Source organism: Dipodomys ordii, unplaced genomic scaffold, assembly GCF_000151885.1.
Source record: "Dipodomys ordii isolate 6190 unplaced genomic scaffold, Dord_2.0 Scaffold73, whole genome shotgun sequence".
NCBI classification, from domain to species: domain Eukaryota; kingdom Metazoa; phylum Chordata; class Mammalia; order Rodentia; family Heteromyidae; genus Dipodomys; species Dipodomys ordii.
The window spans coordinates 11,543,472-11,687,650 of record NW_012267289.1 but is presented as its reverse complement, the minus strand read 5'-3'; the positions used below and the strand labels follow the sequence as shown (position 1 = coordinate 11,687,650).

The following is a 144,179-nucleotide window of genomic DNA, read 5'->3' as shown; positions in this document are numbered from 1 at the left end:
CCTCTTTGTTTTTTTGTATTTTGGGGTTTGTTTTGTTTTGTTTTGGTGGGGGGAAGGAGTCATGGGGCTTGAACTCTGGGCCTGGGCATTGTCCTTCAGCTCTTCAGCTCAAGGCTAGTACTCTGCACGTGAGCCACAGCGCCATTTCTGGCTTTTTCTGTTTATGAGGTGCTGAGGCATCAAACCCAGGGCCTCATGCATGCTAGGTAAGCACTCTACCACTGAGCCACCTTCCCACCCCCAATATTCCTCTTTGTACGACCACTGTGGATGACACTATAGGACATCTAAACTTATTATTCTTCCATCATTTACAACACTTCAGAAGCTTCCCTTCTCCCCTTTAATCTCTCTTTCTCACCCTGACTTTGTCACACATTATCACAGCAATTCTAAACATTATAACCAGAGATTTCAGAGCCTCAAGTGCTTCTAAAGTGTGATTTATTAAATTCTCCGAACATCTAGTTCATACCAATTCATTTAGTTCAGTTTAATATATTCTAAGGAGCAAAGCATTTAACTAAGAATAATTCTGAAGGCCATAATGACCCCTGTACAAGACAGTCAAAACTTAGGCAAAATTTTCAAATCATTTCTAAAAAAAAAAAGATATGAGTGGGACCATGGGCCAAGTTAATTAAATGTATGTCCTTTTAAGACATGGCTAATTTTGATGGCTACTGCTAAAACATGAAGGACAGTGCCTTGTCATCCAACAGATAACACTACAAATGCAATAAGCCTAATAATGTAGGCCATAAATCAAGAAATCAGAGTTAACACCCCAATAATATCTGTTCCCAAATATTCCCAACTTAAGTGTAATACAGCCTTCATCAAACCTATTGTAAGATTTTGAGACTTAAAAGCTTGGATTCACATTCTAGCCCTATTGTCTTGTTAGTTCTTATAGCCTTGGGAAATCTCTGAAAAGAGAAATTGAGAAACAAATCCCATTACCATTCCTCCACAGCTTTTTTTCCCCACAGAGAACTGTAAAGTTCATACTCACAAACCACATTGGCAGGGAGAACCAAGTGTTAGGAATCATTTAAACTATGTCAAAATACTTTTATAATAGCTCAGGGTAGATGTCTACCTAGGCCAGGCATAGAAAAAATCATATTCAAAAACTTGGTACAAATTGGAAGGAAGCAATGTTCAGAAACAGTGAGTAGTGTGTAGAAAGACAGCAGGTAGATATGATGGTGAGGAAAGAAAAAAGTAACACTGAATGAAATGGATGAGATGGGCTGAGACCAGGTACAATTTATTTTGTGATTTATCAAGTCAAGATTCCTCTGTCTAAATCAGAACTTCCTTAACTGGTACTTAACCCAGAAATAAGATCAACTTTATATAAAATACAAGTCTTCCTTTGACTCTGGTTACATCTGTTAATGAATTTAGTAACACAAATTTAAAACAGATCTCACCATATATAATAAACATATCTTATAACTGCTCATTTCAGGCTTTGGATATAGCTAAGTGGAAACACATTTTCCTTCCATACAAAAATGCCCTGGGTCTACCAGCAATCCCACTTTTGGGCATTTACCCAAATGCTTACAAACAAGACCACACTAAAGCTACCAGCACAACTATGTTTATTGCAGCATTATTTACCATAGATAAGATATGGAACCAACCCAGATGCCCCTCAGTAGATGAATGGATCAAGAAAATGTGGTATATATACACAATGGAATTCTATGCCTCCATCAGAAAGAATGACATTGCCCCATTTGTTAGGAAATGGAAAAACTTGGAAAAAATTATATTAAGTGAAGTAAGCCAGGCCCAAAGAAACATAGGTCCCATGGTTTCCCTTATTTGCAATATCTAGTATATGTCAAGCGGAAAAGGTCAGATAATGTGATGTCAGGAAAATGAACTCTTAGATATGTATTTTAATGTTTTTCTTCCATGCATGTGTTTCTAACGCATTTATAAGATTATCTCTTTGTTGCTTTGTATGTCCCTCCCCCACAGTATAACCCCTGCTTTCACTATATTTGATGTCAGTATAACTTGTGGAGGAGATGGGGAAAAACCAGTTGTTTAAGGATACAGGTGGATCTGATGCAACAATGAGAAGTACAAGTGGTCATGTCCAAAACGAGCTTTACAACGTCGGTGGGGGGGGGGAAGGGGTGGGGGGGAGGGGGGAAGGAGAAGGATTGGGATGGGGGGGGAGGGGGGAGGCTGGGAAGGGATGGGAAGGGTAAACAAAGGAGGAGGCTGCAATGCTTGGTAAGAAATGTACGCATTATCCTGCCCATGCAATTGTAACCCCTCTGTACAGTATGTTCACAAATAAAATAAAATAAAATTAAGAAAAAAAATGCCCTGGGTCTATTGCAAGCAAGAGGAAGGAAGGAAGGGAGGGAGGAAGGGAGGGAGGGAGAGAGAGAGGGAGGGAGGGAAAGGAAAGAAAAGGAGGAAGAAAAAAGAAGAAAAAGGAAATGAAAGAAAAGAAATCCTGTATCTTGCCATGTGTACTGCACAGTCCTGCAGTCCCAATACTTGAGACATTGAGGCAGGAGGATTATGAGTTTGAGACCAACCTGGGCTACATACCAAGTTCCAGGTCAGTTAGAGCTGCTGCAAAACTATTTCAAAAAAGAAATACACACACACACACACACACACACACACACACACACACAAGTAAAATAAGATAAACCACATTATGAGGATCCAAAGGTAAAAGTTATCATATCCTATATAAACAAATATAAATTGTCAATTCGATTGTTGCAACAATTATTCAGAACTGAGAAACTGATTGTTGCCTAATATCTATTCTACTCTTTCTGAGAAAGAGGAAATGCAAAGCAGGTAATCCAATCAGAATAGCTTTCATTTGTGTTTCCTCGTTGGATATTCCTATTATGGCGGATTAAAATTTGTATTAAAAATTTGGATCAGTGCAGAGAGAAAAGTGGCTTTAATTCACAGGACAAACTCTATCACCCTGTTCCAATGTACATTTCCAGTCACTTTTTCTATTACTGTCCTTCCTTCCCAGGTGCGATCTCATGCTCATACACTGCTAGTCTGTACTTCTTACAGATTCCCAAACCTGTCTTTCCATTTCCTACACTGGAGCCTTTGTTCACAGTACTTCCTTATCCTACAATACCTTCCATTGCCTTGTTTATAAAGCCAACGGCAAGCAAGTTTGCTTGCAACGTTTTTGTTATAGTTCGTCAAGGTGCTAAATGAACAAAATAATTGGAAACTAACTGGTATCATGGCCTGAGTCACAGCCGGAAAGAAAATAATGGTATGAAAGAAAAATCTGATGCAGCATGCAGACGACTGGAGTCTCCATGTTTATTATGCTTAAATACAGAACCCCCAAAATAAGCCTACGCCACCTCTCATGTATATTCTCAGATGCCAGTACTCAAATGTGTAGGGAAAAATGTCATTGCAGAATTTATACCCTTCCTTTCTTAGAATCAGACTTAAATCCTGACTTTTACATAGATTCATGTCTGCTTTCATTTTGTTCACAAATCACTGAATGTTCTTTCAATCAATCCAAACCTATGATTTTACTAGATCAATAATATGAAATTCATAATCTTCCATAACTTATCTCTAAGCCACATAAACAAAAGAGTATCTAAATCCGAGCCATAGTGTTAGATCACCCCCCCACCCCTCACCAGCCATGTCAGTATCTTTTCCTCCCCTAGAATTTGAAAACATGTTTAGGAAAACACTAGCCTCTTGCTAATAGAAAGAGCTCAATGCATTAGTTCTGTGAGGAAGCATACCTGAAAACCTCTGAGTTAAACAAAATTATGTAGATTTACCTAAGGACAAGCTTTTGGTATAACATACCTTGATTGTCCACATTAATGATGTGTCTTGTTATGTCCATTTCCTCAAGCTTCTGTGTAATCAAATGTCAGTTGTCTAAAGACCAAGGTCAGCATTTTATAAACAGAAAAGTATACTATTGAAGACAAAATGCCTAAGTTCAAGTGCTAAATTTTACTAGAAGGTAGACCTCTTCCTCAAGGAATTTCACTTCTATGCTTCAGCTCCTCAGGGAGTTTCTATGATGATTAGGTGTATGATAAATTTAACACCTAAGAAGTGACAAGAATGACTATTATTAGAAGATAGGATTTACGTAATAATACCAACAGCAAATACCTTAATAAGTTTTAATTAATAATTTTATCTTCTCCCCATATTCCTTCTTATCTCTATCTGCAATTCATGGTTTATTTTACGCTTGTCCAATAAACAGTACTCACAACCAGCCCCTTTTCCTTTTCCTTCCTTTTGTCATTCCCTGTTTTGTTCGGCTTGAATTGTGGTGTCAGCCAGGCACATTCTACTCTGTTAATTTCACACAGCTTTATTCACACACACACACACACACACACACACACACATACACACACAATAAGGGTCCCCCTTTCTATCTCAATACAACAGAATTTTTTTAACCAACTATTAAAACAGAAAAAAAAATCTTGGTAAACATGAGAAATCTTCTCTATTTCCACATCCTCGAAGACCAATCTTCACACACATTGCAAGGTTAAGTATGTTCTCCATACGTAATGTTTACAATTTTACATTCATATCCCTAGTGCTTACTAGTGCTTATCACTGTTACAAGGCTACATTAAACAACGCTAACAACCAGAGTCAGAAATATATAAGTGTAATTAAGACAAGAATTGGCTTTTTCCTAATGGACAGATCGACATACACATCCCAGGACTATTATGGCATGTCAGCAGTGAGGGAGAACCAGGCGCCTTTTATCTTGTTTCTCTGCTCTTCTTTAACACTTGAGCTCTGTTTCTTGGTTCACAATGGCTACTCCAGTCCCATGATCACAACCACATACAAGCCAGCACAAAGGGAGAAAAAGCCAAGGGGAGAAGAGGATATGTGTTCTCCACAAGGTCATGGCACAGAAATTAAACTCATCGCATGCCTGAGGACACATTTACTAGAGATGAAAACTAGGACATAGTCATCTACATATAGCTATTAAGGAACAAATAGACTCTGCTGAGTCTGGATGAAACAAAATTGAATTTATGATTGACAGTCCTCATGGAAAAGATTTCCAGCACAAAAATATCCTCCTAACACACACACACACACACACACACACACACACACACACACACACTTTTCACCCTTAACTCTTCAGACAAAATATTCTAAGTAATCTTTAAGATAAAACAGAGACATCATTTGGAGGGCAGGACAGAGGACAGTTTTTAGGAGGAAGGAACATAGAATAGAGGAAAAGATGGAGGTACATTTTCAAGGTTATTTAATTTTAAATGTTATTAAAAAGTTAATGATTTTTATTTAATCACTTGAATTTTTAAACATAAAGTTTCATGGTCTCTGAATAATTGTTTTCTTTTTCTGAATTTGTTTGATTGAAACAATTTAATATATTATGAATAGTAGGATAAAATCAATTCCTGTTGTTTCTGCCATTTTTCACCCATGCATTTCATTTATTCATTTTGTTTTAGTTTTTCTGTCAGTCAGTTCCATACCTCAAACTCAGGGTCTTATAGCTGACACTCAACAACTTAAGCCATTCCTCCATCCCAGTTTTTTGTTGATTATTTTGGAATAACATTGCCACTGGCTTTCAACCAGAATCCTCTAGATCTCAACTTCCTTAGTAACAATGATTACAGGAGTGAATCTCCAGCATACAGCCTATGTCCATTTATTTGTGTTACTGGTAGTAATAGTAATCTGTTGAGCAGTTATTGCTTAATGTATTCCTTCTAAAGCCCAAGGATGTATACACTATTGTTAGCCCTATCTCATATGTGAAAAATTTGTGGGTACACTAGGATACGGTCAGGATACTGCTCAAGTAATCATCTAGGGACACCAACCCTTAGAACAGTCTGAAGTATTTGTCAAGTAAACAATCTCTTTATGAAAAAGAAAACAAGGAAAAATGATCAAGCATTCAATACAAGCAACCACTGCAGAAAGAAAAAAATAAGAGATTTATTTGAAATAACAGAAAACTAAACATATACATTTTATTTTTTTAAGCAAGGCTTTATGATTTGTGTTTTTAATTCCATTATTGCGATGCTATCTCAGAGAGAAATGCATAACTAACCCATTTATTTTCTGACTAGCAAGAAATGCAAATAGATAATACAAAACATTGTCACTAACAAGCAGCCTAGAGTTAAATTATTTAAGGGTGGTGAGTGATGATGTGCATGTTTTTAACTAATCAATATTGAAAGCTGCATAAAAGAAAAACTTTTACCACATTTTCATTTCTAAAATGTAGGCTGTTGACTTCTCCATTACGTAACCCCAGATGAATAGGAGAACGTGAGCTGAGACCCGAAGCAGAAGAATCAAACAGCCTGTGACAGGCAGAGCGCTCATTAGGTTGTGTGAGCAGATGTGCTGGATGCCAGCAAGAACTGCTAGCTACAGACAGGATTCGATTGGAGGACTAAACTCAAGTCCTTTACTGGAGATGTATTTCTGTGCTGATTTACTAGGTGGCGATATAATCTTAAAAATAAGCACTCGCATTTCTGTAAACGTTTCAGTTCTATTTTTCTTTTCTAATGGTGCAGTTTTCATTTCAAATTTCTATTTAACTTCCACTTTTGAAGTGAAATTGTGTGACTTCTCTTTCCTTCTGTTAATGGAAAAACTATGAGAGCACACGAGGTGGCCCGAGGAAGAGAAGTTTGTGATTCCTCTTTAATATGGCTTGTCTGAATACAGGATCTTTAACTTAGAACTACCACACATTCCAGAGAGCTAACATTCTTACTCATTACTTATTACACTGTTATATATTTTTATAAATAAATCATCTTCCCTTACTATCTCTGCTAGTCAGTCTTCATGTATCATATCTTGTCACAAAATGCATTGCCATTCTGCAGAAGTTTATAAAATGATGCATAGTATCTGTGAAAGTTCTTTAGAAGCAGTTAAACAGCATACAATATCAGTTATAATTTTCTAATTTCCAGTTCTACCAATGAGGACCACTTATGAAACACCTCACCTGGGAACTGGGCACACGGAGAAGCTTCCAGTTTCCCTTATTTCTTCAATTATCCTGAAAAGACTATTATCCCATTGGCCTGTATGTGATATCCTAGAGAATACCATCACTACAATTTCATACAACTTACCTACTGATAGTATATGGTGAGAATTTCGTTGGGAATGATGAAACTGTGAGGACCACCAGAGAAATGAGCTCACAGTTTCTAAACCCAGGAAGCATACTTGTTGGCTAAGAAAAATGAAAACAGGAAGTGGCGCTGTGGCTCAAGTGGTACAGTGTTAGCCTTGCGCTGAAGAACTGAGAGACAGCGCCCAGGCCCAGGGTTCAAGACCCATGACCAACAAAAAGAAAAGAAAGAAAGAGAGAGAGAGAGAGAGAAAGAAAGAAAGAAAGAAAGAAGGAAGGAAGATCAAAACAATTTAAAAAATGCTTTGGGATCACTGTTCAAAGCCAGCCCGGGCAGGAAAGACCTTGAGACTCGTATCTCCAATAAACCACTAGAAAACCGGAAGTGGCGCTGTAGCTCAAGTGGTAGAGCGCTCGCCTTGAGCTGAAGAGCTGAGGGACAGCGCCCAGGCCCAGAGTTCAGGCCCCATGACCGGACCCCCCCAAAAAAAAAAAGAAAAAAGAAAGAAAAAGCATAGTCTCACCACTTAAAATTATTTTTTTTGGGGGGGGGGCTCTGGCTTGCAAGGCAAGCACTCTACCACTGAGCCACCTTCCCAACCCTTAAAATTATTTCTAAACTAATATTTATTACAGTACAAAAGTACAAGTGTCCTATAGTGGCTAGTTAGCTAGTCCTAAATGATGCCCCAATTAACTATGTGTTGTGGTAATTATGACCTTGTATAATCAACCTCTATACTGACATGTGCAGCCCTGTGGCTTTTACTAATAAAAGTATGCAGCAAGAATGACAGTGTGATTATTCTCAACCTGGATGTTAGGGGAGTTAACAGCTTCTGCCTCCCATCATTTAGCTTTAGAAGCTTTAAATGGCCACATAAGAATTCAGCTCCCCTGCTCCAGCTACTACAGAGAGGAGACGTTACTATTATAAATGAGAAGCCAAAAGACTAGATATAAAGAGAGAGAGAGAGAGAGAAAGCCCACCCATCTCAACATCTTAGACAAGTGCCAGATAATTCATCTATCCTGTGGATTAGTGTATAGCCACCCTTTTACTGCAACCAATCTCAACATCTCAGACAAGTACCAGAAAATTCATCTATCCTGTGGATAAGCATATAGCCATCCTTTTACTGCTACTACTTTGGAAACCTCAATCAAGACCAGCAGAGGTAATGGCCAATGGAATAGAGTCAACACATGGAAACATAGTAGCATGAGAGATGCCGAAATGCTTGCAGGAGTAAGCCACCAAGTTTTGCAGGCAAACCTGTCACCATGAAACATGTCACCTTTATGCTTTATCAGCTCAAAACACTCAACATCTGTAAGAGTAAATAAATGCGTGATTTAGGGGACAGCTGCCCAGGAGAAGCACCCAACCACAGCATGCATAGGGAGGCCTCAGAAAATGTTGCAGCAATTTAGTGTAAGATCTTGGAGAACCAGAGACAATACAAAGACAAAGAAGGGAAAATGTAGCTACAAGGAGAAGGTGAATAGAATTTCCCTTGTTACCATGAAATCTCAGAGCTCCAGGCTTTATTTTTTATTGTCAAGGTGATGTACAGAGGGGTTACCATTGCATATATAAGGAAATGAGTACATTTCTTGTTGAACATTGTTACCCGCTCCCTCATTTTTCTCCCAATTTCCCTTCTCCCCAACTCCCTGCCCTTAAGGTGTAAAGTTCATTTCTAACATATTGTCTTGTGCATTGGTTCAACCTACATCCCTTGTTTCAACCATTTTGTTGTTCCCCTCCCCTTTCCCAAACCAGATCAATGCAGGTACAAGACACAGGGTACTAAAATCAAATACAAGGACAACAGGAGATTTTTGAAAAGGGGGTAATAAAAAAGAAGGAAAAAAGAAATAACCTCACATAGTGCATTAAAAACAAAAGCCACCCTTGTTTCCATGTCTTGGAGTTCATTTCAATTAGCATCCTCTCATATGGTCATATGTACATAGCTATTGAGCTATGTGCTAGACATATACTAATTATTACAAATGGGGGAAACATAGGGAATGAGCTTATTTTTCTTTGGTCTGACTTATTTGTTAAATGGCAACTCCTTTGTACAACTACTTAATGACAATTTTAAAACTGAAAAAAAAAACAAAAAACAAAAAACCCAAACTCTAAATAGGACTAATAGCCCTAGACTAGGACCACACTGATGGCACGGATTCTTGTTTCCATATCTTGAAGTTCATTTCCCTTAGCATCATCTTATATGGTCATATGTACATTGCTATGGAGGGAAAATAACCAACTGAGCACTTCTTCCAGTCTCCTTGAAAGTCTTTCCTTTCCTCTTGGAATTTCCTGTTGTCACCAATTTTCAATCCTTGGGAGGCATGGGGTGACACTCTTCATATTCAGTTTAAAGCCCCAGCAAACATTTTCTATGCTTCTCATAGCACAGTTTAGAAGGCTAGAATTTTTTTTAAAAAAAAAAGTTTCATTAAATAACAAGGCAGGAAATGGCAACCAGCACAGAGAAACACCAAGATGATCTATTATTCAAAGACAGAGATATCCATTGTATTTCCAAGGGGCTGTTCAACTTCAAAAGCACAGTTACTGCTGGATCCTTCCTACCCCATGGCTTGCCCATTTATCCATTCAACAAACACTGACAGAATCTACTGTTTCAAACATAGCTAAACATTTTAGATTGGTAAGTAAAACATACTATTCCTCTGTACAAGGAGCTTACAGCACTATAGTGGGTGATTGTGATGGTTAACATTTATTGTTAACTGTATGGGATGAAGAAATACCGACGAGATCATAGAGCACTCTACTGGGTGTGTCCAGGAAGGGAGTGGTTACAATCTTTGAAATGGAGCCAGAATAAATCTTTCCTCCTTTAAAATTGTTTCACTCAGACTTGTATCAGTGCAGTAGCAACAAACCTAAGGGAATGACAGTTAAATGAACAAGAGATCTACAAAAGGACTAAAAATCTCATATGGGATCAGGAGGTAACTAAATATTGAGGAAATTTCCTTAAAAGAACAATTGAATTCTAGAAAAGAAGTACAATTGACAAGCTAAAAGGGACCTAGGGTATAGGAATGCCAATCTATGTACACAGGAGACTTCAGGCACATAGTAAAATAAAATAGTTTAACATAATGAATAAACTAGGTATAAGAGGGTTAGAAGTAAAAAATGGCATTAGAGAGGTGGAGGCCTAGGAAGGAAGGTTTTGAGGATTTCATTTTATTCAAAGGGTTACCTCAAAAATGTCATCATAGATAAACATCTTAACATATTTTAGGGAATATTTCAGTATCATTGTGGGGCAGGATAAAAGAAGACCAGGCCATCAAATAAAGCATCTATGACTCATCTATACTTTTGTGTCCTAGATACAATATTTATGGCGAAGACCAAGAAAGATAGTTTCAAACTCTATATAGATCACAAAGGATGGATCCTGTGAGTTTTGCCTTAGTTCTAGCACATGAAGATTCCCCCCCCCCAGTGGGTTTATAACAAGAATAATGATACCCTTTGGATAAAGCCCAGTGGCTCACAAGGATATAATATACAACTAAATTAATATTCAACTAAATTATAATATGCCATAATAACCACATCTCTTCAATTTCTTTATGTTTGCTAAGGAAAACAAATACAAGCAATATTATTTATAATGGTCCCACAGGCCACCATGGCACAGATCTATTTATTATATGACTGTGTGCAAAAAAGGAAAGTTGGAACAAATTCAGATCATTAGATACGGAGAAAAGCACTTCTACATTTGTACAAGCTCTTGTAAAAGGTCCATGGGTGGAAGTGTTATCCCCATAAATCTCTAACATTCAGTAGCATCTCAGCACTATCAATGTAGGTCTTACCCAACTAAGAATAAACACACTAAGCAAACAAAATAAGAACAAGACCAATTATTGCTTACTCTCTTCCTTCTAGTTTAAATTCTGTCAATTTCAGAAAATGTAGCCCCTTAATTAGACTTACTTAGACATCAGGCTGTTCTGTACAATGGCCCAACCATACCAATACAAGTCCCTACACTACTGTTGGCTTATACCTCCATAAACAGAAGCAAAAGTGAAAAACAGTTCTTTAAATTCCTCTCCCAAGATCTTCTCAATGAAGTGTAAAGTGCAAATGACCTAGAGATCCCCAAAACATGTAAACAATAGCTGAGAATCAGCATAAACATTTCTGTTTCTGCTCTGATGGTACATATTTATTGCTTACCTCATTGCTTACTTGATCTGAATCCTGGATACAATTTTAGTTAAGAGCATTCTCCTCACTTACAAGTAGAGGAAAGCCTGAAGGCAAATGACCCATTTCTAATGGGGGGGGAAGTATTTCTACAATGATATTATTTCAGTTCTCATTTTTTAAAGTGACTTTTTAAAGTGAGTTTAGCAGGCACTCTTATAAATCATATTCATTTTTCCTCATTTGAAGAACAAACTGGGGGCATGGAACTTAATGAGAGTTTGGAAAACTTAAATATTTATACCCTGAGGAAATTAATCGAATTTGATATGGTAATGTTCTAAATGAAATGCTAATAAGCAAATAACTATGTAATCTCACTCTGTCCTATGACAATTATTTGACAAACTTCAAAGTCAGCTCAGTGGTTTAATGTGGAGGATCAAACTTAGGGCAGATTTCTTTTGTGAGTACTTAATTTGTGACTGCCCCCAAAAAAGACCCTTGGTAGAAATAAGTATGATATTGTAGTTGAATTATGGTTGAGTTGACTAATTGCATTTCTGCTCCCTAAAAATCTGTGCAGGTTAGCAGACCATGATGAGGCTTGTGACAGAGGACAGAGGTGCTGTGGGAATCAGGCTGCAGAGGACTTAATGACTTCAACACCAGCTCCAAGATTTGTGAGGTCAGGAGACCAGAGTAAAATATGAGGCTCCCTGACAGCAAGCTGTTTAAAACTGACCTTGCTCACCTTGGAGAATAACCAAGGAACGGATGGTTCTTCTGTACGCCTGTCAACAGTGAGAAGAAAGCATCTGAGGCTGGCTGGGGAAGTTCCCAGCAGGCAAACCATGTTTACAGCTAAGCTTGATAGCAGAAAATGCTCCCGCCCATTCTATGCTTCCTTCATAGAGAACTGTGGTATTAATACAAATCAGAACTAACATACCATTCATTTGGAGACAAAGCCTCTCCTTAGTCTAAGGTTGTGTGTAGCCAATGCTATTTTCCAACTGATATTGTTGTTCTCTGTCAACGTCGTGGCCTAGATTAGGGCAGACGATCAAGAAGCGGGGATGGTAGGATTTCCTCGGTTTTATTAAAAGTCTCTGACAATGGGGAGTTGAAGGAGAAACCAAAGGTGTATCTTGTTTTCCTATTTTCTCCTCAAGGATAATGAGACAAAATACTTCCTCTAGGGAAATCCAGCGACGTCATATAAATTATGACTTGAACAGCTGGACGGAAACTTGGAACCATATGGAACTCATGGGTTCAGTTATCTTATTATACAAATAAGGGAAATGGGGTTCCAAACGCATTAGTTTTGCCAAGGATGCAAATGCCCACTGGAGTAGATTCCAGCCTTGATCAGCTCTTCTTACTTCTAGTCCGCTTCTCTTTGTTCTGCCAATTTTAAATGAAATTATGTGTAAGGCATTTATATGAGCCTGGGTGATTCATTTTAATCAAGTCAAGATCCCTCCAGATAAATTATATGGGCCATTACTCACTCTACTGATTTTTGGATTAGAAAAATAATAATCATTGAATTGTATTTGAAGCTCTCAGGAACTCAAAACAATGTGCTCGAAAGAGGTGTTCCTGCATAGATAATTAATAATCTATCAACAGAGACAGGGCTAGGGTAGAGTTGTAACCTCTGCCTAAGTTTCCACTACTTCCTATAGGAAAGTTCTTAAGACTCATACTGAGCACAGTTGCCCTGTTAATCACTGCCCATGCTATTTTATGTCACCACATGTCTGCAGTCTCTCAAACAAAATAACCTCTTGTCCATTTTTTCTGAAGATCACCTTACCAAACCTTCACAAAACAATCACTCACTCAAAATCTTTTCCTGGAAGAAAAGTGGGTAATTCCTTGCTTGGGTTCTATCTTTTGGTCATAAAACATCAGGAACTTAGAGAATAATTCATCTCTAAAATATGACTGTATTGCAAACATGATCATATGCATTTTCTCTCTCTCAGAGAGAAGATAGTTTAGTATTGAGGAAGTTTCACAGAACAGTGATTAGGTTTTTTTTTAATTCCAACTATTCCCCTGCAATAATGCAGTAATGACAACCTAAGTGGTTTTTTAATTTTTTCTAAATCCAAGGGAATTGCATCTTCTGCACTGAAATAGGTAGATACATACACTGCAATAAGTATGATTCTATTATTGTTCAGAATTCCATTATTTGTGTATTGAATAGGGAGCATCTAGTCTCATTTTCTGTGTGCTCTGAGAACTGAGCCTTCATGAGCGTTTCTCCAAATGAGAAAGCAAAAACAATTATATCATTTCTATTTCATTTCAGCTTACTTAATAAAGGAGAAACAAGAGAGTTTAAAATTAATTGCAAGAGCTAGGCTAATGCTGGGTAAGTTAATGAGGAGCTTTTATGAGCTGTAATTTTTATTTATTTATTTGTTCAATTAATTATTTATTATATGCATTGGATATGGCCAATGTGTAATCGCCTTCTGGGTACATTTAAAGCTGTAATTACCCAAAAAATGAGCCTTGCCCTTACAACTTGTAACCTAATCAGACTCAGGAAAGCAGATCATTCACATATGGAGCAAATGTAATCTTCTGAGCTCTCTCTTAAAGTGAGATTTCAAGGAAATTTCTTTGTACCCAGTAAGAACTGGTGGTAATTCCTTTATGAATCAACAAGTTAATAAACTACTAGACACCTACTATTTGATAGACACCGTGGTAGGAAAGATGAGAAAATGAAAATCAGTAAGGCATGTTGTTATACACATTCTCAAGCTAAATGGTTTGGGTAAGTACTCTCCAAAGGCCCACATACAAAGCTTGGTCCTCAGAGTGGCAATATTGGTAGATGCTGTGAATTTTAAGCAATAGAATTTACTGGAACATCTTTAGGTCATTGTGGAATTGCCTCCTAGGGGTTGGAGGCTCCAACACCCCCCCCACTCATTACTAATTTGGGATGGGAGCCTCTCGCTCCAATGTTCAGATCACTCATCACAATGTACTGATAAGTACTACCCTTGATGGATGGTAAATGCAAAGGAAACCTAAAATGGAGGATAAGATCATAGGGTCACAGAGAGAAAACACTGCAGTTAAGCAGTGTTTATAGGTGACCAGCTTAAATTGTATTCAGTAAACATCTCCCACCTTTGGTACTACCCCATGGACTGGTCCTGGAGAAGGATTTAATGCTTTGCCACTATTCTCTCCTATTGTCATTTTCCAGTCATCTTGGAATGGCCAAACTACTTGCCAGTTGTTAATGACCCTTACTGCAGCAAGGCCTTACTTGATCAATCCACACACAAAGGACTTGATCAGATCACTGGAGCCACCTCTGACCACCTCTAAACAGGCTCATGACTTGGGACTGCTTTTAACAACATATATCTGCTTATTTCTGTCTCCCAATTCTCCCTATTTAACCTAAGACCACTGTTGGTACCGGGGAAGGATGAAGATGATCCGAAGTGCTCATCTTCCTATGGCATTGCACCCACATGACTTCCTTTCCCTGCCATATTTCTTTCCTAATAGATTCTATCACTTTTCCTGCATTCACATCCATCTTACATGAATTCTCATTTAGGATGCAAGCATTGAGGTTGATTCACTGAGCTAAATTTTCTGTAACAGTACCACCCAATCTTGGAGTTCACCCTCCAAGCTGAGCCAAGTCTTTTTCTTTCAGAGTCAATTGCTTCAGGTAATACAGTTTGGCAATGAAAAAATGACAGCAGCAATGACCACCTGGTGGGAGCCAGCTACACCACAAATGTCCTCTTTCAAGGCTTCACAATTGTCCAACAACATGGGATTATCATCCCCAATCTCCCATCCTACAGACAAGAGAGCTCATTTAGCAGCTTAAATTATTCAACTGTTTCCAATTAGCTGTTGCTCTAACTAGACATAGCATGTGGTTCCCATTCTAGGTGATATTTAGAAATTTTACTTGGCTCCACTCTTGTAAAGTAAGCGTACTTCAATATAATTTTGCCATTTTTATTAAGCAGAATTCATAGACATGTTCATCTCTTTGAACTATCAGTTCATCCTCAGAGTCTAGTTCACTAGATTTGGCATTTATGATTTTTAACTTGCCAGCTTTAAAAACTACTGACACCAATAGTTTCTGAAGCTATTTCATAACCTTTTACTATTTTTATTATTTTACTATTCTGGGAACCACAATTTCAGAGAACAATGCCGGAGCTGACTTAAACTCTTACGTGACATTTTAAATTAATCATTTTTTTAAAAAAATTATGTAAAGTGAAAGTAGTCATATCCAAGTCAGGCAGCAAACAGCTCAGAGAACACCCAAATTCAATTTATGAAAATTAGCATTTTGTGATCAATTTAAATGAACTCTTCATTCTCTCCTGCTTTGTAACCAAATAAGTCATCCATGTTTTATATTCCCAAGCTGCATGTTCCTCCTCCATAGAGTCAGTCTAATGACTTCCAGAGATTACATGTCTTAAGTATTGTCCATGATTCAAAGGTTGATTTCATTTCAGGAATATGTGCTTTTAGCACATCTCTGTGGCAATTTTTATTATTGTGTAAGGAAATAAACACTGATACAAATGACAGTACACTCAACTGTGATCTAGTTAGCCAGTAAATGAAGGACTTGTAGCATTTGAGTATTCATATTCTTGTCTCAGTTATTTCATTTCTTGATTCTGATTTGCCATTCAATAACTTCAGTTGGAAACAAAACATTCAGATTGCTAATTTCTGGCAAATTCAGTCATTCAAAACACAGTAGCTTTCTCTGATGTATACATTATCCATGTTTGCTTGCAAAGTGTTTCTTGCTTCTAAGAGAGAAGTAATAATGGTCTCTACTGAGTAAATGTACATATGTGCAAGCTGATCTAAGATTTAAGTTTACTAGATGTACCCTTATAAAAGTGGTTTATTAGTTATTAAGAAGTATGAAGGTAGACTTAATGGAGATTATGAGAAACGGATTTGGATAAAATAATTTTATTTTTTATTTTATTTTAATTTTATTTTTAATTTTATTTTTCACAGTTATAGTCTTGCAGGACATTGTTGATAACACACCTTCTACTGAAGTTGGTCTGTGTGAGAGATCCTTCTTTTCTTCTTCTCCAAGTCCATTTCATAATAAGTGTCAGTACATTTTCATCTCCCAAAAGTCTAACCTCCCTATACCAACTGTCACCCAGGGAAGACTTGTTCCCAGTCTTTCTTCTAAATAGAATCTTTGTGAAAATTCTGCATAAAGGCTTAAATATTTTTCCTGATTATAAGAAAATGGCTTGAGCTGGGCGCCAGTGGCTCATGCCTGTAATCCTAGCTACTGAGGAGGCTGAGATCTGAGGATCGCGGTTCAAAGCCAGCCTGGGCAGGAAAGCCCATGAGACTCTTATCTCCAATAAACCACTCGAAAACCAGAAGTGGTGCTGTGGCTCAAGTGGTAGAGCACTGGCCTTGAGCTGAAGAGCTGAGGGATAGCACTCAAGCCCAGAGTTCAAGCCCCACGGCCAACAAAAAAAAATGACTTTTCTTGATACTATTATAAAATGTCGTTTTGGTAACAGGATTTGATGATGCTTCATTAAAAAAAAAGTCGACCTTCCCTCCAAAACACACACACACACACACACACACACACCCACCCACACACACACACCCCTCTTATAGTCGACTTCATTTAATGAGTCTATGTTTATTTTTAATATTTTGTTACAAGGGCAACAGTGTACTGAAGACTATGTATTCAATGATGCTTTGGCTCTGGTTCAGCATACAGTCACTCTACCTCTCTAGCTCTGCAGGATTTCCCATTTCTATTTAGTCAGGTAGACTAGTCCACTTGCTTTCACTCATTGCTGAGCCCCAAGAGCATTCCCGACAGACCTAAAATTCTCACAGGAGTCTCTGGGTGTCCCTTACTTTGTCAAATCTGATTTGTTCCATTACCTCCTACCCTGCAAAAATCACAGGGGTAAAATCAAGGAGGAGAAGAATGGTTTTACTGCATTGTTTTTCTGTCTCTCAACCTTTGCCCCAAGACTTTTCAAACAACTACACAGCAAATGAAACACAGCCACAACTAAAGTAAGTTGGGAAAGTTTCCCAACAATAAAATAATCTCTAATAACCACATTAAGGGAAAAAAACAGAGAGGCACAGCCCTATATTAGTTTCTGTTAGGTAAATGTGATTAAGTCAATGTTTCTTTCTTTGATAACAGTTAACAATTACACAAAATGTGGTAAATCCACAGGTGCCTACCCACTGATCCCTTATACACACTGAATAAGGAAACCTTTTCAGGTGTGAATAAACCAATGATAAGCTAAGACTAATTCTGATACAACAATAAGCAAACCTACTTCCTAAATAAACTCAACCTTTTCACTTGCTAATGTTTCTCATGATACAGAAAGACTCAATCTAACAAATAAGCATTTAGGAAATGAGATGGCTCACTGAGCCAGGTTGTCAGATAAGAATTTCTTGCACTTGATGAACAGAACTTGTTTGAAAAGCTTCCAATCTGGTAATCAGCCTGATGCACAAGTTCCACTTCAAAAGCGCATTCATTCCTTTTAGGGAGGGCTTGGGGGATGGCAGAGACTTCTGGATAGCACATGTGTAAAATCTCCCAAGCTGAAAAGCCCTTGGTAATTGCAGGAATCCAGGAAGCCAATATGGTTGGAGTGCTGTGAATGAGTAAGGAGTAGCAATAATGTTTCTAAAAAGACAGGACAGCTCTAAATTTCTATATTCCCCCAAAAGGACTGGAAAATCTTAGTGAAATGGGAAAGCGTTGAGAGGTTGTACTCTCTGGCTGTTGCACATAGAATGGACAGAAAGACAGCAAGAGCAGTCACTAGAAGACATAAGAGTAATGCTATACCTAACTTATAATTGGCTAGCATCACTCTTCACCTTGCTCCTCTGCAGAGAAGACTTCTGAAGATCATTTTAACTATAAATTACCAGTAAAGCAAGTATCAAGAGCAAGACTGAGAAGGAAAAAGAGGAAGTAGAGTGATGTTGACCAAAAATGAGTTTCCAGTCATGGATATTAAAAGCCAAATATACAAGCCGGGCTTTAATGAGTCAAAGAGATGAGAGCCTGGAGGAACATGATGATAGATAGACGAGAGTAATGGTACTTTGTGAATGTTCAGGATTTGTTGGCTTTAGGTGGTAGAGAAGCAAGCTATGTTCAAGGGTCAGATCTGACCAGCTCCAATATCTTCTGATATGTTTCCATGTCATAAGTGAAGGGTAATCACACACAAACCACTAAAAAAAAGAAATATTATATTCCATGATTATAAATAGCATAAGTTTCAGGGAGAGACAGGATGGTAAACTGAGGCTCAATCAAGACCTTCCTGATGAACAGACCACAGTGCCCAAAGAAAAGTGGCTATTCAGATCTTATGTTATGGATCCTTGTGTTATTAGTGTAACCTGCATCTATGGATGACTTGTGAATATAAACAAAAGTTGACAGGTTCAGCCATTGATTGCTGGAATGACTAGAAGGAAAGTAAAGGAAAAGCAAGAGTCACTGTACACCCTCCCCATAATAAAGTACCATCATACATTTATACCAGAGAAGTGCACAGACAGTAGATGCTCTTTCTGTACAAACAATAGTAGGGAATATTAATGTTATTAATATTGCTCAGTAATATGGCTTAAACATTTGGAGCATTTTCCTGTTTCAGGACTCCTTCCCTCCTTGTCATGGTATTATTGTCTGAAGTTTTACCTGTTGTTCTAAGCTTGGGTTCTGCCTCCTTTGTTCCCTACAAAAGTCATAGTCTAGCCATTTGAGCTCAGGGCCAAATGATCCATTAAGTCACTTAATGAATGATTCATTCATTTCTTCTCAATTCTGGAAGGGTTGAATCCATTCAGTGTTATTTATAGGAACACTATAAAGAAATAGTAATCAGTTAAAGTTCCAGCACCCCGACAGTGTACTATTTCACAAATTAATTCTCTGCTCCCTAACACACTTATGAGATTTATGTTAGAAAACTGTGGAAGCCAAGGTCTCTAACAACAAAGGAAATCTAGAGATGTAGAATCTGCTTATATCGGTGTACACTATGGTATTCTTAGGGTTAAAAAGGTGGTCCTAAAAAAAAGTGTAAAGTAACTGTAAAAGGTTGTTTGGCAGCTTTAGCCCATCCAAATCCAGGTAATTAGCAATGAGGTTTAAGAACCAAGGATTAGGCTGAATGGTAGAGATCAAATTCATGTAATTATGACATAGCATGTGCTCAAGAGGAAAAGTTCCTTTGGTAAGGCATGACCTGATGGGGAAGGTGCTAGTGACTGTAGACCCATCCCAGAGTTTCCCATTACATATTTCCTCAATAACTACTAGGCTTTCATCCTGCAATCAGCCCTTTTCAACTTGACATAAAGCTATGTCATGCTCTCTGTCTCTCTTTTCCTTTGTCTCTGTCTCGGTCTCTGTCTCTCTCTCTGTCTCTCTCTCTCTCTCTCACACACACACACACACACACACACATACACACACCCCAAAAGTCTGCACAAGACAACTAGAAATTTAACACTGAGGCATACAGCAAGCTAGGACAGACAATCAAAACAAAGCAGAGAAAAATGTTTTAGGAACAAATCACACGGTATGCTTGGATAAACTTGCCCTACGTATACTTTTCTTGAATATATATTTTTCCGACAGATGCTTTTAATTTCATTTATTCAATAATGGTGAGAAAATAGGAAGAGATAAAAATGGCTTAGAAATAGAGGACATAGTGCCAGAAAATGTGGGCAGAGCCATTGCACATCTTACATAATCTTCAGCAGATACCATACTTTCTTTCCTCCTGATAGAGTATCTCCAATTCCCTGCTTATCCACCACACAGAGACACAAATTAGACACAAGGAGCCTCAATATATACTAATTTTCTTATTAAATTCACAAGTAATAAATAGTTTGAATATACATCTGAGCCTGCTAGTTTTTCATCATGATGGATGAAATTATTTATTTACCTCTGGTGCATTCAAGGCATTGTTTCTTAACAGCTTTGCCTGAATCCAGTTCTATAAACATCCATTGTGAGTCTTATTTTAAAAGCTCTAGTGTTTTCCTTCCCCTAACCGAGCCATAAAATTTGATTCTGTCTTGTTTAATGCATCTCCTCATCTCATTACCATATCCTGTTCATATAAACAATATAAATAAAATTTAAAAAGAAGGAAGAATTACACTCCTAGCTTTCACTTGTATAAGTCTTTATTTAAACAGAGCTAATTAATAAATGATAAACTTGGATATTCTATGCCTTCCTTGTGTTAAGAAAAAAGATACCTCCCTTTAAAACTCACTGCAAGCATTTAAATAGTTTATATGACAGCTTCTACCTCAAGTTGTAATTATTTTTATGGAGATGGGTCATGTTATCATTAACTACCTTCAAGTGCTGTACAGGAAATAGCAAGTCCTTTGTTCTATTAGTTGTGATGAATTTGGTAGTCATTAACCACCTTAACTCTTTTGTTCCATAAGTGCTGATAAAATTTATACTCTTTAAATAGCTGAGACATCAACAATTTTTCTAAGATTATGTGTAAATTTTTTTAGAATAAGCTTCCAGAGTGTGTAAAACATTTAAAGATCCTAGTGAAACCAAATACACAAAATACAATATAGTTGATAGAAAAAAAGAAACAAAACAACATATCTGAAATGAGAATAAAAAGTTCCAGTAGTTGTAATTGATACCTTTCATTTTTATATATAATTATCCTCCACAATTGCAATTTCATATTGTTTTTTCAATTACTCATACCTCGCCAAAGTCTAAAAATGTCAAGTGGAAACTCCTCCCAGAGATAAAAAATTTATAAACTTTAAATTAAGTGATTTTCTAATAACCAGGGTTTAAAATGCCCAAGATGCGGATAGATCATCCTTCTGTTCAGCGTATCCTATCTGTATAACTTCACTGAGTAGCCATCTTGGTTATCCTAGCAACCATGACCATTATAGCAGCGCTAATGATCGAGTAACCTCTACTGCGCATAATAACATCTCAACATTTAGGAGTGGTGATGTTAGCATCTCAGATATGTCAAAGAGAAACACATAAGATGTTTCTTTTTCATTTAAAAGTGAGAAGGTAAGCCGGGTGTCAGTGGCTCACGCCTGTAATCCTAGCTACTCAGGAGGCTGAGATCTGAGGATCACAGTTCAAAACCAGCCTGGGCAGGTTTATCTCCAATAAACCACTAGAAAACCGGAAGTGGTGCTGTGGCTCAAGTGGTAGAGCTCTAACCTTGAGCTGAAGAGCTGAGGGACAGCGCCTGGGCCCAGAGTTCAAGCCCCACGACCGACAAAAATAAAAAGGGAGAAGGTAAAAGTTTCCAACTTTTTAAGGAAATAAAATAATATACACTAAGATTGTTAATAAGGGGGAAAGTCAGTATAGATTCAGTACCATCTTCTACTTTAAGCATCCACTAAGGGAGTCTTGTAATGTGTTCCCCACTACAGAAAGGGAACAATTATAGTTGATCAACTAAAATATAAAAACTTTAAAAGAAAGAAAAAAAAAGAGGCCTGTATTGTACAAATATTGAAACACCATTTATCTTTAGAAGGGTGTGTGTAAACGGAGCAAAAAGACATTTTAAAGACATGCATTTTAATTTTAGTAAGATTAAATAAATACCAAGTCATAGGGCCTAAATTCCTGGGGTAGGGGGAAGAAAATCTAATTAGTAAAATTTAAGTTTTGCTATTCACATGGAACGAATTCTTTTAAGTCAATATTCATTGTCTTCGAGCATTTAAAGGTTAAATTCTGATGGCAAGTGACACAAGAATATGCCTTCCATGAATCAGGAAACCGTTCTCAGACCATAGTGACGAGAGAGAACTTAGCAATGGCACTGAACCAACTCATGGCAAGACATTTATAAAGAGGACAATTAAAGCTAGAAAAAAACTTTCAGTCTTATTTTCTGTGTCTTTCTTTGTCTCTGTCCCCTTCACCCTCTCCATGTCTATGAATACATCCTAAAGTTTTCTTTATCACACCTGGAAGAAAATGTAGGCAGATTTTTCTGTTTGATACCATGCAAGTACTATTACAAACATTGACTTTGTTTTTGTATTCCTGTATTTTTGTAAACTAACCCTCCACCAAGTATCCTACTTTGACTAAGCTGGAGTCTGACTTTGGAGACGTGGCTGGTTGTAAGCATGCAATCCAACTTCACCATGCACATGAGAAACAGCAAATTCAACAAAGAGAATAACCTAAACCCAAGTAAATGGAAACTGCAAACAAGATTTCTAAAACTACCCTAGAAGGGTTTTTTTTTTGCAATAATACCAATTTTAGTTTTAATTCAGAAGGAAACACGCCTCTAGATGTGATGATGTAACAATACAAATCAATCCCTTCAGACACAAATCATTCTAAACCTAGGCAGAACATACCAATCCACTGTTTATAGGCATTCGAGACCAGGAAATACAACCCAGGGAATTTCATGGGAAGAGCAAGGCAGTGAGACAAGCCCCATGATCACCCAGATTTTCTCTGGGGAAAATGTCCTCAAAGTAGCATGATAAACTGGAGCCCAAAGAAACTGAGCTAAGGCAGTGGGAACAATATTTTGCTATCACTGAAGCAGCCCAAATTTGAAGCCCATGATATCTGACAGAAAGAAACTGGGAAAGGGAAGTCTGCTTAGGGGCTCCAGGAAAATTCTTTAGTATGAGTGGGCTGTGCATGGGGTAGGTGAAACTTCATCAGACTGACCAGAAAACAGGTGCTACAAGACCCACAGAGCTCAGTGTTAGAGGATGAACAATGATGGAAGAAAAAACTCTGCTCTGCTTAGCGACACCAGAGGATCCTATTGAGGCCTTCACCAAGAGATTAAAAACAAATTGTTTGATTTTAATTTCAAAACATTGGCTGAAATCAGATTACCTGATCAAACAAAAATAAAGCCTATCATAAAAGCCTCAAGGGATATACAAAGAATTTTTGTCCTAGCAAATGAATGCCTAAGGAAAAAATATTACTGCTGTTTACAAATTTGCAAATACCCAAATGAAGACCATTCTAACACAAGCTCTATTGGACGAACAATTAAATTTCTTGTTTGGACAAACATCAAGACACTTAGAAAAAGGTAGCAGAATACGGATTCTTTACAGTGTGTAATCCAAAATGCCTAACGTACAAGAAAATTGTAAGATGACCAAAGAAATATTAAAATATAATAGTCCTGCAATAAAATAGTAGAAACTAGCCCTATGAAAGGTTTGATGTTGATCTTGACAAAAATACTACAGAAACTATTCTTAAGTTCTAAGTATGCAAAGTGTTAGAAAAAAAATATGGCATTTGATGAGTAAAGACAAAAGGACTTCAGCAGAAAAATAGAAAGAGGAAAAAAATTAACGGACCAAAGGGAAAATTAAATGAAATAGAAAAATAATTCTAAGGAAATGCTTATCAATCATGATGAGGGAATCAGTTAATTTTATAATAGTACAATACACATTATTTGAAAAGCAGTAAGAACAATCATTAAAGAGAACTGAATAGACGTATGGTGACCCAGTGGATGGTAAAATATTCGAATACATTTGTGACTTAAAACTTGGAATTAGAGGATATTGTGAATTCATCAAAGAATTTTCAATTAGTGGCATGCACCTATAATTTCATACTCAGGACTCTGAGGTACACAGAGGATCACAATTATGGGCCAAGAAGGGCTACAAAATGAGTCTCTTTCTCAAAGAAAGAAAAGTATATCTCAAATAATAGCTAATGTTTCCCAGTTTCAAGAGTCCCATAAGCTCAGTGAATGTCAAATACAACAAATACAAAGAGTATTTTGTCATCAGACTAGTAAAAAGTAAATACAATACAAGAGGTCATAATAACACATATTATAGCTGCTCTCAAAAACTGAAAATAGGCAGGACAATTCTCAGAAATAAGACAAAGTTGGGTACTCTAGTAGGCTTTTTAACTATAACAAAAAGGCAATAGTATAATAACAATGGAAAACAATGGGGAAAGAATACAGCATACAAAAATAGACATATCCATGTAAAGTCATTCGATCTCAACAGAGATGGCTTCCTAATTAATGAAAATAAAGTGTCATTTGGCAAAAGGATATGCATTGTTTGCCAAGCAGCATAAGCTAAAGGTAGAAGGTAGATGAGTACCTTTCAAAAACCTTAAGGTTCTACCATAAGGTCCAATTTAACTGTCAAGAAGCCACAGATAATTAAGCAAATTTAAAGTTATTACTGTAATTACTCCATTTTCTGCCCTTGATTTAATCCACTAAGACAATTGTTGATTTAAAATATCATATGAAAGTTCAATTACTGTATTTGAAGATAATTGTCAGCTAAACTGTGGATAAGGAAGTAAGGAAATTCATTTTGTATTCATCAAATGGGTCTGGGTTTCACTTATGTACTCCTGTGTTTGATAATAAAGTTCTTGGCAGAAAAAAAAATAATAGTATGCCTATTAATAAGAACTAACCTGTTACATATAGATACTTTTTTTCCCCTGCAGTCCTGAGGTTTGAACTCAGGGCCTAGGCATTGTCCCTGAGCTTCTTTTGCTCAAGGCTAGCACTCTACCACTTAAACAACAACACCACTTATGGCTTATTCTGTTTATGTGTTTACTGAGGAATGGAACCCAGGGCTTCACGCATGCTAGCCAAGCATTCTACCAGTAAGCCATATTCCCAGCCCCCATATATACTCTTAGGAGAAAAAAGTGACTTTTGCTTCTTACAATAAGTACAAATAAAACATATAATTTTTGTCAAATATATTATCTTTAATCTAAGTTATTTTTAATTGCAGAAGCTTATTTTGGTAAAATCATTTCTTAATGAGATTTAGCTCTATTTGAATAAGAAAAAAATGACTACATAAATGCCTCATTTGTTCCTGCTCATTTGAATTACAGCCAAAGCAATATTGCCACAAAGAGATTTTTTTCAAGTGTGGTATGTGCAGCAATAAGTTATTGATGTTAACATTTTCAGTCATTATTACTGTAGAGCTAAATATCACCCAAATCTATTCATTCCAATTTGACACATTGTATATAGTTAAGGTTGAGGGGCCCTATATTTCACTTCTTACATCTTCTCTCTATTACATTTTCTTTTTATCTCCATGCAAAGTCCATTCAATTTAATTTCCATTTTATCATTTTTGATAATGTGTCAATTTTTTTAAAATACTCTTCTTCCCAAAGAACTAGGACAGAGAAGGGAAATCATGTTGTTACTGAGAGATTTGAAACACAAAGGCCTTTACTGGTGGCAGATGGATTTTTTTTTCTTCTGAAGAGCTTCATCTCCCTTCCTGTCTCCTCCTAGCACAAATTAGGTGGAGTTTTGGTAATTAAATATTTCAGTGAATTTGGATTGTGAAAAAAATCCAACCTTGGATCATTTAGACTTTATCATCCATGAAAGACAAAGGTAGATGCTTTAGAGTGAACTATTCCAATCATCTATAAAGACATTGGGGAGACAATTATAATAACTCATCCTCCATAGATCAGGCAGGAATCCTCTGTTTTATTTACATTACTTTACCAAATAGGTAGACAGAAACTTTGGACTTTTTATCTTTATTTTTCTCTTTAGGAAATTTAATTTTATGATGATTACATTAGATTCATACTCACTGTTCACCTTATTAACTTTTTATTTATAAATGGACAGTATACCATGGAATAGTTGGGAGATGTACAATACATAGGCAATCCCTATAAAGCTATTTGCATAATGTTGAAAGCAAGCAATCTTTAGATTGTGTTTCCTGTAACCTCTATCTCTGTCATTATTATTTGAAGAGGATGAGTCATCGTTAACCATTCAATACTAAGAGTAGCACTCATGACACATCCAGGATTTGAATTCCTGGAGGATTTGAATTCCAAATATTGAATAGTGCAAACATACAATGGCATATTAATGTTCGCATCACGCAGCAGTTCTTAATATCTCCATAACTAGATTATACTTGATATGACTTCAAATGATTCCCTAACAAGAGGGAAGCCATTGTAATAGACTATCATATACATATTTGAACAGAAAAAACAATCTGCCCCAGAACTTGACTTTTAAGAGGACAAACGAACAGAGTCTGGAATCCAGCCTTTGCAAAACTGCACAAACAGCTGCATGCAAATGCTGGCGTGTTCTTCTGCTGTGGAGACAGTCTTTTCAAGCACCATGCCCTATAGATGTCTTCTGTCCATCCATCTGTCTCTGGGTTTTGCTGGCCAGTAAAACTGAATCATACCATGGCTACAGTGGACTCGCTGTGTCTGAAAGTCCTTCTTATCTTCAATTTTTCCTCCTCATAAAAACTTCTCTACTACTACCCTGAATATGTCATCACTGAATTATAGATTGCTTGTGGTGAAACAGATTTCTTCGCTTCCAGAACTTAATCACCAAAGTTGCCTACTCGGTGATAAATACATTATAGTAGTTTTTCTTTTATTTTATAACATAGTCAAGTGTTCTGGGAATCCAGAGAATTTTTATGCTTTAAATGTTTTATAAATACCTAGAGACTTTACCAAATGTATCATAGTATACCAAGGGAGTTTGCTTTAGGACTCCTATTTTTTGTGCATGATGCTGGAACAAATGTTTTAACCTATCCTTTATTATTCATTAAGAGTGAAAAAGGTAAGCCATGTTTTTGGTCTGGTACTAATATTTGACTCATGGCCTTACGTGTGTCTTGATGTTTGCTTGTTTGACCCTCTACCACTTGAGCCACACATCCACTACATCTTTTTGCTGATTAATTGGAGATGTAGTCTCTTGGATTTGTCTGTTCAAACTGGCTTCAGACAATATTCCTCCAGATAGTTAGGATTACAGACATGAACAAACAGCACCTGGCCCGGGTCTTCCTTTGTATATGCCAGGAACAAGAAAGTAGCTATAGAAGGAATGCACAGCTTCATATAACAAGAGTTGGGATCTGAGTATCAGCTGCTTGCTGAAGCTGACTGGGAAAGCAGACTGGCCCACATCTGGATGACTTACAGCACAAAGGATCTGTCAGAGTAAAAAAGTCATTATTCCCAAGGAAAGGAGAGCATGGATATAATTCTGCCCTTCTCACTAGGAGAAGAAAAAGAGGACTCTAAGACCCTAACGCTGTGCATTCCAGGCAGCCTAGACTTGTCCTTTATGCCCTCTCCTTTATACTGCACCACATATTCTTTTCAGAAGAGCTTCCCTCAAGAGAGAACTGTCTCATGTGAGCTAGAGAACTAGATCAGAAATGCTCAAGATAATTTCATTTCAGGACTTGACTCTCCAAAAAAAAGAAAAATGATTTATTCATTCCTACATTTTCAATGATAACAGAAACACTGATTATCCCCAAAACAGTCAGAAAGGTCCTGAAGTACAAATGTTTTAACACCAGAGCAATATTGACTTTCTTTTATCTGCTGACAGTTATAACATACAACAGACAAATCCCTTAAAAGATAACTTTCTCTCAAGCATACATTCCATGGAGGCTATTCTACGAGATTCTTCAAAAAAGGTTGTCAAATGTTAAAAATGTGTTCACAATTTGTTTTTATATGTTTTCCCTTTGGTCCACACACCAGAGCAACAGTGAGTCCTTTGACAACACTGTAATTGTAAGTTATCAATCATTGGTTCCATTAGAGGTATCTGTTTCCATACTAGGACATGTCTGTCTTCTCACCCACTGACAGCTTCAGCAAAGGAAACAAAGGAGAATTCTTTCATATTTGAAGAAATTGCATGTGGATATTTTACTTGCTATTTATTGATGTCAGACCAGTTAGAAGATTCCTAGTGCAAATGTTTTCATGTTTTTCAACAGTGTCATATAAATCTTAGTTCAGATACACCCTTAAAAGAACTTTGAATCCCCTGGGGATTTCTTTTATGAAACTAACTCCTCTAGGTAACAAACACTGAAAGAATATAATTGACACCTAAATACTTTAATTGATAATTGATATGGGATGAGGCAAATCATTTCTTTCAAAAATGAATACTTTTGATTTGAAATATTCATTTAAACTGTTGGGATAGTTAAGACTGAAGAAGAAAGGATAATCCAAATCTCTGATGGCTCACCCCCCTTCATGGGTCTTCTTGACGTGTTTTGTTCCTCCATCACCAGGCTCTGGTGATGATCTACTATGGCAGTGCTAAGTTGCTGTTCCTGTACGTGCATGTTCACAGATTTATTGAGCCATCTCATTGCTGGAGTGATTAGGCCTGTACATAGAATGCCACAATGTCAGCAAGGTTGATGCTGGCTCCAAAGTCTTTCAAATTAGCATTGATCATGGCATCTTTTCTATAACAAGATATTACTCATAATGGAAATACAGAATACCTCATACTGTCATCAAAACAGATTAAGCAGAATAGAAAGCCAGTTTTTGGAAAACAAAGGAATGATGCACTAGGAATTCTGTGATCATTCAAAATGACTGTTCTAAAACTGCTGCTTATATCTTCCCTGCAACATTAGGCGGCATTTACATTAAGAAGCCATAACTCCTATGTATGCAGTTGGGTTTTAATACAGGCTTCTTTCAAACACTGGCATTAAGAATTCACTTTTGAACTAAAAAGTCATTCTCACATTAGGCCTATTTTGCTTATTAAAATTAAATTCACTCCTAGGCCCCCAAATGGGTCTGATGGTAATTATCTAGAATCAAGGACTGGAATACTATAATGTTTTAAAAACTAAGCTGACAATTAATTTTTAAAAACAGTCCGTCACCTAATATGGATAAAAGTTTAATGCACTTCCTTAGCCTGCTACCACTCAAAGAGCCTTGCCAAACATTATTTTCGAAGTAACAGAACAGTAGCACATTGAGAGAGAGAAAATAAATTATTTCTACTATGATATTCCTTTGCTGTAGCATGTGCTTATTTACAAGAGCTCTTTACTTTCAAAAGCTCTCTGCATTTTACAATATAATCTAATTTTAGTAATCACGGTATCTCTGTAACATTGGTAAGTGGAAAATAACATTCCCATTTTCCAGCTGAGTAATTGCAGAAAAAAAGAAATAAAAAGGTCACTCATTTTGTCATTTTTCTAAGGTCACTTGATAAGAAAGGTCATAAATGCCCAAATGGAATTCACAGCCTAAACACTGGCAAGTCCTAAGCACCTCTGATAACTTCCCCGAGCTTTGCTCTCCTTTCATTGTGTGTAAATAAAATCCCACCATTACATAGCACTTACATAGCACTTAAAGTTAGCAGAGAACTTTAGCAGGTATTATTACACATAATCCTTATAATCCTGTAAAGATAGGTATATTTTTTATCCTGCTTTGCTGGTGATGAAAATGGGAGCTTTAAGGAGTTAAACAGACCTTTCCAAAGTAATATAGGAGATAATCGACAAAGCTACAAGAGAGCTTTAAAAAAGTCTTGCTTTCCTCTTCCCTATCGCTACAATTTGACTTTTCCTGGATCTTTTCTAGGCCTGCCAGTAAAAAGCATATTTTATTCTCCAAGATCTGATTCAACACCACCTGGTACACAGAGAATCTGTTATCCTAGTGTCCCCACAAGGAGGTCTGGGTGGATGTCTTGCATGCCTTTATAACATGTTGGATGCCTTTATAATCTATTTTTCCAGGATAAAGCAGTAGAAGGAAAAAACTGGTTACCTTGACCACAACAATTGTTCAAAGAATAGAATAATTAGCTAAGAAAATCTTTTTATTTTCATATAAAATTACATATAACATATAATGTATTTTCATATAACAACAGTCACATGATAACAATTGATAGCACTTTTAGAATATTATCTCCTCTCTTTCTGATGGAAGCATAGAACTCCATTGTGTATATATCTGATCCGTGGGCAGGAAAGGGAATCACAGAAACAGCAAGTCACAGGATGAATTAATGCAACAATGACACTCACAATACACTATGCTGGAAATGAATGTTACAACTGGGTGGGGGAGAGGTGTGGGGAGTGGTAAGAGGGAGAAAATGAGGTAGGGGTAAGAGTGTTGAAAAAGAAATGTACTCTTTATTGCCAATGAGGGATTTATGTTTCTTTGGGCCTGGCTTACTTCACTTAATACAATGTTTTTCCAAGTCTTTCCATTTCCTAACAAATGGGTCAGTGCCATTCTTTCTGATGGAAGCATAGAATTCCATTGTACACACAACGGAATGTGTGTGTGTGTGTGTGTGTGTGTGTGTGTGTATCACATTTTCGTGATCCATTCATCAACTGAGGGACACCTGGGTTGGTTCCATATCTTAGCTATGGTGAAAATGCTGCAATAAACATAGTTGTGTTGGCAGCTTTAGTGTGGTCTTGTTTGGGTAAATGCCCAAACGTAGGAATGCTGGGTCATAGGGGAGCTCTTTGTGTAGTCTTTTTAGGAACCTCCATACTGCTTTCCAAAGTGGTTGAACAAGTTTACATCCCCACCAACAATGCAGTAGGGTTCCCTTTTGGCCACATCCCCTCTGCATCTGCTGTTTAGATTTCTTGATTATAGTCATTCTAACTGGGGTGAGGTGGAATTTCAATATTGTTTTGATTTGCACTTCTTTTATGACTAGAAAAGTTTAGCATTTCTTCATATGTCTATTGGCTATCCTTGTTTCCTCTTCAGAGAAGTCTCTCTTTAAGTCTTTAGCCCACTTGTTTATCAGGCAGTTGTTTCTTTGAGGATTTGTTGTTGGGGATTTTTTTTAATTCTAAGTATATTTTAGATATGTGTCCCTTGTCTGTTGTATGACTAGTCACAGCATTATTCACCGTAGCTAAGATATGGAACCAATCTAGATGTCCCTCAGTAGATGAATGGATCAAAAAAATGTGATACACACACACACACACACACACACACACACACAATGGAATTCTATGCTTCCATCAGAAAGAATGCCACCACCCTATTTGTTAGGAAGTGGGAAGTCTTGGAAAAAATTATATTAAGTGAAATAAGCCAGACCCCCAAGAAATATAGGTCCCATGCTTCCCCTTATTTGGAATAACTAGTATATGTCTAGGATAATCTTACCAGACAAGCTGTAAAGGTCAAAAGCTATGTACATATGACCATAACCATGTAAGATGATGCTAAGCAAAATGAACCCCAAGATAGGGACAAAAGATTTTTTTCTTTATTGCTGTTGTTTTTAATATACTATGTGATTTTTTTGTTTCTTTTCTATGTTCTTCCCCCTATGGTATAAACCCTGTTTTCACTGTATTTGATTCCAGTGCCCTGTATCTTGTATATACATTTTCCTAATTAGGGGAGAGGAGGGGAAATAGCAAAGTGCTGAAACAAGGATACAAGTTGACCCATTGTAACAATGAGATGTACAAGGCACTATGTTGAAAATGAACTTTACAACTTGCAGGAGTGGGGGGAGGGAGGAGTTGGGGTGGTGGCAAGGGAAGGGATAGAAGGGGGAAAACAAAGTAGGGGGTAACAGTGCTCCATAGGAAGTATACTCGTTATCTTACTCATGTAACTGTTACCCCTCTGTACAGTATCTTTACAATAAAAAAACTAAAAGCAAATACTACAGTATTAAACAATAAAAAAGAAATGTACTCTATCTTACTTATGTAACTATAACCACCCTGCTCACCACCTTTACAATATATTAAAAATAAAAATAAATTAAAAATTAACAAAGAATATTATCTCCTCTACAGAGAAAAAAGAAATCTTGGGCTCTATTCTAGCCTGAGTATAAAAGAAGAGAAAGATAACACTGAGGTCTGGCAAAGAACAGAGTGGAAATGAAGTCCCAGTTCCAGAACTTTAGGCCAAGTAACCTGACAAGCTCTAGTAATTCAAATAAAAGGAGCAGGCAGTATATCCCAAATCTTGTCCCTATGTACTCTAGTTACAACACAAATTTGTGTTAACCAGGTTTTCCCATATGAACCAAGAAATAATGTCTCTCATTTTAGCAACTTCTCTACACAGAACACAGTCTCCATGCATGTGTGCGTTTCCATCAGATAGAAGTTAAGTCAGGAAAGTCATTCATTATTTGAAGACTCTAGGCTCTTGGAGAACCAGACCCACATCTTGACAAACTGTATGATCCAAGTACAAAGCAAAGTAACAGACTACTTGGGGATACTTACCTTGTTTTGAAAATAAGAATCCAAAAAGTTGAGCACTCTGGAAAGGAAGTGGCTACGTTCCCTGTGACAGGCAGCCAGTTTGTTCCCTTCCTAGGATATGTGACAGGAAGACATTTTGGCTTCAATTTGTCCACAGTGCCTAGACCTGAGCTGGAAGAGCAACACAGAGCATGATGTGGTCCGCAGATGCAGACTGACATCAACAAAACTCACAACAGGTGCAAATAAAACCCTAGTCACAACTGGCTAATTTTAGTGTCAAATCTATTTTATTCAATGTCCTCAATGCTAGCCAGCATATTGGCTCTCCAAAGATGCAATATATAAGTCCAATTCTAACTGAAAGATTGCTGAAGGAAAATACAGATAAAAAAATCTTGATATTCAAATGAAGCCACTATCTCCCTGGAATGATTGTATTGACCAAGAGGCAGGAAGAGTTGTCACTGGTCTCTGCTCTCCACGCACAGGATGTCCACACATGGGTTCATTCCACATGTTCTTCCCTATTTTCCCTTGGTCTGTTTTCTCAAGGTCAGTACTGCTATTTTTGATAGACTCATTTGTTTTTCAGGTTGCTTTTTTTTAAAAAAATGTCATAAAGTTACAATTAAGTCTTGCAGCCTTAGGAATTATCTCTGCTTCTTTGCCAATTTTGTGCTCATCTCAACAATATTGACTTTAACTTTTAATTTCAGAGAAGAGAGGGCAATTAAATGTTTCTCATCTGAAAATCCCTAGGAGAAGTCCCATTGTATCACCATGTCATAGCAGCAATTAGATAACAAAACAATTAATCGAAGAAAAAATTGTTTCCCAGAGAACTCTATTGGGTACAAAGTCAAACTCTCACAATGTCAACAGAAACATAATTGCAAGTGAGTCTTCACTGGGTCCAGGATGTCTGCTAGTCCTGTGGTTGATTGCACTTCCTTCTACCTGCAGTATGAGACTGTCTTCCCTAGGAACCATCTTGCCCATGAAATCTCCATTACGTACTTAATACAAAGGAGATGTAAGAGTTCTTTCTCCACACTTTGAGTTTCCAAGTAAAGTCCCTTTGTGTGGGTGCAGAATTGCTGTAATAATTAAGTGAACCAGCACATGTAAATGTGTTTAGCAAAGCACCAGTCAAATAAATGAAATGAACCACAGATATGGACATAAGTGGGTTTTTTCTTTGTTGCTGTTGTTTTTAAAATACTATGTGATTTTTTTTTCTTTTGTATGTTCTTCCTCCTGTAGTATAACCCCTGTTGTCACTATATTTGATTCTGGTGCTCTGCATCTTGTATATACACTTTTCTAATTTGGGGAGGGTAAGGGAAATAACAAAATGCTGAAACAAGGATACAGGTTGACACATTGTAACAATGAGGCATACAAGACACTATGTTGAAAACAAACTTTACAACTTGGGGGGAAGGAGTTGGGGAGGTGAGAGGGAAAGGGATAGTAGAGGATAAACAAAGGAGGGGGTAACAATGCTTGATAGGAAATGTATTCATTACCCTCTGTAACTGTGACCCCTCTGTACAGTATCTTTACAATAAAAAATAACAGTAAAAAAGTTTTAAACATGTCAGCCTTCATTGTGGCTAGCTTATTATTATTACTAGTAGTAGTAGTAGCAGTAAAACAACTATTCCAATTTGTTTTTTGGCATATACTCACTTTGAAAGATACTGGACCTAAATACTAGATTCCTGAGACCGACTTTCTGGTAATGAACTCTGATCTGAAAGTGGTGCCTTCTTACCTGCCAATCCAAATGATCCAACTGAAATCTTGCCATTTTGCCTTCCAGGTACACCACAGTTTAGCCTCACCCACATTTGCCACATCTGTGCTTCCCTGCTAGGCATTGTTTTACTGACATCCTCACTACTACACAGTGCAACACACACTGAATAGTACAGTCTTCATGCATAGCGGTAAGAATAAGGGTAGAGAGATAGGGTGAACCCCTAGGTCTTATGTTTCATAATCCAATGTCTTTGTTCTCAACAACTGCCTATAGATAATGTAATCATATCCCCAGATATGACAAGACAAGATGGTTTTAAAAACACCTTAGTAGTATCCAGAACCATATGCATTACTGTAGCATTTAAGGGTAACATTTAGGGAACGAAAGGATGCACCATTAGGAATTATAGGTCTGTATACAAATGAACACAAATGCAAACACAAAATGCCTTGGCCATTCCCTGTTTCCTTCCTGAGTCTACAGTTTATGGGTGAAAGCTTCATTGGCCACAGAAACCATTTTGGAAGGATCATTACCAGTTGCATAAAAGTTTGACAGTCAAAACATATTAGGTGGTTGTTAGCCATAACTTATAGAAAATATGAGCATAAGTGAAGCAAAGCTGAGATCAGAGGATCATACTCTGAACAGCCATATACATGAATCCAGTAATTTTACTGTTGCCAGCTTCATATGATCTAAGATGTACTTAAAACGCTATTGCTGGTTGGAGTGGCTGTTTGATGGGTGAGAGGTTTTGTTTTATTTTCTAACAGGTTTAAATCTTATTTTTCTTTCCTTGGCAATAAGATTATACTCTTGCTACTTTCAAACTCTGAAGCCCAACTCTCTGTCCAGCTTGAGGTGTTAGAAAGTGATATTTAAGGCAATTTCATCTTTACTACTGTAACCCCAAACTGAGGTAGAAATGCTGGTTTTGTCTTATGAAAGAACATGAATCTAATAGAAAATCAGACTGTCATAGAAATGAAAGAATTGTGCACCTGACATGTATAAGTATATGTGTATGTATAAGTGACATCTGCCACTTATACCAGACACCACCTGTAAAATATCTCAATGGCATACATTACACCCCAATATTTCTCAACCTGACAATTTCTTATGCTACAAACAGCTAGCTTAGTGTGATGTAATGGATACATTCCCTATAGAAGATGAAACTTTATTATTGTAATTGGCAGCATATGAATTAAAAATACCTGTAATAAAGGGTAATAAGATGTGACAACTCAGTCCATGGACCAATTCCTGGCTCAAGACATTGTTACATACATTTGAAAAGATTCAAATGCAGCCCTTGAAGCCAGCCAGCAAACACAGAGTAATTATAAAAAAAATAGAATATGAAAGGAATCACTGCTGTGATTAACACTAGATCAAATCTTTTGAGAAATGTAAGACAGCTTTACTATATTAAAGTGCCTTCAGTGCTACATAAACAATGTGGAAAAATAATTGACTTTAGTACTCATATCCAAAGGAATTGCTGATTTTGCTCATGCACCAAAATCTTGAGTGAATTCTGTGACCTTCCCTTGATTAGTTGATTGGAGGGTTTTAGTGATGGGAAATATCACTAAAAACTGATGGGATTCTCTTAGGTACACAAACTAGTGCTGCTCAGAGTGTTCTAGACATAGCATAGAATCTTGTACACTTAGTACCAGATAAGTACAGTGAGACTTGGGCCATTCAGGAGGCTGAATTCTTCAATCCTAAATATAAGGTTTGGACTAAGTAATCTTATATTTTCTTACAACTATCAAACAATAAGATTTTAGGTGCTCTCTCTCTCTCTCTCTCTCTCTCTCTCTCTCTCTCTCTCTCTCTCTCTCTCTTTCTCTTCCCCTCTCTTTAATGCCAGTCCTGGGAAGTCTGGGTCTGGGCACTATCCCTGAGTTTCTTTTGCTCTATCATTTGAGCCACAGCTCCATTGCTGGCTTTTTTGTGTGATAAATTAGACAAAAAAGTCTCATGGATGTTTCTTCCTGAGCTCACTTTGAACCACGATCCTCGGATCTCAGCCAGGAGGCTGAGTAGCTAGGATTACAGGTGTGAACAACCCATGCCCCACTAGAATATTTCCTCTTTTGGAGTGGCAAGACAGCCAAACAAGCTGAAATTGATTCTTGATCTCATGCAAGCACATTTTTAATTTTGGCAAATATACACTAAGTATTTGGCTGACATCTCAATGTCCTTAAGAGTCAAAAAGGAGTTCTTTCTAGAAAATCATCTTAATATCAATTTTGAATAAAACACAAAAAGAATACTAAAATGACTTCTATAAACTTTTCTAAGCCACTTTCCTCCTTCTTGTCTTAATCATTATCTGTCTTCACATCATCACTTTTTGAAAATTATCCATTCACTACTCAATGTTTGTAAATGAAATGAGCAGATTATAAATAATTAAAACCCTCCATTCTAAAGCATATGTTATCATTCTTCAGAAACATGTCACCTCAACACCTTTGTTATGGTGGAGCCACTTAAAGCTTCTCGAGCCTTCAATGATCTACACATCCTATGAGGTATGTCCTAATGTCACACATTTATCTGGTATAGCCATTCCATGGTAGAGTGTGGTTATCAGTCTTTTATTCCTGGGAGACTTGCATACAATGTACAGAGAGACCCAGCAGATATACTAGCAAACCAAGAGATTAGAGAATTAGCATTAAACAGGAGCTTTCACCAAGGAGCAAACAGAAGCCAGGTAGCCCAGGTAGAAATGAGGAGAGAGAAAAAAAAACACTACAGGGAGACAATGAAACTGAGTTAGGCTGAATATTTGTTAGTAAAATGGTTACTGAGCCAGATATGAAGTGTGAATTCTTAGTTCCAGTTTTTCATGAACATGATGTGCATATTTGCTTAGACTTTTAAAAATACTTCCTGACCTATATGTGTGAATTGTGTTCCAAAACTTACATTGTCTGAAGTAACTTGTATGCCTAAGCATTTTTTTGCATCCCAAGAGAACTTAAGACAGAACTGTATCTACCTTTGTCCAAAATGGACTTATTCTTAAACTAGCCAGATTCTAGTGGATCTCAGTAGGAGAAGCCTAAGGGAGAAATAGTAAAGTTCAGATATATCAATCTTTCATACTTCAGATTTCAGTAAAAGGATCAGTGGTCAAGCAACCTGAAACTAAAAGTTTACATGAGATGAATATAAATTACATCCATCTGCCCTAACCCTATTCATCATTGGCAGGAATAATCAAGATGGAAGTGTAATGAGGTTGTTTAGTAAATAAAGTTTCCTTAATGTTATTATTGCTTTCATGAATCCCTGGTATCAGCAGAAAGGTTTATCATGCCCTTCGAGAGAATGTCAGAAGAATTGTATAAATTAGACAACAGAATGCTTACTCTGTCTGCTAGTTGTTGAAGTATTTATCAGTGAGCTAATTAGAGCCCTGTTTATGAGGCTGAAAAGCTCAGGGCCAATTTCTCACACAGCTCCATATTTCCAGAAAAGCATCGTTACATCTGGTGTGCATGCTGTAGCTCAGCACTGATATTTTATTCATTTTATAGCTAGCAGCAGTTTTTCAGGCAGTATCTGTCTGAAACAGTGGGTACGGTACAGAGCAATGTAGCCATGATATGGTGACTCTGTGCTATCAAGTGGAAAACTTTAAGAGGAAAATCAAGGTAATTTGAATATCCTTGAAAATCGTGTTCAATGCACCTTTAAAAACATAGAAGAAAAGGTGATCACAGAGACAAAAGCACTCAATACCTCCCTCTCCTTATCTAAGGAAGAGTAAGATTCATGTGATGGCAAAAGAATTGAAAGCATCATTGCAGGGTCATTTCAGGAACCAAAATGACCAGACCAAAGAATGTTTCAAAACATTATTCTGGTCTTTTGGGTTCCTCAAATGGCTTTACTCTGATTTAGTTTGTCAGCCAGGCAATCAGCCAAGAACAAATGCACTTGTTTTGCCCAGAGTAATTACAAATTTTGAGGATGAATATACTTTCTTTTTTGTTCATCTACATTTTAATGATTAAATCAGGATACAAAACAAAAAAGACCATACACTTCTCACAGTAAGATGGATATATTTATTGTTTATAGGCCTACATGAGATGCAATTTCAGGTGGCCAGATTCATTTATTTATTTGAAAAACACGACTCTGGTTGAATTTTGAAATTTTTAAAGGGACAATCATGTTTATCCACTTAATAGCTCTGTTAAATCGGTGATAAACCTTATAATATTATCTGGTTTACATCCATCAACAAACACTGCCATCACGGTCCCTGAATGGTACTCCTAACTATACCCCTAGCAAAGCTCATAGGCATGCCTATGATTTCCATAGTGAATAAAAGAAAAATGTAAGACATCTAAAGCCAACTTTCCCATGATTTCTGATGGATAACATGGATAACCTTGATGATGTTGATGGCCAAAAAAAGGAATTCTTTAACTCTGAAGTTCATTTTTCAACAGCTCACCCAGAAAAGCAATTTAAGGCTAATGAAGGCCATAAAATACTGTGGGGAAAAATGGAATGCAGAAACAAGAATGACCAGATGCCATTTTGTTCTGTGATGAATTGTAGCCCTACTCTTCCTATCAAACTGGCCAGGTCAAGTGAATAAAGGTTTTCCTCAGTGGCACAAATAATAGCAAAGCTGGGTTCAGTGGTATATGCCTATCATTCCAAGCTATATGGGAGCCTGAATTGGGGAAGACTGTAGTGTCTGCCTGTGCAGAAAACTCTGCACAATTCCATCTCTGAAGCTAGACACAGTGGCAGGTAAATGACAACAGCAAACCTAAAACAAGTGGACCACAGCTCAGGCATGTGCCATGGTGAGACATGAGACCCAATCTTGAAAATAACCACTGGAAAAACAGCTCAAAGAATGGCTCAAGTAGTAGAGTGCCAGCCTAGCAAATATGAGTCATACAGTCAAACCCCGGTACTACCAATAAGTAAACAAATCTTAAGAACTCAAGGTATTAGTGTTATATGTGGTGTTGGTTGCTGAATGACAGTGGGTATTTGTCATAGGTGTTCAAAAAACACTTCAAAACAAAGATTTTAATCCACAGGGAAAAAATATTTCTTCCTCTATCTCTACTTAACACTTTTATCTTGGGAAATTCTGTTTAAAATAAATATCAAAAGAATGCATAGCCTAAGAGAAGAGCATTAAAAAAGAAGAGAGAGGAACATCAAAGCCAACAATGGTCCCCCCCCCCTGGATTGAGGAAACTTTTTAACCCAGTTACTGTCTGTCTTTTGTTCCTCTGTTTCTTCTACTTCATACATCTTTGCTTAGTTGTAGCAGTGAATCTCTAGAGGGAAAAGCTTTCATTTCCCCCCACCCCGAGTTAGCATCTTCCTTGTGGACAATGCATATATTATTAGAAAACATGGAGGGCTAAGGGAAAGCAAAGCAAACAACACAACTTGGTCCTCTACCACTCTTAGGTTCTGTTGATAAGAAGAAAATAAAGAAAAGGGTGAGTATTGATATATTCCAAAAAGTAGGAACCAAATGAAGAAGATAGGAGAAGGTGTAATAGAAAAACAAAACACAATTTGAGGTAGGGCTCTAGAGAGTAGGAATGGTAGAAAGAGGAGGCATGTGAAAAAAATCTGTCAATAGCTTTCTACTGAAGAGTCAACCTCTCCTATAAGGCAAGAAAAGTTAGAACAAATTAAATGAGAGTATCTTTCTATAGTTCTAGAGAGCGCGATGTTGGTGAGAGTGAAAGAAATATTAAAAGGCAGAGTTATAAAGAGATGTTATCAGTCATGCCAAGGTATCAGAGAATGTTTTACAGCAAGAGAGAGTGATTTCTTAGGCAGCTCTGTTAAGAATGCATTAAAGAGATTAAAAGAGAGTCAATATGATTAAAATACTGTGTGTACACTTGTGAAAATGGAACATCAAACTTTTTTGAGATAAGTTTGGGAAGAGGGAGGAGGAATGAGGGACCTGGACAGAGAAAAATGAGTTTGATCAAGATGCATTGTATAGATAGGTCAAAGTGGAACATTCTCGGATAACTAATTGATGCTAATAAACATATGGGCAAAAAAAAAAACCGGATTGATTTGGGGTGTGTAATGACTAGAGGTAGTAACTAATTACACTGTTGCTTTTCAGACAGTAACAATGGATTGTTATGACTAAAACCAGTGAATTATTATGACTAACAATTCAATAGAAATTTTAGAATTTACAAAACTGTCTCTCACTTTCAAAAAATTGAATCAGATCTGATTTAGGGCAGAAGAACAGGACTGAGTAAATTGAGGAGACAGGTAGGGTTGACATAGACAGCGGAGGGAATGATAAAAGGGTGACAATGATCAAGCTGCATTGTACTTATAAGTTGAAACCCCTATATACCACTTCTTTTCTCCCTCATTTACTTATTTTTATTTATATATTTTTATAGTAAAAGTGATATAGAGAGGGATTACAGTTACATAAATAAGGTAATGAATACCTTTCTTTTCAAATAGTGTTACCCCTCCCTCGTTTTCTCCTACTTTCCCTCCCCTCCCCTCTCAACTTCATTTACTTTTTTTTTAACAGACAATTTTTAAAGCAAAATAAAATAAGCAGGGAGGACTGAAAATAAGCACAGATGGGAAACACTGTAAAGCTAACCTGAGGTCTGTCTACTGTTTAGAAACAAACACTAAGGATGCTGAACATGGTTTCAGCCTTAGAAGAAAATTACTTATCATCCTAAGGACTTCCTAAGGACACACTCTGTTAGATCCTGGAATGAGAATTTATATTCAATGATGTCATTTCATCATGACATTAACTGTGTGCGCCCCCTCCTCTATTATTAATGGAGAAACTGAGGCTTTGGAGACATGAAGAAGTTTGTTGAAGATCACATAGCTGGCCAGTGAAAGAGCCACAATCTGTAAGAATCTGAAGCTGTTGACCACTTGAGCATGCCCTGCCTTACATGATGCTTCTTGGTAGTGGTCTCTTCTGTTTAGAGATTTACATTTTTGTTTAAGATATGCAGGTCTTTGTTAATATCTTCATGTTCTTATATGAGATATTACATTCTTTCTTTTAAAAAATCTAACTTTTTTTTAGATTAATCATTATTGGTTCAAGATAGACAGTACTTGAGCTTAAATTATGAGCCAGGAGGTGTCAGATTTGATTATAATAGCAACAGATCACACTAAAGAAAGCTGGCAAACTCTTGCCACATTAGATTTTAATCATGATGGTATGTGGGTAATGGGAAGCTTTTCTGCCAAGATGCTAGGGCATCCTGATAAAGTTACATCAAAAACTATCAAGACTTAAGAGACAAAACCATTTCCCCTCAGTATTCTCTCACATATGACAATATTTGCATTCTCAAAGTTAATGCATGTCATCAAAAAAGTAATTTCCAACACACTCGATGTTAAGCATTTCTGCATAAACCAGAGTAATATTTCTTTTGGAGCCCAGCTTTGGGACCACTTAGAAGGTCATTGCTTCAATGCACTAAGTGGGCCCCTGGTGGTATGAAGTAATTAATGACTTGTCCAAAAATGCCTGGTAAATCAAGCATATGAATGAGGTTCAAATTTGCTGCCTTTTCTAAGATGTATTTATGTACATGTAAATAGCCACATTTCTATGATTACTATCTACATTGTAACTAAAATAATGGTGCTAATAGTAAAGGTTCTTTTCTCTTGTGTACTTCACTTAATTACACAATTACATGTTCTCCAGAAAAGTTGTATTTGGACTTATCTGTGAAAAGACAGATTTAAAGGTGAAAAATTCATGTTATTATGAGAATGTAGGTCCCTCGTTCAAATGATAAAGCCACTTAGTAACAAACATTAGTGATAAGTGGTTTTGTTTTTCCACAGAGTAACCATAATCATATTTCCCATCTCACCTTTCCATCATATTAACGCCACTTTATTTTAATCATAAATTTATCTGAGAATAAGAGACAAAATAAACAACAGATCATGCTTAAACTAGTTCTTTCCAGGGAAAACAGAAGAAAAGTCTATTTAAAGAGTATTATCTCCTTGGCTAAGCAGAAAATGAATTTACTACAAAGTGTTGTGGAACCCCACTCTGATAGAATTGAAAGTAATTAAAATCTAATGGTAGGATCTAACCATTTAAATTGCAATTTAAATTGGTCAAATAGGATTGAACCCAGACTACTTATGATCTTAAAATGGGCCTTGTAAGAGATTCATTGTGTGCTGGTGAAATTTTTGCTTACTATGAGTTAAAATTAACATTGCATAGATGAAATGAAATAGTTTCAAAACGCATATAACTTTTTCATTTATAATGAAAAGATACTTGTAAAGATTTGTGTCTTACAATAGCTAATGGCAAAGAACAACTGGCAGAAAATTAAAAGCTTCCAATAGTGAACAAAAATAATTAGATATTTTCTCTTTATGAGATCTTCCTATTGTAGCATGTTTAGTCAATGAGGTAAGTCTGAAGAGGAGAGTTAAATGATCAAATTATATTTATTCATGTAAGGACACATGATTAAGTCAGTTATTCTCTTTCCAGAAGTAGAAATCTGAAAAGTTGTAATACATATGTTCCTATATGCAATTACATTATTTTGTTTAAATATTTCCTCTTTATGCTTGAAACTAATTAATATATTAATATTTCAACGATGACATAATCTCTCTAAACTTCCATTAGAGTCCTTGTTGTAGTACTTTGGTAACTTCTGTGTGAAATCTAGTTTTCTGGGAAACTTTATATGTATTTCAAAGAAATATGTGTTTAACTCATAGAAAAGTCTCCAGCTATAACCCTGGAATGGTAAATAATATCATTATTCAAAAAACTGACAAGATAAAAATTCTAAGAAGAAGAAACCTTGGTCTCTGTCTATTAGCTGCCTTGAAACTATAGACATGCAGATGTTCATGAAAAACAATGTATTTATGTATTTCCCTGAAGGAATGATGTTAAAATGAGAGCTCTGTTCTTGACAAGAGACTTGGCATGAAAGAATGCCTAGCTTAGGCCAATGATATCATAAAAATAGCCATAAAATTCTTCCATATATTTAATAGGAAAAAATATGCTCAGAGCCCAATAAAATGAACATAAATATCTTATGCACATTGATTATACAAGAGGGCACTCTATGCTATAAAGTATACTTGCTGCATATAAATAAAATTATGCTATCCTATAAATTAAAGCTACTTAAAATTAATATGCTAGCTATAATAAAGATTAAACATTAACAATGTTTTTTCATGCCATCTTAGAAATGTTATTTTTGGATGGCCAGAGTCTCTGAAATTGCTGTCTAGGGATGTTTGAAGTGACTTCTTTCTCTTCAAAAGATTCCCATTCTTAACTTACAATAACCAAGGCTGTTAGAGGCCCTGAGACTGCTTCCCTTAGGAGAAATGAGCTGAGAATAAGTATGGATAAGAATCACATGCACTGAGCCCTTTGGAAGTAACCAACCATTTAAAAATCAAAATTGAACCTCATTCAGACTTAGCCATGATATATATTATCATAAAATTCCAAAAGAAGGAAGTAATACATGATCCAAAAAGGGAATTTTCTAACATTGGTGTCATTTTGGGTCAAGAAACACTGCATTTTATGGTTCTATTTCACATTAAGGTCTGGGTAGTAATGGACAGAAATACAGAAAAGACAAAAGAGTGAGTTGAACAAAAATTGACCAAATCATGGAAGTCCATTTCTGATGTCCAGTTCTGAAAAGGGGCAGTAATGAGAAAGGGTACAGTCTGATTGACACAGAGGGGTGAGTTCTCAGAAGAGTCAGCAAGACAAACTTAAGTTCATGAAACCCCCTGATGGAGAAAGGGATTGTGACTGTAACACACAGCCAGATTTGTCTATGGCCACTCGTTCTACAGAAACCTACAGTTTAACAGCCTGCAGTAGAGGTAGACTCAAATAGATAGGGGTTTACATGTGGTAACTTGATGCTCAAAAACTGAATCCTTATTTTTGAAGTATGATCTTTATTTTTGCTTGTTTGGACTGCTATAGAAAAAAATGCTGTAAACTGAATGGCTTGAAACAAATAAACAAAAAAAGGCTATAAATGGTAATACATGCCTGTTAAAGGTAGAAGTTAGAGGATCACAACCATGGCCAGCCTGTGCAAAAGCTTAAGACCCTATCTTAGAAATAAAGTAAAAGTAAAAAGATTGGGGACATTGCTCAAGTGGTACAGTACTTGCCAAGCAAGCATGAGGTCCTGAGTTCAATTCAAGCACCACAAGTATATCTATTTCTCACAATTCCGGAAGCTTAGAATTCTAAGATCAAAGAACCTGCTGATTGAGTGTCTGGTGCAGGTCATTTGCTCATATACAGTATCTTCTATCTTTAGCCTCACCATGTGGGAGAAGCAAGCAAGCTCTTCTCTTTTTTAAGCTACCATTTGACAGGCTCAAAGTGTCACCAATATTGGTGACACTTAGTCTAAACACCTCCTATACATCTCAAAATTAACACTATTGAGTCCAAGATTAAATTCCAACATACAGATTCTTAAGAAGAGGCAAACATTCAAACATAACAATCTTGATGGTACATAAATGTCCCTTGCAACAAATTACCTGGTAATAGGGAATCTACTGAAAGTAAGATGTAAAGCTTCAGTCTACACTGTTAAAGAAGAGGAAAGCCTCGTGAGTACTTGTGCCTTTTGTGAAATCACTTGTTCTTTTCCCTTTATCTCATTGAGTCTGGGGTGTACATCTGGAAGTTTTCTCTTCCACCTTGTGCTCTGTGGTCTGGAGGGGTCCTCATGGAGCAATTGCCTGGAAGCTTTTCATTTCCTCTTTCAAAGTAACCTCGTTTTCATAAACTCATTTTATTTACAGAATACTAACAGACACACACACTAAAGGAATTATTACCCCATTTCACGGGTTAGGAAACCAACTTGAGGGAAAGAGTAAGTAGTAAATGCACATCTGTGCCTCTAAAGCAGAAGGCAAAGGATCTATCCATGCTCAAGTTGCCTCATGTGCAAGATCCTCAAAAACCAGGTGCTGAATGAATGTTTGATGGATGGTGTGTTTTCTATGCAAGTGCTTTGTTTGTTTGTTTGTTGTCAGTTGTAGGGCTTAAACTCAGGGCCTGGGTGCTGTCCCTGAGCTTTTTTGCTCAAGGCTAGCACTCTACTACTATGAGCCACAGTGCAGCTTCTGGTTTTTTCTCTGGTGGTTAGTTGGAGATAAGAGTCTCATGGACTTTCCTGCCTGGGCTAGCTTTGAACAACAGCCCTCAGTTCTTAGCCTCTGTGTAGCTAGGATTACAGGCATGAGCCAGTGGAGCCCAGCTGAAGTGCTATGTTTTTGGATACGAAGAGGTTAAGGAAGAGAAGTCAAGACAGAGCTGAAAAATGAAGATAGTTGTCACATCTAATACTGAGAGCATGCGTACTGTGTGAGAGTCAGTAGATAGTTATTCCTTAGAAAAACTTGCTACCGGGCACTGGTGGCTCATGCCTATAATCCTAGCTACTCAGGAGGCTGAGATCTGAGGATCGCGGTTCAAAGCCAGCCCGGGCAGGAGAGACCATGAGACTCCTATCTCCAATAAAAACCACCAGAAAACCGGAAGTGGTGCTGTGGCTCAAGTGGTAGAGCGCTCGTCTTGAGCTGAAGAGCTGAGGGACAGCGCCCAGGCCCAGAGTTCAAACCCCACGGCCGACAAAAAAAGAAAAAGAAAAACTTGCTAAGTTCAACAGTGGCATTTTTCACTTTGTGCACACAAAGAAAACACAGAATGTGTCTCATGCTGGAATGGAAACTAAAGCAGTCTGACAATACAGTCTATGCTCTTAAATTCCCACAATTTTCAATAGAAACAAATTAATAAGTCAGAAGGCACAAAAAGGTAAAGAGCAGATGCAAAACTGAGGAGAACTCAGAGTGGACATGGAAGGCCTTTCACAATCTAGAAAGTTTATATCCTCTAATTAAGCATGCATCTATTGCCGCCAAAAATACCAAGGTGGTTTGTGGAAAAAAAAACAAAAACAAAAAAACATGCACACTTTTGCCCTGCCGGGACTGCTGCAAGCATCCTTTGTTCAATAGGTCACAGGTAAGTGCAATCAATAAGATTAAAATGTTGTGCAGAAGGGAGTACATTGATTTTATTATGGAGGTCCATCTCAAGTTCTAGACATCAGGGAGTGTCTAGTGGATTTACAGATGGTGCCACATGTCTATGATCTCCCTTGAACTTCCTGGAGTTGACTTCAGCTTTATGTTAGAGAAACAATTCTCAAAATCTCATATGCAATAGAACTGTAACCAGATGCAGTAAATTCTCATCTTGGCCAGTATAAAGCCAATTATAAACATGACCAAAAAATAGAAGAGTGGGGAAAGATTTATTACCTGAAGCAAGAGTTACTTCCAAAACAATGCCTTCCTCTAACAAAGAAAGTGAAGTTTTAAATTGGTAAGTCTATACATACTTGCATAGAAAAATACTTTATGGGTAGGCATATTCCTGAGTGGGCACAGGTGAATATATTCCTAGACCAGATGCATAGCCCATGGCTATAATTTCAGCTACTTAAAAGGCAGGGATACAAGGTATGGCCTAGCACATACAACACAAACCCCTTAGCAAACCTCTAAGCAAACAAGGCAAGAGATAAGAATAGCATATGGACTGATGCTATCCCAGGTTTAAAAAAAAAGTATGACTCTCAATCTGAAAAATAAATAAAAAAGATCAAGCTGTAGAATACTTGCCTAGCAAATGATAAGCCATGCGTTTAAACCTCAGAACTGCCAAAAACAGAAAAACAGATTTTTCTAAAAGGAATACATTTCTGGGCATATTTAGTTTATGGTCATATAATTCAAGAAGAGAGATAGCAAGTGTCTTTGGAGGCATTTTATTTTTTTTTAAGTTCAAGGTAATGGAGAGCATGTTTAAAAGAAAAATGGCAGAGAGGGCATGCTCAGCTTCCTATCATAAAGATGGTGGATAGGAACTGTACTAGGTATGCTCATCTTTTTTTAAAAGTTTCATACGAATAAAAAAGCAAATGATACTTTGAGGCTACACTGATAAGAGAGTTTTCCCCTAAAGAGCCTGCCGTGCTCAGAGGCTAATAGAAACGGATAGCTTATTAAGGGGGAAAACACGAAATTTCCCCCCAAAAGTTTCTGATTGGATAAAACTGACCTCTGCTCTCAGAGGTTACATTGCTGAACACTTCCTGGGTACTTCTGATGATGCTGTACATGAATCCATACTCTGAAGTCTCTGGTACTATAATTATTACAAGCTTCTAATTTATTTCTCTTTATTCCTGACCAATGTCAGTCATTATATGCTACCAGCTATCCAGAATATACAACAAGCTTTTTATACAAGTGCTCGATTCCTTGATGACAAGTAAATAAAAGTTATAAACAATAATGTCCATAATGTTGCAGTTTATGCAAAATTCAACATCCTTGGGCTCGCCCTCCACAATCAATGTAATCAGGAAAGTTTCACCTGTTCAATATTGTAACTGTGTTCACTTTCCTGATCATAACCAGAGAGAAATAAGGTTTTGCTCATGTTTTGCAAATGAATTTTTTAAAAAATAATTTTCAGAGCTTCCCCATGAGCTTGGAACTTTCATAGTTGTCAAAGCTGAGTAGGGGAAGCTCTGACTGTTTGTTCTGACAGTTCGGTTGGAACAATTATTCAATGTGAGCATTATTTAAATGTGAGGGAGAAATGAATAATCTTCAGTGTGGTTTTTAAAAATCTAGTCTCAACATCTTATCTTCTATCTGCATTTGAAGCAGCCCATCGGTCTTTGCTTCCTGCCTCCCATTGGCAGTGAATAGAGAGCTTCTATATTAGAAAAAGTAATTTTGACTAAACAGAAAAGATGAACACATTGATATGTTACACTAGGCTCCGTTGTTTTTATCCCATTTGAAGGGATTTTAAAATGAAAGCAAACAGTGGACAATTAAGAAAACCAGTCTTACCCTGAAAATATTACTGGAAAGAATATGAGAAACCCTAGGTCTCTGGCACAGGCCAAAATTTTCTTAATAGAGACCCAGAACACAACAAATCAAAGAAAGGTTGGACAAATGGGATTTCATGAAGCTTCAGAGCTTCTGCATGGCAAAGGACATAGTTAGCAAGATTAATAGAAAGCCCACAGATTGGGAGATCTTCACTAGCAATACAACAGACAAGGGTCTCATATCTAAAATACACTTGGAACTCAAAAAATTAAATCCCCCCCAAATAAATCCCAACAACAAATTCTCAAAGAAACAACTGCCCAAAAAATAAGTGGGCTAAAGACTTAAAGAGAAAGTTCTCTGAAGAGGAAATAAGAATAGCTAATAGACACATTAAGAAGTGCTCAACCTCCCTAGCCATAAAAGAAATGCAAATCAAAACAACATTGAGATTCCACCTCATACCAGTTAGAATGGCTATAATCAAGAACTCTAATAACAACAGATGCTGGAGGGGATGTGGACAGAAGGGAACTCTACTGCATTGTTGGTGGGAGTGTAAACTTGTTCAACCATTTTGGAAAGCAGTATGGAGGTTCCTCAAAAGACTCTACATAGAGCTCCCTTATGACCCAGCAATCCCACTTTTGGGCATTTACCCAAATGATCACAAACAAGACCACACTAAAACTACCAGCACAACTATATTTATTGCAGCATTATTTACCATAGCGAAGATATGGAAGCAACCCAGATGCCCCTCAGTAGATGAATGGATCAAGAAAATGTGATATACACACACACACACACAAACACACACACACACAACACACACACACACACACACACACACACACAAAATGGAATTCTATGCCTCCATCAGAAAGAATGACATCATCCTATTTGTTAGGAAATGGAAAGACTAAAAAAATTGTATTAAGTGAAGTGAGAAACATAGGTCCCATGGTTTCCCTTATTTACAATAACTAGTATATGTCTGGGACAAGTAGAAAAGGTCAAAAGTTATGCACATATGACCAGATAAGATGATGTTAAGTAAAATGAACCCCAAGATAGGGACACAAGTGTTTTTTTCTTTCTTGCTATTGTTTCCAACATATTTATAATGTACCATGTGATTTTTTTGTTGCTTTGTATGTTCCTCCTCCATGGAATAACCCTTGTTTTCACTGTATTTGATGTTGGTGCCCTGTATCTTGCATATACAATTCTCTAATTTGGGGAGAGGAAGGGACAAAAATGCTTGAATTGGGATACAGTTTGACCCATTGTAACAATGAGATGTACAAGACAGTAGGTTGAAAATGAACTTTACAATTTAGGCGGGCAGCAGGGGGTTGGGGTGTGGAGGGGTTGGGGAGTAGAGGTGGGAAGGAAGGGAAGGTAGGGGAAAAACAAAGGAAGAGGCAACAATGTTTGATAGGAAATGTACTCATTACTTTGCTCGTGTAACTGTAACCCCTCTGTACAGTATTTTTACAATAAAAGTGTATTAAAATTAAAAAATTGAAAAAAAAAAAACAAAAGAAAACCAAGCTTTGGAGTTTTATTTCAATGCCTCCCCTAACCAGTTCCTCCACAGGAACCTATAAAGTTGTTTTCATTAGTAGCCATTTTAAGAAAAGATCTCAATACAAACAGAGTTAATGGAAGAAGTTGTTAGTACCTTTCTCTTCAGACTACTGGAATGAGGGTCACAATTTATTGGAGTTACATGGTAATTATATTTACAGTAGTCTTGGCCTTTCCTTCCAAGCAAGACCTCATAGGTAATGGAGGGAATCGGGAGAGTTCACAAACCAATTATCATCCTGTTTTGACAGGAAGAAGTAAGATGAAACTACACGGGAAACAGTATCTATTTGCTTCAAGGAATGGGTAATGTTCCACTGAAGGAGTAATTTGGAGAGTTTGTGTGTCTTTTACACATGCCATTTCACTCAAGAATCAGCAGGCAGTGTAGTGTTGTATTCATTCTAGATATTGCCTTTATGTACAAATAGCATTCATTACATGCAGCTTTTCCCAGCTCCATGGGCCAAGAGGAACACAGATAATTTGTAAAAGAAAAAAAATAATAACAGAAAATCTATCATGGTATATGGGTATTTTCTTTCTCTTGGTGAAAGGGAAATGCTTGGATGTTGTTTGCAAACATTACAGTCCAGTGAGCACAGACAAGCATCATTTTCATTGTTGACAAAACAAAGATGATGATGCTTTTCAGCTATCTCTCAGAGCATCAATTCCTGTTGCCTGAAGTGGCTGTGGGATTATAATGCATGCCAGTGGTGTGGAAAAACAAATGCACCAACGAGGAGTCAGTCAGAAAGCAAATGCTAGACAGAGTTCCCCAGACCTGCCATCTGAAAGACACTGAAGATGATCTGCTTGTTAAGTCAAATGCCAGCATTGTTTAGGAATAAGCAAAGAAACTGAATTTTGACTCTCTCTCAGAAAAAGCTTAAAATCTTATTTCTTGGTTCATGTACTTATCAGATTAGGTACAAAGGATTTTTCTGTCATCAGATAAAACAAAACAAAGTTGAGAGTTGGTATAATTACTTCAATAATATTGACTAAACTCTATCTTTAGCTCCTCTATTATCAGACCACTAAATGCTTTCCAGTTTTAATTATTTAGATACTTTCTCAAGAGGAAATGTTCTAGAAGGCAAAAAGAAAACTCATAATAAAACCAATGATTTTTTTCCTTATTGATCACGGTTATTTCTATCAATGTCTGACTGGTCTGTTTATCTACATAAAATACATGTTAAGTATCTACATGTATGTATATGTGTATGTCCAGATTTTCTTCTTTTCATATTATAACACAATCATTTCCTAATTCACTAAAGGTTTTAATAACTGATTTTAGTGTATGTATATATATATATATATATATATTGTACCCCCAAAAAGTATTTTATGCACAAATTTTCTACTTAAGAATTTGTATCATGTACCAGTTTTGCTATTAAAAATAATAGTGGTAAACTTGTATACAAAACAATTTATCTCTTTGTTGCTTTGTATGTCCCTCCCCCACAGTATAACCCCTGCTTTCACTATATTTGATGTCAGTATAACTTGTGGAGGAGATGGGGAAAAACCAGTTGTTTTAGGATACAGGTGGACCTGTTGCAACAATGAGAAGTACAAGTTGTCATGGCCAAAACGAGCTTTACAAGGTCGATGCGGGGGGGGGGGATAAGGGGGGGAAGGAGAAGGATTGGGATTGGGGGGGAGGGGGGAGGCTGGGAAGGGATGTGAAGGGTAAACCAAAGGAGGAGGCTTCAATGCTTGGTAAGAAATGTACGCATTATCCTGCCCATATAATTGTAACCCCTCTGTACAGTATGTTCACAAATAAAATTAAATTAAATTAAAAAAAACAATGCACTACTGTTTTAAATCTGTGAGTAAATGATGAGGCTATTTGAATAATAGTCCAAGGTTGGTCTGACCTTAATGGGACTTAGGGATGCCTACAATAAAGACTACATTTCCCAGAGGGCCTTGCAGGTACACTGCCTTTAGGACTTACACTTCACTTAATGAAAGCAAGCTGCCATAGCTCTGCAGCTTCCTGAAGTTATTGATGATGTGTGTGCCCTGTGATTCTACTTTTGTATTTCTTTCTCTATTTTACACCACAGAACAAAGACTACAAACAAATAGCAGTCATATCAAAGGAGTCCCAGTCTCTGAAGACTGCATGGTATCAAACAGCTATACCTGTCCTGAAATAGTACATGAAGTTTCTATTTCACTTAAGCTACTGCGATATTATCTCTTATTTCAATAGAATATAATTCTAGATAATACAAGCAGTGCTTCTTTTTCAGCGAAATAAATCTAGCACATCTTAATACTGTCCATAATAATTTGAATTGTATTAAATACTAAATCAAATTTCTAGTAGTTTGATTGCTATCTATTAATGGCATAATATCTATAAAAATAAGCCTTTTAATGTTAAATGATTATGACTCATATAATTCATTTTTCCTGACAATCAAAAATTAAAATATTATGACATCATATTTGAGCTTTTTGAAGCTATTTCCTCTGTCACTGACTTATGATAAAAATATATAAAAATAAACTAAAACTTCGGATTTCTCTTAAGTAGAAGAACAAAAAAATTAAAAATTTTGAAACACATAATCTTCTAGCAGACAAGTAAAGATATTTCAACTATACTGGAGATTTTATTAATCCCAGCTTTCTAGAAAATGTTGCTGTTCACAAACACAGAGCTTCTGAGAAGAATTTGGTGTCATTTATAGTCCCTTTATCTCTAAAGAACAGGAGGTCAGGAAATAAGATATTGTATGTAATGTAAGCATTCTTTTGACAACGTATAGGAAAAGCAGCATATGTTTTAACAATTCACAAAATTTATTTTTCAATGTGAACAACGAGTGAATGATTAGTGAATGATTCTTTTGAATAGAAATTCATTAAGGCAGCCAGCCTGTATTTCCCTGTACCTTAACAACCTGCAGTCAGAGCAGGGTCATATGGTAATCATCAGCCCCTTCTAAGGATGAAACAAGTATCTATCAGGATGAAGAAATTTTAAGAACATGTTGTCCATTTCTGAACACAATTTGCAGAGCAAAGCATGCAGTAGCTGGAAAGAAAACACCAACTTTATGGCAGTGATTGCTTCTAGGGTTGGGGATTAAAGAAAAAAACAAACCAAGATTAGAAAAGGGAAACAAAATAGACTTCAACTTATATACAAATTTCTTTTTATATATTTGAAGCAATTAAAAAACAAAATATGGCCGGCTGCCGGTGGCTCATGCCTGTAATCCTAACTATTCAGGAGGCTGAGGATCATGGTTCAAAGCCAGTCTGGGCAGGGAAGTCCATGAGTCTCTTATCTCCAATAAACCACTGAGAAAACCAGAAGTGGCTCAGTGGCTCAAGTGGTAGAGCACTCACCTTGAGCTGAAAAGCTGAGGGACAGCACCCAAGCCCAGAGTTCAAGCCCCATGACCAAATATATATATATATATATATATATATATATATATATATATATATATATATATATATAATGTCTGTGACTTGTTATGTTGCTTGATGCATTTTTTCTATAAATTAAAAAGTTTAAGGAATTAAAAGAGGAAGATGATAGTAACCCTAACTTCTCTTATTTTTCTTGATGTATACTTAGCCTCTCTTTTGTATTCTCAAAATCCAATGTCATTTTTTTCTAACTCAAATTATGTACACACAAAATGTTACATAAACTTTCCAGCATGTTGAATATTTTATACAGAAATGAAAACAAGTTTGCAGAAGATTCCGGTTGGTCAATGGAAGTATTCATCCTAGGGCAATAAGCTCCTAGATTTGGAAGACATTGGGTTAGGGGCCTGGCCAGGAAAGTTTCTTTATAACTATAAATTTGAAGTTAAATATGTGCATGCATTCTCTGAAACATTAATTAATTAAATGGCCACACTCTTCCGTTGGCTTAGTTATAATATTCATTGTACCTTTAAATGAGATCCAGTCCTAGTGGCATAAATCAACTTTGACACAATGTTACAAACATTTTAATGATTAATTGGCAAAATACAGGAGTCCCTGGGTATAAATCCATTAACAAACTAGAAATAACATTTTAATAATTTTTTAACCATAACCAAAAAAAATAATCTTTTAACCAATGATAGTAAATTTTTCCAAATGGCATCAATAGGAGGGAAGATACCAAAATCCATTCATGATTCATGTATGGAAGATCCAAAAGGGATTATTGGGTCACTTTCTTCCACAGTGTGAAGGGTTATGGGGTCCATTTCTTCCACAATGTACTCTCTATATCATTTTCTGTGATCAGCTTTCAGAATCTACCATATATGTGCATGGTAGCAAAATGAAAACTATTGAATAGTAAATAAGTTCTAAATAATTACTAAAACCTACTATATTGTCTGTTAGGTAATTTTTCATGTTAGCTAATTGTTCACACCTGTTAAAAATAAGTTGCAAATCTATGAACAAAAGCAGATAAAGCTTCAGAACCTGTATGCATAACTTTGAGTTGGAGTTGCATTAAATTGTCAAGCTAAAGCTCTCTCAGGATTTTTCAGTGTTCTGCTGATTAGCCAAATGATCAGGATTATTCAATAATAGATTCTGCTTTGGGCAATGCCAACACAGTTAAGATCCTGACAAAATATGACCTCAAAACTTAGCCACATTATCATTGGCTGAATCTCTAGTTCATAATAGCACTACTCTTCTCTACATAGAAAATAAGAAGGGAATTTGAGGTAACTATGTTGGCAATATGAGAAGAAAATATCCAAAATGGAATTGGAGGTTTGAACTAGGCAGATAAAAATCTGAATATTGAATTTCCTTTTGCCAACAATACAAAGTATCACATAGCTGAAGATTACTGAGCAGAAATGTCTAAATATTATGTTGAGTGTAAATGAGCAGAAGCCGCTCAAATCAATTCTTTCCTTGCTGTCTCAGCAAAATGCACCATTCATGAAGGCTGGCTCAGGTTTCCTGTGTTATTCAAGTTTGCAGAGGATGGTGATTTTTGCCAATAAGCTGTCAGGTAAGATATTCTCATAAACATGAATATGAAACTCTTCATCCAGTTTCTACTTTCCTTGAATTCTGGAGGAGATGGGTTGTCATTATGGAACTGTAGATAACAAATATAATGATTCTTCTGTCTCCTACCAGTGAAGTTCCTTTCAGCCAATGGACTTAGCTCCTAAAATCCAGTACTTCTCCATTGTTATTTCTGTGGCCCTTTTGTAAGCTCTTCACTTCTCTGACCTGAAGTCAACATGGATGTCATTCTTCCTCTCTCCTCGGCCACCAGCACTTTGAATGCCAACGAAATATCACATCGGTTCATTGAGTATTTCCAAGCCATACCTCCTGTACTGTTTTTCTTTGTGATGTAGGGTAATTTGACATGACTCAGAGCACAACTCCCCCAAACATGGCCATGCCTTACTTCCATTTATTCAGTGAATATAAAATAGGAGCTTTTTTCAAAGAAGCTACAAATTCTAATTATTAAATTAACTCTAAATATTGTTTAATTAAATTAGCAAGATAACAGAGTAGCGACAGGGAACCACCCTACTTCTTTCTAGTCAAACAGATTTAGGGCCCAAGCTCACACTTCAGCTCAAGAGAGAAACAAGAGGAAAATATAAGTAAAAGAGAATCTCAAGAACAAAGAAGTATTTATACCTTGTACACATGAGGACAGAAATCTGCAAAGTACCCCCACACACACACCTGAAGCACAGCTAAGCTGTGGTCTTAGCCATGTTGCAATCCTGACCAGCAAAGACAGCGACATACCTGAAGCTCCATAATTGCCAAAACAGGAACATGAGATAGTCACATCCAAACTCTTACCTCATGCTGCTAGTTACCCCAGAACCAATGTCAGGAAACATGACTATCCCACAGGGGACCCCTTCCTTGGAAGATCAGTGCCAGTGGTATCCCAGAATGCTTAACCTGGACCCCCCTTCACCCCTCCCACCCAAGAGGGATGCCATACTGGAAGATGGCAAAGAAGCCAAAGCCTTTTTCACACCCCTTCTTCAGTTACCTGCTAAAGATCACTGGAGACAACCCTTCTCCCATGCCAAAGACCTACAAGGTCCAGCAGTCTCTGAGCCTGGATCTGGGACAGGATGTGAGAACAGTGTTCCATACCTTGCAGGAACCTACCCCTGGGCTAGAACTCAGTCCAGGACTCTAGTCCTCCCCACCCTGCCTTTTGTGAGCTCACCTCAGAACCCAAACAAGGATTAGGAAGGTAAATGGCTGTGCTCTGTCCTGCAAGAACCCACCACCAGCCAGACCAAGGCCTGGACACTAGACCTCTGAATCCTGCCTTGCAGGAACCTGCATCCAGGTCTGAATCCAGGCTGAGGATCCACCAGCAGGCCAAAATATATAGGCCATACTCCCTGCTGGGAACCCACCACAGGGCCCTAACATCTGGCCAGGTCCCATTTCACTGCCTGTGCCACTTTATGCTGAAAGCTGTCAAGCACAAAGTCTGACAGGGACCCATCCAAGTGCACCACATCCCACCACCACTGAACTTAATACATGAACTGAAAGGCTCCTACAGTCCCTGATCCCAAATGCATAAGTCACAGTGTGCTGGCAAGGCTCATCCTGAACGCTCATGTCTGTGGCATTCCCCAAGCTCCTGGATGATCTTGGAAACATCATGGAGTGCCCACTTTGTAGGACCAGATTCTCCCTAGGTCAGTTCAATACTGTCTCACTTTCAATCCACCTTCCCCTCAGATAAAGAATGAAAGCCAGGATGGGCTGGGACTTTAATGACAGACTGAAACTCTGGGAAGAAGCTGAATTCTTTGTCTTTCCATGTTTTACTGTATCTACCATGTTTTAAAATTGTAGGCTCATTTTATCCAGAAGTCAAGCTCAAGGAATAGGGTAGTTGATATATATATATATATATATATATATATATATATATATATATCCCCAACATAAGGCCTTTAACAAGAAACTCAGTACTGAGAGGAGAGATATCCACCTGTAGAAATCACAACCTTACCTCTTGTAGCTTATTATCAAACTAAATCTTTCTCAATATTCATGTAAAGTAGGAACATTAAGTAGGAATAAGAAATACATTTTTGCAAATAAAAAGATCAGCATTTTCATGATATTTAATCATAATTATTTTATTAAACAATCATCTTTTACATATCATCAGACCTTACCCCTGAAGTGCCAAAAAAAACACAGTTTGAGGTATTAAAACTGAAGGGATATTTGCACATATTTGTAAGGTTTTCATGCTATGATAATCATACACTTGAGCACTACTAAATACTACCTAAAACTACAGCCTCATAAGCTGCAAGTTGTATGTAACAAGCCTGGTTTTCTCAGAATAACTGATTTTCTCATTTATGGTGAAAGGGTAGAAAAAATATGAGACTTAAGTTGCTTCCAAAATGATATATGTCCATTGGTAAGCTCTGTAAAATGGAGTATGGAATTTTAAAGGTCAACAGTTGAAAGAGTAGCCATCCCCAAAACAGAAAATCAAACTATCAAACCAGCTTCAATGATATAATGTCCTATCCACAGAACTTTATCTTCGGATCAAAGGCAATTCTTTTAAGTTATCTGGAGCAAGTTTACTGAAATACTTCAGTATCGTCCATGTACATACACAGTCACATTAGTAACATGGTTAATATTGTTAACACAGACTAAGTTCAACAGGGTCACTTCAAAGTTATTTGATATTACACAAAGAAAAAACTTTTTTTTACTAAACATTTTTAACATTGAAAAATTAGAGATTTTTCAGACCCAATTTGCTTTGTGTCTGTATCTTGAAATAAAAAAGTAATTACAATTATTTTATATGTATAAGCATTTGTTCATGAAATCTTCCAGCAACTTGCGGAGAATGTTAGCTTTTTTCAATTTGATGATTAATTTAATTATTAACTCACAGTGTAGATACTCCACTTGAAGCAAATCTGAAATTTCATAATGATTTGCATATAATATAGTAAAATAAGCCCTAAAAATGGGTCACAAGCAAGGTGTTAACAGTTAGTGCAGCATTTCTAAGAACTGTTCAGGCAATGTTGTTGTTTGTTCTGGAGCTTGTTTTACTTGTTCAAATTTGTCAACATATTAAACAAAAAGAAGGATTTGGTTTTTATTTTCCTTTTCAAATTTTTTGTAAGAACGAGGTTGCATAAATTTTGGCCTTTTAAAATAAGTTTGTAAGCCCTATAGGGGATCAAATACTCTCAGAGTTTACTCTTAGGGGAAAATGTTGTTTGTTCCATGATGCTAACGAACCCTAACCTGAGAAAGAAGGCTTCATTACACTATTTCTTCCTCTTGACATCAACAATTTAAGGGAAAAAATGAACAAATTTTTTCCCACAGAGATTACAGTAAGTTTCTGTAAACTATCCTTAGTCCAATTGACCTCCTTATTCTTGGCTGGAGGTTGCTGGAGGGTAGAGAAAACCTAAATCTCTTTTTTTTAACCTTGTTTTGAAATACAATTTTTAGGTGGGGATGATGTCCTCACCCCACAACCAAACTTTGTTTTTTGATGTGGTGATATGAGAATTAAGAATAATCACTGCACCGTTGCCTCCATGAGAGAGACAATGCCAACAGCTGTTGAACTGTGGTCCTGGTAGGAGAGATAACCCTGTGCTGATGCTCTCCCATAAATAGGAAGGAGAAAACCATCACTGCATTCCTATCCAGAGGAATAATGATGCAGTAACACTTAGTATCATTTCAGAGCTATTCTTACTGTGTACCACGCAAGTGGACACCACAGGCCCCACGTTATAGAATATATATCCCAGGAGTTTTTTTAGGGTATTTTTTTTCCAATGAATGTCATCAGACATGAAACACAACCCCAAATACAGGAAGTCATAGAACAAATACTTAAATTTAAGGTATCCAAATTGTCCAATCCAATACCTTAAACTGGAATTATCTATAATAAAACAAAAAACAATTGGCATTTTAGGGCCACATACTCAATTTTAATGCCTTTGCATTGTGCCTTTATGCATAGTGGGGGGGGAAGAATGCATCAAATGCATTTGTTTCTATGTTTACATACTATGTCTTAAAACAACAATCAAAAGAAAATTTAGGACTGGGGTTGTAGTTAAATATGAGAGTGCTTGCCTAACATGCACAAGGTCCTAGGTTCAACACCCAGCACCACAAAAGAAAAAAAAAAGAATATTGAAATAAAGTGTGACTGATTGTGTAATATTGAAGGCCTGGATTTTTTGTTGTTAGTTCAAAAGGCCCACTGGTGCTATAAAATTAGGGTCGGCCACATGTACAGATGAAAATAAGCATGCTATCAAAATCTTTCCACTATCCTTGTGCTATTGAACTATACCATGAAACCTATCAGACTACAAATACTAAATGTGGCTGACATTCAGTATAGATTGTACACTGAATACAGTCACTCATAATATAGGCAATAACACCTTCTCTGGAGAGCAGAACCTGATGCAGTCACTCAAAGACTGGATTTCTTATGCCATTCAACACCAGACTGGTGGGTCCCTTCCTGTGGAGAAGGGCTAGTGAGCACAGGAGAAGAGAAAAGCTCAGAACACCCAGAATAACCATTCCTGATATCAGAGCACTGGTGATGGCATTTAGCTGGAAACGAGGCTCACCCAGAGAACCTGCAGGAAATGACAGAGGCATAGTCAGAGAGGCTTCAAACCGTGTTTAGCTCACCTTCTTCCAACTCAGGCTTCCCAAAAACACCTCTCAGCAGGATCTTACAAACAACAGCATGCCATGGAATTCTGCTCTAACCTATTTGACAGCAATTCAAAAACAGTACTCAGAAGTTATGATCTTTGTGAGAAGTCTGGAATCCTATAGGCACCCAAAGTCAAAACTAAAACCAAAACAAATAATAAGAAGAAAAGAAACTGCCAAAGCTATAAAACATTATAAAAATTGATCAGAGCATCAAAAATCCTCAGTAAACTGTCACTTAAAATAAAAAACAAGCCAAGCGCTGGTGGCTCACGCCTGTAATCTTAGCTACTCAGGAGGCTGAGATCAGAGGATCACAGTTCAAAGCCAGCCCAGACAAGCTTAAAGTCCATGAGACGCTTATATCCAATAAACTAACAACGCTCGACAAGAAATGTACTCATTGTCTTACAGTTACATGTAACCCCTCTGTATCTTTACAATAAAATAAAAATTTTAAAAATAAATTGCCATAACTGGGGTTTTGGCTCAAGAGGTAGAGCACTATAACCTTGAGCAAAAGAAACTCAGGGACAGAGCCCAGGCCCTAAGGTCAAGCCTCAGGATTAGCATAAATAAATAAATATTAAAACGAATAATAAAATATATAATAAATAAATAAAATGAATTTTTTTAAACTGTGAAAATAGCTCTTATAACATTAACTGTAATCAAATATTTTTAAAACATAGCCTTTTTATTTGCAATACATGTTAATTATCTTACCATGCTGGGAATTGTTGGTTGGAGTTTCATCTAAAGGAACAAAACAGAAAAAGGGAAGTGACAATATTTTCTTCAATTATTTACTTTATAAATTTATGACTTCATAGTAACTTTTAGTCTCCATTTCTATTTACTTCCTTCCACCACAAGTGTCAGGGAGAAGCAATAGATGCAATCTCCCATTTTCTCCTCCATATGCTGCATTTAACCATCTACCTGTTCCCCAATCCCATTTACTGCCAATGCCTTGAATATGCAAATACAACTACTACCTGTGCTGCGTTATATTCTTTCCTGCCAGCTTTCGTTATTATCTCTACACGCAGGTTAGTGGGGCCAGTAATTGTTAACAGCTATTACATCTTTTATGGGCCTGTAACCTACCATTTGTTATTCTGGTATAGAGAAATATTCATATTTAGTCACTGCATCTCAAGTGTCACAAACATAATCTACACAAACATCATTTACATTCCAAGAAGACAAATTCACACTTAATAACTAAATGAAAGGAAAACATGACTCCTGAGCCTGAGCTGTTGTTTTATTTGCATCTATTAAGTGAAAGACAGAAGTTGTTGATTTTTCACTTTCTTTAGCAAACACAATAGATGAAATGGATGATTACTTGCTTTTCCAATTTTTGTTGCCAATTTGTAATCCTATCACTATTAATTTTTGAGCTCTGAAACTTGTGCAGCTCATGTCCATGTTAACATGTGGGTGTGAATTTGTTTTTGATTATTTTTGTATCCATAACATGTGTGCCATTGACTATTCATTGCTGGAGAATAAATATTATTACAATAAATGTATGCTATACAGTTTATAAAGAGCTATTTCATATGCTAGCACATTTAATGCCTACAGTAACCATGTGGTCTAGATAATATTGCTACCCCCATTTTTCAGATGAAGAAGCTTCCATCTGTCTCAGACTCTGTGGTAAAGTAAACATATACTAAATTTCTCTTCATAATCCTTTTTCTAAAGTAATATAAACTAGTCAAATGTGGGCAATATTGTAATGAAATGAATTTGAAATAAATAATGGGAGAACCTTATAGAAATTTATGAGGTATCTGATGGCATTTCTTTTCATATACATGAACCTTGGCAGTAGTGATAATTTTGCTATCTGACCCTGACGTACAGTGCTCAAAGTGAATACAACATTCATTTGCGGGATTCTTAAGAATGATTTGGTAGCTGGGTGCTAGTGGCTCATGCCTGTAATCCTCGCTACTCAGAAGGCTGAGATTTGAGGATCGAAGCCAGCCCAGGCAGGAAAGTTCCTGAGACTCTTATCTCCAATAAACCATCAGAAAACCAGAGGCGGCACTGTGGCTCAAGTGGTAGAGTGCTAGCCTTGAGATGAAAAGCTGAGGGACAGCACCCAGGCCTAGAGTTCAAGCCCCACAATAGACCAAAAAAAAAAAAAAGAATGATTTGGTACATTGCAACAGGAAAAATAAAGAACACTAATTTTCACTACAAGTCACCCTTACGGAAATCCTAACTTCCAATCAACCTACTTCATAAATATACCTCCACATGGAAATTAATGGGATGAGTGAACCGTGTTCAATTCATCCAGATATCCTGTGTTCTTTTTCCAAAATAAGCTGCCTCACTGGAACATGAGAGGAGCATATATCACTATATCATGCTCTATTTAGACTTCTTTTTTTTATTAAGAAATCACACATAACGGCTTTAAAAACTTTTTCCCCCTATTGTAGCCCCTGGTAGATTACACATGTATTCCTAACTACTTTGGAGCCTGTGGAAAATAGAGATTCCAAGCCAATACAAGCAGAAAAGTACCTGACTTTACAACAGGAAGTCTAAAATCAATAGGACATAGTCTAGGCACACACCCATAAAGGAAGTGAGACCCCGTCTCAAAACGACTATCACAAAAAGGGTCTAAAAGTATAATTTGGTCGTTGAGCACCTGTATAAGAAATGTGAGAACTTGGGCTCAACTCTAGTACTAACCCCCCCAAAAAAAGTTTGTATTAAATAATAATAAGCTCCATGTGACTGGAGTCCCCATGAATTCTGCATTCTGAAACCAGGAAATCTCTATTTCCCAATTTACCATGAACCTCTGTGGGAATAATATCCTAATAATAATATCCTAATAATCCTAATAATAATAGCCTGTGAGGACTATAGAAAAAAAAAGTAAATTTCTTTGTGTCTTAGGTGTGTTGGATAAATTGTCCACCCAGATGAGACCAGATCTAGGTTGCAGAAATTAAAAACAACAGCAACAACAACTACTACTACTGCCATTGGAAGACTGCTGAAAGCTAAACAAAGACAGTTGGAGGACCATTTGACATGGTGTTTGAAGGTAGATAAAGGTAGAAAGGATTGCTGTTTCCGATGGGTGTTCATGCAATTACATACTTTTGTATCATTGTGATAAAAACCACTATCTAACCAAGAAAGGGAAGTCAGATATTCCCAGGAGCCTTTTGTCATCCTCCGATCCAGTCGGTCTTATCATACACACATGTGCTAAAAGAAACACACCAAGATGTCTGGAATTAAAATAAATGGGAATAGTAAACTTGGTAGGATTTTCAAAGAATATATTGCTATTTGAGGATCCATAGGAAAAAAAAGATATTTGTAGCAGTACCACAGCTGTTGGAAAGCCAGAAATGACAGAGATCCTGTCATTATCTACTGCCTCTCACATAAAAAGGTGGAAAAATTGAAAATGTAAACATCATTGCAAAGATATATGGAGGATAAATATTTTTCCATTATCTATTGAACTATTTTTAAATCATCTTTTCTCTCTCTCTAGTAAAATGAATCATAACTATCAATTCAAAAACCTCTATACTTTAAAATTTTTTCTTCTATATAAAATGCCTGTTTCTTCTGAACTCCAAGATCCTTGGGATCAAGTTTAAGGTTCAGATCCTGGAAAAGTGCATGTCTCATGAAGGAGTTAAATAAATATGCCTATATGAGTTATATGAGTTATTATTGACTCATTAAACTCACTGATATCAAATGGACAAGAATTTGGCTTGGGCTTTCTCCATAAAAAGTTAATTTAGTGAAACAGGAATTTCTGTTTCTTGTGTTTGTGCTAAAATTATACCCCATAGGCATTTTTCCACCTAAGATGTCTTCAGATTTGTGATCTGTATATAAGAACACTTCAGTCATGTTGAAGATTTTCATTCTGAAAAATTAAAGCATAATTAGCTAAAAGATTGTTGGATAAAAATAACCAAAGTCAACTTGATTTCATAAAAAAGCAAGACAAAACAAGAGTTGTAAGGTTTTACAACTTATTTAACTTGGCGTAAGCCAGACATCTAGGGGAAAAGAGTGGTTCGATGAATAAATAGAGCAAAACTTCCAACTATCAGAGCTTTTAAGAGGGCAAATCAAGCCCGAAATTGGACTTGTCTATACCAACTTGGTCGTAGGACTGGGAAAATAGATTCTACCAGACATAAGCAAAAAATAAAATGAAACAAACAAACAAAGCAGTAGCCTTGGTCATAAAGCTGAATATTAAGTTTGCACAGTATTTGCCTGCAGAAGGAAATGGCTTATGTTCCAAACTCAACGTTCATGTAGAATTTTTAAATTTACGTGACTATTAAAGTAGTTCAGTGCAAACATTGCTAAACATTGACACTGAAACAGTGAGGCCATCATGCGAACCAAAAAAATAAAGCCTTCTGTTAACTATCAAAGTAATAAATAAAATAAAACTAGAGCATGTAAGAGAGAAATTAAGGTATCCTGGAGATATGAACATGGTTTCGTAGTAGCTTTTGTTGTGGACAAATCCAACGGGACTTAGAATGCTCTAATGTGCTGACGAAAAGGGTAGAAACAGGTCAGAAACTGGAAAGCAAGAAATCTGAGTGTTAAAGCAGCTCACTGAAGTCTTAGCTTAGACATTCCAAGCAACTGGACACTGGATGTATGAAATTTACAACTAGGATAGCTGGTTAGCTATCCTAGAATTGGGTTTACTTGTGAATCCTCACTGAAAGTTGAAGATCTTAGAAAATTGCTTTGGCTTCTTTAAAAATTACCTTGCATTGTGATAGTACTCAGTAGACACTATGTGGAAAATGAACTATGCAACTCGTGGAGGAAAGCAAAGAAAAACAAATGTACTCATTACCTGATTATGAAATGGTAACCCTTTGTACAATACTTTAATAATAACAATAAAATTATATATATATATGTATATATATAGGTTGTGTGGCTTGAACTCTGGGCGTGGGCACTGTCCCTCAGCTCTTTAGCTCAAGACTAGAGCTCTACCACTTGAGCATCACTTCTAGCTTTTTCTGCTTATGTGGTGCTGAGGAATCGAACCCAGGGCCTCATGCATGCAAGGCAAGCACTCTACCACTGAGCCACCTTTCCAGCCCACAAAATTATACTTTTATAATTTTCTTACAGTAGCAAATTATTCAAAAATGTTAATATCCAAATTTTATTTGACCCGGGTAAAACAGAAATGAGATTATTAAGAAAAAAAAAGCATTTACCCAAAATGAATAGCTGGACGAGTGAGTATGTGGTTGTATGCCTGGCTAGCAAGTGTGGGATCTTGTGTTAAAACCCCAGAAACACTAAAAATTCCCAAATAAACAGAAATGTCTCCATTAAGGTACTTTTCCTAAAACAAACTGTCTTCAGACATGCTCTATAGAAAAACAAAGAAGGGGGTAACAATATTCGACAAGAAATGTACTCATTACCTTACTTACGTAACTGCAGCCCCTCTGTATACATCATCTTTACAATGCTGAAGCATTCCTAATTATTGGTAACCAACTGTGAATTTCCTTCCAATGTAATTCTATTAGCAATTTCTTATACTTACATAGATATAAGAATTGGGTCTTTCACAAATACTAGTCATCTTCTAGCCAGTCATAACATATACCAAGACCATAGGGAGTAAAGACTGATTTTGAAATTTCATATTTAATAAATTTTTGCATTATTTAAAAAGTCTATTAGTGTCCTTTCCAATAATGGTATGCTTATACAAACACAGAGAAGTGAATAATTAAAGCAATCATCTGTATTTTGTTAGCCAAACCACTTTTTGCTTAATTATACAGCTATTTCTGGCCAACTTACTTTAACTATGAGATGAGCAGAAAGACAATATAACTGAGACAGAGCAATAATCTTGCACTTAAATATAGATCGAGGAAACATTATTAATATATAATCTAAACCAGAATCATTCTTTTGTTAGATAAGTCTGCAACTATAGCTTGAGAATCTTGAAGCATACTTTTAAGGGAAAAAAAAGCCTTTATTTTAAACATAGAGAAATTTTTTATTTTTTTATTTTTTATTTTTGTCAGTCATGAGGCTTGAACTCTGGGCCTGGGCACTGTCTCTTAGCTCTTCAGCTCAAGACTAGCACTCTGCCACCTGAGCCACAGTACCACTTCCAGTTTTGTGGTCGTTTATTGAAGATAAGAGTTTCATGAACTTTCCTGCCTGGGCTGGCTTTGAACCATGATCCTCAGATCTCAGCTTCCTAAGTAGTTAGGATTACAGGCCTGAGCCACTGGCACACAGCTTAAACATAAAGAATAATGTTCTTAAATAAATGAGGTAAAACCTCAAGTCACATATCTTGTTAAAACCAAAACTATACCTAGAACCAGCTTTTGCCAGTTTCAGCCCCATGGTGTATACTCTGCATGTGTATTTTCTCAATCAACACGGATTTAAATCTATATTCCATTGCAGAGCCTGTATGGATATGTGTGCATTCATATATGCACAGATGTTTCTATATATGGTTACATAAATATATTAACAGTTATGTCTATATGCTCATGTTAACCTATGTGCATGAATGGGTACCCTGTATGTGGTATATAATTCAAGATTCCGCAAGGAAACAGTACTCAAACTGACAGGTGTAATGCATATTTAATAGGACTATTTACAAAGAAATAGTAAATTCACAAAAGAAAGTTGACTTTCCTGGGCAATGAGTTTAAGAGTAGGTTTCAGGAACCAAGAAAGAATAGTTTTATGGCGAGTGTCTAATGGGAATAATGACTTCACATTTCTGACTAAGGCCAGGCTTTTGACAGCACCACCTACTGGCCAAGTCAGAAATTAGTAGGCAACGGAGTGTACAAATGGGTGAAGTCTGTATAGGTGACATGTCAGGGACTGAGAGGACAGAACAGGAAAGGTAAAGTGGAAGGGTAATGAAATATCTGCAGTGCATGGTGTGTGTGTGTGTGTGTGTGTGTGTGTGTGTGTGTGCGCGCGCGCGTGCGTGCGTGTGTGTGCGTGCGTGTGTGTGTGCGTGTGTGCGTGCGTGTGTGTGTGTGTGTGTGTGTGTGTGTATGAGAGACAGCTAGAGAGAAAAGCTGAAACAGAAGCAGAGAAATGGAGAGAAACAGAGAGGAGAAAGACAGAGTCAGAGACCCAGGGACAAAGAGAAATAGAAATTATAGAGAAGGCAATATCCTCTATGTGAAAGTTGAGTAAATGGTATATTACTGTGAAATTTAAGTTTCTAAGCAGTTTAATATTTTCAAACTGTTTTGAGACTTTATTAGAAGCCAAGCCATAAGCCATCTTAGAAAAAATCTATTGCTAGACATATTCTAGTTATACATTTTTCTAAAATGGCTCATGGATTATCTTACCAGACAATCAGAAAAGGTCAAAAGCTATGTACATATGACCATATAAGATGATGCTAAGCGAAATGAACCCCCAAGATATGGACATGAGGTTTTTTCCTTATCACTGATGTTTTTAACATCATTTTTTTGTTTCTTTGGTATGTTCTTCCCTCTATGGTATAACCCCTGTTGTCACTGTATTTGATTCCGGTGCATACATTTTTCTGATTTGTGGAGGGGAAGGGAAATTACAAAATGCTGAAATAAGGATACAGGATGACCCATTGTAACAATGAGAAGTACAAGACGCTATGTTGAAAAAGAACATTACAACCTGGGGAGCGGGGAGGGAGGAGTTGGGTAGGTGGGGTGGGAAGGGATGGTAGGGGAAAAGCAAAGAAGGGGTAACAATGCTCGATAGGAAATGTACTCATTACCTTATCATGTAAGTGTAACCCTCCTGTACAGCATCTTTACAATAAAAAAAAATTTAAAGAAAGGAAAAATCTATTGCTGAAGACACAAGGAGGAGCACGCATACCACTTCTAGTGATGATGGGGCCGGCAGAGAGGATGGCGCTTCCGGAAGTGCTCTGGGGACTCCAAGTGGTCCTGCCTGCAGCATTTCTCTTTTCTCGGTTGCCACAAATCTAAGGTGTTAATGAAAGCAAATGAAATTCCACACCAGCACAAAATTGTTTCTTTATGGCCATTTGGAAAACAGATTCTTTTGAAAGAGATACCACATGTTTAATTTTATTCATTTCCTTCTGTGCATTTATTGAATTACTTGGCATGTAACAGCTACAGTGTTTCTTATCCTGGCTTGGGCCTCATTTCTTCTTTCCTCCCTATAATAGTGCATCGCCTCATTAATTCACACGGCTCAGTGACTCTCCTGAAAAAGAGCTGTGTTTATCAAACTTCTCTACTTTTATTTCCCGCAAGTCTTCAATAAATTCTCCACAATATTGGTCAGCACAGACCCAAGCTAATATGAACTTTGCATTAACTTCCATCTGATAGGGCTAGTTAGGACAAAAGCGAGCAATGATCAGGAAGAATAAGAATGAACTGATTATAAGTACCATTAGTGCTACTTCTGAATTTTAAAGTTGCTTGCATTTTTCTAAGGTTAATATTAATTCAACCTGTTAAATCCAAATTTTAGAATTAAAAAAATCAATACTATTTATACTTGGTGTCTGCACACAATTCAATCTACATCTTTTAGAGCATTTAACTTTTGATCCATTTGATCCTCATCTAACTTGTTAGCATGAGCCTAGCCCAGTTCCCAAGTTTTCTCATCTGCCTACACTCTGCCCATCCTGTAATGGATGTCTACAAGTTTGAGCATCCTTTCTTATATGGAGTGTCTCTTGTACTCTCTGCTTCCTTGGACATCATTTGTCTTCATATTATAGCTTCAGCCCCTCTGCTTCCCCTCCCCTCCATCTTTCTTGTAGTATTCATGTATTTGTCATCATTTACACCATAAGATTTTTTTAAATCCTGTTTCTTTTTATGATCATTGCATGATCCTGAAACACAAGCCCATTGAATTCAGAATTCATCAATGAATCATTTCTGTGTTCCCAGCTTAGCACAAAGTAAGCATTCAATAGATTCTTACTAAATGAGTGATTTGAGTTCTACTTCCCACAGTCCAACCCATAATTTTGCTCACAGAAATTAGATGCTGACATCTGCTAACCTTTCAACACAGATTAATGCAATCATTTAGAATAAAACTTAATTTAACACGTACCGGCATCAGGAAGGGGCAGTCATCAGCTCTGCAGAGCTTGGTAGCACAGTGCAGGAAGACGGTGGACATTTTCTGATTCTTGTGCTTCACAAAACGGAACACTTCAAATGAAAACCGGCCCCGTTGGCTCCTGCCATTTTCAATGACTGTAGTCTGAGGGTCTTTGTCACAGCTATATGACAAGGAATGTGAAAACAGGATATTGTTGAAAAGTACCAATGTATTGGGATTTGTTGATCGATTTGTACAGTATTGGAGGGAGCTTAATTACAGTATCAGCCAAGAGAACCTTGCTATGTTACAGATACTTACAAAGAGTATAAGCTAATTTAATAATTATTGCAAGAGTAAAGAAAATGTGGTATACATACACAATGGAATTCTATCCCTCCATCAGAAAGAATGGCATTGCCGCATTTGTTAGGAAATGGAAAAACTTAGAAAAAATTTTATTAAGTGAAGTAAGCCAGGCCCAAAGAAACATAGGCCCCATGGTTTCCCTTATTTGCAATATCTAGTATATGTCTGAGTCAAGCAGAAAAGGTCAGATAAGGTGATGTTAGGGAAATGAACCCTAAGATAAGCATTCAAATGTTTTTTTTCTTTCATGTGATTGTTTCTAACATATTTATAAGATGATTTCTTTGTTGCTTTGTTTGTCCCTCCCCCATGATATAACCCCTGCTTTCACTGTATTTGATGTTGGTATAATTTGAGGAGGGGAAGGGAGAAAAACAAATCGTTTAAATAGGGATACAGGTGGACCCATTGCAACAATGAGATGTACAAGTCATTACGTTGAAAAACAAACTTTACAACTCTGGTGGGGGGGTGATTGAGGGGGATAGGGGGGAGATGGGAAGGGATAGGAAGAGGAAACAAAGGAGGAGGCAACAATGTACTCATTATCTTGCCCATGTAATTGTAAGTCCTCTATACAGTATTTTCACAATTAAAAAAAAAACTAAAGAGGTCAGTTTCTGATCACAATATCACTGTCAGATTTTAGGAGGATTGTACATTCAGAGAATTCAAAAATCCAAATAATATAGCTAGAAATATATGTGGTGAAAAGTCTCTTCTCCGGTCTGAACCCTTGTCTAAATATCTCTATGTTTCACCATCTTAAATAACACCAATAGATGAGAATATCTTCAACACTATAAAACCTAACTTTCAAATTTTAAACATATAATCAAATGAGATGAAATCTTTTAAGGGTTTTAATGCATACTGGCATGTTCCCCAAAAATTCTTGTGCAGATGAATACTTCCAATAATAGGATATATGAGTAGCAGTGACCATACCCTCTGAACATCATCTTAGCCATGATAAGCCAATAAAATATATTCTTTTGGTTTCCTACATATTACTCTCATCATGTGTAAATAAGCTGCAATGATCTGAGCTGAGTGCATTTTATAAGCATGCTTAGAAGACATTACATAATACTCAAGTCTGTTCTGCTGTCAGATAAAAATGCTGGAAGGGAGTTAGCATGATGAAATGTTTTATGATCAATGTCCCTTTTTCCCAGATGTAGATTACATTCACTCTATCATTGTCGACTGAGACATGTAGCTGCAGTTATTGACCAAGGGGGGAAAAAAAGGAGTATCGCTATATTATACTTTTCTATTAAATACTGATAAATGAGCAAAAGAATGTTGCATGTTGGGGCCTAAATTATTCAGACCATTAGTTTGCTTTAACTCTCCTTTTGATATCTGATGAGATGAAATGGTTATAGGTCTACTGTCTTTCTACACTGAATACTTTCCTACCCATGCTTTTCCTAAGACAATGAAATAGGCCTGTCTTTTCTGGACTTTACTTGCAACTTTCACACAATAGCCTTATCAGTATTTTGTGTTTAAAATTCTTCTAGACTGCTGTGCTTCTATAATATGAATTCCATAATTTGTGCATCTGACCTAGATTTCCCATTTTTATTATCTACAACTTGGTCTTTGGTATCAATACAGATCTCTGACACTTACCTAAGAAAGAGGTCATATCGAATATCATCATTTGGATTCCCTGATGGAGTTGTGTAGCAAGAATCCATCAAGACATTCCATCTGTAGTAGCAAACATAATATACAGTCAGAATCCTCATTGGGGAATTGATAGTTAATCCAAAAAAAGTAAATATTGACAAATTTCTTATGCCATGGCAGATCATTTTGTATTACTAGGTTTTTTTTAAACAAAAACTTGTCTATTCAGATTTTCTACTAAATTCAAACTGTTTAAAAAATCTACAATAAACTTTTAATCCTATGTAAAAGCTAATAGTATACCCAAAAATGGGTTAAAGGCAAATGAGTGGTCAAGGTCTGGAGAAGAAGAAACTCCAGGTAAGCTTCACAGACAGATGCTTCTGAGCTTCACTATGAAATGGTCTTTCATCTTCAGAAACATAAGATAGAAAATATTATGACAACAAATACAGTCAAGGTTTGATGCAGTTTATATAACAGAGTCAGGGAGATGGGAGTGGCATTCATGACACTTCAACGAATAGAAGAAAGCCATGAGGCACATGCAGTTTTTCTCCACCAGACCAGATTGAATCAAGATTTATATACAGTGTAAAAAATCATAAGTCAATAAGTAAGTAAATAATCTACCAGAAAGGAAATGTCAATAAAATGTAAAAAGAAAATCTTGGGCTGGGAAGGTGGCTCAGTGGTAGAGCGCTTGCCTTGCATGCATGAGGTCCTGGGTTTGATTTCTCAGCACCACATAAGCAGAAAAAATTAAAAAAGCCAGAAGTGGCACTGTGGCTCAAATGGTAGAGCACTAGCCTTGAACTGAAGAGCTGAGGGACAGCGCCCAGGCCCAGAGTTCAGGCCCCATGACCAGACTCCAACGCCCCCCCCCCGCAAAAAAAAAAAGAAAATCTTGTATGTAGTCACATGGAGCTCAAGCCATGGTTAAAAACTTAGATAGGTAAAAATAAAATAAAAAGAGAGAAGATAAAGAAGTACGAAATTGCTAGAGTATCAGAATACCAGCTGCAAAGTTTAAGGAATAATACAGAAGTCCCAAATAATTCATTACCATCTTTGTATTTTTATTTTTTTTACTTTTGTAGCAGTATTAGATCTTTAGTTTTTGAGTTCCTTTTTTGGGGATATTTTTGTGGTTTGTTTTTTGTAATCTCTCTCTCTTTTTTGGAGACAGGGTCTCTCTACTTAACCCAGATTGGCTTCAAATTCATCATTTTTCTGCCACAGTTTCTGAAGAACTGGGATCCTTTTCTATTTTAATCATTCCAAATCTCTTAAGTGTTATATAAAAAACTAATTTTGCAGTTATTTTTCTGAAAAAAATTTGTGATTCTGTCCCTGACTTTTATGAAACATCTTTTGTTATCTAATAGTTATGTATGAGTTTATGCATATACACACAAATGACAAGCGTTCACAAAATTACTACCTATAATTAATCATCTTTCTGACAAAGAAATAAAACATTCCAGTATTCCAGAAGGTCTCTCCAGGGCTCTTCAACTCACTCCCCCTCCTTATCTGTGGAAACAGTTGTTATTTTCCAATTAATGACATTAAACTAGTGTTACCCCTTAAACTTTGCGACTGGTTATCTCTTTTTATTGACATGACTAAATAGTGTGGCAATGATAGTATTTTTGAGTCAAATGTGAAAGTGAAAGAGGTGACTTTAGGATGCAGAAGACTTAAGTGTCTGGGCAAACAAAATAGAAGCATTTAGAAATACCTGCCATCCAGATTTGTAGCTTGCACAGATGCAAACACTTTGGTTTTCAAAGGCAATCCTATACTCGGGATAATTAACTGCTGACTGTAGGTTGAATCCTAATGATGAAATAATAAACATCTCTCATTACTTCTCTGACAACATCATGTTTACCACTTAGAACATCATTAGAGGGGTTAAAAGGGGGAAGTAAATTAAGATAAATCTACATAACTAACTCCAAAAACAATGCATGAAATCCTAATTTCTGACAGAATTTCTCTTAAATCATATTCTTGCAACAAGTTGGATTACCATGCAAAAATCATTTTCTTTCTATCGTTTATCCATATGTTGTGGTTAATGTTCATCATATTAATTATATTCATCAGTCAGTGTTTATTACTCAGTTTGTGAAATATCCAATGGCCAATGTTTAGTTTAAGTGAGCATTCAGCTTATTCAAATTACATCAGTGACTAGTATTCAATTTATTTAAACTGTATCAGATTCTATTCAAACCCTTACTGTTGCAGTATCAGGACTTACATTTTTGGTATCTTTAATTTATCTGATATCTTTCATCTTGTGATTTAAAATTACCAAATTTCACTAAAATCCAAAAAGTAAAATAAAAAGAATCACACATTTTCTGAATTCCAAAATGTACATCATACAAGTCTTATACCAAAAATTTTTGTGAGTACCAATACAAGACTCTCAGGGCTTTCTTTTAAAGTCTTCAGTCTTATTTTAGACCATTCTACAGTTTATTTATCCCTCACCTATAGTAGATAAAAGCTGATCAGAAATGTAAAATTTGATAGTGAAGAAAAAGACTGGAAATAAAAAATTTGAAACACAGACAACCCTTCATATTTTGAGAAGTCAGATCCTATAGCCTACAAAAAGATGTTTACCTCCAAATTTAGTAGCAAAATATAGTGGGGTTTTGTAGCAAAAAAATAAAATAAAACATTTGTAATTTCACTACAAAATCTTAAAGTTCAAAGAAGGATAAAATAGGGAGCATCTCCTGTTTCAAAGGCTGGGAAGAAATAACATCTTTTGAACTTTTAAAATGAAATAATAAGAGTTAGATGTTTTACTTAAAAATTGCCGCCATGTGGAACATTTCATTCTCAAATAAAACCACACACACATTCACACACACACACACACACACACACACACACACACACACACACACACGTGTGTGTGTGTGTGTGATTATATGCTGCACTTGGAAATTGTGCTTATATTCCTTTCTGTATTTCTAATTATTTTCTATATCTCTGATAAATGGTACTAGCTCTTCTAGCCATATCTGATAGGTGATGGTTTTCTTTAATAATTTTTCTGACTTCCTTTTCCAATGTCTCCAAGTAAAGTACAATTGATTAACATTACTGGTTTTTCATCTCATGTTTCAGCAATATTGTTGCCAAGAATGCAAAAAGTTATTCTCAAATATACACTACAGCTAAGTCATTTGAAAATGAAATATGACCCAGTTATAGTTTAATATAAGTCCATATGACTCAAATCTCTAATTAACTACCAAGAAGCTAGAAGTAGAGCTGTGGCACAAGTGGTAGAGTGCTAGTCTTGAACTAAAAAGCTTAGGGACAGCATCCAGACCCAGAGTTCCAGCTCCAGGACTGGCACACACACACACACACACACACACAAATTCACACAATGTTCAACATGGAAAGTGAACTAAATGTGAACTATGATGTCTTACTAGTGACCAGTTATAAGAAATCCTGCTTTATTATTTGTCACAGTAATATCACAATATATGACAATAGAAGAAATTCTGTCCAGAGGCAAGAGGGGGTTATTTACACCTATAATTCTCTAAAACAATTGTTAATTTTAAGAAGATTTAACACTAGTTTGGTGGACATGATTGAATTTTACTACATGTGTGATAAATAAGGAGCTGTTAAAATACGTATTTTTTAAAGTTCAACCACTAATAATACCTTTACTGAAAAGTAAAATACCTTTGGTACAACCTCTTTCATTAATATTGTGACATAAAATGGGTTAGGTTTTCCCACAGAACCAAAATATAAAAGTCATTTTTACATTATACTTATTTAGTATAAAGATTACAGAACCAGGCATAGTGGCTCAAGGGGAGGATTGTAGTTCAAGACCAGCAAGGGAAAATTAGCAAGACCCATTTCAACAATAACCCTGAGTGTTAGTGGAGTGTACACAGGAAGTATGTAGTGGAGCTACATAGGTGTAGAAGGATTTCAGCCTAGGGTTTGCAGGTATGTGGATGGTACAGGTGAGTGGAGGAAGAAGGTGGAACGCAGGACTTAAGACTCTACCTAAAAAATAACTAAAACCAAAACAAGCTGGGCACTTGGCCTAAGTGGTAAAGCATGTAACTAGCAAGCACAAAGTCCTGGGTTCAAACTACAGTACTATCAAATAAAATAAAAGGGAAAACATGTAGAGACTGAAAGATTATGTCATGCTGGCAACAGGCTTACAGTACCATTTCGAATTGTAAAGAAGAACTTCACAAGAAAACTGTCTTCAAAACCACATTTGTACATTTTGATTTTCTGCTTTTCCCCCTGAAACAATCGTTTAATTTCACAGAAAACAAATGTATAATTAAATGGAATGTGGATATAATTTTCATTTTTTTAGCTTGGAAAACCTCCTATTTATCTCACTCAATTATAATAAATATCCCTGAATCAAACCAGTCACCTCGATGCTACCACAAGAGCTTACATATATAACTCATTGGATAGAAACCTTTCAATTAAATATAAAAATTGCTTAAAGAAAAATAAATAAATAAATGTCTAGCCATATTGAAAACAAATATTGCCATGGGCATTCTAGAACCAAGTTAACAGGCATCTCTATTTGCAGAAGTAAGTTGCCAGATGACAGAAAAGGAATCTTCATTCCAATACATTTTAATTTGTTGTTTAGAACTCAGAGATGTCACACTACAAACTTACAAACATGATTTTTTAAATGCCTTTGGAAAAAAGTCCTACTACAATATTTATAGCTCATTATATTCCAAGTATAAAGCACTAGCTTTTAAATCAGTTGCATGAATTATATCTCTGTGCCATGATGACATGAATAATAATGCAAAAAATCAGATTCATAATTTACAAAAATGTTGGCTGATAGATTGAAAAATTGATATTTAAATCAGGCATTTAAAATGTATGAATAAAAATTTTTAATCAACATGAAAATATCATTTGGGGGATTAATGGTATGGTTATAAATAGAACCCATATATTTTTTCACGTTTTGCTGCCACTCTCAATATTTACATGACAAAACTTTAGACAATGGTCTGTTGTCAATCCAAATTATTTCAGATATGACACAATTGTCCTTATCCAAAATCCAGACTGAAAATATTAACACATTCATCACCAAGATGTTTCCAAGAGAAGAATCCTTTGGAATTCCTGCACCTTTCTATCACAAAAATTTGATTTTCAAAATCTTGACCCTGATTATTGCTAAAATGCACACTCATATATGTGCACACGTACTTAACTTGATACTTGCCATTACTATTATCAAATCACACTTATCGTTTAAATTCTCAATCATCTATCAATCTGTAGAAATGTGAATGGAGCTTATACCATACATTATGACTAAGCAATATGAAGTTGGAAGCTAAGATGAATAAATGTTACCCAAGAACAGCAGGGTTCATGTGACTTTCAGTAGATTTTTATAGAAAAGCTATTCGCCTAAATGGCTCCTCACAACAGCGAAAGGGAAAATAACATCTTTCACCCGTCAACATACGTTATAAAGGAGTAGGCTCAAAGTGCTGACAAATGTTCCATTGTTCTCTCGCACAGAAATAGCAGCTGAGGACCTAAAGCAGATTTAGAAGAGGGAGAACACTGGTGAGATTTTAAATTAAAAGTTTTAGGTCTACTTGGAATGTTTAGGTAGATTTCAGGCACCAAAACTCTTAAGCTCTTAGAGTAGGTGATACCATTTAAATCACGAGACAAATAATGAAAAAGCAAGGGAGATGAAATAAAGATAACTGTCCTTTATATACTTTTCATTTATCAAAAAAAATCCCTTCTGTGTTTTGCATTGCATGTGTAAGACATTTTGAAAAAATATTATCATTTTGTAAGAACTGAATCTCGTACACATACACTTTCTTCAGTCCCATTGAAAGGAAAGAGAAGTTTCATGAGATCCAGGATTTTGTTTTACTTTGTTAATTGCTAGAACATTGTAAAGTAAGCATGATAAATATTGATTGGATGAGTGAATGAATTCCTACAGCAATTAAAGCTGAGAAATTCATTTAATGTTGGCGGTAGAGGATAAAAGAGAGTTGCTTCTCTTCACATCTGTAGTCTTTGGACCAAAGTCTTGTGTTCCCATTTTCCTCATCAGTTTGCTTTTGACTAAAATGTGGATCATCATCATTCTGTTGTTAAAATTAAGTATGGGTATTTATTTTAAACTGAGTCACCCTGCAGCCTCCGTATTCTCTTGTAATTATGACAAACTATAATTTTGATTTCATAATAACAAACCCCATAATACTGGAAAAGGAAAGTTATCTTTCCATCACCATATCTGATGAAAAATATTTGACAAATCCAAGTGATGGTATTGTGATATGAACATAATTGTGTCTTGGAGTGTGTACTTTAGAAATAACAAATGAAGACATGGTTACAAACTATAGCCTCAGTCCATGAGTAGAGTTCCTTGGATCTAGGCCAAACCACCTCTCCTAGAGAATCACAGAAACTCCTCAGAACTCACAGCAGCAGAATCCAACATGCTTGTCCCTTTTTCAAGCAAAAAGATCCAAAAATGTAGTGACCAAAGCAAGTGTTTACACTTAAACCCTGGAAATATCACCAGGTCTCCAGAACTGCTTAAGTAAGCATGGTTCTTGGGCAAAACAAAAGAGAATTCATGGGAGGAGAAAGAGAGAGAAAGATAAGCAGACAGACCCCAACAGAGGAGACAGAGGAGAGACGATAAAGGCAGAAAAAAATAAAACAAATGGCTTCTATTAAATTGTCTGAGTCTGACTTCTATCTTTCTAGATACCTCAAATATAAGAAATAACTCCAATATAAAAACAATAGGAGAAAGCAAGAATAAAACATAAACTTACGAAGCAAGTTGAGTGTTATTAACCAGGTATTCCAAAGGGTAAGTACAACTAAATTTATAAAGAAGCCCAGGTAGATAGCTGATGATTGTTGGTGGGTCTGGAGTATCAATATATCCTGAAATATTTCCTATTTGTACTGAAGTTGAATTTCCATAACCAGTGACACCAGGAATTGTGGAGACCTGTCAGAACAGCAGATCATATTTAATGATTAAATTTTCATGCATGTGTGTACGTGTATACACACATATACATATTTACATATACAGGCAATTCCTATGCAAACAAGCATTGTATTAGATCCTTTCTAGGTTTCTGTTCAATGGTTACATGCTGTGGTAATGAAATTATGCACAAAGAATGTTGTTTATAAATCATTAATTATGTCTTTTAAGTAAATGAAAGTTTGTATTTATCCAAGACACTTTACTCATATTTCCTACATAAGAAAGGAAAGGAAGTAAGGAAGAAAAGAGCCCATAGGGCTACAAGTTCATAGGAAGCCCCCATAAAAGGTCCAACTTCTCTGGCATGGCTTAAGATTCCAATTAATCTAACAATATTTTCCACATTAGTTTCCAATCTTCAAGCTTCTGTTCTTGATAGGAATGTTCCAGCCCCAAGACCCTTTTTGCTTTGGTCTTGCTCATACTGCTTTCTACTTCAGGCAGTAAAATATAGGTCTTTCCTTTGTAGGTGTTATTCTTCCCTGGGAAAAAGCCAACTCTGTGTTTATCTCTGTCATCACAGTAGGTTCAGTAGAGGAGCAGCCTGATCACAGAGCTGGGAGTTTCCTCCTTCATACTCAAAGCTCTTTCTGAGCAGGGGCCAGCCAGGTCATATCTACAGCTCCAGCAGCATGGGCCTCACAAATAATTTCTGGACAACGCTGAAGTCACAAATGTGCTCAGGATTGGTCTTCTGTTATTCATGGAGATGCTCATTCTCTTCCAATTGTCACAGTTTATAGATACTTTTTAGACCACCGTGAACTCCCACAAGTCATGGCTATCTTATGTATGTATTTTCTTGGGTTTGCTTATTTTTTATTGGACTCTCAAACAATACTATAATTGAAAAACTATCATTTTAAGAATACAGTAAATATGTTTCTAATTTTTATAAAATCAAAGATGTAATATGGCATCCAATAAATATTTGAACAGATATTACTAAATCCTTTAAATCTTAATTTTCAACCAACGGATAAATTTTATGTATGAATCTAACAGCACATAAGCAAAGCTAAAACTCTAGCCAATCCACAACTGTGGAAATAATCTTTATGAATAAAAAAATTTTTATTCTAAACCAACAATTTAGTAATTTAATTTTACTCATAAGGAATGTTTTCACAACAGATTCCAAATCTAGAAATATTCAAGGCAAAATATGAAAAATGAGCAAATCTTCTTCACTTCCCAACTTACTAAAGATAATAGTTCTGTGAAAAATTCACACAAGCATACACACACACAGAATAGTTTTATATTAGAGTTATTTCTGCTCTTTAAAACATGGTGCATATATAACACATTTTCCTGACTTTAATTTTGTATCATTTCCTAACCAGGAAGGCAAGGTAACTTAAATCCACGAAAGAAGGGCTTTAGGGTATGATAGGAGGAGGCTGAGCCTCCCACCGTCTACTCCAAAAAGGAACAAGGCCAACAATAACCAACATGCCTCACGCTCCCTTAGGCCCACTTTATAACCTCTCTGCACACAACTCAGAGAGATAAACAAATGTTTTTAATCAAAAGAGTCAACAACACAAACCTGCAAACTTGGGAACGGTCACAAGCACAATATTCTAACTGCCCTTTGGGAAAAGATAAGTAAGAAGATTCAAATAAATCTCTTTGCCTGTCTTCCAGTCCCTACCAAATTTAGACACCAGGCTCTTAGAATAATAAAGCCTTCTCTTTTAATTCTAAACAATAATTTGAAAAGAAAAAAAATGAAATGTACTCGTCACCGACTTACATAACTGTAATCTGTCTATACATCACCTTTATAATACAATAAAAATTATTTAGAAAAAAGTGAATGTCAATTTCTCCTTCTTTACTTTGCTAGGCTATATCACCAAGATTGCATTTTAACAAGCAAAATAAAAACCAGTCCTAAGTAAATTTCTTTGCAATTAATACTCATCAAAAATATATTAATTCCAATTAATTTTAATTCCCTGGACAGTCAATTCCTTCTTTGATTCTTTGTGTGTGTATGTGTATGTGTGTGTGTGTTCAATGAATTAATTTAAAAAAAAAACACAAGGATGTCTGCTCTCTCCACTCCTCTTCAATATAGTATTAGAAAGCCTAACTAGAACAATAAAGCATGATGCAGACACAAATGGGAATCCAAATAGGAAAAGATGAAGTAAAACTCACCCTCTTTGCAGATGACATGATCCTGTATTTAAAGAACCCCATAGATTCCACTCCCAAGTTACTCAAGCAGATCCAAAACTTTGGCAAAGTAGCAGGGTAGAAAGTTAACCCTCAAAACTAAATGACTTTTCTGTATGTCAACAATGAGAAAAGGGTGGCTGAAATCAGGAAAGCAACTCCATTTGTAATAGCTCCACAAAAAATAAAATACCTAGGAATTAACTTAACCAAAGAAATGAAGGACCTCTATGATGGAAACTTTAAAAAGCTGAAAAAGAAAATTAAAGTGGAAAAACCTCCCATGCTCCTGGATTGGGAGGATTAACATCATGAAAATGGCAATACTGCCAAAGGCTACCTACAAATTCAATGTAGTACCCATCAATATCCCAACCCCATTCTTCAATGGACTAGAAGAATCAATCTAAAAATTATGGAACAATTATATGGAACAATAAAAGACCCTGAATAGGGCTGAGAAGGTGGCTCAGTGGTAGAGTGCTTGCCTTGCATGCATGAGGCCCTGGGTTTGATTCCTCAGCACCACATAAGCAAAAAGAAAAAAGCAGGAAGTGGCGTTGTGGCTCCAGTGGTAGAGTGCTAGCCTTGAGCTGAAGAGCTGAGGGACAGCGCCCAAACCCAGAGTTCAGGCCCCACGACCGGACCCCCCCAAAAATAAAGACCCTGAATAGCAAAAACAATCCTTAGCAGAAAGAACAGTGCCAGAGGAATATCAATACCAGACTTCAATACCAAAGTTATAATAATCAAAACAGCTTAGTACTGGCACAATAACAGACCTGAGGGACCAATGGAATAGAACTGAAGAGCCAGAAATGAACCCAAGGACCTATAGCCACCTAATCTTCAATAAAGGAGACAAAAAATTAGGATGGAAGAAAGACAGCCTCTTCATAAATAGTGCTGGCAAAATTGGTTAACCACCTGTAGAAAACTAAAGTTAGATCCTTATATATCATCCTGCACCAAAATCAACTCCAAATGGATCAAAGACTCGAGGTCAAAGCAGACACCCTAAAAACATTACAGGAAAGAATAGGAGAAACTCTAGGGCTCCTTGGCACAGGCTGAAATTTTCTTAATAGAGACCTAGAAACACAACAAACCAAAGAAAGGTTGGACAAATGGGATTGCATGAAACTTCAGAGCTTCTGCATGGCAAAGGGCAATAGCAAGATCAATAGAAAGTCCATAGATTGGAAGAAGATCTTCTCTGCCATAGAAGAGACAAGGGCCTCACATCTAAACTATATTTGGAACTCAAAATTTTAAATTCCCTAAAACCAAATCCTCAAAGAAACAACCGCCCCATCAACAAGTGTGCTAAAGACTTAAAGAGAGACATCTCTGAAGAGGAAAAAAGAATGGCCAATAGACACAGGAAGAAATGCTCAACCTCTCTGACATAAAAGAAATACAAATTAAAATAACATTGAGATTCTATCTCATCCCTGTTAGAATGGCTATAATCAAGAAATAGAATAACGGATGCTGGAGGGGATGTGGCTAAAAGGAAACCCAACTGCATTGCTGATGAGATTGTAAACTTGTTCCAACACTCTGGAAAGCAGTATGGAGTTTCCTCAAAAGACTAAACATAGAGCTCCCCTATGACCCAGCAATCCCACTTCTGGACATTTACCCAAATGATCACAAAGTAGGAGAAAAACAAAGGAGGGAGTAATAATGTTCGATAAGAAATGTACTTATTACCTTTCTTGTGTAATTGTAACCCCCCTGTACAGCATCTTTACGATAAAATTTTTTTGGGGGGTGCAGTCTTGAGGCCTGACCTCTGGGCCTGGGCACTGTCCCTCAGCTCTTCAGCTCAAGGCTAGCACTCTACCACTTGAGCCACAGTGCCACTTCAGGCTTTTTTTTTCTTTTTGCTTATGTGGTGCTGAGGAATCGAACCCAGGGTCTCAGGCATGCAAAGCAAGCTGCTCTACCACTGAGCCATCTTCCCAGCCCCCACGATAAAATTTTTTAAAAAGCCATACTAAAGCTACCTGCACAACTATGTTTATTGCAGCATTATCCACCAAAGCTATGTAACCAACCCATATCAGTAGATGAATGGATCAAGAAAAAAAATATATATATATACAATGGAATTCTATGCTTCCATCAGAAAGAATGACACCGCCCCATTTGTAAGGAAATGAAAAGAGTTGGAAAAAATCATATTAAGTGAATTAAGCCAGACCCAAAGAAGCATAGGTCCCATGGTTTCCCTTATTTGCAATAATTAGTGTACATCTAGGATAATCTTAGCAGCTGAGCAGAATAGCTCAATAGCTATGTACATATGACCATATAAGATGATGCTAAGCAAAATGAACTCCAACATAAACACAAGAGGTTTTCCTTTGTTGTTTTTGTTCTCAATGTACTACGTGATTTTGTTCTTTTGTGTTTTTCCCCTGTTGTTTATCTCCTGTTGTCACTGTATTTGATTTTGGTGCCCTGGGTAATATATATATATATATATATATATGTTTATCTGAATTAAGGAAGGGGAACAACAGAATGTTGAGACAAAAGACAAAGGGTAAACCAATGCAACAGTGACACTCACAAGACAATATGTTGGAAATGATCTGTACAACCTGAGAGAGGGGTTTTGGGGGAGAGAGAGAGAGAAGTAGAAAAATGAGGGAGAGGGTAACAAGTTAGACAAGGAATATACTCACTACCTTACTTGTGCAACTGTAACCCCTCTGTACATCACCTTGACAATAAATTAAAATTTTTAAAAAAACAGGCTATTAGTTCTCACTCAGGGTGAAAATTTGCAAAGCACTGCTTTGACCTTCAAAATGACTGAAAAAGTGTACACTGGAATTTTATGAGTAAGACTTAACTCTGCTAAACATTTTGAATTGGAAGTGTAGGCCCACACAATGAAGAGATTCACCCAAGAAACATCAACAGCCTTCTTATACAAAGGATTAATGCTGATCGTTCAATGGCAAGATTAACAGAAGATAATAATTGTCCCATTTTACCTGTATTCTTTCTTCCTGAATGAGATCACCGAAGCAAAAGGCCAAGTGATTCAAGTCAAATTCACTGGCATAAACACTGTATGATCAGGTACTGCAGTGAAAGCATAAAGCCGATGGCTAATGATAAACCGCAAAGAAATTTCCATCCATGTCACTTACCCAAAAGAATGTTGCGTAGAGCAGCTAAGCAGCCATCAGGCCCTTTCGACTTCTCAGCTACTATAAACAAAACCATTACTGGAAGATAAAATTGTGTGTTTGGGAGTGCAAGCCTCGAGCAGGCAAAGGGGGAAGAAAAAGATGTGTTTCGTTTTCTTGGAATTTTTTTTGGAAAGATAGATTGAGCTTCTGATTATTTCCTGAAAATAGGTAGCTTTTTATTTATGACTTCATACCTAGCACATAATATCACACTCGTATCTTACCACTAAGTTGTTTCCACAGCCCTCCAAGGTGCTGAGATTGATGATGAAAATGACCACGGCTGGAAAGGTGTTGTTATTGATGAAGCCCCTGCAATGGGAATCCCCGTGCCTTCCATTCAGCGCCAGGTCTGTTTCAGAATAACCCGAGAAGAGGACCGTGCAAAAATTAATCTTCATTGTAATGGTCTGCACCCCACAGTACACATTGATGTCTCTTTCAGCTAAAACATAAATGGATTTAAAAATAAACAATTGTCATAAAGGTGCAGTAGAGCATAAATGAACAACTCTTTCGCTTCTGAGATGTTTGCACTATCATCTAACTCTTTCTAGTCTGCACACTTTATTTCAAGGTTATTAAGAAATAACTTGATTTTGCTCTTCATGGAAAAACAGAAGAGGTATTGCATACGGACATTAGAGTTTACCTCCGTTTCTTTGTGTCTGCAGTTCAGTAGGTATGCACTGACTACCAATTGAAGGCTGTTGAATTACAGGAAAATTGAGTATGGAAAAAAAAAGAAAGAAAAGAAAACAGATTTCTTAGAACATTCCAAACTAGAGCAAATTATTTAAATTCCCTATATGTTGTGAACTTCAGTACAGATTATACATTCTCCCAGGTATAAAGATGAAGCAATTACATTTGTCCAAGTCCAAATTGTTAAGCACCTTGGTGTTTAGTAACTTACCCTGGATGTACAATTAAAGCCATCCAAAATAATTTCACTTTATTTAACCTATATTAATTAAATTTAATTAATAAAAATTTTAAGTAAATTTAACCATATTAATTAAACCTAAATTGCAATAGAGATAGAGAATACAAGTATAGTGATATGATAACCAAAGATGTGTAGGCTACTCAAAGAACAATTTTCCAATGACTATGTATGCAGAAAAGAAGAGTATGTACTAAACATGAAATGCAAAACACAATTTTCATGGTTCTCAATGATTTCATGACTTATCAACAATAAGAGCTACCCTAGGTCTTGGTCTTGAGAGTGAGCACACTCACATACATATACATAGACAAGCATTTCATAGCTCTATTTAGGTTTTCTACATATAGAGAAGAAAATGAGCATAGAGAATGGAAACTTTGGCTTCTGAATAATTTCAGAGTTAACTGTTATTAATTTGGGTAATGTCTATGAATTGAGTTGAATCCTACCCCCAAAAGGACATGAAATCCTAAACTCCTCTATTCCAGGATTTATTTTTTATTTATTTATTTAATGAGTTGTGGTGATTCTGGAGTAGAATGGGGCACCAATCAAACATGAACAGATGTTCTTATGAAAGGAACATACTCTAAAAAGTAAAAAGACATAGCGAGAATTCCTAGTGAAGACAGAAGAGTTAAATGATTCATCTAGGAGTCAAGGCACATTCAGAAGTATCCAAAAGCTAAGAATCCTCCCTAGACTGAGAAAGAGAGAGAGAGAGAGAGAGAGAGAGAGAGCATGGTTCTGCCTTGATTTGATTGTGTGGTCTTCAGAAGTGTGAGACATTGTATCTCCACTGTTTTAAATAATACCAAGAAATAATACTTTCAATTGTTCTAGATTCCCTTCATAGTGGGACTTAGGTAACCAGTACTGGAAAACTAATACACTGACCTTTCCACATCTAACATCATTCCAACATTTACAAAAAGAATAAGAAATAGGCATCAGATGTGTCAAATGTGGAAACCAACAAACATGAACCGATTAGACCATTTAGAAAAACTACTTTGGTTGTTCACCAAAAGAAAATGGAACAAAATGTATTTTTGCAAATGATAGAACGTTCACCTATGAAGTATGTAAATGTCAATTAAAATGTTCATCATTGAATTAATTTACCTAATAACTCAGCCTTAATTTAAGAGTAGAAATTGTTCAATAGCATCTCTCCTTAGGATGTTTATTCTCTACCAGTTTTTGCTAGTAAAAATGAGTTATAGTTTTGAGATTGTGAATATATCAGTATGGGTATAGAAATATATATACATTATATATGGTAGTAATTTTAAACTCACTAGAAGTATCTATAAAAAAGGAAACACTAGCATCAGTTTTACAGAAAATTTTAAGCACTATTCTTGTGAAGATAGAAAAATAACACAAAGATATGCCTCACTACCACAGAAAACACTAAATATCAGGTAAATCAGAGAAATGTATATAGCAGTATTTGGCAAGATTAATTGTCTAAGTGGAAAGCTAAATTTTAAATGATCCTCTTTGCTAAAGTATCATAGTTTGTTAAAATATGTTTACTGACTATCAACTTCAAAATACATCTTAAATTTGAAAATATTTTTCTCCCTCTAAATGCTATTTCTTGGCCAACATGACTGTCATTTTTCCTCTGGGATAGCACATTAACCACTGTTTCCTTTTCCCTCTCACCCCTTTCAATTAATATACTTGTTAATATATTTATCTATTCATTTCAGCTTCTTATATCATCAGTTCTTTGTGTTACTTAGACCAAAATCTGTGTGTTGATCAGGCACTGAAAACTCTTCTTGATATACCACATTCCTACAGCTACATTCTCATCTCTCTCCTTTGTCTACATTGTGACTCTGGATGTATTTCATTGTTTGAAAGAAGCCCACTTAGTGATGGATGTCAGAATGAGGATTCCATCCTGTCATGTTGGGATTTTTTACAATAGTGGCACAAGAAAAGTTAGTAGAGAGATTTAAAAAAAATGTTCCATGCTTTGTTCTGACAGGGTTACATAATTGTAAAAATGTTAAAATGTCAAGTTCCATTCTTATGATTTGTCTATCTTATTACATAGAAATTACACCTCAACAACGTATCATGAGCATTTAAAAAATCATGAAACGCCTTATCTACAAGATAGTGCTTTCTTCAGCTTAGAATGTTCCTTTAGTCACAAAGCTTTAACTGAGCAATGGCTCCCTCATCCTCCAGGTCTCCAACTTCTTCTTATCCAAGATCTCCCTGATCCCAAATATAAAGAAAACAACTTTATTTTTTTGCTGTCCGTGGCTTTAAGTTCATACATGCATTTGTATATTTTTCTAATGAACTGAAAATCCCCAGGGCAGAAAACCTACTCTATTCACTGATGCATTCCTGTGATTGTTTAATCAATTCTATAAAGTACTGGAGCAGTAGTCTACACTGAGGATTTCAATAGTAGTGACCTGTATTCATATGTATTACAATCTGTTATTAGAGGATGGATTGTATTGACAGAAAGATTGTGAAGTGGAAGAGAAAGTCAACCTAGACCAGATAAGTTGGTTAGACACATCTTGCAAAAGATGGCATTGACTTTAATTTCAAAGTGTCAATAAGAGTTAGCTATGTTAAGAAACAGAAATTAATAACACAGTAGGGACTAGGTAAATGATAAAATAGATTCAGGTTTCTTGAGAGCCAGACAGGTCTCTTTTTATTAGGATTTAAAGAAGAAAAAAATGGTAATGTATTAATCCAGTGGAAGATACAGCTGAATTTATAAGATAGTTTTACAGAGAAAAATGGTCTTTCTGAATATTAAAATGTTAAAATGTCTATCTCAATGTTAAACTCTCCCCTATTAATAAGTCCACTAACACTTGGATTTGTGCTCAATGAACAAGCCTAATTGTATTAGTTGGTATGTTCTAAACGCACCAAAATAAGTAATCAATAAATATGTCACAAAGGAGAGATGTCATTATCCTTAACTTAAACTTAAGACTTTACTTCCTCAGCTGTTTGCGGACATGCACTGATGTTTAGAATACCTGAACCAATAGAAGCAATTGCTGTGTTTAGATGTAAAGCTCTCTTCTGTTTTCTGCTTTACAACCAAAGGCATGTAACCCCTGCAGTGAAGCTGAATTTGCTACAAGCTGATCCCACTTGAAGATATGATAACAAATTAAAGGCCTTTGCAGTGTAAGAAAAGAGATATGTTCAAATCCATTCTGACCCAGCTTTCTAAAGACTTTTCACTATCTTTCAGAGAAACATATTTTCCCCCCTGGTTGTAGATACTAAAGGCATCCATTCAGCTCAATTTTACCATTTGGGAGGCTTTGAGGAAAAATAAAAAGATACTTCAAGTCACGAAAAGACAGTCTCTGACAAAAGTAGAGATTTTTTTTTCAGCTACTGATAACTCTTTCAACAAAGTTTTTAGCCTCTTACTATCCTTGGCTGACCTAAATTGCAACACTTCTCTGTACTACACCTTCTAGAAGCTAATGGAAAAAACATGAAGGGACAATATATATTTAGGGTATCACACCAGCAATGGGTTTGTTTCTCACAGATTTTCTAAAATTATGCAAACCTTAAATTAGCTTCCACACTGCCAACTCTCCAGCTTATCATGTATAAAAATCTGTCCTAATTTGGAGTTCATAGCTTATATTTATCATATAAATAGGCTTAAATGGCTAGATCAAATTACATATATATATGAGTGTTAAACCCTCTTTTATATATGTATATATGTTAAAGTTATATATATATTATATATTAAAGCCTCATATATATATATAGAAAGAGAGATAGTACACAACCTCTACTCCTTGTGAAATCCTATTCCTAGAAAACCTAATTGCACATGTCTTTAGAAACAATGGCTGACAATGCATTTGTAGCACTCATACATACACCTAATAAGAATGTCTAACTTTCTTCCTTCAACAATTCCTAGTCAACTTTTGTAAGCCCAGAAGCATCTAGGTGAAGCAAAGATTGACTTATGATAGACTGAACCTTTCTCTTCACATTTGGGTACTATTCACTTGGAGACCTACATTCCCTTTCAGTGGCATAAGATGGTTAAACATTTCTAATTATGTTATGCAATAATAAGGACATGGATCAATACAATTAATTTAACAATGTACCTACTTGTATCTTTTACTACAAAGACAGCAATGATGAACTATTTGACTGCAAGCTGGTAGTTCAGCCTGCAGTGCTGTGGTTAAAAATGTTTTTCACTATTGATTTGAAAAAGTAAGCATATATATGAAAGACAATTCTAGAGGCTTGTCTTTATTACTAAAAAAAGGGGAGTTTGTAAGAACTGGACATAGAAAGTCAGTGCCATCAGTATGGTCTTACTCTAGAGGCTATTTAGAGTTGGTTTGTTTTTTTTGTGTTATTTTTATTATCTTTAAGTACTTGTATAAAAGAGTTGCCATTTAACAAAGTAAACAAGACCCAAAGAAACATAGGCTCCATGGTTTCCCTCATTTGTAATCATTAGTATATGTCTAGGATAGTCTTAGCAGAGGATCAGAATAGCTCAATACTTATGTACATATGACCATATAAGATGCTGCTAATCTAAATGAACTCCAAGATAAGGAAACAAGAGGTTTCCTTGGTGGTTTTTGTTTTTAATGAACTGTGTGGTTATTTCTTTTTTCTTTCTCTTTTCCCCTTTGGTTTTATCTCCTGTTGTCCTTGTATTTGATTTTGGTACCCTGTATATTGTATATATATTTATCTGATTTGGGAAAGGGAAAGGAACAACAAAATGTTGAAACGGGGATGAAGGTTGAACCAATGTAATAGCGATACTCACAAGACAATATGTTAGAAATGAACTTTACAATTTGGTGGGGGAGGGGTTAGGGACAAGGGAAATTGGGAGAAAAATAAGAAAGTGGGTAACAATGTTGGACAAGAAATGTACTCATTATCATACTATGCAACTGTAACCTATCTGTACATCACCTTGAAAATTAAATTTTAAAAAATAAATAAATAAAAATAGTTCTCATGGGGAAAAAAGCAAAGTAGTTTATGAATAGAATATATCTTGACAATTGTCACCTTGTTAGTCCTACTTGCTTTCAAAAGCTACACTGCATGCCACTGTATGTCAGCAAATTGCCCTAAATTTTATTAAATGTATAGTAGCTGTCAATCTCTGTATTTAACCAAAAACTAAAAATATTGACAAGTTACTCTGTTACTTCCCAGAGCTTGTGGTTGAAAGATGAGACAGATGAAAAGTAGCCAGGTACAATACAGCCTGATGGTACAAGGAGCTTTGTAAAGATTACATACACCTTTATCTTGCTAGAAGAAAATGTCTGGGAAGGAATTGTTAGGAAGAAATGAAATATTTCCAATGGCTATGTTTTATAAGAAATTGATTAGATTATGGTACAATGAGAAATAGGTGTCACTAATGATCAGGTTTCTAGTTTTGATGAATTATTCCCTGAGATACAGAATTCAGAAAGAAGAAAGAGAATGCCCATGGTTTGAGAGGCTGAGTTCTAAATGGGACATGAAATCTTTATACAAAAATGTATAGCATCCTAGTAGAAATATCATAATTATGATAGAAAAGAGAAAAATATATACATTTGAGACTCATCAGATACCCAACACATTAATAGTTAGCTATACTAATAGCTGAAACTAATCATGACACCATTCAGTTAAGAAGAGAAACAAGCCAGGCCCCAGTGGCTCTCGCCTGTAATCCTAGCTAATCAGGAGGCTAAGATCTACAGATTGTTCTTCCAAACCATCCCAGGCAGGAAAGTCTATGAGACTGTTATCTCCAATAAACTTTCAGAAAAAGCTAGAAGTGGTGCTGTGGCTCAAATGGTAGAGTATTAGCCTTGAGCCAAAGGTCAGAGACACTGCTCAGGCCCTGAGTTTAAGCCCCAGGACCAGAAAAAATTTTTTAAAAAAAGGTAGTGAAACAAGGTGAGGCCAGAAAAACTTGTGTTAAAGTTGTACTTGGATGAGACATTCCCTAGTTATTCCAAAGAAGTGTGATCATCCTCTTGAAACCTATTCTACCCATTACTCTTCCCTTTTCCTATGAACCTACTATATCATTTATCTTATAGCTAGAGTGGACAACTGCTTTCCCACTAAATTATAAACTCCTTGGAAGTCGTGCATTTTCCCAGAGCATTCCACAGTGTGTCCTTTCTGTACTCTGCCAACTGCCTGAAAGGAGGCCTCTGATCTCAAACTGCCAATGAACAACAATATACTCAAAGTCTGACATAGATTATCTGACTTCCAATTAAGAAAACATAGCTCGTTCATTAATATGTAAGTAATATGTTTCTGCAATCCATTTGGGCATTTTACACCTGTTTTAATGTATTAGTCTTGGTGACTATTTTAGCTCATTTTAATAATAATTATTTTAGAAAATAGTATCCTTTAATAAGTGACATATTTGCTAATGCCTATTATCCTCAACAAGATGTTCATAATGTTCTGCTGGGGATGCTATGTATGTCATCAGAGCATGAAGCCAGCAAGACCATCACCAAGACCATGCTGTAGCCTGCACCTGTTATACTTTAGAGTGCAAACAAATCACCAGAAAAGCATGTTAAAAGGCATCATTCTGGTTCAGTAGATTTGCAGTGGGAATCTAGTTTGTGTATTTCTCATAAGCTCTCAGGTGATACTAGCAATCCGGGTCTCTCAGTCACTTCTGCTAAGTCACAACCATGCATTGTGATTAGACAGAAAGAAGCTTTTTTGGAGGTGTTAAACACTCCCACCAAATATGTGTTTGAATGGTGTACATGCCTAGGAGAGGGGAAAGTTCAAATGTAAAAGTGATAGGGGAAACAAAGAAAAAGGGACGGAAAGAGATAGAGAAGAGAAATTGTCCTTTCTCTTCTAAATTTAGCTAAAGAAATACCTGGCTTTGAATCTCAAATAAATCTCATGAAAATCCCTGTGAGGCTGAGCCTGAGTCTACTTTAATGCTCAGATGATCACATGTGAGAGCCAAATGAGAAAAGGATCGGTTCCTCTAACTCCTATCTCTACCCCATTCCACAAAGCATAGCAGAACAGCCCACTCCAAAATGCAGCTATGCTAAGCGGGGTGATGTATTCAATAAGAAATGCTACTAGCAAAGGCAGAATCTGTGGCACGGTGGTCAGGGAATCTAGTGGAAGCAGATACTTTCTGACTATCTGTGAGACACACCTGGGAGACTCCAGCACAAATGGAGAATACTGGGGTTGGATGGTTGGTCCACAATGAGCATAAGTGGAAAATCTGTACAGTTCAGATAAAAGGATCGTGCAAACACAATGTCTTGTGTATACTTGTAAAAGAAATCCTGGGATAAAACTCAGAGTATCAATAAAAATCCGTTAAGATGGTGGAGGTAAGGCATTTGGTACGCTGAAGAGTGTTTTGGAGTGCAATAGAATTTTTCTGAAAATGACTTACTTTCTGGGTTCTAGAAAATATTCTAATATAAATTGATATCATCTTAGTAAGTTCCAAGAGTAATTTGTCTGTCATTTGTTTCTCTTTCTAAACTTAGAGTGATGGTATTTGGTACTATAGAAATTGCTTAGATAACAGATGCTATGTATGTTGTTTTAACTCATTTTTAAAGTATATTTCCTCCCACAAAGTTTTTATTCCAGAATGGGTTTGGGTACTAAAACAGCAAGAAATCCTTAAGGGATATTGATATTTCATCTACACCAAATAGCAACAGCTGATAAGAATTTCAAGTGGATCAAGTTTCCTCTCTATTTTGAACAGGTTTCTTGTCACCTTGGTTTCCCAGCACATCTGCTTCTCGTTAGCAAATACAAGCTGTTGTTTCCAGTGCTGTAGGACATTTGTATGCAGTCTGAAGCAAACTTTGCAGAATTATAACTACACTTTGTGCTCCACATTCTTTGAAACCAGAAGAGATTTTTTTCCATAGGCAGAAAACGCAGGTTTTACTTGTTCAGAGGAGGTGCAAAATTCATACCATAATTTTTTGTTGTTGTTGAATAAGGGCATGGACTCTGCATTTTCCACTCCCTGAACATATTAGCTGATTTCTTTGTTTTCCACTGCACTTTTTCATTGTAGATTAATTTGGATGTGATCAGTCATTGCTGTGTCAATAAGTTTTCCCACATCTGGTCATTCACTGCTGCCCCAGGTACAGTGATGTCCTGGGACCAAAACATGAATACTCAATATGAAGGTGAGAGAATCCACCTTTCATCTCCGGGGAGGACTAGAACATAGCCCTTGGGATTATTATTCTATTATCCACTCTTCCTTCGTCTTTTAGCACTTAACAGTGTAATAATTAAGCAAATCTTAACATAAAGTTACTTTGTTTTGTTTAATTCACAAGTCAGTTCTATCAATTAAATCGAGGATTCTCAATTTTGTTTTCTGGAGTATACTTGTTTTCATTCAAATGTTAATAGGCATTGGCAGAGGAAGAAAAATATTTCTTTAGTCAATCAGGTTTTGAACTAGCTAAACAAATACATTTGCCTTTTCGGAATCTTTATTGTGGCATATACCTCTGTGATTATCCCTTCCTACAACATTTATTAAACTTACTATTTATTTTTTGGCTATGGTATTTGATAGACTACAAACTTGCAATTTTACACAAGTTCTTACACAGTGTTCCAATTGGAATGTGATGTTTAAGAAATACTTGGTCTGTTTATTGTGAAAAGTGAAAGAGAAATTTCTCTGAGGTACCTAGAATTCTTTATATGAAACATGTTATTGCCTTTCCCTGTTAGTGATATTTTAAATTGAACATCAAATTGCAAAGTCTGAAAGACTGACTTACATTAAACTTCCCAAAAACTGTTTAGGTCACCACAAGACAGCATCAGGCCATTAACTTTCTGGTGCTCACTTATCTCCTTGCCTGTCTTTTTATTATTCTAGACTACTTAAGAGAACTAAAAGTTCAGCCTAACTCTACTCCCTTTCCAAACCAAAGACAAGATCCAGAAGGAACTCCTGAATTACAGAGGCATATACATCTATCCATTTGTGTCCCAAGCACAGCTCCTTGGCATTTAAAAGTCAATTGTGAATTGAATTTTACTCCGGGAAGAACAGGACTACAGTTCCAGTGCTACATCAGTCTGCTGCTCCTTAGCTTATATAGCAAAGTTAAATGAGATGATATCACTTTAAATGTTAATGACTCTGAACATGGTAGTTCTCTTGGCCCAAAAATAAATGCTATGGAAATTAAAGAATATAGTTCTAATGTCATGAAACAGCAAAGGTCAGATAGGGTGAGATGATTACTCTCATCATTATTAACATTGCTTTCCATTTAGATAGCCCCTCTTCTTTGCCAGACTCATTATCATTCTATCTCACTGCTTAGAATCTGAGCAGCTCCTGCAGCTCCTGATGACGCCAAGGCTGATCCTGATGTGGAAACAAGCCAGAAGTCAAGAGGGAAATGAGCAATTAACCTTTAGGCTTTAGTGGTTCATTCTGTTCTTTCTAAAAACAACCCGCAAAAAAATGAATATTAAGTAATACCCACAAAGGTAAAGTTCCTGGTACTTCCCCTTCATTTGGATTTGAGGATTTTTATATAAATTTTAAAGTATTACAGTGTGTGCATGAATGTATAAATGTGTATGTTTGTGTGCATACATGCACGAGTAAATTTCAGTATTTGTTACCTAAGTAAGTCAATTCCAAATATACTAACATCTTAAAAGGGAAATGCAAATTAAAAGATCCTTAATCAATGCTCCTGGTCCAAGAGATTTTTCCTCTCTCCCTTTCCTTAAAAGATTTTATTTTAGGGCTGGGAATGTGGCTTAGTGGTAGAGTGCTTGCCTAGCATGTATGAAGCCCTGGGTTCAATTCTTCTGTACCATATTAACATAAAAAATGGAAGTGGTGCTGGGGCTCAAGTGGTAGAGTGCTAGCTTTGAGCAAAAGAAGCTTAGAGACAGTGTTCAAACCCCAGGACTGGCAAAAAAAAAAAAAAAAAAGGCGGTACACTGGTGGCTCACACCTGTAATCCTAGCTACTCAGGAGGCTGAGTTCTGAAGATTATTGTTCAGCCTGGGCAAGAAAAATCAGTGAGACTCTTATCTCCAGTTAACCACTCAGGACAGTGGCTCTGTGGCTCAAGTGGTAGAGTGCTAGCCTTGAGCTGAAAAGCTGAGGGACAGTGCCCAGGCCCAGAGGTTAAGCCCCACAACTGACAAAAAAAGAGTTTACTTTAAAGAACTAGACATGTCATGAGACTCTTATATTCAATTGGCCACCAGAATGGTGCCAATGGTGGAAATGGTACTGTGGATCAAAATGCTAGAGCACTAGCAAAAAAGCTCAGGGAGAGTGCCCTGGTTCTGAGTTCAAGCCCCATGACCGACCCCCCTCCCCAAAAAAAGAATGACAGATCTAGAAATTGTGAGTACTTTCTCCTCTCATTGAAATGGATATAAATCTGTTGGAAAACTAGATGAGACTTTTGTAAACTTTATAATGTAGGTATGTCTGTGTCTAGAATCTGGAAGCTATCACTTTGAAATGTAAACATGGAGGGTTGCAACATCTGTATCTCCCAGTCTCCGAGGAAGAGACTTTGTGTAAGACTTGCTTCAAATCACTAAACCACCTCCTATCCTGACACATAAAAAGTTAATTTTTCCTAGTGATAAAGGTGATACAGATGGTCACTCCAATTACCAGGTGGAGTCAGAAAACGTGACAAATGTTGTTGTCAAGTCCTCTTACTTGAGGAGCAGTTATTGTGTGTCTTAAAAACATGTTGTATGTAATGTGCTACATCTGCTTGGCTGTATAAATGTTCTTAGTTTTTTTCCTTCTCTGAAGCCTAAGCCGCGTATCACATTCTGAGTGTAATTTGTATTCAACACTAAGAGTGTCTTCTTTCTTTATTACATTGGTGGAGCGGATTTTAGACTGGCAGAAGGTTTTGTGTGCAATTACATTTACCTAACACATGGTTGTGCTTCTAATGGCAACTAATGCCCTACAGAAAATAATAGAATAACATCATCACTTGTTCTTAACCATAAGTGTACATTGGGTCAATATGTAGAATTTCATACAGATTATCATCACCATATTCAAATGTTCCAACATTACATTTGAGGTGAAATAGTGGAGTCCACACACTACCCAAGATGATTTTGTGACAGTGGTTAATAGAAATCATCATAAATATGTGCCTTAACCTATTTCAGTTTTATTGTATGATAAATACTTGCTTTTTCTGTTGTTGATCAGTCAACATGTTTTATTAATGCCTACACAGTATATATAGATACAACATCAGCCCAATGATCTCAGCTGAGCAGTATTTTCTTTTCCAAATCAGCCTTTCATCTACCCATAATAATTCCATGTCTTGGCTACCAGTGGGGAGGATGTCTCAAAAAAATTACTCATCACCTCCCACTAGCAGGAGAAAGGAAACATAGTATCTCACACTTTCTTTCTCTGGGTCTTTATTACTCCTTTTCTTTTAAATCAGAGAAAGAGCTACTATGTCCCCGAAGTTGACTCTTCTGTCCATACCACTGATTTCTTCCTCATAGCATCAATTCTTTCCTGATTAGTATTTCCAGTCTCTGAATACTTTTCCTTTCTGAGATCTCAGGACTCTAGTTCGAAACCACTGCTTTCTTATTTCAATTTCTAGTCCATCTTACTCTTCTTTTTCTCTTTTGGGGGTGGGGGAAACTACCAGTATTTTTAAAATTTTTATTTTATTGTAAAAATGCTGTACAGCAGGGTTAGCGTTACATGAATAGGTAAGGAGTACATTTCCTGTCCATCATTGTTACCCCCTCCTTTGTTTTTCTCCTCCTATCCCTTCCCTCCCCTCCCCCACCGCCCCACTCCTCCCCTGCCCTTGTTGTTTTTAATGTACTATGTGATTTTTTTTGTTTCTTTGTATTATCTTCCCCCTGTTGTCACTGTATTTGATTCCAGTGCCCTGCATCTTGTATATACATTTATTTAATTTGGGGAGGGGAAGGGAAAAAACAAAATGCTGAAACAAGGACACAGGATGACCCATTGCAACAATGACACACTCACAAGACACTATGTTGGAAATTAACTTTACTCTTCTTTTTCATTCAAAGCAAAAGTTATCTAAATAACAGTGTTTGTGAAACCTTTCATATTCCTATTTCCTATTGCTCTCACACTACATAAGAATTCAACTTTCCGATAGCTATAAGTTGATATCCTTTCTCAAACCTAGGTATATATTTCCTATTATTGGGTAGAAGCTTCCACTATACCTTATTTTAAAAATGCCTTTAACCTGTTATTTCCAAACTCAAAGATCTTTACTAAAAAATGCAAGCATCCTGTATTTTCTGTGTTATGATGTCAACATTCACTTTTCCAAGTTAAAAACTTCCTCTGGTTTTTTTTTCCTTGTGCCTGCCAAATCAAGTTCTACTGACTCCAACACAAAAATCTCTTAAATTTGTCTTCTTCTATTGCTCTAACTATTGGTGACTTCATAACATCTCTCTCTGCCTCTGTCTCTGTCTAACTTGATTCTGTCTTTCATTTTTCCCAAAGTCGCTTTTATAAAATGAAATATTACCATATCAAGCCTTTCAAAAATATGTTTAAAAAGATTCAATGGCTCTTCGTTGCTGGCAAAATAAAGACAGACACTTTCATTACACAATATAATAGATAAAGCCAAAAAAAACAATTGAATTTGAATTTACTCAAACTTCTAGATCTAATTAGTTCACGGGACATACAAGCAAAGAGGAGTATGTCAAATAATACTCTTGCATTTAACCAAATCCAGACACTCAAAAATCTACAGGACAGATGATCAAATTAAAAGCAATTTGTCTGAAAATAGTGTTATTAATTAAAATTAAAAGTGTTACTTGAGCAATACATGAAATGTAAAGATGCTTAAAATTATTTTTTATATATTTAGATAAATAGAACATCATATATATCACATATATGCTGGAGATTGAACATAAGTTTATATTAAAATATTCCAGAGATAAGAGTGATAGGAGAGAGATTAAATAGAAATTTACAATGTTGATAATGAGAAAGTTACAGTATTAAGATGAATGCACATTTTACTATCTTTTTTACATATCTGTAATTTTCCATAATAAAAAATAAGAAAAACAAAAGAAAGTATGGCACTCAAAATCATTAATAACCCATCTTTAGAAGACTTACCTTTCTCCACCATGGCAGAATTTCCTACCATGACCTCTAGAGTTTACCCAGCATGCCAAGAAGTTGGACACTGTCTGGTTCAAGGGGATCACTAAAATATACTCTAGTCTTTATCCTGACATAGAAAACTCAGTTGTACTATGGAACTATCTACTGATTGCTCTGTCTATGGAGGTATGTGGTTGTCTTAGCATGCTCCATTATAGGAATCTTTGACAGGGTTAGAAAACTCTGAATGTATATATTCAGCAAAGCAGACTTTAAAAAAAAATAGTTTCTGCTTGATGGTGGTGGCTCATGTCTGTGTGCCTGGCTACGCAGAAGTCTAAGCTCTAAGAATTGTGGTTCAAAGTTAGCATGGGCAGTAAAGTCCATGAGACTGTTATCTCCAATTAACCACCAGAAAACCAGAAGTGGAGCAGTAGTTCAATGCGGTGGAGCACTAGCCTTGACGGAAAAAGCTCAAGGATAGAGTCCAGGCCCTGAGTTTACACCCCACGAATGTTTCCAATTCACTCATTGTATTTGGTAAACATTATTTTCTTTGTCTAAGGTTCTATAGTTTCACCTACTGCAAAATGACAAATACTTATATGAAATGTAGAATACCTCTGCACTGAGTATAGATTTTAGAAATCTATGGGCTATGCCCATCAATAGTCACAATATTGATAGCTTTCTGTAAAATTTACTCTGAAGCTGATCTGTGTACTTAGATAGTGACTAATATTTCATTGAAATAGTATTTTAGGGATATCACATAACAATTCACAATTATTTTTCTGAGGCATTTATTCTTTTTTTTTATTTTGAGGCATTTATTCTTAAATCCGTTAACACATAAGCATACTTTTAAGTCTGAATTAATGTGTGACTTAAACACATCACCCATTAGATAAATGTTAAATGAAACTAACCTCTCCAAAGTTCATTAGCCACTGGTCAATATTTTCACATTTGTGAATAGTCATTATAACAATATTAACTTTGATAAATACTTTGTGTGTAAATATTGATATTAATGACAACTCCAGAAAATGTCTCCTCATTAGACACACTTACATAAAGGGGCAGACCCCCATTCCCATAAGATTCTTAATTATTTTCTATTCAAACATAACCATTCCTTCCAGAAACAATGCAGGTAGTTTAGCTCTAGACTTACCAGGAAATCTGCTGTGGAGGTTGGCATCACAATTGTAACCATTGAACTGAGCAGAGCCCGGAAGCACTCTTATTAGAAGCATCAACAACCATATTCCTTCCATTGCAAAACCTATAAAAGAATTATGTGGACATCATCAGCCATCACTCCTACTTGCTAGAAAGACTGAGGCTGATCTCAACTTGCTGTGGGAAACACAACCTGTATGCATGTTGTCAAAGCTCCATAAAGGCCAAGGATTATTTTAAAAAATCACCAAAAAATGGAGTCAGAGATTTCTATAACAATGCTTTACTGTTATTTTTATTGTTTGATTTCCGTTTGTTAATGGTGAGAAAGCCAGGTTTTGAAAAGAACAGGTGAGGTATAAATCATATGGTTTTCAAAGGGGAAAAATATTATTAAAAAAGAACTCAAACCAACTATGTGGCAGATGAGATTTCTGAACACATAGACTATCAACATATGAGAAGTCACTTTGGAGTCATCATTCAATACTCAATTTTGAGCAAATTTTCAATACTCTGAATGACCAAATGCTGTCAGGGGAAAAAACTCTCAGAAATGTAATTCTTAACATTGTTAGTTCTCAGTGGTTTGTGCATCATTTCCTCAGGACCACAGGGATAACACAAAGAAAAAATAGTATGTAATGTGAACAGTATTGTATCTTTTCCAATGAATGCGTGCTGATTGAGCTCTTGATGAGACATGAGGCCAGTACAGATGTGTGAGCACGATGAATGCTGAGGAGAAGCTAACAGAAGTTGGTTCTTCAGATTCTTATGTGGGTGGACAGATAAATGAAAATTGACTTTAATACATGAATACCTGTCAGACCAAATTTCAATACATTTTCCTGTATGCCCTTTGATTGGCCTAATAAACATCATAAAACATCTTACAGAAGCATCAAGTTAATTCTCACAGCATTGAAAAACATTCTTTCAGGTTGGTGGTTTGGGCCTATGCATCAAAAGCAAGAAGAAAAAAAACTGCAAAGGTTCACTCAGATACCTTAGTGCATTCTAAAAGCTTGGGGTTTGGCATGCTATGGTGTTTTAGCTGATCTTAAAGACCCCTCCCTGGATAACTAGTCAAGTCTTGAGCAAAAGGAAGGAAATACACTTTGCTTTTAAAATGATCGTTTTAGAATTACAAGTTTATGGCCAACAAAGTTGCTGTGGAGAGGATGTGGGAAAGGAAGACATGAGCTTACTCTCCAAAATAGACTGAAAACAACTTGTTCTACATAGACTTCCTTCCTTTGGTATTCTTACACATTATTGGTCACAAACCCCATTACTTGGGGGAATAACAGCTTTTCATCTGGTTGGATCCGATCCTTTGAGACAATCCATAAACAAAAGGTTCACACAAATGTCTGACTCATACCCTGAGTTCTGTTTGTCATACTTCCTCATTGCTAGCTAGCTGTCAGAAGGCTTAAAATAGGACAAGACAGTTCTACTTTGAAGATCTTGGAAGATTGTTAGGAAAGAGAACAACACAGTGCACAGTGATAGATTTCCATTACCAATACATTCACTCTTTAAACACACACACACACACACACACACACGCACACACACACACACATTTATTCTTTACTCTGCCACTACCTTCTTAGGATGAGTGGTATTAAATTCTAGAAGGTATTGGAGACTCTAGATCTACACTAGTGCATCCCAACACAGGTGTGTGCTCTAAAGACTTGGAGTCAGGGTACTCAGTGAGTTGTTTTTATTTGTGGAGACACTTTCTGGCTTCAATATTTCTTCACAATAGGAAAACATTTATCCAGTGCATTTACTGTACAGAGATAGGTCAGGTCCCTGACTTTTAATCTTCCATTTATATTTCTTACAATGATTATGTGATATTGGAATTATTACTCCATGTCCAGAGGGAAAACTTAGTCTCATCACATTTCAGTAACATAGAAAACAAGTGAGAGAAACAAAATGCAACCACAAATATTACTTTTAGTGAAGTTTGGTGTACAAACTACCTAAATGCCACCTGCTAGTAAAAAGAATTGCATGATTCTTTTGCTTAATATTTATCATAATCAATTATTTTCTTTTATTGTTTTTAGAACCAAGACCGGGACTTGAATTCAATACCTGACACTTTGGCTCACTGGCTAGTGCTCTACCCAACTAAACCATACCACCAGTCCTTAACTGTTTTATTATACTTCCATTTTTTATTACTTCTTTTTTGAGACAGGTCCAGCTACATAGCTCAGACTGTCCCTACAACTGTACTCCTTCTGCCTCCGCCTTCCAATTGGTGGGATTACACACACACACTACCACGCTTAATTTCTAAATTGTGTCTCCTTTAAAAGCTCATTTCATCTTATTAAAAAGTACATTATTATGTCATTAATAAAATTTTTAAATAGCTACAGGCTAGAATATGGGCATTATGGGGAAGAAAAATAATTCATTTAAAAGACAAGCTTTCCTTTCTCATTGTGAAAGCAGTGAAAGGTATCAGATGGACATATTTGTATTGCAAAATGAATGAAGTCATGCTAATTGCAACAACTGAGAGCAGTAGTAAAATCTTGCTTTGTAATTTTACTTTTTTATTACTATCTTTAAGTATTTGTACAAAGGAGTTGCTGTTTAACAAAAGAGTTTATAAATACAATGCATCTTAGTTTATAAATACAATGCATCTTGACCAAAGTCACCCTTCCACAGTCTCACCCTTCCCTCTCCTACTGTCTCTTCCCTCACCTTTTGTAATTTTGTAGGATATATGTCGAATTTTTTACTGCATTTGATCAAATCTAAGATGGCAACAAAGATATGCCAATTTCTTTCATACTGAGAACAAAAGCTTCAGCACTAGCATGGAGATTAAAACAGTTATTAAATACTTTGATGACAAAGAGGTAGAACAAAGCTTAACCTATTCAATTGTATGAATTTTATCTCAGATGTGAATTCAAATTCTTTCTCAGCTATTGAAAATTAAATGATGATCATAAGAGCTTATAAACTGTATAAACTCTAAATTCACACAAAAAATATATATCAAAGGGGCTGGGAACGTAGCTTCATGCATGAGGCCCTGGGTTTGATTCCTCTGCACCACGTAAGCAGAAAAAGCCAGAAGTGGCGCTATGGCTCAAGTGGTATAATGCTAGCCTTGAGCTGAAAAGCTGAGGAACAGCGTCAAGGCCCAGAGTTCAGGCCCCACAACTGAAAAAAAAAAAAAAGTATCAAAGACCTCAGTGAAAGACCTGAAACCATTAAGCTATTACAGGAAAGAGTGGTAGAACCACTGGGACTCCTTGTTACAGGAAAGAACTTGTTGACAAGCACCCAGAAATACAGCAAATCAAAGAGAGCCTACAACAGAATGGGGGAAGAACTTTTGCAGCTACACACCAGACAATGGCTTAATATCTGTAATATAAAAGGAACTTAAAAATTAAACCCTCAGAAAACTAATAACCTAATTGAAAAATGGGCTAATGTGCTAAAGAGAATCTTATCAAAAGAAAAAGTAAAAATGGCCAATAGACACATGAGGAAATATTCAACACCTCTGGCCATAAAGGAAATGCAAATTAAAACAACATTGCCATTCCACCTCACCCCTGTTAGAATTTCCACTATCAAGAAAACTAATAATAACAGATGCTGGTGAGGATGTGGCCAAATGAGAAAGCTACTACACTGTTGGTAGGAATGTGAATAAGCTCAACCATCCTGGAAAGCAGTATAGAAGTTCCTCAAAAAATTAAATATAGAACTACCCCATGATCCAGTAATTCCACTCCTGAGCATTTCTTGCTGTTGTTTTTAATGTATTCATAATGTACCATGTGATTTTTTAAATTTCTTTTGTATGTTCTTCCCCCATGGTATAACCCCTGTTTTCACTGTATTTGATTCTGGTGCCCTGCATCTTGTGTATACGTTTTTCTTTTCTTTTCTTTTCTTTTTTTTATTGTGAAAATACTGTACAGAGAGGTTACAGTTACATGGGTAAGATAATGAGTACATTTCTTATCAAGCATTGTAGCCTCCTCCTTTGTTTCACCTTCCCATCCCTTCCTATCCTCCCCCCCATCTTCCCACCCAATTCTCCCCCCCACCACCACCAAATTTGTGAAGTTCGTTTTCGACATAACGACTTGTACATCTCATTGTTGCAATGGGTCCACCTGTATCCCTATTTAAACAATTTGTTTTTCCCCTTCCCCTCCACAAATTATACCGACACCAAATACAGTGAAAGCAGGGGTTATACTGTGGGGGAGGGACATACAAAGCAACAAAGAAATCATCTTATAAATGTGTTAGAAACAATCGCATGAAAGAAAAAAAATTTGAATACATATCTTAGGGTTCATTTCCCTAATATCTCCTTATCTGATTTGGGGAGGAAAAGGAAAATAACAAAATGCTGAAATAAGGATACAGGTTGACCTATTGTAACAATGAGATGTACAAGACACTATGTTGGGCTGGAAAGTTGGCTCAGTCATAGAGTGCTTGCTTCGCATGCTTGAGGCCCTGGGTTCAATTCCTCAGCACCACATAAGCAGAAAAAAGCCAGAAGTGGTACTGTGGCTCAAGTGGTAGGGTACTAGCCTTGAGCTAAAGAGCTGAGGAACCGCACCCAGGCCAAGAGTTCAGCCCAATCAAAAAAAAAAAAAAAGACACTTTGTTGAAAACTTACTTTATAACTTGGAGGGGAGGGGAAGGAAGGGATGGAAGGAGAAAAACAAAGGAGGAGTTAAAAATGCGCAATAGGAAATGTACTCATTATCTTACTCATGTAACTGTAACCCCTCTGTACAGTATTTTTATAATAAAAAATATATACAGAAGCAAAAAAGACTACAAACCAGAATATAGTAAAGCACTACTACAGCACTACTTGCTCACCAGAGCCAATGTATGGAATAAGACCAGATGCCCCACAATGGACAAACTGATCAAAAAAATATTGTGTATACACACAATGGAATTTTACTTATGCAACAGAAAAACTGATGCTGTACCATTTGAAAGACATGGAAGACCTAGGGAAATTATGTAAAGTGAAGCAAATCAGACACGTAAGGTCCAGAGAGTGAAGGGATGCATGTTTCCTTTATATGTGAGGGCTACTAACCTTATGATTAAATATGCTGGGTGGTATGCAAGTATATACAAATGCATTAACTGAAATAGGGTAGCTTCAAGGGAGAACTCAAATAGTGTAATTCCTTAGAATGGCAAAGTCCAAGCTCAACAAAATAAATATCAGCAAGTGGATAATTGCAAGAGATAGAGTGGTGTCTAAGGGAAAGGGGTAGGTGAATGAAGTGGGGGAAATGCAGACAAGAATCCACTGTTCCTTCTACAAAATTATGAAGAGTGAGGGACAGGGTGAGCAGGGGAGGAATGGTAAAAGGGGTGACATCAATCAAGATGAATCGTATTCATAAATGGCTTTGTTAAATGGCAACTTCTTTGTACAACTGCGTAAAGATGGATAGTCTAAGTACAAAGACATAAAATTCCTAAGTGTAAGGAACCATATATTCTTGTGTAAGTCATGTCCTTTATAAGAACATGCAAGGGAGGGGACAGTGTTTAGGCCTGAGTTCCACTGGCCAACACTGTCCTCCAGAACTTAGTTTCACGAGAAACAAAAGAATACGGAGTTAATGATAACCCTGATTAGTTAAATCACAGTATTTGATTTATAGTGATGGATGTATGCTTTCATGTTAGGGTCCAGAAAATGGAATTTTGGAAATACACCAACACTTCTTTTACAGATGGCATTCCTGTTTTGAATCCCTGCAATATCAGCAGTGCTTATTGCAATGCCAAGACTTCTAGAGGCTATTAAATACCAACAAGTTAAAATAAAACAGAGAACTATTAACGGGCAAACCTCCCACCCAAGCCTGTCTTCATCAGTTCCTCTCCACATAAAACAGTAAACATTTGCTGATAGTAACAAGCAGGAAAATCCTACTTTATCACAGTTCCTAATTTTGTTTTTCTAAAATAAAATACATTGCTCTGGATTTGGGGACCCTGAACATTCTATGCATTCATCAAAACATGATGTTCTGGCCTTAGTAGCTTTTGGACATATGCAGATTCATACATCTTTATTCCAGTCATGAGCTGAGTAAAACACTTGGAATAGATTGATTTGTGAAGTCTACTCTAGAATGATCTGAGATATTTCTTGTCACATGGGGCTCCAGGAAGTACTTCCTAGAGAATCTCAGCAGAAGCATTTCCCATCTTTTCCAGCAGATCTAAGTTCAGCAACCCACACTTCTGCTTGGATTTGAATAGTGACTTACAAGGTGGCTGAACATAGCCAACAGTATAAATATTAATAGAAATTTTAATAATAACCTTACTCAAGAGATTTGTACTCCTTACTTAGTGCCTTCATAAATTTAAATTGATGAGGAAAGGCAAGGGAAAACAGGGTTGTACGTAGAATGATGAATTTTAAAGAACTCAGAAATATTCATTAAAAAAACTCTCATCTCTTAAACACTCACGTGTTTTAGCTTGATAATTAGCAGCACACAAGAAGGTGAATGCTAAATGATTTGGGTCAAATTTGTCAATATTTGTCATAATACAATTTCCTTTTAAAATGATAAGATAGAAAATTTTAATTTGTTTGCTTAGGATTGAATAAATTAGAAAAAAATTCCTTCAATTCACACTCAATTCTTTCAGTTCTTCCAGAACTACAGCTCTCTCTATTTTATTATAAAACAATTTTTAAGCTGAAGCTTAAAAGTTTTAAATTGACTTGTCCAGGGTCACAGACCTAGAAAATAGCAGTGCAGAATCCAAAGCTGAGCTCGACCTTTGCAATTATTACACCACTCTGTTTGACTTCATTAGAGTTTGTTAAATAAATAAAATTAATGTCCTAATTTCCAGAAAGTAAATTATGTTAATAACGTATGCTTAAAATATGCCTTGAACTACATGATTCAGATGATTGGGGCAAAATATTTCTTAATATCCACATAATTGCCATAACCCTGTTTCATTTAGAAATGAGTGCCTAAAAAAGAATTCTTTTTACAAACTGATTTAATAACAGTATTACTACAGAGTTTTAAGGGCTGATTGTGTGCCAGAATGGCATAACTCTATTATACATATTTCCTAAGCATGTCAAAGCTGTCAAGTAATTTATTCTCCTGATCCTGAGAAAAGAAACAAAGGCCATTAAATGCTAAACAGCCAGCCATTGTTTGAGAATCAGGATTTGTACCCAAGTAGATGGGTTCAAGAAAATCACCCAACCATCATGTGATAGCACTTTCCAGAAATGATGTATATTTCACCTTATCAAAGGGAAATATGTCAGTTATTTAAAAAATTTGATCAAGACAGATTTATTCTTCATTCATCTATCAAATAATTAATGAATGTTTGCATGTGCTTGGTTTTATGGGAAGGGTCTGAAAAACAAAAATTAGGGGAAAATGGAGATACAGCATATATATCCTAGTTAAAGAAATCAGAAAGAACTAACATACAATAGCAAACTGCAAATTATTTGTGATCAGTGCTATGGAAAATAGACATTCTGAGTTGAAAAAGAAGAAATCCTTTAAATTTTCCATAAGATAGCCCAAGACATATATTTAATCCATAGAAGTAAATCTTGGAGGCTAAAAAAAAACTTTTGTTATAAATAAGCAGGTCTATCTGTCTTTAATTAACACTTCTTTTTCATTGTAGCCACTTCCTAACTTTTTTAAAAAAACTATTTTTCCATGTATAAATTATCCTTTCAGAATAGCTTAGGCACTTTGAAAACCTGCATTAAACTTGCATTTTCAGGTGTACAAAGGTGACCACTTAGGGCCTGACAAAAGTAATTTATTAAATAGCATCCCGTGACCAGACCAAAAAACGTGGACACCTTTAAAAGTGCCTTTATCTGCTCTTAAGAAGAACTTCTGCAGAGGCAAATGGATTCACACCATGTATCAAAGCTTTATACTTCCCTAATTGTATTGGCCTTCCTATAGGCCAGTATGTATGATATTGTTACTAATAAGAGGAAAAACAGGAAATTCAAAGCACACATCATTTCTTTGAAAATACAATCATCAATCTAAGGTTTACCATTCGTTTTACTAAAATCAAGCAGATTTTATGAAAATTTCAAACAGGCTCATAATTATATGAATTCTCACAAACACGATGTAGTTCTCTGGTGTCAGTGATGCCACGGTCTCTTCATTCCCTGTCCTCCTCAGAGCTACATTGCCTGGATGTGCAGTTCAGGCATAGGACGCAGCCTCATTCCGTAGCAGCCATTCATGCCTGTACTTCATAAAGGATCAGTCACTTCCCAGACACTTTTAAACCTTCCCAGGAAAAGAGAGAAGAAGACATATGTGTATTTCAAGAGATCAAAGTCTAAAAAAGAAGGCCTTCTCCTGCTTTAGAAGCAAACAACAGGAGAGAAGGTAAAGAGGTACTAGCACAAGGGAAAACTCATTGTCCTGCGAAGCTCAGAGCTACTTTTCCTCCTAGAAAAAAAAAAGAATATATTGGCTCACCCTCTAAAATCATTGCTTTTTTAAGTGCTGGAGATCATAATTCTTTAATAAGGAAACATGGTTTTTGATGGAATGTCTAGACTGGAGCTCTATATTCTTTATGTTGCTCTTGGAACATTAGAGCACCCTATATATTAAAAGGCAAATGAAAATACAAGCCTTCATCTGAAATATCCATTATTATGTACATATATTTTCTTTAATGTAGAGTGTCCTTGTCTTACTAAACAAAGAATAAAACACACCATGCAATTTCAGAATAATGCCTCAAAGAAGGAAATATACTTAGTTATCAAGGAGGCATTTGGAAATTTTATACCTCTAAAGATGCTGATGTATACCATAAAGAAATATGAATGCCAATGGCTACTCCTCAGAGAAACCCTACTCTAATTGTCTCTGACAGAGTGAATGAGTGTACATTTATTTCCCTTTGCCCACCTCCCTCGTGTGTCTCTCTGTTGAAGAGTTCTTCAAGTAATCTAATGATTAAATGCTCTGTGGTGTATCCTTGAGAACATTTATTCTGGTACCTTAGTTTTAGGGAAGTACTGAAACTGACAGATTGAACTAAGTCACTTTAAGAGCTTTTCTGTAACAATTCAAGTCCTTCTTCAAGGTACTTACACATTATACAGTTCTGACATAGTTTTAATCTTATGTTAAGTATATTACATTTCTTCATCCTTTCATGAACTATATAACAAAATGATACTTTAGTTAATGGATTGTTTTTCCCTCATTAATTTGACACAGACAATTAGTATGCCTATTCCAAAAGGAAAACCTTTTTAATAAGGATGATTTACAAAATATTTGCAAGCAGGAACAACTCAGAAATCAGTCAAACCAAAGGACACCAGACTTATACACTCTAGCTGAGTATAAATCCACTTCCCAATAATCAAAAATATCAAGATTACAAAAATGAATAATAAAAATACGGCTTCTTCACCCATTACACAACCTGTGCCTCATGCAAGAGACCCTTTCTAATCATACTTCAGGACTGAATTTCTATATCAACTCATTCATTATGTATTTATTACACATCATTTATTGAGCAGTTTCTAACTGCCAGACTTAAAGTGCTGGGGGTCCAAAGCTGAGCACACAAACATGATCCTTATCTTCACAGAGTTTACAGGCTGAAGAAAGAGGCGATCATTAACAATCCCACATAAAATATACTTACAAATACATTTGGTAAAAGTAAAGAATGCTTGAAGAAACCCTTAAGATATAACCTCATGTAGATGGGTGGGTTCAGGGAAGACATGCCAAAGTGGATAAGAATTGAAGGATTGATTGGAGCTATTCTGATGAAGAATGGAGAAAGTCACCCTAGTGAGTTTCCCTGAATCACAGAAAGAGATCGCGTGTGTCATCACTGGTAGAAGGTGAATCAGTGGCTAGAGGTGGGATGAATCACTGTATCATAACTATTTTGAGAAAAGGAATTACAAGTTAGGTCATCTATTATGCACACTCTAAGGGTAGCAGTGACACCCACCAAACACACAGATAAGAATTCTCCACAGAGGCCAATTAGGACACCAAAATAACAAATGAATTAGAGAATCAACAAACAGTAATAGTGTTTATTAAATTTTTACCTTTAATTTTTATTGTTTTTATATATAAAAGAAGAATTCAATGTTATATTCCTACAACATCAGGAATAAGGAAGGAGTGGATAGGGAAGGAATTGGTGAGGATGCTGAAAGGGTGGCACTGACCAAGACGCATTGTATTCATAAACTGCTTGTTAAATGGTGACTCATTTGCTCAGCTGCTCAAAGACAATAAAAATGCTTTAAAGTATCTTTTAGAAAAACTCCTAAATGCAATAATTATTATGTACAAGGCACTACCATAAGAGATTAAATAATAGTACCCTTCCTATCTGACTAAAACTCATGAAATAGGTATTATAATGATCCTGATTTTATAGGCATTTGAAGGATACAGGTAATTACAGGATATTGAAGCAAAGAATGGTCACTTTCCCAGGATCACTTTCTCAGGAAGTAGTTGAGACAGCATTGGAACTCAGATAACTTGGTTCCAGTGCCTGTGTCTCTAAACCAGCCTCTACTCTCTCCCTTCCCTCCCTTTCCACATGTGAATCATAGAAGATGAGAAGTAGGATGAGAAAAATATTGTTTAATGCTTTCCCCAAAGAAGCTAAGTACAAATCAAAGGTATTCAGGCAGTATTAAATATTTCCTACCAGGGGCAATAGAGCAGACTTGTGTAATTGACTTAACATAAACACAAATAATATAATCTTTGTTTAGGTATATTCAAGATATTAGCTAATTTTAAATACAAAACAGACAGAAACATACAGATTCTCATGGGCTTTTTACAGAAAGTTTTTCTTCCCTCAATGAGACCACAGTTTTTGAAGATGAGATCAGAATTTTCAATGATATATTTTTGGAAGCTAAAATTATCAGTCCAATAAAGCTTTGAGATATGGAAATTTGAATCAGACATTAGTTTTCTAATCTTTTTTTAAATTCCATCCATCCATCTATTTGTTCTGGTAGTAGTGGTAGATGTTGAATCGCTTGAAAATAACTTTCAGACATTTGCAACATTAATCTTTTACCTGTCATGGGAATAAAGATCTCACAATATCATTACTAATTTCAAGAAAGTTATAATTAATTCATGATAATATCCAATATCAATTTAACATTAAAAGCCCTCCATCAAAAAAGATATTTCATAACTTTTTTCCAAAATCAAAAAAATGGAGACAAATTTATAAAACAACTAGAAGCAAAGATTTCAGTTTTGAATCGTGTTTATATCACTTTAGTCTCTTGTAATACCAAAAAATCCTAAAAGCAGATATCACTTTTCATCCTTAAGAAATCTAGGGTCTTTTTGGACCAAAAAGAATATGAGTAAATGCAAACATACATCAAAATTTAAAAGACTTAAAGTTGGATAAAAGTCATGCAAATATTTTAAGAACCAAGAAATGCAAAATATAATCAAATATTAAGCATTACAAGTTTGGTGTTACAGAGGGTAAAAGTGGGTAATATATAACTTTACTGTTAGGGATGATGTATGGATTGGATATATGGATTATGTGATCTGAGTTAAGTGAACTATATAACTGTAAAAACAACTTTAATATATCAAATCCTTATGCAGACTATGAAAAGCATTATTTATATGTTGGCTATCTCAGACAAACTCTTTACCTAGTAAGTAATCATAATTAGCTTAGAAGATAAATCCTTTTCCAGTGGATTTGCTTCTGAAATAAGTAAGTGTAAAAGTTTCTAAGCAAATCAAAAGCTAGAGAAATTTTTTTGTGCTAAAGAATCTATGTATGTTGATATTTTCAGTAGTTTAAATACGACCATTTAGCAAGTTACTTTTCTATTTTGATTAAAATATTAACTGAGTAAAAATTTTGCACTTTTGTATAAAATTGGATCCAGTAAAATCAAATCAGATTGATATTGTCTACATATTTATAGGGAGAAGTAACTCATTGACTGGAATAACAGGATTACTATATATGTTGTTTGTATTGATTGTAGTTTCTTTCTCTCCCTAGAAAATACAGTTAACTTGGTTGAAAGCCAATGCAAGTGTGCTGTGACCTCACTAAATAAAGTGTATGTGTTTCTGCCTCTAGAGTATTTTTAAATATTAAATAGATATTTTAAACACTTTTGCTTCATTTTATGTTGTTAATTTTGTGAACAATCTTAGAAACTTCTAGAAGTGAATTTAGGAGATTATCTTTATTCTCTACAAGTCCTGAATATATTCCTAGGAAAAATAATTGCCTTAACATTATAAATTGTGGCCTGAGACTCCAGCAACTTCCTCCTAGAGTCTGAGGTTCTAGGTTTCCATAATATCTGTGTATTTCACAGAATTAGACATTTATACTACATGCACTACATGCACTACAGAACAGAAGCTTGGGTTCTGTTACTCTGTCACTAATTTTCTGCATGACCTGGGAAAAGTCACGTGATAGGCTAGTGTTCAGTATTGAACATGAAATAAACACCAGAATGCAGAATGACAAAGATGATGTTCAGCTATAAAAAAAGCCTATGAAATTATGATTCTTTAGCAATGGCATAAGAAAAAGCAATCATAAATTTTCAAAGGAAAATTTCTTCTTTCAGGAATTACCTATCTCCTTTATTAGAGGTTAAGCTTTACTGCCTTCTTATTCTGATCATGAAAATTGATGAAGTGGTAAACAATGCACCTACAACACTTTCAAGACCTCTTCTCATTATAAGAAGAACTGGTGAGAAAAGACTTCACAGCCTATTCTCATGCTGATAAAGAAAGACATTAGCTCTTCCACTTTGGAACAATTTGATTCGGCCTTCCATGGACAAGAAATAGTAAAATTAAAATTATGTGGAAAAAACTCATTGACTATTGGTTTTACAATTGTATTTCTCCTTGAAAATATTTTTCATTAGAGGCCTGTAAGAAGCAATAATCATAAAATAAGCTGCTGATAATTTATACAAATGCTTTATTCTGCCTAAAATATGTTTTAATCCCACTTTTATTAAAGGTCTGAAATTTTGAAATTACTGATGATCATTTTTAGGTGATACAAGAGTAATCTTTGTGACAGTGCTCTGAAGAATAATGCATTGAAGGAAACAAAGCCACCTTTGTTTCATAGGAGTGAAAATCGAAGACAAGCAGTTCGATGTTTTTCCTAGATAGTTGCATGAGTTTATTACTTGCAACAACTAAGAAAAGAGATGATAGCTAAAAACAGTTCCTGAAATGATAATTTTAATTATCTTTAATGTAGTGGTTTGCTGACAGCACAATTATAACCACACAATATGGTACTTTTTGAGCATGACTAAATCAGATCCAGATAACTTTTAGCCATTTGCATCAAGTAGCATACATATGCAGAAGCATTATCTAGAATCAATGTTGGAATCAGAGAGAACCTAAAATTCAAAGCCACATACTTAGGCCCCTTCATTAGCATTACATTGTTTATGTCATATAACTTTTTAGAAGAGATGATTATTATATCAAATTTTTGCTCAGAACATAGGTAATTCAAAGGAAATAATCAAGCATTATTTCTGAGTTTTACACGTCAACAGTACTTCTGTTTTAAAATGATTCATTAAAAAGTTTGTGTAAAGGCAAGTTACAAAATACAAAATACAAAAAAAGGTTAAAATATTTCAATTTTGTGTTTGAAACCTATCAATAACAAAAATTCAAAAACAGGTTATCTATTGGTAGGTTACAAACTCTCCTTTCACCTTTCTTAAAGTTTATTGTTAATGGCTGACGCGATTGTAGAACTTGGCAAAAAAAGACATTTCATCCTTAACTAGTTGAGTTAGTTAAAAAAGAAAAAATAAATCAGAAATATTAACAGGACCAAAGTCAACATGGTGACAAGGTTTTTGGAGAATCAGAGTTTTGAAGGACAGGAATTACTTCTTATGATAATAGCTTATTGGCAGCATATTAGCGACTTAGAATCCTAGGTACTCAGGAGGCTGAGATCTGCAGGATCATGATTTGAAGCTAACCTGAACAGAAAAAAAGTCTTTGTAACTGTCTCCACAATAACCAATAAAAAAAAAGTGAGGTTAGAGGCATGGCTTAAGTAGAAGAGCAGCCTAAGCAAACATGAGGCCAAGTTCAAACCCCAGTACTACCTAAATAAGTAAGTAAATACAAGAGATAACATATGAGCTTTTGAGTATAGCTGAGATGATCATAATACTCACAACATCATACCCTTGCAATAACCAAAGTTGGGCATATAAGATATAACTCTAAACGCAACTTTTAGCTCATTGACCACCATATTCTTTAAAGCAATAGGTAAGCCCTAGAAATGGCTTCAAGCCACACCTTTTTTGTGCATGAGATTGCATATAAGTTGAATATTAAATAGTAATTCGTGGTCTTTGGCAAATTTAAACATAAATCCTTAGAGATATGGAGATCCACCTCAATAAAAAAAAAGTCCATTTACCAATAGTTTGGTAAATATTCTGTCAAGAATACCAAGGGCTGGGAAGGTGGCTCAGTGGTAGAGCACTTGCCTTGCATGCCTGAGGCCCTGGGTTCAATACTTCAGCATCACATAAGCAAAAGAAAAAAAGCTAGAAGTGGCGCTGTGGCTCAAGTGGTAGAGTGCTAGCCTTGAGCTGAAGAGCTGAGGGACAGCGCCCGGGCCCAGAGTTCAGGCCCCACAACTGACAAAAAAAGAAGAAGAGAAAGGGAAAGAAAAAGAAAAGGAAAAAAAAAAGAAAATCAAAGAAATAGAATTAAGTACAGTTGTTGTTGTTGTTGTTTTCAAATTATCCACACACTGCTCCAAATATTTTATTGATCCTAGTAGGAGGATGTTCCAAAAGCTTTGCCAGAAATCATGAGTTTAGAGTGCAACAATCTTTTGCAATAATTATTGGGCTAGAGTATTGGTCAGCCAGTCAAGAACATCATTGTCATGAAACAATCTATAAAATAGGAAGAACTAGTATAGAAACAAATGGTAAGTGTGGAAAAATATTAGTCTAGTATGTACAATTTTCATGTATGTACAGATCATAGTTCAAAAGTTTGCTGTAAAACATGGTACCCATGGGTAGAAATGTTCTACATGGAATGTGTTTTCATTGGCCTGGCAGGAAAAAAAAAAGCAACAAAAAGCTAGAATCCTAATACTGAACTGCTCATAAGACAATATTAAGGAAAGTATATTAAAAGAAAGTTCTAAGTTTGAATTTACACTTAGATTGTAGAATCTGACTCATTTATTTGTTCATGTCTGGGAGGAGGTTTGTTATAAATATTCAGTAAGGAGTTAGAGGCTATGTCTATATGACATATCTATATGACATCTTATGAACTGAAAGAGAAAATGGGTCTAGAATTATTTTAGAAAAAAAACCTTTGATGGCAGAGAACGAGTGCAAAGGGAAATGTATTCAAGAGAGAAGGAAGAAGATGATTTGTAACCATTGTTTACTAGTATATTGTGATAATAAATTCATAAGCAATACAGACTCTATTTCTTGATAGGTGAAAAAAAAGGTCATTGCCTTAAATAGAGCAAATTATTAACAACTATTTGAGTAAACAGAAGATGAGGGTTGACATCTTTGATCGCTTTTTGAAGGATGAATAAATGACAATACAATCATATTCTCTATCATTTTGTCAAGAAATCCCCCCATGGAAAGTAGCTGCCCAGAATGGTATGGAACCTGGGCCAAAGAGCAGAAAGAGCCCTCAGAAGGCACCCCCCCAGTCTTACCTTCCCTAGACTATGCTCACTTGCCACTTGAACCAGCCAGAAGCACAAAGTAAGATCCCTTTTAAAGACATAACCATGCCTCTATTCAAAAACTCCATGTTTAAATCTCTAGTTATCTTGGCTGCCTGAATGAGACTCATCATCTTGTGAATTTGATGTAAGAATTCATCGAGTTCCCTGTAATGCTCTCAGGAAAAAAAAAAATCCTACCTTTCTGAAAATTGGTACATACTCAAAAAATGCAAATGGATTTTAATTTTTAATGGAAATTGATTTAATTTTTAATTGGAGAAAATCTAAAAACAAATCATTACAAAGCCAAATAAAATATAAAATGGAAGATTAATATTCTCTATCCATGAGAGAATCCCCTGAGCTAAGGTAAGAATCATCACCCTAATGCAAATTCAAATTACCCAAGGAGCTTTCAGAAGTACAGATCCCAACGTATCTCCCACAGTGAGCCTAACAAGTTTTCAGAGCTGAGAATCACTGACATAGAGAAACAAGGTTTTGCTGTAACTGAGAAAACATTTCTTGTCATTTTTGTAAATTGCTAAACATATTTTATTTTTCCCATCATGGCTAGAATCTGAAAAAAGAATTTCTAACAAAAGACAATGCTACAACTGAGTAGCTTAATTCTGCAGGATCCAAGCAATCAAACAAAAACAAAAACAAAAAACTCATTTATGATCCTACTGAAAATAGATAAGTTTTATTCCTTTGAGGTAGTTATGACAAAGAAAGTGGAAATTATTGAATCAAAATCAAAGTATTTATAGGAAAACAAGTAGGAATTCTCTTTCCCTCTGGGAGAAACATTCCCTCCTTCCACTAAGCCCCTCCCCCTTGGCTCTACTCTGATATAAAAATGCAGGATTTTGTTTTTCTTTATAAATGTGACAGTTCACAACAAGGTTGATAAATCCCATAAATTCCTGATCACATCATGTCATGTTTGAATCACACATTATTTCGCACATCTTTCAGGAAAAAAAAAATAATAACAAATCCCCAACTGGAAGAAACAATTTCTGTCCGCCCAATTAGATTTCTAGTCCCCCATACACATCTTCAAGTTTTACAGTCCACAGAGATAAAAGGTTATTTCACATATCTGTGCTTTTGCTCACTTCACTTCCTTAGTCTAGAAAATAGAGCTTTCCAACCCTCTCCACAGGAACATATCCCCCCCTCCCCCAAGCTTTTTAAGAGCCTACTTACAACAGGTCTTATTTAAGACCATTCTCCATGGAGACAACTCTTACTGCTTACAGTATTGACCACCTCCTCCTCTATATTCCCAACAGAGTCTGGGTAGCTTTCTATAACAACAGTTGTTAACAACAACAACAAAAAAAAAAATCCTACACTTAAAATGTCTCCAATTTGGCACAATTGAGATTTCGGACCAGATAATTTTTGCTGTTTTATCCTTTTTTTCAATTTTTTATTGTAAAGATACTGTACATGTCGTTATATTCTTAGCAGCATCCTGTCTTCTGCTCACAACGTAGTGGGCAGCATGTTTCCCCCTCCCCCACCCCTCCACTCCCCACCCCCCCTCCACTTCCCACCCCCCCTCCCATCGCCGCAACTCATGACACTCAAAAATATCTGGGGTTACTGCCAAATGTCTCCCAGAGGAGTCAAATCATTCCTGTTGGCTTAAATATGCATCTTTCTTCACCCTGATAAAATGTTAAGTTTCATGAGAATAGAATTATCCATTTTTTTAATGCTGTTACTGGAGCTTGAACTCAGGGCTTGGGACTCTAGTGGAGTTTTTTTGCTCATGGCTGGCACTTTATCTCTAGTTCAGCTTTTTGCTGATTAACTGGAGATAATTGTTTCATGGACTTGTCTGCCTGGCCTGGCATTGAATACTGATTTTTAGATTTCAGCCTTCTGATTAACTGGTATCCAGTTCAGGCTCTATCTATTAAGAAATATTCCACCAGATTTTGTGTAGTTTTAATTTATTCATGTTCTATAATTTATATCATGTTCTATAATTTATATCATGTAATATAATTTATATCATGTGATATAATTTATATTGTGTTCTATACTTTTTAGTTGTCTCCAGTTACAAAAATTCAAACTCATATCATGTATTTTCTTGTGAAGTCTCCTTTCACTTTATTAATAAAACTGGCATATTTTGGTAGAACTTATCAGTATAGAATTTTAACAACAAAAAATACAGGGTTGTAGTTCTACTTTAAGTGCTTATGTAAGACAAATTTCTATTTAGAGTTGATGTGTCAGAATTCAAGTATGTGAGCCTAAACTCACCTGAGATTTTAAAATGTGTCTATTTTATGAATAATGATTTCAAATTTATAAAACATTAAGGATTTTCTAAATTATGCACTTATAGCCTATTATGTTCAATTTATGGTAAATTGCATTTGCAATGAAAAGAAAGGTTGGCATGAATTAATTCCAATTCATGATATGCTATTTTCTTCTTTTAAAGAAATGATCTCATTAGGAAGTACAACACATGCATTGGAAGGAGTTATATCCCGTCATGTACTGAAAATATGTTCAACTGAGGAACAGTCGTATGAACTCTGACTATTTTTTACATGAGCATATTTGAATAAATATCAAGCTCTAAATTTAAAATATGAAAATTAATAGTCTTCAGTTGTTCTTGCTCTTTTGGATGATGCAATTTCATAGAAGAAAAGTTCACGTTAGCCTCATTTTATGGAGAAGCTTAACACTACAAACAAATAAGCCACTGACATTTTCATTTGCCTCAACTCTGACTTCATTGAAGCAAAAATGTCTTTTGTACTTTGAATCTGGATTTTCACATATAACAATAGAAATAACAAAACTATCATATTAATCTAACTTAGCTGATTTGTGGGTTTTGTTTATAGTTTGGTCTTATAATTTTAAAAATCTTTTTGTTATTTTTCAATAAAAACCCATAAAGACCTATGTACCTAACTTTGTAGTTTTGTATTTTCTACATGTTTTCTATATTCTCTATATGCTATTGTTGCCATATAGTGAGTTCTAGAATATTAACTGTGTAGGATCAGAAAATTACAACTTACAGATCAAACCTCGCTCACCACCTATTTTTTTAATGGTCCATAAGTTGAGTAGTTTCCACATGTTTTAAATGCTTGGAAAAACTCAAACAAAATGTAACATTTTCTTTTAAAGTAAAAATCAAGCCAGTCACTAGTGACTCATGCCTATAATCCTATCTACTCAGGAGACTGAGATCTGAGGATCAAGGTTCGAAGCCAGCATGAGCAGGAAAGTACATGACTCTTCTCTCCAATAAACTACTCAGAAAAAGCCAGAAGTGGGCTGTGACTTGAACACAGAGTGCTCAGATACAAAACCTAAGTCAGCCTAATATTTTACTTTATCATGCTTGGTAAAGTTACTATGTCTGGTTTCCAGCCTCACCATTTTGTAAGGAAGGCAAGATAGATGAAACCAACTCAAGCTTAATTTATAGTCTTGACCTAGTTTACATACATTCCGGTTTAAATATAGCAAAACAAAGCGTAAGTTTCATAAATTAGCCAAAAACATTGCATTTCTTGCAAACTGATATTACAAATAGCTTGCTTAAGTTATACAAAGGATTGTCATTATTTACTAATAACTGTGATTTCTTTTTAAGCTATTCAAAAGGCTACAAAAACATGTCTTCAATAATTTAGTGCTCGATGCTATTACTAAATAGGTTATCGGTGAATAGATTATTGTCTAAATATTTGCTTTTCAGTCAACTGAGTAAAAATACACCTTTCAAATATGATTTTGTAGCAAGAAAATTCTATTATTTTTTACACCAATACCAGCTTCTTTTAAGGAGAGCAAATAAAGTTTTATATGTCTTAAAAGGATATAGCTTTGCTGGAATATGTGCCATGATCCTGTTACCACATGATCTAACTGAAGCTATGAAGAATAATGATGACTATATGCTATTTTAAAGTCATTTCTGAACATCTCTAAACTAAAAGGACATATGACATATTTCTAGGTTTTTATATTAACCTAAACAGTATAATAGTAGAGAAACATTAGTTAAAAACAAAAACCACTAGAGGACACAAACTTTATAGTAGGAGTGATAGTTTAAATGAATACTCTGAAATGTGTCACATTAGTTAAGGTAGTAATGGAAAGGCTGAAATAATAGAGACTTTCAATTGTGTATTATGAAAAATACCAACTGTTTAAAGTCAACATGTTGTCGCTAAAAAAATTATTTTAACCAACAGTTCAAAGTTGTTTTTCTTTGACCCTTAAGGAGAATCCTAAGAAGGCAATTTAGAGAAGCTAAAATAAATAATATCACAATCCTCAGAACCAAAAAGATTATTGTTGCAAATGCATGAGCCTAAAAGGTGAAGTCACCTTTCCAACACCAATAAACAACTAGTTTTATCAAAGACAGAAGAGAAAGAAATGCAGGAATCGAAGCAGCCTTATAGAGATCACCCAAGAGATGGGAATCGCAATGTTTCCTCTCACTCATGGATGACTTCTCGCAGGCAATGTGAGATTCTAGGTCAATGCAAGGCTAATCACTAAAATTATGTTCATTTAAAAGAAAATCAGACCATCATCATTTTCAATTATCGTATCATCTTTGTAATTAGAGATGATGCCACCCCTATCCAGTCAGCATTCTGGTGCAGTGGAACCCTAATAAATCATTGCTATAAATTGTTTGCTTCCATTAATAGAATATCTCTGGATGCTATCTGGCTTAAAGGACAGTGGCTAGGGTTCATATTGGAAATACACAATTTCTGAGTCAAGCTTTCACCTCAAAAGTAAAGGATCTGTGAAAAGAGCCAATCCGTTTCTCCAAATCTCATCAGGATAATTAGGATAGGTTGCAATTCACAACAGCAAATTTTGTTTCTTCCTTTCTGAACCCCAAATGCAGGAAAGTATTCTCACATCCTTTGATTGTTTTCAAGAGTTCAACCCTTGCACCACTACGTGGGAACCACAGCATTTAAAAGAATGTTACTCTTTTAAATTAAATAAAATATTAAGTTAAAAATAAAACTTCCATTCTTAATTTAAAAGGCAGCCCTTGCAGTGGCTTTAGGTAGCCTTGATGCTGGGCACTTACCCAATTCCTCGGCTCTGTGGAGTCAGCTGGCCTCCATGTGTCTGGTCCACTGCCTGTGACAGTGTTCAAATGCCTGGCCTGACCAAACTTTTCCAGAAAAGATTCCAACCTTCGAATGAGAGAAGAGTGTCTCATTATGAAAAGTCTTTATAGGGAAGAAAGAAGAGGGAAAGAAAGAAAAAGCTGAATTTTAGACAAGCGGATGTTTCCAAGAGTCTCTGAAGGTTTTACAAAACTAATCATCACCAACATGAAACTTGAGCTCATCTTTTATAGACATCCAATTCTTTCCAGCTATGACTCTTTCAATTTTCATTTCGCTCTCATACTCCTTTTTTTCCCCTGCCTTCTTTTGATCTTCTATTTTATGCTGTACAGAAATGTTGAGTGGTATGTGTGAAGTGAGCCTTCATCAATCCTATGAGGGAAAGCCTGCAGGTCTAGGGGAAAAAAATCATAAAGAAATAAGGCTTGAGGTTGTTGAATCAGGAGCTCGTTTGCACTGTTATCAATGTCCTCTTTAGCTTCATGAAAGATGCCTGGCCTTTTCAATAACACACTCCACATAGTGATGAAAATGGGATATGGAATATCGTTGTGAAAGCTGGGTTGGTTGAGACAATAATGACTGAGATGCTGTCAATGCAAACAAATCCAACAGGACTCTTATTGTGAAGAAGGAGCCAGAAACTAAACCTTCTGAATTATTTCTACTTTTGTTTAGGCTTTCAAACAACTTCATCCACCCACCCCACTAACCCTCTCTCCTCCCCCCCCTTCCCCGCCCAGGCCTTGGGAGCCTTGGGCCCAGTTTCGAAGTCATCATACATCACTCTCAAATAGCTCATCTCATTTCTCACTGGGGAAAAAAAAACAAATGTGAGAAGCTGGATTTAGGTACATTTTTTTCAAGATGTTTCTAAAATGCCTCATACTCACAAGACACAATGTTAGAAATGAACTTTACAACTTGTAGGGAGAAGGGGTGTCATGGTGGAGAGAAGGTGGGAGAAAATGAGGGAGGGGTAGCACTGTTTCACAAGAAATGTACTGGTTACCTTACTTATGTAACCGTAAGCCCCTGTACATCATCTTTGCAAGAAAATAGAATATTATTAAAAATAATAAGCCTCATTAAAATACCTATGTAACTACTGTACTCAAGGAGGACTTGTAGATTTTTATTTAATCTGCTATTTAATAATAATGGCTACCTGAAAAAGCACATTGCTCCACCAGTAACACCACTGGCCTCTACTGTTATAGCATATCATTTAATTTATTCAATGGACTCAGTGTACATTAACAATACTTATGTTCTTAATTATCTCTGTGAGAAAGGCAATGTGCCTGTGGCTATTGTGAAGTGAGATTACAATCCAAGGGTTCAGCCTCTTAAGATTTCTAGTCAATCCACCAAATCCACCTCTCCCCTAAAACAATGTGATTTGAAAGCTAAATGAACTACTGAAAAATAACAGCCATGGGCTAGTCACACTGCCTTCTAAATCTTGTTTAGTGTTAAGAAAGGAATTTGGGTATTTTCTATACCAAAGAAACCTGGATTCCAATTTCTCAAAGAAAGGTCATCTCCATAGAAGAGCATGAAACTCTTCCTCTCCATGAGTAAACATGAGGAAATCAGGAAACTTTTTCAAGCAACATGAATATAAACTTCTCCTTGGTTTTTAAAGTTAAGCGCTCTTATTGAAAGCACAGAAACAATCGTAGAACACTTTATATGATGTCTTCCTCATTATTGTGATGGGAACTAAACTTTCAGGCCTACTTCAGGGGCCTGTGCCTGTCTGAATACAATGGAGCTTTTAAGCAAGTTGTTTTCAAAACATGTCTTCAGGTTCTATGCTGAATGTATATTGACCATACCCAATATAATTTTAAAACTGAAAATGAAAATGCAACAGGTGTAAATAGTCATTAATAAATTCTGTCACTAATAAAAAAAATAAAGTAAGTTAGTAGCTTCTGTCCTGTGAGAAAACAAACATTTCATAAATATTGAATACCACAACCCACATACTCTACAAGCTGGTCAGCTAAAAAGACAACAAATTCCATTAGAGGCTTTCAGCTAGGAAAAGATAAAACAGTTGCGATAAAGTCACTGACATCATTTATTAGATTTTCACTTTTAAAATGTGGTGTACAACAATGCCATGCATTCATATAACTCCAAAAATACCTTTATCTGTTTTATATACTCTAAGTCCTTTATTACAAGGATTTCTTGTCTTGTAGGCTATTAGTTGGCTGAATGTTTTATTAGTTGTACATGCAGCTTATGCCCCTATCAAGGAATAATTTTAGTCATATTAAATATTTATCAGTATCTGATAGCACCAGAAGTGGAAAGTTGAGCAGTTAACCTGTCCAAAAAGTACTTACTGATTTATCATCAGAGGAAAGGCAACCAGTGTGTCTTATCTCCTACAGAATGTTGAATTTTGACTAAGAAGGCATCCTTACTAGCAATGGTTTCCTTAAAATAGAATGGTTAATACATAAAAAGTCATGTAACTGAGTGAATGGCTCCAACTAGAAAATAAAAGTTCAGAGCTCTCCTTTATCATGAACCTATAATAAAACATAGAATGCCAAGAAATGTACTCATTACTTTACTCATGTAACTGTAACGTACATCATCGCTACAATAAAATAAAATTTAAAAAATAGAATGTCAGAACTCAGATCTTACTTGCAGGAAGATTTATGTCTTCTATATTATTTTAAATCTATTGAAAATAAGAGAAAAATAGAAGAAATTTGTGTCTCTAAACTTCTAGACTGGGTAAAATTTCTTCATTGTGTCCATCCAAATGTTTAGCTTCATTTTCATAGTTCTTTCTAATTTAAAATGGGTTCAAGTTCAATAATATAAAGGAAGTATATAAGTATATCTATATGAATGATTCTCCATTCGTATTGAAATAATCCACTAATCCACATGTCAGAAAAAAAAATGAGTCATCATAAATCTCATCTCTAACACCCATCTGGGCTCAAGTGACTTCATTTTTCACTTCATCTATGTCCTGGGTATCCTATAGCTATTTCCTAATGACTTATTTTTTACTAGCAAGCTCACTTGTAGAACAGCTATAGGCTTTTCAGATATTTACAAAATTAGTTGTAGCCCATGTACTCATTTTATACAAAGATTAATTGCCTCTCTGTCTTAGAGGAAGTTCAGGCTTTATAGTATTATAGATAAATTATGAAAACAGATTCAGACACACTTGAAAGAGAAAATAAACAAGCTTCAAATGTAAGTGCAATCAATTTCCCAGTAATTTAACCAAATATTTCTAATCTTGGAAATCTAAAAGCTGAATAAATTACTTCTTGATCAGTATAAATTGTTACTCGTTAAGTTCGCAAGTAGCTACAAGACTGTTTCATTGCATTGTAAGTATTAGTTGACCACAAATGAAGAAACCATTATTTTAAAAATATTATATTCATTACTTTAAAAAATCAGTGAAAATACTGAAATACTATTGTTATTTTATGACGTGACACTTTATAAGTAGTGTGTTTTGGAGATATTTTACTTTTCTTATGTAAAAATTTATTGATATATCTAGATAATTTCAACAAAGAATTCATAATGATTAGTATTTGCAGTATTGTAATTTCTTGGCAGTTATATATCTACAGATGATCAATTCCAGGAACTAGCTTGAAAAACTTTTAACAAAGCTTTTAAATCATCCTTAGATTTGTAAGGCATTTATGTATGTTTCTTAAATTACTTAAGTACTCTTATTTCTGGAAACACCTCATCAAAAGCACTAAATTTAAAATAATAGTAAACTGGAGTGCTGGCCTCTGGAAGTGATATTACTGAACCTGCTCACCAATACTGCTCTATTTGTCAATGAAAGCATAGGAATTGTGGTTTGTATTTCCAGAAAACCTTCTTTGAAAGCCATAAACTGGATAATGGTAGGAGAAAATGTTCTAATCATCTCCCTATTGTCATAATAAGGCAGACCTATTCATTTTAAATCCAAGGAGTTTCGACAACTTTTAAGCTAGGAACTAGGCTCCTATACTACTTGCAGGGTCTGTTATAGAATTGTGTGTTTATAGGAGTTTGTTCTGAACTCAGTAGTTAGACTGAATACCACTTCCTCTACACAACAGGAAATTAACATCAAGGACTTCTAGGGTGGGAAGTAACAAAAGCAATATGAGCCACACAGTGAACCAGTATATGGATATATCCAATGAAAAGAACCACGTTCAATTGGAGAGCACAAAGCTTTCCAGCGATGGTTACATTTGCAGAAGATTGTTGCTATGTAGAAATATGTCACCCAACATTTCCAGAAATTTCCAAGTTTGAAATCACCCAAATTTATACACAGTCACATTTTTTTAAATGATTTGCACTTATTTGGACTAGAATGAACCTTTGAGCTCCCAGTTTGCCATCTTATCTATAAGTCTGACAGGTCAGTAGACTTATCCTAGAAAATAAATGGGATCATTTTCTCCTAAAGTCTTGTTCTTTATGACAGTACTGCCCAATTAGCTAGCAGTGGCTAGCTGAGTTGCAGAGTGAATCTGTAAAACCTATTAATCCACTCATTATTCTAAATGTCTATGGACAGAGCATCAAATTTTCATGTACATATTTTAATCATGTAAAACATATTACATTTTGAAGAAGAAATAGGTCCAAATGAGCAGTCAGTTTTCAAGTAGATTGGCCATAATATTATAACTATTCTTTTATACATTCAGAAAGATAAGCAAGTGGCATTTTTCAAGCAGGACAGAGAATAAAGATGAAGAACAAAATTAATAAGGTTAGCACTTATGGTTTTTCAAACATATGACAACCCACAGAAACATCCACACTATGAATGAGAATTCATTGTAAGTATAAAGTATTCACTCCTTGAATCTGTCTTCATAAAAGGTAGTATACTAATCAAATTTTCTCTAACATCATTTGAAACTTTCTTCTTCATTTCAACTTCTGTGCATAAAGCCAACTCTAAATGCAACAATAAGAGTAATGTGTCTACATATATAAACAGAGTACTACATAATTTTTCTGTAGGCACACTAATTTGTTTCAAAGATTTTGTAGAAGCAGTTGTCCATAAAATAGTTTTGTAATTCAAAAAATGAACTAGAATGGCTTACACCTACACTGGAAGCAGAAACAATCTATATTCTTTTAAAAAGAAAGAAAATAAACCATTTATTAATGAAAAATAAGGCACTACACTATTAGTAAATAGCAGTGAGAAAATTAAATGAGTAAAATAAGCTTCAAGGAAACAATTCTATTTAAATTAGTTTACTTGGAGTCATAGTTTATGAACTTTCATACTACTCAAGCCTACAAATAAATATTCCATTGGAAATTTGACTTAAATATATTTTTAAAAAATTTCATGATTTGATGTGAACTCTAGAACAAAAGATATTTAATCTAATTCATAATAAATATTCATTCACTTATTAATCCAAACTAAGAATAGTAAGTACTAGAAAGAATTCATTTAGCTTTGGTCTAGCAAAAGACACATACCAAATCCAACTCGGAGCTCTACATCTTGCTATACAAATAGAACTTTTTATAAGACTCAAATTCTTCAATGTAAAGAGAATATAATCACTTGGAAAATCATCTGAATAAGGAGAGAAAAAAATAGAATTAAACCAATCCTCCATATGATGCTTAAGTTTTCCCTAAGTGTCCTTATAGATGGTCTCTTATTCTCATTCTCTCTTCCTCTCTCACACACACACCACCTCTCTACCTCTACATCTCTCATCTCATTCACCCATCTACATAGCTATCTATATTTGTTGTATCTATCTGTGCATTGAAGCTAGGTAGTCTGTGCAGTTTGTAACACAAACCATGGGTGTGTGCACATACATTGGAACCTCACTATCTTCAGAAGACACTCTTTAGAATAACCCTAAGTATTAGAGAATATATACTTAATTGACCCCAATACTATCCTTCTTTCACAGGTTCATGTTTTTAGTGTTTGGAACAACATAAATGTATGATAGGACTATATAACTTCAACATAGCCTATTACACAGAGAGATCAAATCATCTCCAAATGTTCAGATTTTCAGACAAAATAATCTAGTTACTTCAACTATTCTTGTGCTGAATTTTAAATCATCCTCAGTATCACCCTCACTGCTGGTGATTAAAAGATAACTTTTAATCACCAGAGTTAAAAGATACCTTTACTTTCTTATTACAAATCAAATGCCTCTCTAAACAAACTTTTGTTAAGCAAATGAAATGGTTATTAAGTGTCAACTTGGCTAGGCTACAGTATCTAATTGTTTGGTAAAATACCAGAGTAGATGTCCTGTGAAGATAGATGTGACCTTGGATGAAGAAGATTCCTCTTTAGAGTGTGGATGGACTTCATCCATTGTACAGATATCAAGAGCAAATATAGGTTGCATGTTTGCCCTCATTAGTGCAAATTAGAATGTTCCTATAAATCTACAAGTAAACACAATGGATAGAAAAAAATATTACACTTGGACATGATAAGTTAAAACAGGACTCTAAACCTTCCCACAATGAGAGCAATGGAGGATATTCTTAGGAGAGGATCACAAAGGCTCACTAGCTACTTTCATCTGATCAAATAAAGTGACGCTTATCAAAATGAACTCCAAGAAATGGAGGTTTAGGTTTGGGTTTTTTTTCTTTTCTTTCTGCTTTTCCCCTGTCTTTTTATTTCCGTACCTTTTGTTTTATATGTAAATTGATCTTATTTGGGGAGGGGAAAGGAAGGCACAGAAATGGTGAAACAAGGAGTGAAAAATACAGCAGTGATACTCATTAGACACCACATTGGAAATGAACTATACAACCTGTGGGGAGGTGTCTGAGAGGGAACAAACTGGGAGAAAATAAGGGAAGAGGTGACACTCATCAAAAAGAAATAAACTCATTATCTGATTTATGTAACTGCAACCCCTCTGTATATCAACTTTACAATAAAAATTAGTATTTTTTAAAGCAGAGCAAATACAATTCTTCCACATAGAAATTCCAGCTGAAGTTACCATTTACTGAACTTTCCTGCAGAGTTAAACTCAAGACTGATATATCAGATCTTATCTGGATTTCCAGCCTACCTACCAGTCAGCTCTGTAGGTTTTGTTTTTCTTATCCCTTACTCATGAATAAACAATTTCTTTAAAAAATTATTGTGATAATTAAATGATACAAAGTAGATAGAGAGGTAATTACAAAGAGAGACAGATGATGATATGAAGATGATGATAATGATACAGATAGATAGATAGACAGACAGACAGATAGTAGGTAGGTAGGTAGATACATTGATTGATTGCTTGATTGGTTTTGAGAGGTGTCTGAGGAGCCTGAGTGACTCCATCTTGAGCTAGCAGTCTTCTGAAGTATGAGTTATGAAGCTGACCATGAGCCCGGCCCTGGAATGAACAGAAGAAGCAATTCTCAGGCACTAGGAACATAAACAATCCTTGGAAAATCGCAGGCAGGTACGTGCTGGAGGGCATGGTGACCCCACAGTCAGGCCACAGGTGGTGTTTGTTTAAAAAAGGAACCCTGCAGTTTAGTTCCTATCTCCTTGAAAGTCCTTGTGGTGCAAGCCAACCAGTTTAATGTCAGCCCTCTGATCTAACCAACAACCTGTTTCTGGTCCTTTCCTGCTTTGTAGTGCGCCAATCATACTATAGAATTGTATTATGATTTTCCCGCAATGTGTAATAATTTGTTGTAAGATGCTATGATGTATACAAAGTCCCTGCCTTCCCTAAAAAGTGTATAAAAAGTGCTATAACCCTGGGCTTGGGGCCTCTCAGCATCACCAGTTACCTGGTGCTCGGAGGACCAAGCTCGAGTTTGCAATAAAGACTCCTTTGCTTTTACATTGGTCTCTGGTGGTCTTTTGGGTAAGGATTTCCGAATTCGGCTTTACAGTATCCTATTGGTGCCTTTTCTCTGGAGAATACTGACAGTTAGCTACTTTTAGAAATGTGACTATTCCATCTCCTCTATCCTGTAATTTTAAAGACATTTTTATCTCCAGTTATGTTTTTCTGTAACCAAAATGTTTCTGTAACCAAATGTTCTGTAACCAAAATATTTATTCACAATAAACTTTGTCTGATTTGAGTTGGTTCATTATTGCTCACTGAATGATTCTGTGGAGGCATGCTCTGGTCTCTTGTGTATTCACTGTCCATACAGATTTATAACAAATACACAGTTTTGGAAGGTAAATCCAGCTGAGCAATGGTGGCTCATGCCTCTAATCCTAGCTACTCAGGAGGCTGAGATCTGAGGATCACAGTTCGAAGACAGCTGGACAGAAAAATCCAAGAGACTCTTATCTCCAATAAACTACTCAGAAAAAGCCAGAAGTGGTGCTGTGGCTCAAGTGGTAGAATGCTAGCCTTGAGTACAAATAGGTTCAGGACAGCACCCAGGCTGATTTCAAGTCCCACAACTGGCGAAAAGAAAAAGAAAAGAAAAGGAAATCCATGTAGGAGTTAGTTTACTCTGTAAGGAAATGAGTCCATACTAGCCAAGAGTGAATGTGAGTATTGTTAGGGCTTTTTTCCAAGCACAAATATTATTGAAGCATCCTAGACAAATTACAATGCTCAAATTGAATAACAGATTTAAACCAGCTTATTAAATTCTAAGAGACCATCCCCTTTGAATAGGTAATTCCATATCAGTGCTGAGTTAAGTCCATGGACCATCTGCTGATGTTTCTTGGCAAAGGCGTTCTTTCCCATACTCGCATCTTTGGAGAAGTTGAATCCAATTCTTCTCAAAGTCTCATCTTTTTAACTTAAATACTTGGTCTGTGTAAAACAAAGTTCTGTAACCACTTTTTGTTATTTGAAACCCAAAAATCTTTGTTAGGGACATTGAAAGAATGTTTTACAAGTGGCCAAAATTCTTCCTTAGGAATAAAGATCTTTTCACAATTATTAACTAAATAACCTTTATCTTTTGCATAAACCATTATTAGAGCAAATGATGCTTCTGTATAGCCCAATAAAAATTTTAGAAGATGAGCATGATTACATTTGAAATGTGACTGCAATCTCTTGCTATTCTTGTCAGAGCAACCTTCCCATCCCCCCTCCTCATTTTCTGAACAAAGGCATATGGAGCCAGCCTTTTATGAACAAATAACCCATTCAGGTCTTAGATACCTGGGCCAATTCCCAGTCAACAGGTTTCCTATGTGCTCATGGGTGCCAAACAGTGACTCTTATGTTTCTCCAAAAGAATTCTTAATAGAGAGGGGATTAAACTTTAAGTGGCTTCCTGATTTCACCATTTCTGAATCCCAGTGTTGGGTTGCTGAAAGATCAGTCCATTTGTGCCATCAGGAGGCTAGCAGGCTTTAGAAACTGGGTGAGTGATGTAACTATTGGAGGTGTGTGTGTGTGTGTGTGTGTGTGTGTGTGTGTGTGTGTGTATGAAATGTTGGAGTAGCTAACAATCTGTTATGTTCAAGGCCCATGTGAATTTTTGAACATATTTTCTTCTTTTTTGAAAGCAGCACTCTGGTGGAAATATCAGGATTTCAGGATTTAATGAGAAATATGATATGAAAATTACAGTAATTTTAAAATACTGTATAGGAATAGAAAGGCAAGAGCAAAGGAATGCATGGTTGTGCCCAACTCTGATTCCTAACTCCACTCTAATGAAGTATTTGTTCATTATTTGAGTATAAAAAGTAAAATGTTCTCAGGGTGGAAGTCTGTCTACAAATATCTAGTATAAAAAGACCCAATAGTCAGAAAGAAACAATAGCTCCATGACTCATGTTGAATCAGACCTGTGTACAATTAAACTGAAAAAGGAAATAGGAGTCTCACAAAATGGGAGACTATCTAAATTGTCAGACATGAAGTGAAAACAGGAGAAAACACTAAAACAATTGCTTTTATGAATATGATCAGAAGTGTGAAAAGTGAGTTTTATACAGCTATGATGAGCTCCCAAGTATAATTTCTACAAATACTGATCAATGATGTTAGGTTTGTATAAACCATGTGGCTGTAATCCTGAGAGTGAGTTCTGGTCTCACGCATCTGGGTCAGATGGATATCCATATTTGACCCATGTAATCACACAATTTCATTTGTGAAATTCATATGACTTGAAGCCACAGTGAGTTCCTCCCTTGGTGTGAAGATGGGTTATGGCTGGAATAAACAACTTTGGTAGTATAGCTTTCTAGGTGTTACTTCAGAAAGAAATGAAAACTAAGCAAGTGTTATTTATTGATATTCATCCTAGAAATTTTCCTTTGTATTATTCCTAAAGTGCTATGTGTATTTTTTCAGTAGCTGTGTATTCTGTTTATTGAGTTTAGTGTATAGAGTGTTTGATTAAGAAAAATCTTTTTAAGATTTTTATTATATTAGTGGCACAGGATGGGGTTCATTGTAACAGCATCATACATGCATACAATGTATCACATCGTATCACATCACCCCAGCTCTCCCTCATCCTACCAACCCCGGGACCCTAAAATCATTTATTTTTATTAATGTCTTCAGATGTTTATAATTTAGATCTAACTTCCACATGTGAGAGAAAAGATATACCTTTTGTTTCTCTGAGTCTAACTTACTTCACTTAATAGAAATGTTTCAATTTAATGCCTTTCCTGATAGATGAATAAAATTTCAGTGTACATATGTATATATGTATGCTTATACATATGTAAGTTTATACATATTTTCTTGATCTATTCATCCACTGTAGGGAATCTGAGCTGTTTCCATAACTTGATTATGGAGACCAGTGCAGCAATGAATATGGTTGTGCAAATCCTTTATTGTATTCTGTCTTGTACTCTTGTGGTTAAGTGCCCAATTTGGTACCACTGTATCATAAGGTAGAAAACTAAACTGCCTTCCACAGCAGTTCACTAGTTTACAGTCTTACCCACAGTATAAGATTCCTTTCCCCCATAGCCCCACCAGCATTTGTTTTTCATTTTCTTGATAATGGCCTTTATTACTAGGGGAGACGGAATCTCAATGCTGCCATTTATATTTCTGTTATGGTCAGAGGTGTTGAACATTTCTTCAGGTGCCTAAAACAATTTGAACAGATATTGTTATTCTATTTTCCTATATGCATAAAGAATTTTAACTATATTCACCCTCATTCACCCTCTCCATGAGTCCTTTCTATCATGCTGATTGGTTTCTGCTACCTCCCCGCCCCCAATAGGCTTATTTAGTTTCTTGTCATACATTTTTTCCATTTTTAGGATATATTTAATTGTACAAAGGTTTTTCATACTGATTTTTATATATTACAATTTAACCTAGTCTTTTAAAGATCAAACATTTCTTTTCTCAACCTCACTATATCATTACATTTGTTGATTTTTTGAAGGGGGCTATGGATAACTGACCATTGCAAATTGATTTAAGGGATTTTATGAGTAAGAGAAATAGAGACATAGAAGTTTTGTTAGAAATTTAAAGAATGAGTCAGTGGGAGAAAGACTAAATATCAAAATCTGTAAAGATTTATTGAGTAAAATAGAAACAATACTTCCAATAACAACTTATCAAAATAAAGAACACAGACATCCTTTTTCAGGCTGTTTCTTCTGATTGCTTAGATAAAAGAAAGTGAAATTGAGAGAAAGAGTTAAGTGGCTGGGAATTTTTTTCTTTCTTGTAAATATCTTGATGGTATTCTGGGAATTTTTCTTTCTTTCAAATATTGGCTCTCAGTTTCTACACAAGTCATCCCTACACCAGGTATTTTTAATTGCTCTTCAAATACCTATTCATTTTATTTTCATGTTTCATAGGACAGAAATTAAGTGGATGGTCAATGTTTCTGTTTAATATATTAGTGTCCCACACTCCTATGATCACGTGTGATCTGCGCAAAGAGGTATAAAAAGCAATTCTATGGGGGAGGCTTTCTAGAGATTTCTGTCTTCCAGAGAAGTGGGCCACCCTTATTCAAGGGGTCTTTCATTGTTATGTTTTCTTATGCCTTCTTCCTAGAAGCAGGATATAATAGAAGAACAGCTTTATTATTATTATTATTATTTTAAGTAGATGTATAAGGGGTTTCAATTTAATATATCAGTTCATGAGTATAATGTGTCTTGATCAATGTCATCCCTTCTGACTTTCTCCTCTAACTGGCCCAACCCCACCTATCCCTTCAAGCAAGAGCTTTTTGATAAGTATACTAAGAGCAGCTTTGCACCAAACATGGCAATATTGAATACCAGAAGGAATCTGAGACCTCAAAGTCAAGGTATCATTGTGACAGTACCAGACTCTTTGTTCTCCAGGTTTAGTTACACGGAGGACAAGCCAATATATAGTACATTTTTTAAAATGACTTTGTTTTTGTGACATGAAGCCAAGCAGGACCTTAACTCTGAGACTCCTTCATGTTCCTTAGGCCCTGTCTGGTTCTCATGCTCTTTGTTTCCTGTAGCCTCTCGTACAGACCCAGTACCTCAGGGCCACACCTGAGACTCATTCCTTCGCTCCAGAAGGTAGACACAGGAGCACGGGGAAACCCTCACAGTACTATTGGCTGAGAGTACTTAGTAAATCAGCTCTGCTCCAGAATGTGATGACACTTAGGATAGTAATATAGTACTACAAAGCTAACACCTTCTTTATTTTTCATAGTTCTTATTATCCGTTCATACTGGGTATAGCAGTCCGGGCAGGCAGAATCATTTATAATTAGTGTCTTAAAAAGTGCCTAGTGTTTATCTAATAGATCAATAAATACAAGTTGGATGAATAAATCAATGCTTAAAATTAATTTGGGGCAACTGAATTTTGTGCTTCCAACAGTTTTTGCTTGAAGAAGAAAGAAGATTATAAACCTTAGAAAAATGATTACTTATTCTCAGATGGATTCTGAAGGAATGGCATGGTGTAATATATATTTGAAAATTAAAGCTGTTATACATAGCTGAAAATGAATAACTCTTCCTTTTTTGTCAGTGCTGGGGTTTGAACTCAGAGCCACATGCTTAAAGGAGATCCTTGGTCACTAATCCATGCTCCCAGGCTTCTGCCCTCACTCTATATTTTGCTTTAGTTATTTTTCAAAGAGGATCTCAATTTTTCCTTGAGGCAAAGCCTCAAGTGTCAATCTTCCCCAACTATAGCTTCCCACATAACTGGGACCACAAATATACACCACAAATATACACTTGATTGATTGATTGATATGGGGCTTCTGCTCACTATTTGCCCAGGCTGGCTTCAAACTACAGTCCTTCCAATCTCCATCTCCTAAGTAGCTGGGATTACAAGTGAAGCTACCACAACTGGCCTGAATACTTCTTTCACTGAAATAATTTCTTTCATCACCTAGTTATTTCCTATGGAGTGGGTAAAATTTGAAATTATTTTTATGTTAATATTGAATAATCTATGGGTATGCCTACCTAGGTTCAGAGCAATTGAGTCAGGCAAGAATGATAACAGTTTTAAAGAGTATATTTATATCTTCCCTGATACCCGTATACAAATGTAATTAAATTCTCAAGAGTTCTGCCTTATACATTAACTGGAAAACTTGAAGAGCATAATTTAGTAATTCTCCATCTCTATCATATGAGTACTGGGAGCAATTTAAAGTTGAGGTGGACCATATCTTAATGGTCTTTTAAAGATGCATCACTCCCAAGTGCACTTCATTCAACTTTCAGAGTGGATGTACTAAGCACCATCCCCCTGAATGTTGAAAAGTATCTTCAAAATTGAGCCTTTTTTATTCTGGTGGAATTGAGCTCTTACATATGACAATATTTGTACACTGTGTTCTAGCTGATTATCTATTATAGAACTACAGGTAACATGTTGACACCATCAATATTTGGTAAATGCTATTCTGAAGGACTGTAAATTCTAATGGTAATGAGAAAATGAGTAGAATTCTATATCCATGCCTTTAAATCATAAATGTCTTTATGTTGATAGCAAAGAAATCATTTATTGTTTAAGAACCACTGAATGAAGCAGATACTTTTTTAAATTCTACCATAAAAAGCAAACATCCTGGAATTTGAAGACAATGTAAGCAAAATACACATTTATAAAAAGCGGAACTAACAATTGTCAAAAGATTTGATCAACCATCCAAAGACGTGTCCATCCTAAAAAAAATTATATACCAATACATTGCTATTGAAGATAAGACTATGCACACTGACATCCTGTAGTAAGAGGCCTAACTAAATATAATTCAAACAAAACAAACTACATCTATTTTAAAGCTGTTAAACTAACGCCTTCTGAAGAACTGGATTCCAGGTGAGTGAAATGAAGAATCCTATGTTGTGATTATATCTGAGTTGAGAATTACATAATTTGCTCTTGTGCTTCTAGAACATTCTATAAACTGGCAAGAGGTCAAAGCCTCTAGCCTTTGGAAAAAAAGCATCTATCTAACAATATATTTGCTTTTTTCCAGAGTTTAAATCTAGAATTTTCATTACTCAATCACTTGAGCAATAGCCCTACGTAAAATTTAACCTAAAACAATAAGGACTAGATCTGTGGCCCAGGGATTCCAGTATGCTTGATTAGCAAGCAGAAAGCTCTGAGGCCAAACCTCACTACTGCCAAAGTGAACAAACAGCAAATTTCATTGCTCATATTTTAAGAAATGCATGTAGCACTCAGCGAAGCAGCCCTTGGGAATATAGCCCGCAGGGTATAACAGCTTTGATATGTATTTTTTTTCTGTTACATTAAATGCATCAAGTGTCTCAGAAAACCATTCAGTCCAGGTTCCCTACAATTCTGAATGCCATCTCTTGGCAGAAAAGAAGTAGAGACCAACATCCGTCTATCAGAGCATAATGTACATAATCATAAACATATGCCATCTACAAAAGAGCAGTAGTTAATGCTCTGTTCTGCCCAGTCTTGGCTCTAGCCTCTCCTTATAGCTATCATGGCTTAGATCTAGATCAACTGAGTTTTATTCATACTGGCAGGCAGAAATTCTCTATCACAAGTTGCATGGAATCTTAACTGAAGCCCTGGCATTCAAAAGCAGATTTGCTATCAATTTACCTTTACCTGAAACATTTACCTGAGCTGTGACAGATTAACACATATTCACTGGCAATGTCCCCTGGCCAGAATTTGCAATGTCTAAATGAATATGTAGTACTCAAGCAGCACATGCTTTTAAAGATGCCAAATGAAACAGGCACAAGTAAGCAATTTTGCTTAACTACTTAGTACAAATGCTACATTTTCTTGTGTTAACTCTTCTGACCCAACAGAAGAGAAATGCTTACACCTCTCAGGCAGTCTAGATAAGCATTTATATTTCAGAGCTACTGAGATTGTGCCTTATGCAATAAATTATCAGATCTGAGATGTGTGTGTGTGTGTGTGTGTGTGTGTGTGTGTGTGTGTGTGTGTGTGGTTGTGTGTATTGACATTGTTATTGGAGGAATTAACCTTTCAAATGAGGAACATCCTTAGTGAAGCCCTGGATTTTGCTTATTTAAGAGTGACAAGAATATAGGCAGTTTTCTACAGAATTATAATGCAGCCTCACAAATTACTGTTGACTCTGAATCAGTAATATTATCCTGACAATAAGTGAAATTTTCTGAGTGCATATTTAAAATGCCTGCGCATTGGTTTGCAATTTGTCATGCCATCATTGGCATGAAATAGTGTGAATATCTTATATATGGAATCAGTCTTGTTGTCATTAGTGATCTATGTTATGTATCCATCAAAAGCAAAAAAAAAAAACAGGAATTTACAATTTAGGAGAGGAGTGCAGCTGAGGAGGTAGGAGGGAAGGGATGGTAGGGGAAAAACAAAGGAGGAGGCAACAATGCTGGATAAGAAATGTACTCATTACCTTGCTCATGTAACTGCAACCCCTTTGTACAGTACTTTCACACTAAAAAATTTAAAAAAAAAAACAGGAGAAGGAAACATAGGAAGAGCATTTATTGTATAAGTACATCATATGTTCCTCATAGCTACCAGAGATTCTGCAGGGTACCACCTTCCAGTCCAACACACGAGCTAAGATACAGCGTGATAAACAGAATTTTATCCTCCTGATTCATTAGGAAGTTATAGGAATCAAATGGTATTAGTAAGGTCCTAAGTAAAATTCAAATAGCAGGGTTTTGGAAATCAAAGGCTAAACAAATATTTTCCCCCTTAAGTAAAAGCTGAACTTATATCGTTCCACTTTAATTTGAACCAGCTTTGGAATTAGAAGATCCTTCCTCTGCTCCCCTTTCCTCCAATTCTTGATACCTCTTTTCTCTTCCTTTTTCTTTAAAAAGACACCTGGAGAATATTTCAGAGCCTGTAATTCAGCTTAATATTGACTAACAAGCAAGAATGAATCCATCTAATGCCCTTCAAAACCACATATAATAAGGCCCAGATGCCTGAGCATCTGAGAAAATTTTCCTTCTCCCAAATAGGATCTCTAGAAAGTCCAGCAGACAAAACAGCAAATACAAATCCCATCACCCATGTGTAGGTGAAAATTGAACAGGTAAAATTAGTGCTTTTCTCTAAACTGCAGCTTTAAAAATATAAATGTAAAAAGTTAATAATTTTTTAAAAGCAGGAGAGGTAAAGAGGTGGAAGGAAAGATAAAACCAAAATGGATGAGTGCTGGTCATTTTTAAACTGGATGAGGCGCATGTAAGGGACGTTCATTATACTATTTTATTTATTTCTCCTAGGCTAGAAATTTTCCATGAGAAAAAGTACAAAAGAAAAGAGCCAGTTGTGTACTTTTATTGTCATCCCATACAACCACATTTCTCTTAATGTAAGGATCAGTATTAAAATCCACTCATGTCTTTGACATCTAATTGTGCAGATGGAAGACATTGCCCTCCACAGAACTACCTCTCAGTCTTTGCTTGAATAAAGAAAGACATTAAAGAAGTTGCTCATTGTCCTAAAATATTATTCAATTGATTAGATAACCAGCTATTCCAAATGAGCAACTCCATAGTTAGGTTCTTGGTTTAAGCCTGCAGTGCTGTGTGTATTTATTTTTTATACTACCTTCAATAAGCTGCACCTAGGTGGATCTATAAACGTCTCTTTCACTGCTGACTTAGCCTTTGTTTAATCTACTATTTCCAACATTCCCAGGTCAAGCATTCTTAGTTTACTATTACACAGAATCCCATGCTGAAGTCCTTCTAAAACCACTTCATAGTGATCAAGTTTAATACTGAACCAAGTGAAGACAAAATTACTTCATAATTAGTTTCCATATTACATAAGAAAGTATCAGTGCTCAAAGAATATTCAGTGAATCAGTGTTAAATAATAGAAAATTACTTCATTAAAAGAACGTTCTAAGCCCAGGGCCAGTAGCTCACAGCTGTAATACTAACTACTCAGGAGTCTGAGTCTTGAGTATCACAACTCAAAATCAACTCTGAGCAGAAAAATTCCAGAGACTCTTATCTCCAATTAACCATCAAAAAGCCAGAGTGGGGGGAGGGGAGTGTGGCTCAAATGGTACAGTACTAGCTTTAAACAAAAAAGGCAACAATGTTGCAAGGTGAGATTCAAGCCCCAGTACCTGGGCTCACACATGCGTGCAAACGCGGGCGCACACACACACACACACACACACACATTTTCAAATGGACTTCAAAGAAAAACAATAAAATGGGTAAGCAATAAATATTATCTTCAAAGAAAATTGGTACTGAGAATGCATTTGTAGTCATTGTAGATCACGAAACACAATACTCTCAGAAGGTTTTAAAAATTACATATACTATTTTATATCATATTCTTGAAAAAGAGCAATCAGCTTAAGAGCAGAAGCCATTAAAAAACACAACTGAATCCCTATGTAAAAAAAAAATTGCCTTGGCTTACAACACACTTATTGCAGGGATAGCCTTCGTTCGTTAATTTTAACTGTGATAAAATAATGGCTCCAAAAGATCTATATTTCCAAAGTAAAATGAGTCAAAAATAAAAATAGATGGGACTGTGAATCTTAAAATAGCTTCATCCTTACTTTTATCTCCCCTTTACTCTTTAGCTCCCCTCTCACAGCTCGTGTGCCAACTATTAAGTAGTAATAGCATGAGAACTCAAACAGTCCTCACCACTCATCAACAAGGGGTTTTGCCAGATCTGTGCTAAGCACTCGACATGGCAGCTAGCTTTTCATAACAAAGAACAGCAAGTCAATAATTATGAACATCAGAGCCAGACTCCAATTAAAATTCAGGCAAAATCAGCAGATTTCACTCCTGTTCTGACACTCCTTGTTTCTAATCCCTATTGCAGAGATCATTAGACTCTCTCAATGTTCACTTTCTAGAAACAGAAAAGAAGTCCACACAGACTTCTAAGATGTCTTGGGTAGGCAACATGTCAATCAAATGGAATGATTGCCTGTAATATTCAAAAGAGTCAGAAGGTTATCAGAGCAAAAGCTTCCCCACATTGTATGGACTTCATTCATACAGTTTGTGCAGGCTTGTCAAATGTCACTATGCCAAGGCAGGAAGACATCAATAATAGTGTATCTAGGAATTTGATTTCAGCAGTCTTTGTCTATATAACCATCTACATCTCACCATACAGTTCATTACAGAGGAAACATGCAGACTGACCACATAACCCCAATTTTCTTTCACTGACTATTTTAATGTCTTTTCCTCCAAGGCTATAGTTTGTTTTCTTCTAGGAGTCAGCTTAACAATGAATGGTAGTGGAAATTTTGCCCTGAAAATGTTCTAGTCTTGAGTTCAGTTGGTTAGAAAACATCTAATAAAGTCAAGGTCACAGACTCATAAGAGTATGAAATTCATACAGAATGAAAATATCCCACATCTAACATCCGCCTAAAGTTTGGGTCACTACCTTCATACTGGAATATCTTGAGCAAAAGAGGAATTGGTTTGAAGAGAAACAAGAAGGCTAGCTTCCGTCAGCAGGAATGGACAGTTAGTAGCATGAACACTCTTATTGAGTTAATATGTGTATGTTTCTGGAAGTAAGAAGAAAAGGTAAGAGGGCTCTCCTGTGATCACCATCCAGTCCCAGGGAGTGAATTAAGACATATAAAGAGATAAATCATGGAAAGACTTGGAAAAAATTAAATGAAGTAAGCCAGACCCAAAGAAATATTGCCTGCATGGTTTTGCTCATTTGTGGTAACTAGTAACTAGTTACTACAACAAATATATTATATTATAGGTTATATATGTAAGTATATCTTATAACAAGTATAGTTCTTGTAGAGGGTCTCAATAGCTTAATACCTATGTACATATGACCACATAAAATGAAGCTAATCAAAAGGAACTACAAGATATGGAGATGATAGGGTTCTGTGTATTTGTGGGTTTTTTAGTTTACTGTAGGCAGTTGTTTTATTTTTCTTTCACTTGCTATGGTTTACCCTCTGTTGTCATTGTTTTTTATTTAAGTACCCTTTATCTTACGTATAAGTTTGTCTAATTTGGGGATGGGACAGGGAATCACAGAAATGGTAGGACAAAAGACAAAGGGTGTGATGCTCACAGGACACTCACTATGTTGGAAATAAACTTCACAATTTAGGAGGGAAGAGAGTGAGAGGAAGGGAAAGCGCGAGAAAACAAGGAAGGGGGTAACAATGATTGACAAGAATTGTACTGTGTACATCACTTTTATAATAATAAAAGAGATAAATCATAAATGATAAAACTGAATAAATACTACAGCCAATAATTATGGAAGAACTAAAGGAAAGAAAATGACATCTTTTGAGGGTAGTCAGGGGAAACTTCCAAAGGAGGTGTCCTTGTGCTCAGCCTTCAGCTCAAGGAGAAGGTAAGACTGGCTATTCTGTAAAGAAAGCCCCCTGTCTTATCTCATAGTGAAGCACACTATGAGATATAAGATATGAAGGACACTGCATCCAGGCAAAATCTAGATCAGGTTTTTCAGTGCACAGAGCAGAAGCCAAATCTTGTATTTGTTCCAATGCTACTAAGCTCATGTCTCATCCTGTAGTTAGCAACAGGAAATGTGAGAGACGATAGTCAGAATAAAAGTTCCTGTCTAAACGCTTTCTGCAAAATGTGTGCAACAAGGAAAGTCATTTAAGGTAGCTATTTCCCAGAGATTTCTAGGCTCTGTCCTTGGATCAAGGAGTTCCATTAAATTATGTATCATGACCACTTTCATTTAGACTCTAAAAACTTTCTTCACTGAATTATTCTTTCCATTTGAATTCTTTGACTTCACGAAGTCTATCAAAAGTAATCAGCCCACATCTTTTGATCCTGTGATTCCTATTCAATAAATTACTTCTATAAATCATCTCCTTTGAGTATACTAATGTGTATATATAATCATTTATGTCACAGGGTATTTTTTTTCTATTTTGTAATTGCAAGAGCAGAAACTAAAGGCCTACTGACAGAGGGCAGGTTAACTGAAATCAGGTACATTCATGTGAGAAATGCCATATGAACATGAAAAAAGCAATGGGCTAGATCTACATTGCTAACTTAGAGCTAGCAAACGAGCAGCTGGTACCTAAATGATGGTCCAGGGCCAGTTATATGAAGACATAGACTTAGATCGCACTAGGCTTGGGTACCAACAAAAGCAAAGTACTGAGCAAAATCTAGATCCGGTTTTACAGTGTGTCCCTCGGTATGTATGGAGGAACATGAAGGAAGCTTCCAGTAGAAAAGTGAAGTGGATGATAGGTAGGAGAAAATACCAATAGGAAAGTGGACATAGAGCAGATCTCCTAGCCCTCAAATTCCTATGCTCCCATATCCTAGGTATGATGGGGCCAAACAAGTGTTTTGAGCAGATTTGATCATGTGTGCTTTAAACCTTTGTGTGGAATATTAGCTCCAGGGGAGGCACCATGGAGTTGGAGAGATGCCCTGCATCAGGCCAGGCAAGTCTCCAGTGATGGCTGTGTAAATGTTATATAGAAAATGGTCTGGAGCTAAAATGCATTCTTCCTTCCTTCTCTAGCTCTTGTCTTTGTCCCTAATGGGATAACATTAAAATCCCTTTGAGTTTTGTTGTGCCATAATGTATGCTTTAAACCAAGTAAGGCATAAATATAAATACTTCAAAGGGTATATGTGTGTATGTGCATGTGTGCATATGGATAAAGGCATGTTCAATAGCAATTGTATAAATATGCATATGGAAGCAAAGACCCAAGAATTCAGCAGGTCTTCCTTCAAACCTGTGAATTTAAGGATTTGATTTTGCTTTTTATTTAAGAGAGTTTGACTGTGAGTAAGTATGTTCATGGCAATATGAGGATTAACATTTAATATTCAAAGTGCACAGTCAGCGTGGTATATTTAAAAAGTCAGTAATTGCTCAAGATTAAAATGAGGAGGACTTTGGATGGTCTTGAGATTTTTGCCCTATGGGATAGAGTGCAAAGCCATGATTTAGGAAGGTATTATCTAGGCCTGAAAGAACAGTTCAATAGTAGAGAGCTTGCCTTAATACACAGGCACTGGGTTCTGTGCTTAGCAATTCAAAAATAAAATAAATAAGATAAAATAAATAAAATAAGCTACGTATCTAGAGGCATCATATTAAGGCAAAAGGCCAGGTAAGGGATTATTGCATCCTTCACAACATCTATATTAGGAAGGGAAAGAAGAGCTCTCATTATCACTATTGACAGACAGAGAAGGGAATGACTCACCTCAGGTCAAAAACAAATCAAGTGTAGAAATGAGTCTGGTCTGGAAATCACACTTACTAGTGTAAGTGCGCTAATTCTCAAGACCTCTGCTGACTACATTATTCAAATAAAGCACCTGAATCTGGGTATTCATATGACCTTTTTCAAATATTAAACTTGCTGCAACCCACTAGATAAATAATATACCAAAGGTCAGGAAAGAGAGAAAATAGTGGTTCTCCTAAGTTCAAAGATTTTTTTGTCCTCTTCTTTGAGAATTGTCCCTACTATTTTCCAACTTTTCTAAGAATCAAGCTGTGATTTAAAAGACTACTGAGTTCATGCATGTCTGTGTGTATGAAACATGCATGGTTACAGTCGAATACACCTTTATCTCATATGAGTGTGATGTCTCCCATAACTGTGCACCCCACACTTCTACAGACAAAACACTTAATACACTACATCTTTAGAACAAATACAGATTTCTTTTTTCACTTATTCCTTAAGAAAATACTATCCTCGATAAATGTGATGCGAGCATTCAAAAGCCCTGACAATGAGTGAAGAGAGGGATCAGCTTGCCTTATGTAAACAAAACAAAGTCAGACACTTAGGATCCTTCCATAAGGGTCTGCTGAGCTTTCTTAAAGATCCAGTCTGCATTCCTATTGGGGAGGTGGTACTGTGCAACAGACGGTAGATAGATAATGTCATCTCTACTTTACTCAAGAGTAGCAATATACAAAACTCCCCGTGGAATGGGTATGCTTAGGTAGAGAAAACCAGGGACCTCTATCACAAACACTGAATTCTGCTCTCAAAACTTGAGAGTGCGCCAGGCGCTGGTGGCTCACACCTGTAATCCTAGCTACCCAGGAGGCTGAGATCTGAGGGTCATGGTTCAAAGGCAGCCAAGCTGGAAACTCCGTGAGACTCTTATCTCCAATAAATGACCAGAAAACTGGAAGTGGCACTTTGGCTCAAGTAGTAGAGTGTTCGACTTGAGCTGAAGAGCTGAAGGACAGCCCCCAGACCCAGAGTTCAAGCCCCACGACCGACCAAAAAAAAAAAAAAACTTTGAAAGTGTAACTCTTCAAATGCTTCATTAGAGTTCTCCTACTCACTTGCAATTGGTAGCTGGGCTTGGTCCCTGGATTGTTTGTGAGGTGCAGGACAAGACTGATTCATTGATTGGAGAGTCTTCAGTCAGGATTTTTTACCAAAAAAGAAAAAAAAATAGTGACAAAGAAGGGGTCTTACATAGGTCTACCCCCATGAAAGTATTTATAAAATATTATATTAACTAAAGCATTCACAGTAAGGAGAGAGTAGATTAGATGACTGAGAGAATGGATGACTTCACCTCACCACGGTTGGGGCTGGGAAGGTGGCTCAGTGGTAGAGCGCTTGCCTTGCATGCATGAGGCCCTGGGTTCAATTCCTCAGCACCACATAAGCAGAAAAAAAAAAGCCGGAAGTGGCACTATGGCTCAAGTGGTAGCATGCTAGCCTGGAGCTGAAGAGCTGAGGGACAGCGCCCAGGCCCAGAGTTCAGGCCCCACGACCGGACCCAAAAAAAAAGGAGGCTAAATCAATATACAGGAAAAATTCCCACATATATGGTCAAAGCTCCATGGCATCTCTGTTGACAATATGCAAATTGTGCGATCAGCCAAGTTACCCAAATCTTGATGAGTTCATCAGGAAAATATGGTACATATATAGCATGGCATATTTCTCAGCCATAAAGAAAAATGAAATGTCATTAGCACAAGCTAGATATCAGGATCTCACTCATAAATAATGATAATAATGCCAACAACAAATAGTATTAATAGTAATAATGGGCTATGAGTGTAGAGGATAGACTGTCTAGAAGGGCCCAATGGAAAGGAGGAAGAGGATGAGGTGTGAATAGGACTGAAATTATATATACATTTATGTTTATGTGTGTGTGTGCATGTGTATAGAAAAGTGTGGGAAAGTGGAGAAGAAGGAGGAAGGAAGTATAAGAGTTTGTTTAAAGTACATTGTTGGCAGGTTGGGAAGATCACAATGAATTCCCTTGTGTTACTAATCTATGTTAGTTCAAAATTTAAAAGCAAGAGGAGAGAGAGTGAGGGGGAGAGAGAGAGGGCTTAGAAAGGAAGAAGAAAGAACCTACCAACTGGCCATCTGTCCTTGATTCCCCAGTTTGAACTCCCCTCAAGGAAATGTTCTTCCATCTTGTATACCATTCTTTCCCCTGGTGGTAGTATAGCCAGTATTCAATGTGCATGAAGAAGATGGTCAAGAAAGTGTTTTTGACTGCATCAAATTCAAAGGTATGACAATTTCCTGGAAGGAGTGATAGATGCTTCTGAAGAATTCGTTGTGTACTTCTCATTGTTGCTCTTTGTCTCTATTTTCTTATATAATCCTCTCTGAGGACCTATGAGAT

The 144,179-nt window shown here is 36.1% G+C and overlaps 1 protein-coding gene across 2 annotated transcripts; it reads right to left on the bottom strand.

Moving 5' to 3' along the window:
• Positions 1 to 59,320: 59,320 nt before the first annotated feature.
• Zpld1 (zona pellucida-like domain containing 1) lies at positions 59,321 to 120,423 on the bottom strand. 2 transcript variants are annotated; one of them, XM_013024126.1, is made up of 12 exons: positions 120,326 to 120,423; positions 119,980 to 120,088; positions 98,941 to 99,051; positions 83,787 to 84,007; positions 77,937 to 78,118; positions 76,583 to 76,655; positions 72,782 to 72,879; positions 71,038 to 71,118; positions 69,037 to 69,208; positions 67,807 to 67,915; positions 60,589 to 60,618; positions 59,321 to 59,780 (listed from the first exon to the last, which is right to left on the bottom strand). In XM_013024126.1, the coding sequence occupies exons 3-12, from the start codon at positions 99,041 to 99,043 to the stop codon at positions 59,605 to 59,607; spliced, it is 1,245 nt and encodes a 414-aa protein (XP_012879580.1). In that variant the 5' UTR covers positions 99,044 to 99,051; positions 119,980 to 120,088; positions 120,326 to 120,423; the 3' UTR covers positions 59,321 to 59,604. The 2 variants fall into 2 exon arrangements, with proteins under 2 accessions (XP_012879580.1, XP_012879578.1); XM_013024124.1 differs by lacking the exon at positions 120,326 to 120,423 and having other exon boundaries at positions 59,550 to 59,780; positions 119,980 to 120,125.
• Between the last annotated feature and the right edge of the window lie 23,756 nt (positions 120,424 to 144,179).

Excerpts from the sequence above, each read along its gene's own strand:
- Zpld1 (XM_013024126.1), bottom strand. The coding sequence starts at position 99,043 with ATGGAAGGAATATGGTTGTTGATGCTTCTAATAAGAGTGCTTCCGGGC. Across the intron at positions 69,209-71,037 it reads CGATATGACCTCTTTCTTAG|CTGTGACAAAGACCCTCAGA; the intron begins GTAAGTGTCAGA and ends CTTGTCATATAG. Across the intron at positions 67,916-69,036 it reads ACTGCCCCTTCCTGATGCCG|ATTTGTGGCAACCGAGAAAA; the intron begins GTACGTGTTAAA and ends TTAACACCTTAG.